General features: G+C 38.7%; 2 protein-coding genes, 1 long non-coding RNA gene and 2 pseudogenes across 5 annotated transcripts in view; 2 read left to right on the top strand and 3 right to left on the bottom strand.

The window, feature by feature from the left end:
* C8A (complement C8 alpha chain) overlaps positions 1-4,757 on the bottom strand; it is a 52,293-nt gene extending 47,536 nt beyond the window's left edge. Inside the window, exon 1 of the mRNA XM_039887384.1 lies at positions 4,573-4,757. Coding sequence (XP_039743318.1) covers positions 4,573-4,649 — 77 coding nt within the window. The 5' untranslated portion in view covers positions 4,650-4,757. The remainder of the gene's footprint in view (positions 1-4,572) is intronic.
* A 16,127-nt stretch (positions 4,758-20,884) lies between these two features.
* LOC120581494 (uncharacterized) lies at positions 20,885-21,003 on the bottom strand (annotated as a pseudogene).
* Positions 21,004-35,966: 14,963 nt separating this feature from the next.
* Positions 35,967-140,608, top strand: FYB2 (FYN binding protein 2). Of its 3 annotated transcripts, none has more exons than XM_039887354.1 (21): positions 35,967-36,461; positions 69,974-70,712; positions 72,646-72,804; positions 74,567-74,597; positions 90,180-90,212; positions 93,566-93,666; positions 101,874-101,908; positions 104,173-104,204; positions 107,385-107,487; positions 109,114-109,270; positions 117,896-118,010; positions 118,119-118,159; positions 119,691-119,754; positions 120,816-120,914; positions 123,149-123,177; positions 124,581-124,641; positions 131,851-131,934; positions 134,264-134,354; positions 137,403-137,559; positions 137,656-137,689; positions 137,999-140,608. In XM_039887354.1, exons 1-21 carry the CDS (start codon positions 36,225-36,227, stop codon positions 138,009-138,011), a joined length of 2,415 nt encoding a protein of 804 aa, XP_039743288.1. In that variant the 5' UTR covers positions 35,967-36,224; the 3' UTR covers positions 138,012-140,608. The 3 variants fall into 3 exon arrangements, with proteins under 3 accessions (XP_039743288.1, XP_039743277.1, XP_039743295.1); XM_039887343.1 differs by having other exon boundaries at positions 74,564-74,597; XM_039887361.1 differs by lacking the exon at positions 90,180-90,212 and having other exon boundaries at positions 35,969-36,461; positions 74,564-74,597.
* On the top strand, positions 115,931-116,046 carry LOC120623022 (uncharacterized; annotated as a pseudogene).
* Positions 119,684-141,101, bottom strand: LOC120621754 (uncharacterized). Its single transcript, XR_005658289.1, has 6 exons — positions 141,000-141,101; positions 140,599-140,681; positions 134,246-134,302; positions 124,656-124,767; positions 121,064-121,125; positions 119,684-120,550 (listed from the first exon to the last, which is right to left on the bottom strand). It is a non-coding gene; the product is annotated as an uncharacterized LOC120621754 (long non-coding RNA).
* Between the last annotated feature and the right edge of the window lie 3,078 nt (positions 141,102-144,179).

The raw sequence follows: 144,179 nt of genomic DNA, 5'->3' as shown, positions 1-144,179 counted from the left end.
TTTTAATGTAGTGTATTTTTTCCTGATTATAAAAGCAATACATTCTCATTAAAGAGAACATGGAAAAGATTATAAAAGAAAAAAACTGACCCAAGTCCTATCACCATTAATATTTTGTTACATTTCCTGTCACTCTTTATTTTAATAACATAGTTGAAGTCATAATGATGGTTGCATCTTATATCCTAGCACTTGATATTGTAGCAGAATGTAAACTATGATGGCTACACATCATTCCACTCACCTAATGTCAAACGATTAGACTATTGAGCACCCAGTTTTTCTGTATTCTAGTTGCTTAATGAAAATATATCCTATAGAATGGGATGGCTGAGTTGAAGCATATGAGTGATTTAAAGTTTATGACACATATAGCCAAATGGCTTTCCCAAAGCATCATATCATTTTTTTTTCAATTACTTAAGGAGACATTAATAAATCTGTGGGCTAGTAAATCTTAGCAAATAGTTTTAAAGTATCTCCCAGCTACCGAAAATCTACTCAAGCAATGAGACATTTTAGTATTGAGCACTGGGATTCGAGAGTCTTTGATTCTAGTTTTTAGTTTACATGTACCTTGCTGTGCTACTATATTCATGTTTATTTAACTATCTGGCTTTTAGTTTTTTCCTCTGTGGAATTATACAAGTCAACATAGTGCTATTGCAGGATTTCTCAAAGTTTGTTCTGTGGAGTACTAATTCCTGAGATGTGCACCTGAGATGGAAGGGAAAAGAAGAAAAATTTCATAGATAAATACTTTTGGATAAACTACATACAGCACATTACTTTTGGATATTTAAAATGCCCAATAACATATAAGGGCTCTGAGAAGTTCTGCATTTTACTTAACCCAGTATCAACCCAATTTTTGGAACACAGTTCATTTCTTTTTTCATCTAACATGTGTAAGACTATGTAACATAGTTAAGAAACACTGTTGTAATTTTAAAAAAGATTTAGAGTCCCCTGAACATGCATTTAAATCCTGTTTCTGACTAAACTTCAATTTTCTTACAGCTAAAAAGCAGGGATTATATCTTGTGAAACTCTTTTATAGATAGAGTGAGATAATATATGTAAAGCCTTGAGCACAAGCCTAACATACATGTTAGTTTCTTATCTCTAACTTTCTCAACCCTATACATGCTCATCAAACCTCTCCATATTTGTCAAAAATATATTGAATACCTGCCCTTTATAGATCTGTGGACTAGTGTGATGCTTCCCATCCGCCTTTTTAAACAAGGTGGCTTTTTGGACAAAGGGCATAAAACCTGGAGTCGAACATACAACTTGCGAGTCAAATGCTTGACCCAGTATGAGGCCACCTCAGCAACTTAGAACACAAAATAATTAATTGACTACCAGTCCTAAACTAGAAGGTCAGAGGTCTTAACACCGATTATTGCCAGGAGGCCACCTAATAAGTTGGTTCAGCTTATATTCGAAGCTGATTGTCACTAATTATATCATCTTGAGTCAGTTCTATTCTGTTACATGGAAACGATGTCGTGAAACTGAAGTATTTTAAATTGGACTTTGAAAGCACTGAGTCTCCAGTGACTTCCATGTTGCTGAACCCAGTGGAGAGTTGTCTGGCTTGGTCTCATGTGCCCTCTGTTAACCACTGTTTCCTTCTTGAAGTCTTTCTCTCTTGGGTCTCAACACCACACTTCCTTGCTCCCTTCCTACCTCGGTTACCAGTTCTCCTGACTTCTCTAAAAACTGGAATTCTTCGAGGTGCAGTCTTGCTTTTCTTTTTGCTTTCTGCTTTTCTTACTCCTTAGAAAGTAAGATGCATGTCCTGGCCTTCGCATACCATCTATATTAACGCCTCCTAAATTTAGATCTTCAACCTAAACCACTCCTCTGAAATCCTGCTTTGTTTATCCAACTGCCTAATTTATATCTCCATTAGGTACTTCTCAGGCATGGCAAATTTAATGGCTCCAAATATAAACTCTTAATTTTCTTCTTTTCACCAGCTCCTCTCTCGTTTTTACCCACCTCAGTAAGTGGAACTGCCATAACACATAGTTGCTCAAGGCAGATAGATACCTAGCAGTGGTCTTTAGTTTCTTTCTTCCCCTCACCCTCCACACCCAGTCCTTGGGAAATTTCTTTCAATTTTACCTTCGAAATGTATCTCAAATATCTTCCCTTCTGCCTATCTCTACCGCCTTTGTCCTAATTTAAGGCACCATTAGCTCTCACCCAGATAATTGCTGTGGCCTCCAGCGGGCTAAGACCTTCCACTTCCCCTTTCTCCACTTCCTTCTCCGCATCAGCATAATATTTTTAAAATTAGAAATCGGATACTATCCCTCTTTCACAAGACCCTCCGGTGTTTTCTTTTTGTTTGTTTCTTTGTTTTCTATGACATATAGACTAAAATCCAACTTCCCCATCGTTGTACCCTGGGCTCTCTGCTATCTGGCCTCCACTTACCTCTTTGACATCCTCTCATGGCACAATCCCCTGCTCCCATGCTCCTCCCATCCTTCAGGTCCACAAACATGACAAGCCATTTCCCAAGATAGGGTGTAGCACATGCTGATCTCTCCATTCTCCTCTGCTCATCACGTGGTTTCTCCTTACTCTCCTTCATATCTCAGTGTAAATGCCATCCCCGCAGAGAGCCCCCTAACCAACCTATCTTCAGATTGCTCCGATGTCTTCTATCAAAAGGCCCTATTTGTTTCTTTCATAATATTTATCACAAATTTTATTAAAATGTTTTGTTTGCATGTTTATTGACTGACTCGATCACTACAATTAAATTTCATGAGGGTAGGGTCATTATCTGTCTAGATTACCACCTAGCACACCTAGAACATTTAATAAATCTTACATGAACCCTAACATTGAAAACGTATGATCTACTTCTTCATTTCTAAGATACGCTTTTAGTTTTATAAGCTCATGTTTACCGTTTTCTTTTTATAAAGTCATAATAGGAAAAAAATGGGGTTGTTTGAGAAAAACATTTTAAAACAATGATGATGATGTAAGATTTTACTTGGGAAAAAGGGGCGCCATCGTTGTTTTTTTGTGTTTGAAATCACCGACTAGTCTAGAGGATCCATGACAACTGGCACATTATAAATTTGTTCTAATTTTCGTCAACCATCAGAGAAAATGGAAACACCCCAAATGACAATAGCAATCATACAAGACCACTGGCAACAGCTTTCACTGAATGCTTGCTAAGAACCAGGCATTGTTCTAAATGCTTTCCATGCATTTAATTCTCCCTCTTGCTTTCCTCCCATTTTATAGCTCAGAAAACTTAAATAACTAGCCTGAGAGCACGTAAATAAGAAATGCCAGTGCCAGAATTTGAACCCAGTAAGGTTATTTCACCATGTAGTTTTCTGTTTTCAAAGCCAGGCATTAAACAGAAAGACCTTGTGATTTCCTACTTTAGCACTTTGTAAAGTATTTAATTGGTTCTCTTTTGCCTTGGTTTCAAATTTGCCTCTTCACTGGTCTGTCTTATTTGATAAGTTCATCAAACATCAGGACTCTTTGTTCATTTTCAAAAAGGATTACAATGATAAGCTTTTATAATTAAGAGTATCTCAACAGAGATTTCCTTAACCACAATTTTCTTGCTTTTATCTTCTAATTATTAGAGATGAATTTTCTGATTTTTTTTCAAAATTGTGTTTGCTTTAAATACAAGTTGCAAATTAACTGCTTATAAAAATGCTTTCTCCCCTTCTGAACTGTTAAAGAAAATCTCTCTAGCTCTACCATTTAAAAGCAATAATGATTCAAAATTGAATTATCCAACAAGAATTTGAATAACATAACTCTAATTACAATCTTCAATGTTTGAGAGTATGGACTGTTTAAAAACTGTCTCAAAGGTGAAATTAAGGAGCAGTTTAAGCACCACAAAATACTTACTGTTGAGATATAAAAAACATAAGGCCAGGTTAGAAAATCAAGGAAATGGAATGGGCAAAATGCAATGTACATATGAAAATATCACTTCCATTACCTCACTGCAAAAGAGGATCTCGTTTCTATGAAATTACATAGACTCTCTATAGTTTCCTATCTTTCCCAGGATGATTTTCCATACATTATCTAATTTTATCCTCCCTCGAACGCTATGAGTCAGATATTCTTATGATTCACAAACAGATAAGAAGTTAATGTTCAACATTAATGTCCAACAATAATGTCCAACATTATTCAAGGGAACTATTATTTATTAAACTTAGTATATTTCATATCCAGAATCTTATTTCATCTTTGTTAACTCTTATGGAAGAAACATTATTAGTCTTATTTTACAGATAGGGAAACTAAAGCTCAAAGAAATTGATTTCCTCCAGATTACCCAACTCCTGAGTATTAGAGCTATGATTTGCATACAGGCCCCTGTGACTCCAAGTGCACACTTTTTTTCACTGCTCACTAGTCTTCCACTGAATTAGTAATAGCGTAAAAAAAAGGTCACATTCCAACCTACAACAGCCTGTTGCAAACATGAAAGTATCTTAGTTCCCCACCGGGTGATTTTCATGTACAAATTTTGCAGAGGCATGGCTGACTTACCAGTTCACCTTCTCCTGGATGGTTACCCCAGGGTGACAAGTCATCAAAGACAAGATGAAGAAAGCAACAGCAAACATCTCATCCAAAAGCTACACCTTGTATTACCTAGAATGAATAAACAATCTATTCAGGGAGTTGGGGTATAAGATGTCTACAAGCTGGGACCCATAAGATCTAATGTTTGAAACTAATGGAACTCACTCAATTCTCATCCAGATGCGGTTAATTAGTTACTAGGATTATTGATTAGCCAAACACCCTAAAATCCCAGACACCAAAGGCCACTGTCCTTCAGACCTTTTGAAAAACAATATCCATATGATTGAAGAAAGGATGATATTTATTTAACCAATACCAGCTAGCAAAGGGAGCTTATTTTCAAAACGAGGCATAAGCCAAACCAAGATACAATTCCAGAATTCATGGTCTTTTTTGAGTGACTCTTAAAACTTCTGAAGTCAGATCAATTTGTTTTACAAGATTGAAACAAGGCTAATACTGGTATATCAGCTCGGCCATAAATAGCCAGCAAAACGTAGGAAATACTGTTACATGGAAGTTTTACAATGTACTGCCAAACATCTGGAGCCTGAGAAATATGGGTAGTTGAATGGGCTTTTCACTTTTCATCCAGACATTAAACATTATCAGGATACAGGCTTTTCGCATGGGGAACAGACCTCTCCCTACAACAATGTCTTAACTAGGGGTGATTCTGGCCCTTAGGGGACATTTGGCAATGACCAGAGACATTTGTGCCTGCCACAGCTTTGGAGGTTGTGCTACTGGCATCTAGTGGGTAGAGGACAGGGATGCTGCTAAACATCCTGTGATGCACAGGACAGCCCCACAGCAAAGAATTATCTAACTCAAAATGTCAATAGTACCAAGGTTGGGAAACACTGCCCCACAAAAAGTCTTGTCTTCCTTCTCTTGAACTTTGTAATTCTGGTGAATTTTCTTCTTTTTGCACGTAAACAATATTGTCTTCCTTCTTAGACCATCTCCTTCTTGAGATTTCTCCAATGCCTTTCTTCTTACCCAAGACCTCAGTAGTGTTCAGGACTCTTCCTTAACCTCTGCTCACCTGTGTCATCCTCCATCACTCAACATGGTCACTTAAATTCTGTTAGATTTCCTCTGTAATATTTTCCATCCAAGCTTTTCTTCTTCATTCTCCCTTCCTTTGATCCATTTCAGAGCCTCGGCTCTCTCTGACATTATCATAACAGACTCCTAGTGGGCCTCTGATTCCTCCTCACTCCAAACCTCCCTGTATGTCGTTGCTGAATTTGTCTTCAAGAAAACTGGCTTCAACAACATTGTTCTCCTGCACAGAAACCTTCAATGGCTCCCGCATTGTCCATAAAATGAGAAGTTCAAATTCCTCCATACATGGGTCCAACCCACCTGTGCAATCTTATCAACCACAACCCTCTAATTACTCTCCACATTGTAGTCTGGGCTCCCCTTACCTCCCTCACTTGCTCAGGGCCATGACTTAGATCTTGCTGGACCCTCCGCCTGAACTTCCTTTACTCGTTGTCTCCTACCCTTCTGCCAAGTGTCTTCTCAAATAGCAGGCCCATCACTGATCCTTGGTTAATGGCCTTATCTGGAAGGTATCTCCTGGTGATCTTTGAACCTTATAAAGACGTTACCAGCACTTTTCATTTTTGCCTCATATTATGTTTTTCTAAGGAAGTAGGATATTTCTTGAAAATGAAAATTTCTTTAGGATAAATTGTGTCATTATTCTTTAGAAACACGTATCACTTAATACTGAATCTTTAATAAGTGTTGATTGGGTGAATTAGCAAATGAATTACTTAAAATCATTTACTATTTTATAACACTTTTAGGTGTATTTTCTCATACGATCTTCAAAATAATCTTGTAAGATAAATATTATTATGAAAAGCAGCAGTCCCCAATCTTTTTGGCACCAGGGAGCGGTGCTCCTATGAGAAGCTAGTGCCTGATGATCTGAGGTGGAGCTGAGGTGGTGATGTTAGCACTGGGGAGCAGCTGCAAATACAGATGAAACTTCACTTGTTCGCCTGCCATTCACCTCCTGCTGTGCAGCCCAGTTCCTAACAGGCCACAGACTGGTACTGGCCTGTGGCCTGGGGATTGGGGACCCTTGATGAAGAGAATCCTGGGAGTCAGAGAGATGGCGACTAAGGTGGAAAATAGAAGCAAGATATATAGAGTACCAGGCCGTATGTCTTTCACATCACATGATGTAAAAAAAAATTTTTTTAATCTAATCTTCACAGTGACCTCGAAAGGCTAATAATAAGATTGCTGTTTTGAAGATGAGGTATTGAATTTCAGAGTGGTTAAGTAATTTGCCAGCAATTGCACAGCTGGTGATTCTCAGAGTCATGGATCTATAACCTGTTCAACTTTAAAATCTGAAATCTCTTTTGGTCTGGTCACACAACTACTGAGCGGTATATCCGGACTAAGACCAGGGTCTTCTATCTCCAAGTCCAGTTCTCTGCTGATTATGCCTTAGCTCAGAGAACGAATATCATTTCCAGAGGACAAAGAAAGCTAAATAAAGTGAATGGAGAGAGAATCACAGGCAGGATCAAAAGAGAAAAAGCTAAGTCAAATGGGATCATTTCACACCCTGTGACTAAGTGTGGTTTGTGTGTGTGTGTGTGTGTCTGTTGGAATGGGGGTGGGACACTCATTTGCCTTGAGCCAGGATGCTCTAAGATGAATGAGAAATGCCAAAACATTTTTAGGTTTGCATATGTGGATTTCACCTTAATTGTAGTATTCTGTGATCAAAGATAGATAGTTATAAAACACTATGCAGAGTAGACAGTGAGATGGCAATTCATTTCGAAGACACATTGCTTGTCTTAGGGAAACACTTTCCACTATCTAAGTCAGCTCGTGAGTTATGGCCTCGGAGCGGAACATGTCCCGTGTTATCCCAGACTGCCACTGCAGGGTGGCATCCAGGTCTGTGCTCTCTGAAAAGCTTTAGAAAGTCTATGCTACATTCCTTCTGTGCTGGGCCTGCAGCTCGCCCAATGCAGATAGGAGATCAAAATTCTGCACATCTAATGCAAATAGAGGCAATTTGCTAGAATGGAAAGAACACAGCTGTAGGTCAGAAAGCACCAGTAACCAGTTATTGTCTCCTAGCCTAGTTTCTTTATCTGTAAAATGGATAAAATAATACCTATCAGGATAGGATTGAAGAGCTGAAGAATAAACGAGGAAATTTATCCTCAAAGGGGATTTTGAACAGTTGTTGCTTGTTTATTTCAACAGCGCTTGTCCTCTCTCTGCTCCTCCTTCCCAGTATCTCTTCGCCTCCTTTCATAAGAGAGCTTTCATTTAGTACAATGCAGAAGAAAGTGGAAGAAAGGAGGGGCCTGGTAGAGAGAACAATGGCAGAGGATGGAGTGTTGGAGGTCCTCGTTCAAGTGCCCTCCTGAGCTGATTTCGAGGCCTTCTGGAGGGAGGATGCTACCGCAGAAGCTGAGAGAATGATTTCCGCAACAAGGCCCAGGTAACAAATGAGTAGAGGTTCTAGTACCATTCCAGCACCTCAAGTGCTGAAAAGTTTGGGACCAACTCAATGCAGCAACTTCAGCTTGAACATGGGCAGTCTCACGATGGCCGGAAGCAAACGAAGCTTCTTCAAGCAGCTTACCGGTTGGCAGACACCCATGACAGAGCAGACAGTTTTGTGAGTTTCTTTGAGGTATCCCCCCAGGAGCAAGAGGTGTGTGTGTGTGTGGGGGGTATGTGTGGTGTATGGTATGTGTGTGTGGTTGTGTATGTGTGTGTGTGTGGTGTGTGTGGTATATGATATGTGTGTGTGGTTGTGTGTGTATGCGTGGTAAATGTGTGTGTGTGTGTTAGGTATCGGCACTGAGTCCACAGATAGTATGTGAGAGTCCCCAGTCCTCTGCCTTGACTTCCCCACCCTCCTTTCTCATCCCTTTGTAAGACTGCATGTCTATGGTGTCTGCTTCTCCTCTTGATTGCTTTCATCAGTCCTGGGCTGTGGCCAACAGACATTAGTGGTGGGTTTTCGTCTGGGAGTGAAGTGGGGCTAGTTTAAGTAACTGATCTCAAAGGGTGGGCTAATGCATGCCCGACACTCCCACTTCATGCGGAAGCTCTGCATTCGCATTGAAGGAGTGGCATGAGAGGGGGTCAGTGTTTGGCTCATTAGTGTAGAAATTAAAGACCTTTCCTCAAAAAAAGGCTTTGAGCATTGTAAGCAACTCTGACCCAGCCTGGGTGGTCCTCTGGGAAATTCCTCTTGGATTTTAGTGGCAATAATAACCAGAGTCCATTTTACACCTGAGTAAGTTCTCCAGGTTTCATCAATTGATTGTCTTCTGTGATGCCTTCTTTACTCACGGCATGGTGCGGGGTACCCCCTCTTTTCCCACAGCACTCTGCCCATGTCTCCCTCTCTAAAAGACCACTGACTTCGTGGTTTGAGATTTGTCCCACTTGTGATTTCTGCAAACTCTTGGAAGGCAGGGCTGTGCCGGCCCAGAGTCTCTGTGCACCAGATGTGTGAGAGTCAGCCAGTGGAACTAGCTCACAGTCTACCCGACTTCATGTGCCCCACAAGCAGGCAATAAGGGAGACCGCAGCGTGGTAGCGGATACTAAAAACGATGCTAAAACCCTCTAGAAGTCGGTTGGCTTTATATGACCACCACGTGCAGACAATTCTAAACAGTGTCAGTGGGAATCTCCTCCCACAGCATTCTCTCCTGCATTCCCTGCCTGCATCACATGGAGAGCTCTGGCCACTTTCTATTCCTCCACTCCGCTGGGAGCTTCTTGGGGGCAGGGGCCGTATTTTAAATCACCTTTCTGTTCCCAGTGCTGGCGCATAGTAGGTGCTCCATACTTGTGTTTTATGTAGCACAGTAGGAAGATAGTACCTTTTAAGTCTAATATGCCTGGATTGAAATCCCAGCACCAACCTCAATCAATTATACAACTTCGAACAAGTTATTTCATCATCCTTTCTTAATTGCCCCTCCTGTATCATGGGTTTGATGGCAACTATACATATATATACATATATATACATTTTTTACATGTGAAATATAATCTATATTTCACACCCATGTACATATACATACCTAATGACTATTAAGTGTTCGTTGAATTTACTTCAATTAGCCATTTCCAGGTAAAATCATGATGGATGCTGTTTCTCTTTATAATCCTCTCACTTCCTGCTCCCTCTGTCATGGCCTTCTGCTCCAGAAACACGCTTCTGGGACCGTGGAGGTCGGGGCTTATTCTCAGCTGGTGCTACAGTGCTGTCTGAGGAGTCAATAATGGGGTGAGGGTCACTGAGAAACTGATACATGAGACCTTTGTGTGTGCCATTTTCTGTGTGTTTTAGGCATCTCTATGTTATTGGGCCACAGGTATTTACTGCTTAAATGAGGCTTCTGGAAGATATCGTGGCCTTTAAACCTCAAAACAACAGTGACCTAGTAGATCGATCAATCAAAATATAAGCTCTGGGAGGCTGATCAAGCCCATTTTGTTCACTATTGTATTACAAAGTAGCTGTAAATTGTAACCAGTTATTACATTCATCCCAACAAGGCTTAGGGTTAAGTATTTTGGTGGGCACTAAACAGCCCCTGGCATCACAGTGCCATGCCCCAGATGGAGCACCATGGAGATCTGTAGGGGGCCAAGCTAGGAACATTCATGAAAGGCTGCGTTGGGCTTTGAAAAAGGCATGTGGGCAGGTAGAAGTTTCTTTATACAGGGAGAGGAAGATAGAGGAACCGGCATAAATGAAACTTCAAAGATGCAAAGGGATAATGGCTGGTTTGGGGATCAACCAGCTATCTGGTGGGATGAGTAGAGGACAGACAAAGGCCACACCAAAGAGCTTTTGGGGGGCCAAGACTAAGATTTAGATTCCATTCTTAAGGATGTGGTGGGGTTACTGAACATATTGAAACAACGGAGCTCCATGAGCAGACTTGTACTTTGTACTGTGGGGGCACATGGAGGATGGACCAGAGAAGGCTGAGATTGGAAGCAGAGAAACAAGCTTAGAAGCTGACTCCTAGGGACTGGAACTCCATGCACCTGTCACAGCAGGGGAAATGCCTGGGGGCAAGAGGAAATGGTGAGAACTCAGAAGCTCCAGAGTCAGACCTCTGGATTCAATGCCAACTTGTACAGGATTGCATTGCATGACCTTGGGACAGTCACTTGACTTCTCTGGACCTCATTCTCCTCCAGTCTGAAATCATATGCTTCTATAATCCTGATCTAAAGCACCCCCCTTAAATCTACAGAACTAGGAAACAATTATGTATATATATATATGTGTGTGTGTTTGTGTATATATATATATATATTTTACGTGTATTTTATATATTTTACATATATGCGTGTGTGTGTATATATATATATACATATATGTAAAATATATGTAAAATATATAAAATACACGTAAAATATTTTTTCTCCGAAACCACTCAAGTCTCTCTTAATACTTTTATTCAGGACTTGTATTCCCATGAGACACTCCGGGCTGTCAGTCTGTAATTAGACCTTCTCCTCAGTCATAAAGCCAGGCTGTGTGGAGTGAGAGACAGAGCCAGATTAGCCTACAGTAAACAAATTTGGTCAGTCCCCTTCTCTCTGGTCTCAGTTCCAGTTGAGTGGATTTCAGCAGCTCCCGGGTGAATGTTAATGCCTCCTACATACAGTTGCAAGAAAACAATCACATGTGCCTCCCTTTCTTGAGAACGCTGTGGGTTTTACTTCTCTACCATCTCTGTGACAAAGCATGCAGCCTGGGAGGGGAGTGGTGGTGGCATGCAGCAGGGAGGCGGTACAAAGAAAGTAGAAAGAGCCTAAGGCAGGACATAGGGTGTCTGGGTTTCAAAGCAAGCTCAGCCACTAATTTTCTTTGTAACCTTGCAAAAGTCACTTCAGCTTTCTGAGCCTCAGGTATCTCAACTGTAAAATGAGGCTGAGAACACCTGCCTCGCAGGCCTGCTGGTAAGGGTAATTGAGATAGCGTACGTGAGAGCCTGTGGTAAAACTCTGTGGGCGAGGGGCCAGTGTCAAAGATCACAGGCTCGGCTTTCCTGTGCAAGGGGTCAAGGAGTCAGGGCAGGTATAGAGCATGCCGGGGAGCAAAGTTCAAAACTCTCATCATCGTTAGGGTCCTAGAATTCAGAAGAGGGACAGACCTGATGCCCCACGAACTGCCCTCTGGTTGAAATTGGATCCAGGTTTTCCATCTATGGGGTAGAAAGAAGAACACTAACATTTATATGCTTTACTTATAATCTTTGCAAAAGCTTTAGATGAGAATTCTTTTTTATCTTTCTTTTAAAATCTTTTAATTATAGATGAGAAATCTTATACCCAGTCCAGAGGAGAGAAAACCGAGACCAGAAGAAGAAAGAAGGAGGGAAAGAGGATTTTAAGCCAAGTTAGTCTGACTTTAAAAATCTGCCTATGCTCCCTATCTTTGGAATTGCAAGCATACGAAAGTGATATTTAGATGGAAGACAGATATGTAGTAGGTTAGGAAGAAAATAAATGATGTATTTGGAGACCTCCCTTAATCTTTTCATAGGGCATCAAGGAGGATGACTCTATGTCATAAATCATGAAGGAGGGCTGTACTCACTGCAATATCCCTGGTGCCCAGAACACTGCCTGGGACAGAGCAGGTGCTCTGTAAATGAATGAATGCTATGAGGTTCATAGTCATCCCCTTAGCTTTTCTGGCTGATCATAAACAGTAAGAAAGGAAAATGAAATATTTCTGGTAAAGCATCCAAGGCATTAGCACTTAATCATTGTACCAATTGTTTCCATTTCTATTGCTGTGTAACGAACCACCCCAAACTCAGTGGCTGGAAACAACATTGATTAGTTATTTCTCAAGATTCTCTGGAAGGTCTCTCATGGGCTGCATTCAGCTGAGCGCTCAACTGGAGCTGGAGCATGCGTGGTGGCTTCTCATCCTTCAGGGTTTCTCACTACATGTCCTCTCATCATACAGTACTTTCCAGCCTAGCAGTTGACTTCTAAGAGAAAATGCTTCTACTTATATCATGCTTGCTCACATCCCATTGGCAAAACAAATTCCATGGCAAAGCCCAGGATCAGTGTGGGAGGGGACCACACAAGGATTTCAATATGAAGACATCTGGTTCATTGAGGCCAGTTGGCCTCGTCAGTCTTCGTAAGCAGCACGTAATAATGAATCTACATGTGTAAAGCCATTAGAGACGTGCCTGGCACTTAGTTTGTACTACTTAAGTATTAGTAATGCCTAATTATTATTAATAGCTAATTATAGCTTATTACTATAATTATTTTAAGCTCCTCACTGCAATTGCCTTTATTGCATTGACTATGAAGTAAGAATCCCCATGCTAGGAAAGCTCTGGAGTATCCTTCAAACTCTGGGCATGTTAACCCTCTGTGTTGCTGATATCATACGATTGCATTTGAGTAGCTGAGTTGGAAGCAAAATATGAAATCGAATCCTTCTTTCTCCTCTTCCCCTACTCATTTATTTTCTTTTTCTTTCTTTCTTTCTTTCTTTCTTTCTTTCTTTCTTTCTTTCTTTCTTTCTTTCTTTCTCTTTCTCTCTTTTCTTTTTAGTTTCTCTAAATCTATGCTTTTTGCTTATTCCTAAAAGTGATGCTGGAAACTAAAGAAAGATTACTAAATTCTATAAGAATCCATTCACTCGACAAGCATTTTTTCTAAGTCTTTGTTATGACGATTTCTTTCCCTTTACCAGGGATACACTTGGAGATGGACATGGGACCCAGTTCTGGAAAACGAGAAGCAAAGGAGGTCTATTGGATAACTTCTATTAGCTTATCTACCCTGATGAAATTAAAACGATATGCAAGGAGAATCCTTGTTTCTCTTCCTGCTTTCAGATGCAGTTGTCTGAAGACATGATACTTAGAGATGCCTTTCATGCCTCTGTTATTGCCATGAGAAGAATATGCTCTAACTGGCCCTCTAGTTCCTGAGGAAAAGATTCTCATGAAACAGAACAACTCAGCAAACCCACACAACTTCAGGTTGAAACAGAGTTGCTCAGCCAGATCCAGACGCAATCTACCTGCCATAGCCCAAAGCAAAGCTGCTTAGCTGACCACAGATGTGTTAGGGAAAAAAATGTGGTTTAAACTGCTGAGTTTTGAGATAGTTGTTATGCAGCATAATGTAACAACTAAACAATACAGCATTGTATTCCCCAGTCTGCTATTGACTTGCAGAATCTGAAGTCTCAGCCCAGGGCCATCCTGATATAGAAAAGAACATAGTAAGAAAGTTCTTGAGAGAAGTGCCCTTGGTGTTTAGGAATTTAGGAAAACATAGACACTGCTGCCTGCTTCTCTCCTGGTTTCTGAAGACAAGAGACTTGCTGTAGCAGCCTACACAAGCAAGGTTAAGAAAGGACCAAGGAGTCGTAGGATTGGCACAAGGAAATTGAAATACTGGATCGATCTATTCTAATTACTAAAAGCAACCAGAAAGCTATGGATTTGCCAATAGGATGTGAGATAGTGGATTTGACAGAGCTTGGCTGAAGACAGTGACTAGAAAATAAGTAAAACTGTGTATGGTTTATACCCCAGTTCCAAGTTTTCAGTAATTCTGCTCCACTTAGTATTTCTCTCTGCCTAAAAAATTCGGTGTCGTTTTCAAAACGAAAATTTCATTGCGTACTCTTTCACCTGGGCCATTGATAAAGTGTCAGCACCGTTATCAATATGGCTCTTTTTCTCTTTCTTTTTATGTTTTTCTTTCCTTGCTTTGTGCCAATATATTGTTTATATACCTGGCTTTGCAGGAGAAATCTTTCAAATGGTATTTGAATATATTCATAAATTAAACCTTGTTTTCAAGGTTACAGAAATTTTCAAGAAATGTTAACGATTTAGTCGAGTGTGATCAACACTGTTACTGCCAAAATTAAAATCAGTAATGGCAGCAGCAAGAGTGACTCCCATTTCCTGAGCACTTTCTGTGTGTGTTTCATCCAATCCTCATATCAGTTGATTAGGTGGATATTATTATGCCACGTTCTTCCAATAATAATAAAGCAACATCTGTTTGGCACTACCTCGGCATCAGGCATTGAAGTGAACTCTTTACATACATTGCCTCGGTGCCTTCTGTCAGCTGAATGACTGTTTCCCCATTTGTTAGATGAGAAAGCCGAGGATCCAGTAGGTGAAGGAACTTTCCCACATTGCACAGTCAAGAGACAGTGCTAGGATTTGAACCCCGGTCCACCTGATTCTAAACCCGTACTCATTCTGCTTCATCATTGCCTCCCAGAAGCATAAACCATGTTGCCATCCCTGCTACTCTGACCATTTGGCCCAAATTAGTCTGCTCATCTACTCCAGAAATCTTCCTTGGCACCAAAAAGCTGAATTTTCGAGTAGTTGAGATCCGTGACTTTAGGGAAAAAGCAAATGCAAAGGAAAAGTCTAATGACCTTTAGCTAATGTCTAACCAGCAGTTTTCTTTCCTAGCTCTGCCTCAGAGACCAGACTGTCACCAGCCCCAGGGGAGAGGGGACCACACCCTGCTGATGCTGGGGCCTTGACTGGGGAGCAGCCAGCAGGCATTAAGAAAAGAAACAAATATACACATTATTCTTTCATAATAATTCACAGTTTGCAAATCCCTTTAATATATTTTGAGTCTTGCATCCACTCTTTGAAATAAGTATCATTATGCCCAGTTTATTTGCCGATCTCATACTTCAAATTCAACTATCCTTTATTGAAGTCCTAGCATAGGCTAGCTTCTGGTACAGCACCTCATCTAGATCTCACATCATCCCTATGAATTTGAGATTATCATTCCCATTTTGAAGGAAAGGTAATTGAGGTTCTGAGCAATGAAGTGACCTATTCGTTACCACTCATAAAACCAGTGGCAGAGTCTAGACTTGAACCCAGGTTATAAAGCCTCAAACCTGTGCTCCGTCCATGGCACTAGGCTGCTACAATCTGTCTCCAGCCAGACTCTGACACTGTAGGCTGGCCTCTGCTGAACACTACCACTCTGATGGTTTGGGGTGTTCTGGCTCATCAATGCATATGGAAGTAAATGACTTGTCTCTTTAGTTGATAGGACTTCTGATCAAGAAGATGCTATATCTGAAGAATGGTACCCAAGGAGCCCCATGGACACCTGGACCTGATTAAATGACAGGATCCTGAGCCTCGAGCCTAAACCCAAAAACCAGAATGGGATGAGAGTGAGGGCTGGGGGTGGAGGAAGGGGATATTGATTGGGAGGTGCTGAGAATAGTTAGTATGTAAAACACATGTAAATAATTCGTGGCCAGAGGGCAGACTATCTCATGGCCATTTTAAAACATGATCCCAAAACTTGTTGATTTTCTTCCCGTTAACAGAGAAGTCTAGGTCCTCGCCCCTTTAAATCTGAACTCTGGGCCTGCTTGCTCAAGAGAATATGACAGAAATGGTGCTGTGCCTGTTTCAGATTCAGGACTTAATAAATTGACAGCTTTCACTTCCTGTCTCTTGGGACACTTGCTTTCACATCTAGCCGCCATACTGTGAGGAAACCCAGGCCACACCGTGAAGAGGAGCTGACAGCAGCTTTGCTGGCCATGTGAGTGAGCCACCTTGGAAGAGGGTCCCCAGATGAGCCACCAGGCAATGCTGTCTGAAGTAAGGATGAGACGTTCCTGCTGGGCTCTGACCAAATTCCAGATTCCTGAGCAAAATAAATGATAACAGTTGTTGCAGTTTGGCATCACTCATTTGGGGGTGGTTAGTTACACAGCAATAAATGATTAGAAGAGAGGTGAACCTGACATCGGTGGAGCCTCTACTATACGACAAAGCCATCACATTGACAATTGTTTTGAATGCTTACAGCAATCCACTTAAACAGATGAGGAAACTGAGGCTGAGAAAAAATAAATGACTTGCTTGAAATCCTATACCTAGTACGTGGATCAGCATGGATTTGAATTCAATCTGGGTAAAGTCTCCAATTTCTTCCAGCCCACTAAACCACGGAGCAGTGAAAGAGGGACAACTGCTCTCCAGCACCCTGGCCACCCGTTAACCTTTTCCTAGCAAGAGCCTACATAGATTGTAAGGGTAAAACAAATATGCCAAGTAACTCTATTTTCAGGTTGCATGCTGCTTATTTAGAAATAATAAACACATCCAGTTTTGAATTCCAGGCACAGCTTCAAGGACTGGCCCCTAGGGTAGGGGATCAGCTGAGTAACTTTCTGGCTATGTGACCTTGGACTCATCACTTAACTTCCTTGAGCCTCAGTTTCCTCTAAGAGAGTGACAGAAATACCAAACTCACAGCATTTTTGTAAGGATCCAATGAGGACGTATTAAGTAAATGACTTCACATAGTGACTGGCTCAAAATAAATATTTGATACATTGAGTTTCTCTTACATTGAGGGCTCAGAGTTAGAAGAGTTGTCTTCACTCATCCCTGCTGACCCCAAAGGGAGAGTTCCCTAAGGTCACAGTGAAACAGATGCATCCCGCCCCTGCATGTCATTTATTGTAACCTCCTCAAAGATTTAGCCCCTTTTGCCTCCACTCCTACAGCCCCTCTGGACAAGAATGAAACTCGAGCCACAGCTAGTAAGCTTTGCTCACAAATTCCTCCTTCACGACTGACTGAGCCCTGATACTGGAAAGAAACATTTCCTCGAATCATGTAAATCCCCACTCATCTCCAAATTGGGTGCCGGATTGCCTCAGGGAAGTGATTTTACAAGCTCACTGACTTCAGCCAAGGTAGGCCCCCGTTGCTCTAGCGAGATAATCCAGCCGTGCCTGGCAACAAGACTGAGCAGGGGCTCTCTCTCATCTGACTACAGAAATGGTCCCCTGGCCTGAAGGGGAATAGCCTTCTCCCTCCAGAGGCAGAAAGAGAGAGGTCTTAAGCCACCTGCCCCCTGAAGCCCTCTCTAGACAGCATAGGTGGAAGTCAGTAGCTGGTTGCTCACATTCTCACTTAAACAAAGGATCTCAATCTCGTGTCTGGAATATGAAGTCAAGGTTGCCTGCGCTTTCTCTCCCAACCTCCTGGATTTGAGAGGCAGAGTAATGCTATGATGGACCGAGCCATCCTTGCGTCTCCATGCAAGAAAATGCTTTTGAGCCTGCTGTGCCTCTGGGGAGAACTGTTATCTTTTCTTGTACCGCTGCTTTTTTTAAAAAAATTTATTTTCGAATCTAAACCTTGCAATAGATTATTCAGCCCATACCAACTGAGCTGAGTGAAGTACACAGCCAGACCTGCCTATTCTAAGATGCCGTGGCTGCCTCGTCATAGATGGCACAGTCCTCCATGTTGGTTTGAAAGATTACTTTCCTCTCAAGTCACTGGGAGCCCAAAGACCCCTTGCAAATATTAGAAAACAGGTCAGCAACTGCACCAACAATCACCATCATAACAATTGGTATCTGTTTTTGAGAGCTTAGTCTTCAAGGACTTACCAATCACTACGTCATGTATTTTTTACGTCAGCTTCGAAATGTAGATCTTAATGTCTGTATTTCCTAGATACAGAAATAGGTTCAATAATCAAGTAATTTGCCCAAGGTCATGTGGCCAAATTAGAATTTCAGTTTTGCCATCACTGACTATTGCTAAACTCTCTGGGGCAAGTTCTCCTCTGATGGCTGTCCACCTCCACACGAACACAGCTAAGCGACAGCGCTTGCCTTCCCCAGCCATGCTCAGCGGGAGTCCTCCAGGCTCTCTATTCATAGCTCACCTTCTCTACGTCCTGAGTCCATTCAGAGCAGCCCAGAGTCTCGCTCTGGCCCCACCAACAGATGGTGTCCAGCATTTGTCTTGCAGCCTCCAGCTCACTCTCTGCTGTGCTTGGGGACCAATGACCTCACCAAATTCTGACGCCTATTATTTTGGCCCAGGGTAAATTGCCTCTGCTCTCTGAGTCCTGCTCTCAGGGCTGGAATGCGTCAGCACAAGGATTCCTTACAGAGGACAGAGGCATCATAGAGACTCCCAGGGGCCTCAGTGAACCAGAAGCAAGAGGCTCGCAACTTATCCACAATCTCTTATGAAGAACAAATATGATACACAGTGTTTGGCTTGTCCACCATCTTCATCTAAAGGAAACTGCCCTGCCCCCACACACCACAGCCCCTGAGCCACCATGTTCAGCATGTGACTCTCTGATAGCCCCTGATCGCACTAAGAATAGACGCCTAACCAAAGGCCAGCAAAACGTGGCCAAACGTGAAAAGGTCTGCCCAGAGAGAGGCAAGCTGGCCAATCAGATTTTCACTCTGAGGAGCCTGCAATGAGTCTGGTTGGATGCCCAGAGAAAGTCTATGAGGTAGGACAGAGACGCCGAATAAATTGATGTGAGGTACAGACAGAATTATGACAATGTGGAAACCCGAGTGACCAGAAGCTCTGAAAAAGACCAAAGATGTATGAAGAAGCCAACTGCTGGCAGAAAGAGAAGCAGAGAGAAGCCAGTACTTGGATATAGCTCAGCTGTGCTAGTGACAACAGTAGAATAAAGACCCAGAAAGCCCTTCGGCTGAGGTTTCCGGAGATGTCCTGGATCCAGGCGCCTTAACTGGGAGGCCTGGCCACACTCTGGTTCCTGCTCTTAGCTTTCTAGGCCCTCCCCTGCTCCATCATTGCCAAGGGCATCTTTATAGCATTACCCTACCCTCCTCCTTCCTCTTCTCGTGCTGTCATGAAACTCTTTTTTCATTACAACTAAAAGAATGCTGCTAACACTCTCATCTCCACACACCTGTATTTGTGCAGGGTAATTGGCTTATTTGTATTTTATAGACTCTGAACTTAATAGTTGCTATACTTTATCTGTGGACATTTAGTAAACAAGGGCTACATGTATGGCCTGCCAATAACCAAGTGGAGAGGTTATGATGCTATGCAGTTTTCTTAGTCTTATCTTTGGTTCCAGCATATGCCTTTGTTCCCATTTTTTTTTTTCATGTTTGACATTGGCGATTTCACATGTTATATAAGTTTCTTTCTAAAATAATGTATAAATAAATGTTCGCAAAGATTCCTGGTGGAAAACAGAATTCACCTCAGGTAGTTCAAAAGGAGAGATTTTAACAACGGGGCCTCTCACAAAGGTATGGGTAGGGTTGAGGGAACTGACAAGTGGTGGTGAGATGTCCAAGGGATTAACAAGAGTAAGAAGCCATTATCACCCAGACCACTGGGGGAATGAGGGGAGGAAATGTTATGACTAGAGCCCAATGGGTATGGGGCCATGAAGAGGGTCATGGGAGCCATAGTGATGGAAGGACACAGGTAGCGGCAGAGGCACTGCTTCAAAGCGAGGAGAGAGCCTGGGTTGAAATGCCATGACCTCCTTCCCATCTCACCTTGAGACTTCCTGCTGGTGCTTTGCAAGCCAAACCAGGGAACAAGGAAGTCGAGGTGGTGCAGTCTGTGCAGGTCAGCCTCCCAGGGCACAGAGGAAGTGAGGTGGAAGACGGGTGGAGAGAGGAATGGAGAATAAGCAGCAGTGACGAGCACGTGGTCTTAGACTTGAGCCTGGTCACAAACAGGGATCAGACCAGGAGGAATAGGAGTGAATAGAGGTGAGTGTTCAGGATCGATTCTGTAAGTGGAGAGCTGATATTGGGCTCACTATGTGCCTTGAAGGCTGTCCTCGTGGCATACAAGGCTTTCCCTCTGGGATTATCAGTTTTCTTTCAGTTCTGGAGTGCTGACCTGACACCTAGAGTCCTGGCAATCTGCAAGATGCCTGCAATCTGCCCTCTTTCCAAGCCCTACATCTCGCACTTCCAAGTTTCCCAGGTACTCGCTGAGGCTGTCAACCTTATATCAGCTCCTGTAGTTTTGCTTTCCACACAGTCAAGGGAAGGGTTCTAAGTAGTCGTTGCAGCTGATGGGAAGCTTGGGGGTTATGCGTTCTCATTCCCACTCTCCACTGCTTTGTCCCCTGTCCTTGAGAAAGCACTTCTCAGCTTCATTAAGTGCCAGGATCTCTGGAGAACACACTCCCTACACAAATAGCCTGCCTGTTTCAGAGCTAAGAAATTCATGAGAGAAATTCCACACCCAGGTGGGCCCACTGTCATCCACTCCTCATTCCTGCCACGGCTTCAAATTCTCAGGAATCCAAGCCCATAGACTCAGAGTTTGTGAAAATGTAGAACCAGATTCAGTTCAAATGTATTTGTTGCTATCTTTATTTTATTTTATTTTTTGTGCCTGCGGCACCTGGTATTCCTAGGTGGTCTCCCATCCAAGTACTAACCAGGCCCAACCCTGCTTAGCTTCTGAGATGAGACGAGATCAGGCACATTAAGGGTGGCATGGCCATAGACTTATTTTTTGCTATCTTTAGAGAAACAAGAGAACTTACAAAAGAAGAAAGTAAATATTTATTGACTATCCATGATGTACTAGGTACTCATGTATATAATTTCATCTTCATATTCATTCTGAGATGGGTATTTTAGAAACTGAAGATCAGAGAGGTTAAGTAATTTACTCAAAGTCTCACTTTTACTACCTGTCAGAGGCAAGATTCGGGCTGTCTCTCTAGAGCCAGAGATCATGCTGGTCCCAACGCATCATGCTGCTGCTTAGCAAAAGAGTGCTGCTCATTGGACCAGTAGGGAAGGGCAGAAGGCTCTTTGTAACACAACAACCTGGTTATGAAAACCGGAATCTCCTGACCTCCATGGTATTGTATGTCTTTAGAGCTGGAAATTATAAAATAATTCTGTAATCTTTTTCAATTGTTTGCACAAGATTGTTCTGGCTTACTTCCCTTGTGCTTGGTAAGAATAAGGAGTCATATTTATGGCGGTTGTGCACACGTACCTGTGCTCATGCACACACATGCACACACATACACACACACACACAACCCTCTCCAGTCACCTTCCCCAAGCCCATCAAGCTCTCCTGCCTCAGGGAAAATATTTCATGCCCACCAGGGCCAGAATACACATCCTCTGATTTGAGAGAGATTTACACAGGATTACAATCTTTTTCTTTGGTTGTGGTTGCTTCCGATTTCCATTGTCTGAATCACAGCCATGGAATAAATTGAATCTTTTTCTAACATGGAATATATTACTCTTGAAATAGTAGGAAATATTGATGATTGTCTTTTATTGGAATCACAAATAATTTATAAGTTGGTTCGGTTTGAAAAAATATATATATGTATATATCATAGTCTTTTATTTCTTTGGCTTCTTCCTTGAGGCTAGAAGCAGCCTCTAAAAATAGCTGGCTGTGCAGGGATGGGCCTAGCACTCCCCCTGGTGGCTATTGTACAGGATTGCGGGCTCAGTAAACGGACCTGAAGCTGCAGATGCAGCATTTGAATAATTCGTTCCCCCCTAAGTACACAGAGAAATTTGATTTATTCTTCACAGTCATGTCTGCATTGAAGAGCACTTCTCCCTATAAAGTCCATCAGCTTTGAGAACAAGTCAATGATCAATCCCTCACATGCATTATTATGCAGCAAACACTTCTCGGAGGTAGTAACAGCTTCTGTGGTTCTACCAAATGTCGGGGAAGCTGAGAGTTTCTTAAGAAGATACTGAGGAAAAAATACAAATTGACCTTTGCATAAGCAAGGCAACTGCTTACTGAGAAGTTTAACAAAATGTAAATGTGTATAGGGTGGGGGAAGTCAGAGGAGGTGTGAGAAGAGCAAGAGAAATAAATAGAAGGCCATGGAAATGCAATGCTTAGTTTAGAATCCTGGCTCTGCTGACAAGCTGTGGTAAGCAGCATCCTAAGATGGCCCTCTGCAAAGGTGACGGATAGAAACACATAGGAAGACTACATGTCCCAGCTTTCCTTGCAATTGGGAGCCATGTGACTGAGTTCTGGCCAATGAGATGTGGGCAGGAATGATGCACCACTTCCAGGCCTTACCCCTAAAGTGTACCTAGTAATTTTTCACACACTCACTGTCTCTGTATGCACACCAATGGAAACAAAATAATCCAAGATGTCAGAGTCACACACAGGAAGTGAACCAAATCCATGAGTCATTACTTAAAGGACAATCACCTAGGAGAGCCATCTAATTCTCAGCAAACTGTAACGTGAGCAAGAAATAACCATATATACTAAGCCACTGAGATTTGAAGGCTGTTTTAACAGCCAGCATTAATTTCTCTGACTATTAAAGCAAGCCATTTTACCTCTTTGAGCCACAGTTATCTCAACTAAAAATAGGTATGATGTGTAAACATTTAATGAAATAACGTATGTGAAAATATTTCACACAGACTTAGGGCTCGATAATTGCTCGATAAGCAATTGTGTCTCCTATGAAAACCAGTATGGAGATTCCTCCAAAAATTAAAAATAGAACTAACTTATGACCTAGCAATCCCACTTCAGGATGTTTATCTGAAGAAATTCAAAACATTAATTTGAAAAGATATATGCATCCCTATGTTTATTGCAGCATTATTTACAGTAGCCAAGATATGAAAACAATCTAAGTGTCCATCGATAGATGATTGGATAAAGATGTGGTATATGTATATAAAGGAATATTACTCAGCCATAAAAGAAAAAAAAGAATGAAATCTTGCCATTTGTGACAACGTGGGTAGATGTATAGGGTATTATGTTAAGTGAAATAAGTCAGAGAAAGACAAATACCATATTATTTCACTTATATCTGGAATCTAAAAAACAAACAAAACAAAAACAAACTCATAGATACAGAGAAACTGATGGTTGCCAGATGAGAGGGAGGTTTGGAGAGATAGGTAAAAAAGGTGAAGGGATTAAGAAGTATAAATTGGTAGTCACAAAATAGTCACAGGATGTAAAATACAGCATAGAAAATGTAGTCAATAATATTATAATAAATATGTATGGTGGCGGGGGAGTACTAGACTTAAATGGGGGTTACTTCATAAGGTATATAAATATTTAACATTATGCTGTATACCTGAAACTATTATAATATTGAATGTCAACTGTAATCGAAAATGTTTAAAAATGTCTTTTGAAATAATTTTTAAAAATTTAAAAACCAAAAAAAAAAAAATCCCAGTTGTGTCTCATATAAGCCATATTTTCATTTTGAAAGAGTATTTTTGTTGTTATCACACAGGTTTCTACTGCAAGACAAAGAAGACCCAACTCCAACTGGCAAGCCAAATGGGAATTTTATGGGCCCCCAAGTTAGAAATTTCAAGTGTAGATTAAGCTTTAGGGCTGGTTTAATTCATCCAGAAGCTCAAACACCCAGGTTCTTTCTATATCTGTACTGTTCTTCTGCCTGGTAAACTTCGTTCTAAACCTGACGCCCCTAATAGGCAAAGATGGCTAACAGCTCCTACTATTACATGTTTCTAGTCTGCTTTGAGAGCAAGAAGAAATCTCCTGCCAACATTCTAAGGGAAAAAACCTCTGCTGCTTCTGATTGGACTGGCTTAGATCACATGCTCACCCCTAAACCAATCATTTTGTTGAGGTGGAGAGCATGTGCTGATGACCTGGCAATCAGTACACATACCTGAAGCTATGGGTGGGCTCAGCTTTCCTTAAATCACATAGTGGGGAAAGAATGAGATCACACATTTTTTTTAAAGAATGTTTTTAAGCAGTAGAAAGAGGAAGCAAGAGAAAATGAATGCTAGGTAGGCTACTACAATTGGTATGTTTATTTTATTTTATTTTTTTTTTTGAGCAAAAAACAAGTTGTAGGGATAAAAGGTAAATGTTATTTTGTGATCAAAGTGATCACCCAACCTTTCAGAAATCTGTGAGTTAACTGGACATTTATGGTTTCAACTTCCTAACCTCTGACAATGAGTTCCCTAAAATATCCTCAGATATTGACTTCTTGAAACATACTCAGATATTGACTTCCTGTCTCTCTTGACAGTGCAACGTTAAAAAAAAGTCTCTTAAGAATAATTTAATTTCTTGCTCTTCTACTTTCTTTTTCTCTCTTTATTTCTTTGTACTTTCTTTTGATTTTGTACAAGTGTTTTAGAAAGCATAAGATGCTATACAAATGGAAGGGATTATTCTTTTCATCTGTTCTTCGTGCCTAAAGTAAGTCAGATGATGTTTAATCATAAAATAATAAGAGTGATTTTAAACGGACCACTAGATATCTGAATGAGCAGTCACCTGGAGAGGTGCTCTTCATATTCCAATGATGTAGTCACAGCTCAAATTGTATTAATTTTTAATGAAAAGAGTTTTAACCAAAATAGCACGGTGGCTTGACTGACCACATTATGCATCTGATTTGATTTCCAATCCCCTGTAAGAATTTTTTAAAAAATGAATCTATCCTCAAAAGCAAAGCTTTGTTTTTTCGTATCTTGGGATCTGAAGACAATTGTCAATAGAGAATTCCAAAAATATTTTGAATGAATGTTAAAGAGCGAACACTCAGGAGGGCACTCTAATTTTATGTTTGTGTAGTAGAAGAAAGGGTCCCAAGGTATTATACTCTTCCTCTACAATTAAGATGATCTGATTACCACTCTCCTTCAATTACCCTACAGCTAAATTCCCCTGCTGACAAGCTAGATGTAAACTCCTCTGTACGCCCTGCACCTCTGCTAGGGTAAAGCTCTCTCTGCTCCCAGGGCGTGCCATGCACCACTCCAGAAGCTGTGGTTCTGTTCATGCCATTGCCTCTCCTGAAATGCCCTTCTCCCTGCTTTCATTTCATGCTCTCATACCTCACTCAAGACCCAGCTCACCTGCCAGCTCCTCCAAGTTTTGCTATCTCTTCTTCTCCACAAGAAAAAGGACTTTGTTGCTCTTTATTTTTTTTTTTATCTTTTAGCTTAAAAAAAAAAAGTCTATAATAGCACTTACCTTTCCTCTTGTAATATTTTTATTTATCACTTGTCCTTAGCCTAGGATTGATGGCCCACAGATCCATTCCTCAATCTGGGCCTACTCTCTTCCCTGTGGCAGGGCCTGTGACCCATACAGGCCGCATGCATGGCTCAGGCTCCTGTGTCAGCTGGCACTGCCTGGGTTTGGCCAATGGGAGGCACTAACAGGAGACTAAAGAATAGGAGGAAGAGAGAAGCCATGATTTTTTGTCCCATCGCTAGAAGCCTCAGGAGGTATATGTGTCAGTAGCCATATCTCCCTCTCAGTGATTCTAGTTTCCTCTGAGTGATTCAGCAGCTGGGCTCTTAAAACATTGCCTGCTCTTTATACCTCCAGCCTACTGGCTTCCAGCTATCACCAGTCTCTGGGTTTCCTCACAGTCCCCTTAGTTCTTCCATCCCAGGTATAACCAATTCTCTGTATTAAATCCACACTGTTTCAAACATTCAGGGTGATATCTGCTTTCCTGATTGGACTCTTATAGCACTCCCTATAAATTTTTTTTTTTCCTTATATGGCCCAAAATATCTTTCTGTGAGCTCTATTCACTTTTTTTTCTTAGCTAGATTTCCCAACCACGAAACCTTTGTTCAAATTTACCCACATTCGGGTCCGATATGGCATCTGTGTCACTAACAGATGCTGAAGACATTGGATATAGAGTGAGATCATCAAGATTAGAACAGTTGCAGAATGCAAAAAAAAAAAAAAAAAACCACGAGGCTGTTGGCCAGGACTCATAGGACAGTGGTGAAGAAGTTACTACTTTCCACTCTTCAGGTCTAATATGTGACTTAAGCAAGGGCCAGGCCAATTTACAGTTATTCCCAGTGCCCACTGCAATTTTCAGATAAAAGAAAGATGCACATTTGTGGCCGAAGTGGAAGATTTAACTATTAACCTGGCTGCTAAAATGCACCTCTGTACGTGAGGTCAGCACACAGCCAGTTGATCTCCTCAATGCTGCCATAGCATTATTTTATTTCCATAGTCTGGAGGCCAAACGAATACAAACCAGGCATTTGGAAGGAATCTGGGAACGGCCAGAGGTTAAAGCTTCTGCTACAGTCAAGAGAATGGTGCAGCCCACCTTTCTGCCCCTTTCTGCCCCTCACATCTCTCAAATCACCTTGACCCCTCATGGGCTTGGCTGTAAATGAGGCTGACTGGCTACTGAGAGGAAGCTCAGCACTAAAGTAAGCAAAGGAAAATAGTACGGCTTAATAAAATCTTACCTGACAGGTAGCACATTTATCAAGGAAACATTTATTTCAGGCCTACCACTGAGTTAAATATGGAGGATAAGGGTGAGTAAGAACAAATTTCTGCCCTCGAAGACCCCTCTGTCTACTTGTGAGGGACAGACACAGAGACAAAGGGACAAATGCAAGTTGCTGGGCTAAACCAGAGCTCAGAGCTCTATGTGTGGCCCATGCACAGCACTTGAGAAAATGCGCTCTGAGTGTGGCAGACCAGGGACTAATCCCAGCTCACACATTTCCTGGCCTTGATCCATGTGACTCCTCCAAGTCTCAGCTTTCTCATCTGTAGAAGGGGATTCAATGCCCACTTCATAGGTGTTGTGAGTATAAAATGAGTCTATGCACAGAAAGTTCTTCACACCTTGTTTGATGTAAGGTAAATCCAAGGACACCAGCGTTGTCATGATGGGCACCCTGGATGGTGGCAGTAGTGAGGTTTCTTCAATACTTTGCTGGCCCTAAACATTGCAAGGAGGAACGAGAGCTGGCAAGGAAGACCATGGTGAATGCCACGTGGTGACTCCAGCTGACAGCCCGCTCGGGTAGGCACTTGGGAAGCCCTTTATGAAGATCCTCAGATATCCCAGGAAGGGTAAGCAGTTTTTTGAGGACTCAGATATTATCACATGGATATGAACGGGATCAGCTGTGTGCTCACAGTTGGATTATGAGATAAATGATGAAGGAACTGTGGGAACAGAGGATTGAGTAAATCACATCACCTGTGGTCATCAGGAAAGACTTGATGCTGGCATGACCTATACTAGCTCTGGAAGGTTAAGGGGAGATGCGGGGGTAGATGGCAGGCATGCCAGGGACAGCATTTCAGGTAGAGGAAACTGCATAGGCAAATATTCAGAGGAAAGAAACAGCACTGTGAGCCCAGGAGCGAGGAAACTCAGTACGGCTGCTGTGTAGGGGGCCAGCTGGCAGGACTTGAGGCTGCAGAAGCTCTGCGGGCCAAGTCAGAATATCTTCGTGTGTCCTGGGAAATGCTCTGGACCTTTCCTGTGGCGTTAGAGTCAGAGGAGGTTTTTAACGATGGAGCACACGATCAGATTGATCTTGGAGTAAATCATCTAAGTAAGAAGCCTCTTTTAGGTGTGAGGTGGGAGATTGGAGGCAGGGACACCACAAGCCTAAATCTATACCCTTCCCCCTTCCCCTTAGAGGGAATAGAGAAAAACACATTGATTGAAGAGCTGTCCCTGAGTCATCTAGGCATTTCCTGCAGTGAAATTAGATTTATGTGCTTCGTGATGGCAAAGACTGTACCTATTTTGTGCCAGAGAATATCAAGTATCTACCAGAGGAATGGGAACAAAGTAAATATTCGCTGAATATTATTGAATAAGATACAATCAACTGCATTTGACACGTGAAGGATGGCCGTGAGTCAGGAATGTCCAATGTTTCTGCTTAGGAAAGTGGATGAGCTTAACACCACTTCAGCAGGTTTAGGGGATCAGGTCATTGGTTAAGTTATGGCCTTACTGAGTGTAAGGGGTCTATAGAGCACCCAGTGAGCGATACAGCAGTTTGTTGGACATATGAATCAACAAAGAGAATAGTGGCTAGGTCAACACATGGCATAAGTGCTCAATAAATATTTGCTGGGTGAAAAAAATGAGTGCATGGGTCTAGAATTCAGGGATGCCCCAGACTCCTTGACTACCTTCTACAAAGCAGGGCCCCTTGTTATTTTATTCCCTGTTATTTTCCTTCATAGCACTTACAGGTATGAGTAATAACGTAGTGATTCATCTGTTTAATGCTTGACTTCCTAACTAGACCTAAGGTTCCATGGTGGTGAGGACAGTGTGCGTTTTGTTCTTCATTGTATATCTTGGCCTAACCTAACCCCTAGTAGAGATTAGGTAAATATTTGTTGAATGAATAAAGAGTTGGGGATACGGAAGTGGGCATGGACAGGATGTAGATGGAAGCCAAGTGAAAGTATGGGTTTTGGTGAGCTAGGTCACTAGATCAAGCACGAAGCTTCCAGATTCAAAGATCCTTTTTTGTAACACTCTTCTTCAAACTGCCCTATTCCCTCCTCCACTGCATGCCACACCCCCAAAACCTAGTTCCGATCAAATCCTTTCAAGTCCCTCTCTGAACTGCAGTTCACTCATCTGTAAAATGGGGATTTATTAAGTGCCCTGCCTCCTTCACTAGGTGACTATGAGCATCAAATTAGGTAACTCGATTCAACAAATGTTTACACAGGTGATTAAATGCCACAGCGACAGATGCCTTTGAATAAATACACTGACCTCCACACACAGTTCCACCTGGTTTGAAGCAGCATCCTCTGGGAAGACAGGAGACATCCTCCCATCTGCTTTGGGAGACAGTAGGAAACAGATCTCTTTGACGCATGCCACCTCCCTTCACAGGAAGCCCTTCATTTCAATGACATCTTGCAACCTAAACAAGGGCCTAACGGCTTGTCACATCCAACACCCTCATTCAGAGTTGACTGAGATCTGTCACATGAGGGCCATTGTGGTGGGGCCTGGCCACATCCCATCTCCCTGCAAGCTGTTGCACCAGCTCTTGGCAGCATGGAGCCTGAGCTGCTGGCCTCTCTGAAAACATAGCTAGTGAGCAGGGAAAAGAGACATGAAAGCACAGTAAGATGTACAATCTATAGGGCTGCTTTCAGGATGACAAAAGGTCAGAAACAAAAACTCCTGAAAGTAGAGACCAAGCTTTAAAAAACTTTTATCTCCCTAAAGGGCCCACTTGGGGGACTTAGTTGTTGAAGGCAGGTCCTTGCACAGCTGTTCTCCCCTTTCCCCCAACTGCCCCATCCTTAATGACTTTAGGGCTAAGATCAAGCCTTATTCCCATTGTGAAGCCTCTGGGCAGAGATAGATACCTCCTCCCCTATGGAGAGGAAAAAGGGAGAGAGTTCTGGCCTTTACTGAGTCCCGCGTAGGCGTCAATTACTAGGCATGAGTCTTTATATACTTTCCAACATTTCATGTGTAGAATCGTCTGTGGGGTTGAGTTTGTTAGCCCCATTTTACAGATCAGAAAGCTGAGAGTCAAAGAAATAAGTCATTTGGACAATAAAAGAGCCAGTAAATGGTTGAAATGGGATGGGTCAAAAATCAAATACACAGTGTTTCCATAGCACCCTCTCAATATTTCTCATGTGGTTCTATTGTATGGTTTTAGATTTATCTGTCCACAGGTGAGTGCCTCCAGGGCAAGGATCCCCTCTAATCCAGCTCCCTGCCTGTCCTAGCTGTCTAGGGAGCAGGTCTGGAGGCCTTTCGCCATAAGGCCTAGGTCTGCTCAGACCCTGAGTGCCTCCTAACTGAGAAGGATGGTCAAGAGCATCCGTCTCTGGGATAAATTTTCTGTCAGCAGTGTGCCATTGTGCCTCACCTGCCCCCCAGGCCTTGCTTTCCTGACTAATCATCTGCCTCTATTCTTGATTTTCACTCTTTTTTCTCTGTGGGGTCCTACATCCTAGTCTGTTTGCTGGATGCCCTGATACCTTTTCTAGGCACTGCCTATTCTGTCTCTAGGTGTTGAAATCCATCTGCCAGAGGCTGCCAATATCTTTCTCTAGCTAGCTAACACCATCCTCTCCTAAAATCACAATGATGCCACTTCCGTGAGCTTCAGCTTGGCTGCCACCTGCAGCATTGCGGTTAACAGCACTTGACTTTACCCCAATCAAACAGATGTGAGTTTGAACCCAGTTCTGTTTCTTATGGGCTGTGTGGCCTAGGGAAAAAACTCTTACTCTTTTTGCACCTTATTTTCTTCACCTATAAAATGGGGGTAAATGACATCTTCCTCACAAGATTATTGAGAAGATTGAATGGTATACATATTTTTGACGCATAATATCAATGACTATTATGCTTGATATGAAATAAGCACTCAATAAATAAAGGATGCCTGTTGTCATTCCCAGCAGCTCAGAACATGTCACTTAGGCATAGCAATCTGGTCTTCAATTGAATCCTCAAGAAGTGGGTTAAATCCATGTAAGGATTGTTTTCCTTAACTCCTGACTCAATCCTTTCTATTTCTTCTGTTTTTTTTTTTCTACCAGTCCACTGCCTAAGTTTTACTGTAGCTCACTAATGCTTTATAAGAAAGCTGTATCAGTCAGAATAAGATTGGCTATGCTGCAGTAATAAATAACCCCTAGGTTTTAATAGCTCAATACAACAAAGATTCATTTATATTATAATCTGATGAGTATTGGACAGATCTCTCTACTAGCTCTCTTAGAAGTAGGGACTCAGGGATCCAGGCTCCTTCCATTTCGTAATTCTGCTATCTTAAACACATGGTTCCCAAAATTGCTGCAAAAGGAGATGAGAAAAAGTGGACAATGGAGCAGGACTAGAAGTAACATTCGTTACCTCTTCTCACACCCCAGTGGCCCCAAATCTAATTGCAAGGGAGGTTGGGAAATAAAGTCTTCTCATATACCTAAGAAAAGGAAAAGGAACTGGGATTTGGTGAATACAAGCATTTTCGCTGCCATCATCTTACCTCCTTTAGTAAAATAACCTCCATAGTCCTTAGTGTGTGAGGAGTGGTGGCTCTATCTCAGAAGGCAGAGTCTTTTATCCCCTTTCCTTCAGGCTTATCGGCCCTGTGGAGTCATTAATCAATACTGAAGCCATGTTGACCTCATAGGACACTGCTCTCCCTCTCCCTTTATGTAACATTCCATCCCGAATGTAGACAAAGGTGCTTTCTTTTTCACTATGCCAGAGCTGAGGTTAAATATCTAACTTCACTAGATTTTACCAAAGACTGGGGGATGACATATGAGGAATAAACAGAATGAGCGACAGTTGCTAATTTGCTTTTTTTCAAAATGGAGTTTATGTATCTTTAGCATGAGTCTTTCATAAGACCACTTGCCTGTCACGCTCCTGTCCTATAATCATAAGTCAGAAGTCATCTGACTCCTAGTACCCAGGAACGTCCACTCACGGGTCTTAAGTCCACAAAACAAAATCATGGCATTTCAGGGGAGCAGTTAGAGAGAGAAGGGGATGTATACGTGTGTAGAGGAGAAAAGTTTATACCTCCCTAACTCCTCTCAAGGAGAGCAGTCCTAACTGTTATACTTTATAGAGCTTTCAAATATATATGAAATCAGCTACCCAAATTATGATTCATAATCACATGCCAGCTGACCTGTAGATTTTGTGAACAGTCATACCACTTCTATATCCTAGTTCTCTGAGCTTCCAAGCTTTGCAGTCATGTGGCATTACTATGCCTTGCTGTCCAGACCCAAGAAAACAATACCCAAAGAGAGAAAGGTTTCCCTGCTCGAATTTCCCATCTGAGGACCCTCTTTTCTGGATGATGGGACATGGGCGTGGCTGATATTGGGAACGATTCCCTACTTCCAAGTAAACCCACCGCCTTCCCACAGGGTGTGGTCTTCCTTCAATCTCAACAATATAGCAAATCTGAAAATACCATAGTAGTCTCTGAATGATAGGCATAATGTAACTGGTGAAGATAGTTTCCTGTAAGAATCTAAGGAGTTGTTACATCCCCAGCTCCAAGCACAGCACCTGGAACAAATTAGGTCCTCAGACTTTTTTCCTTTTCTAGGTAACAGGTTGTTAAAAGCAAAACAGCTTGCCTCGGTCATGTTTGCTTAGCATCCTGCAAGAAATCTATTACTAAATTATGATATACCATTAAGATGATTACTTAGGTAAACACACAATTGAGATGCGAGCTTCCTTCTAGGCAAAAGAGAAATCAGCTGAATTATAGTTTTCACAAACTGGTAAAAAGGAAGGAGACCCTTTCTTGAACCCACAGACCTGCTAAGATAATTTTATTCTTAAATAATTTATCTTTAAATAATTGTATACCTTGTAGTAATCATTCTATATTTCTGCACTGTTTATCTATTCCTTCCTGCCTTCCCATCACCCTGTCCTGTACGTGGCTATTATTTTCACTTTTAACCATCCTATTTTACTTGGCTTTGTATTGACCACTCTCTCAAGTCCTTCTGGGGGCAGCATGGAATGGAGAAAAGAACAACAGATTGGGGTGGGGGAAGAGTCCAAATGGAGAATCAGACCTGTCCTCTGCATGGCCAGTGTATTTGCCTGGAACTTCCTGAGCCTCATTGTCTTCACTTGTCAACATGTCATTTCTCACCATATTGTCATGAAGAATAGAAGAAAATATATGCAAACTATGTAGCTCGTTACACAGTAGGTTCTCAATCCATTTAAGTTCCTTTCCTCTTTCCTCTCTCCTTTTTGAAAGTAGTCAAGATATAAATTATACATAAATAAATTACATGTTATGCTGAAACTATTCAGAAATGATTAATGTAACCAATAATAATTTTAATATTAATAATAGGTTACTCTAGCAGCACCCTCCTAATTCTGACAATCAATCTACCTGCTCCGGCTCTGTCATCATATAACATACAGTGCTTAAAGTTTATCCTAGAAAGAAGTGAATACATATGATTTTCCACTTTCAGATACTTTTAAACCCTTTTTTACATCAGAGTGTTCTGCTACAAACCATTACTTATAGTGCAAAGTGTAAGCGATATGTTTGCCAAGAAATGAAAGACTGGGACATAAATGGAAACGCTGAAAAGCTGCGTGCAGTATCTGAGACTGAAGGTAATGTTTGGAAGCATCAGGAATATGCTGGAAATACTGATTGCTACTGCTCGATATGCCAAAGAGCCGATGGGATGATACTGGTGAGTATGTCATATCATCTTCATTATCAGGAGAAGAAAACTGAAGCTAGGGGCGGGAAGATTTTGAGCCTAATGTCAGCCCAGGTATCTGCTAAGCTTTCTCAATGACTTCTTTCAATTTGAGTTTGGAAAAAAATGCTTCAAAGAATCCTTCAAGCTCTCAGATTCTGTGAGTTTATTCTGTGTTTCTCCAAGATTTAAATGGAAGCAACCAGAGTGGTTGTGAGTGTGGGCTCTGTAGCCAGACTGCTTGTATTGGAATGTCTTCTCTTCTAACCAAACACATTACCCTGAACTGGTGACTTAACTTGCATGTACCTCAGTTTCCTCAACTGGAAAATGAGGATCAAAATAAAGACTAACTAAGGTGACGTTTGCAAGGTCTGGGGCCTGGTCCCAACAGGCAATCAGGCACTTCCATGTCCATGATTAAGTGGAGATCACAGGGAGAGTCATCCTAGCCTGAAGCCACCAGCAGGCCACCAAAGAGTTGTGTAGATGTATAGGATCTCACTGTTCTTTATCCGATTGAATTATTTATTCCTAAGGTTTAACAAGATCTGACTAAATGTAGGTCAGACTCCATATTTCACATCCCAAACCTTCCCATGATGTCTGCACTTTGTACCTGCCTCTTCTTCTCTACCCTCCCATGGAAGCGATAAAAGTTCTCCTCACATCGAGCTGGATTCAGGGAGCTGTTACTCATGGAATGGGGGCTTACAAACATGACACGAAAAGAAAACGCTGCTACTTCATTTGCACATCCAAGTGCAGTATGTGCATTTTGACAATGACACAGCCACCATTAATCAAGCAGGAGAGGGAAAAGGAAGAGAGGAACTGACTTTTCGGTGCCTATTGAGTGTTAAACACTGTAGAGGTTTTCACATGGCATATTAATCCCTAAGCCAACACTGCCAGCCCTCCAACCTAGTGTTACAGATGAGAAACATATATCTTAGAGGGGTTTGTTGACATTCCGAAGGACAACACTGAGTGGGGAAACTGAGTTTAGCACCTACAGGATCACGAGGTAATAACAGGAGACTCTATGGGGTTCCAAGAGTCATACTTCTTAAGTCTACTTACAAGATGCCCCTAACGGCTGCCAGTAATTAGTGCCCACTGTATCTCTTGACCTATCCTTGTGATTTGTCTCTAGCCAAACCAAAAAGCACAGACCGCCCAGCCCAGTTCTGCCAGGTCCAGGGAGATAGATGAGAGCCCTTCTGACCTACTCCATCCTCTCCCCCTGAAGCCACCAGGGGGAGCCCTTGCAACAAGAGCAAAGGGAATTGGACAGCGCAATTATCAGCGGGGGCTGCGAGGAGGGCTCCATTTTCTACTGAGAGCTTCTGCAGAGGATTCTTCGTCATTTTATTTACAAAAGTATACAAGGGCACCCTTGCCTTTGACCAGAGTCAGGACCAGGGTACGAGGAGAAGTTATAGAGAAACTTTGTCCTGTCTCCTGTTTAGCTTCGAGGGGTGGGCCCTCAGAGCCCACAGGGCAGCGGGGTTCAAACTAAGTGATGAAATCAATGCAGTGGGTGTGCTGGCCACTGATTTTTTATTACATGACACGTCATGTCTCAGAATAGAATAGGAAATATCAGCGTGATCACACACACTAAGAGTGATTACTGTTTTGAGAAAGTTTTATTTTCATATATGTGTATATGTGTGTCTGTGTGCTGAGGTTTAATGTAAAAGCTGTTCTATTGTGAGTCATTAACTATTAAAACCCACTTACCTAAAAAGCTTTAAAATCCAGATTCCCAGACTCTAGACCAGAAGAACTGATGCATGTTGAAGTCTGTATTTTTATTTAATAGATTCCCTGATAGCTGTGACGATGAGCCAGGTATGGGGACCACCTATTAGAGAAAGGAGGCACATTGAAAATACCCTCCTCCTCTTTCCTGCATGAGGCAGGGTAGGTTTTTCACTTCATGAGCTTGGCCCTGACAAAGCAAGAAAAGTCACACAGACTGCATTTGATTCAGCACGGGCTATGTGCTATGCCAGCCACCAAACCCCCAGGACAGATGTGAGCTCTTAGGGAACTGGAAACCGAGCTTCGGATTTCTAGCACCAGCTTTGTTAGAAAACAAAAGCAAAAACAAAACAAAACAAAAATCCCATAAAAATAAAATCACTTTTGAGTCAGACAGATCTGGGTTCAAATCTCAGTGTTTCTACTTCCTATGTGACCATGGGCAGGTTATAGGATCTCTCTGGGCTTCAGTTTCCTCCCCAGGGCTATAGTAGGATTTAAGTATAATAACATATCCTAATGCTTAGATAGTGCCTGGCCAAAAACAAATGTTCCATTATAGCAGCTCCCTTCCTGCTCCACAAAATCACCCTGCAAGTTTAAGCACTTGCTCTGTCTCCTTTGTAGCCAACCTTATGGGTGGGGATGGGCCTGAGGCCGTTGCTGATGGAGATTACATTGTCCAGCTGAGTGTTATGTACTAACAAGAGCCCTGCCGCCCCCATTCCTCATTAACTCCTGAGCCTGGGGCACAAAGTGAACTCCCCCGGAGAGTGACTGTTGGATCAGTCTGCTGGAAAAGACAGGAAAGCAGCTTGCTGAGAGGGGCGGAGGTCAGCGGGACTTTGGACGGAAGGGTTCCCTTTTACCCCAGGAAGGTGCCAGGTCCTGCAAAGCTTGGCACATGAAGGCGGCTGTGCGCCCCGCAGGTGGTGAGAATGCTCCAGCCCCAGGAGAGGGAGGAGCCGCCGCCCAGGTGGGGCAGGTGCTGAGCCTCGGCTCAGGTGTGCCCCGGGTCGCGGGAAGTGATTGCTCTTTGGCCGGCGCAGGCACAACAAAGCGGAGACTTGACCACAAGATCCAGCTCTGGGAAGCTGGTTTTGTCTCCCAGACTCTGCCTCGGAGGAAAGCCATGGACGGGGTAAGGAATGTTGGTTTGGTTGTCGCTTTCTGTGTCCTGTCTTGCTGGGTTTAGTTTTCCCAATAAAGAGCTGTGGAGAAAGGCTGCCTGTGCACCCCTCTTCCTGAAGAGGATTAAATATGTCCCGTGTTAGTGCAGCGCAGCTCACACTGGCCTTGCTCCTGAGGAAGGTGGGACTGGAGCAGGGTTGTACTGTGTCCTGTGCCACCTCGGAAGGTGAGGGTGCAAGAAGCCCTCAGAAACGGTGGCATCAGGAACCCTAGTTCTCATCCCGCCTGCTGGATTTCTAACCTAGTCCCCCAATCTGGTCTAAGTGCCCGTTGACTTCATTCAGTTTGCCCTTCTCCTTGTGGTTAGTGGGTGTCCTGGGCAGAGGGCAGAGCGCAGGGCTGTGTGGTGATGCTTGTGGCTTTTCTGTGGGCTCTACTCCTTATTAGCTGTGTGGCCTGAGGCAAGTGAGTTTATCCTCCTGAGCCCTAGAATTTCTAGCTCCTAAAAGAGGACTGCCAGTAGGTTTAGTTAAAGGTCTTTTCATTGTAGCATTGTTGAGTTGCCACAGGAACTTAATTCTTGTTTATATCAATCAAGTACCCTATGGTAAACTGGTCTTGTTATATACTACGTTGTTATTTTGCAAAGTGGCAGAATGTATCAATGACATAAAGCGAGGGCTTGGTATACTACTAGAATAACTAGTTTGAGATTATCGGAGGTGGTTACAAAAGTAGAGATGATCTATGAGGAAGTGCTCAGCACAAAGCCAGATGAATTCCCTTCTTGGATGGCAGTATGCTGTTTGCATAGTTGGAGAATTCCTTCACCTCACTGACCGCATCTTGCTTTTTCCTTCTTCGATTCTCCACCTCCTCTATTCCCCTTTTCAATATATCGGTTTCTTTCCAAGGGGGCAGTATGTTTTGTTTCCATATCCACTTTATTATACATTTGGAATTAAGCCATTTCCTAATGTGAACCATGCATCTTCTTTCCCGGAGGCCAGGCTTTAAATTGAGACAGGACCCATTTTAGTGTTGCCCCTCAGGCAGAGGTCCCCTTTGTCCCAGGTTACGGGACATCTGTCTCTCTGGCAGCTGAGTTTTGGGGAAAGTGTGACCAAAGGCACGCTCATATCGCTTCCATTTCCCCTCTTCTGAATCCTCTTTCCTCTACTTTATGGTTTAGCAGCTTTAGAGAAGCTGCTGCTCAATGGAAAATTTTGAGGCTGAATAGCTTTAGTGTGGTTGTAGAAGGGGGAAAAAAAGGACTTATATTCTGCCCTCTCTTATGTTCCAGGGTGTGTTCTGGAATCCGCTATTTTAGTTTATCTACATTGCAACACAGCAAGGTCAATGCCATTTGCCCCGTTTTTATAGGGGAGAAAACTGACAGAATGTTATCACTTGCTCCATATCACATAGCTGGTCAGTAACAGGGCTGCAGCATAAGCTTCGATTTGACAATAACAAACACTGAGTGCCAACTATAAGCCAGGCATCACTAGCAAGGATTACAACAGGTAGACTGTTAGGCAATTTAGAGAAAAATGTACAAAAGACCATGTTAGCTAATAACATTTTTATGAGATAAGCTCATGTGGCTATGCAACTTTTTCTGCTTAGGGAAAGGGGAAAATCAAAAGAAATATGAGTTTATCATTTTAAAAGGAGGATTTTGTTTACTTTTTTGAAATCAAAATATCCTTTCTTTCTATCATCATCTGTCTGTACACTGAGCACCTGCACTATATTATCAGGTCCTATTTCAGGTGCTACAGATGCAGCAGTGAACCAGTCAAAAATGCCTGCCTTTATAAAATTTACATTCCAGTGGAGAAGGCAATGTAAAAGTGCAATGTAAAAGCACAAAGCAGGTATGGGTTTAAGGATGGTAAGGCAGCAGGAGAGGCTGCTATTTTAAATGGGATCGTTTCAGGAAAGGCATCAATGTAAGGCGACATTAGAACAGAAACTCGAAGGAGGTGAGGGAGTTGGTCACATGGATATCTTAGGGAAGAATATTGTACAGAGAGATTACCAAAGATGAAAAGGCCCAGAGGCAAAAGGTTGTCTGGTGTGTCCAAGGAAGGATGAAGTGGCCAGAATGGCTTGTGCAGAGGAAGCAATGGAAAGCGTGGTCAGAGGTAGTGGTCATGTCATGTAGGACCTTAGAGACCATTGTAGGAACTTCAGATTCTCCCGAGTGGCATGGAGAGAACTTGAGTCTGGTGATAGCACAATGAAATGATCCAACTTACATTTTAAAAGGATCACCTAGCTATTGTTTTGAAACATGATAGGGAGAGTAAGATTAGAAGTTGGCTGACCAGTTAGGAGGCTGTTTTCATAATCCAAGCCAGAGGGTATGGTGGCTCAGATCAGAGTGTTGGCAGTCAAGGTGGCTAGAAATGATCAGATTCTGAATATGTATTAAAGGTAGAATCAACAGGATTTACTGCTGGATTGGACAAAAAAATGTGAAAGAAAATGAATCTCAGGTGTAAAGCCTGGGAACCTGAAGAACAGAGTTGACTTTTAATGAGATGACGTAAGGTGGAACAGGTTTGCAAGATCAGGAGTCAGTTTAGACACAGTAAGTTGTAAGGTTCTGAGAGGTCAAGTAGGCAGTCGAATATTTAGATTTAGAGTTCTAGGTAGAGGCCCAGGCAGGAGGTATGATTAAGATAATATAGCTTCATTACCTAGCATAATGTTGGGTGTATCATAGTGGTGGTTTTGAAACTTAGCTACACATTCTCTGACATTTCTTCCATCAAGAGGTGAAGTCTGCATTTTCTTCTTTTGAATCTGGGAATCACAACTGCTTTGGACAATAGAGTATGACACATGTGACAATATGCAACTTCAGAGTCTGTGTCATGAAAGGCTATGCAGCTTCCACCTCATTCATGAGCACACTCACACTTGCAGCCCTCAGCCCCAACATAAAGGATCTATACCCTAAGGCTCTCATGCTAAAGACACCTCATGTAGATTCTCTGGTTGACATTTTCAGCTAAGCCTAGCCTTCTAGCATTCCTACAAAGCTAGAAGCAGTACCCTCCAGACAGCCTACCCACCAATGAAATACCACTAAATGAATTTCATCAATGCTCTGTGGGACAGAAGAATCAGCCAACTGAGCCTTGCCCAAATTCTTGTCCTACAAAATCATGTGATATGAAAATTGTCATTGTTTTGGGCCACTCAGTTTTGGAGTAGTTTGTTTTACATCAATAGATATCTGAATAACTAGATAGCCTTCATTCTTTTTAGTTATAATAAATGTATCATTCCCCCCATAAACAGAAGGCTCAAGGGAATTCTATAAAAATATTTTTATTGCATAGTTTAGACAACCAAGCAGAGAGAGGTTGATGAGAGTTTTTCTTTTTCTAAATCCGAGAGTGAAGTCCTACCCTAGAGCATTCCCCTTAGCCAAGTAAGATTTTGTTTAGTCACATGGTCTTGGCAAGAGAAAAATCTATAGCTCTTTTGAGCTGGGAATGTTTTTCAGTTGGGATGCTGACAAAAACGGCACTTGAATTTTGATTAATTAAAATTGGAGTTGTTGTCAAAAGACTTATATTTATGTTTACTTCTGCCTCTTAATAGTGATTTGAGCAAGTCCCTGCATAATAAAATATAGGAGTTGGAAAATTTCTGAAAAACCAACTAGTCTGATAAGTCCCATTTTAGAGATGGGGGAACTTGAGGTCCATAGGGGGAATGTGAAAACACACCTTGTAAATACTTATCCACTGTGCCTCACATATGGTGGATGTTCCATAAATGTGCTCATTAATTTTGAGAGAAAACACTGATGCAGCAGATCACTAGGCCTCACTTTTTCATTATTTGATGGATAGTCACCAAACATCTTCTATGAGTCAGGCCATATCTTTGAATTTCTGAGAAGGGCCATATCGTAGATGCCATCTAGTTACTTAGTTTTGCAAGGGAATGTCAAGAACACAAGGCAATTGTAGAATTAAATGAAAAAGTAGAATGAGAGCCCTGAGAATGGGTGCCGAGTCCAGGGCGGGGTTCGTCCTGGGAGCATCAGAGAAATTAGCATCTGAGCTGAATATCAGAGGAAGAATAATATCTGGGTATATCTTATTGAAATGATTCAAAATTTTACATGAATTCTTGTTCTCTGGTTCCGTTATCCCATCCACAAAGGTAAGAAAAGTGTTGTTTTGAGAACCGTCTTGGCCCTGGCAGTAAGTATTTGTGACTTTGGGCAAGTCTTCAGAATCTTCATCTGTAAAACGATAGGTCGAATCAGAGTCTTCAATTACTGACTTCTGACATTCAAAGATTCTGTACCTGACATTAAAGGAGAATTTCTGGTTCATGAGAGGGTTCAGATTAGTGATGGTTATTTTATTTATTGGTAAACCCACTGTTTTACTCTAAGTAGCATTTGAAATGAAAACTCACAGCTCAATTGCCTCCATGTTTTTTTATACTTCTCTGGCTCATGAACTCAGAATGTGGTATGATAGTACATTACTGTAGTATGATAGTACAATACTGAGCTGCTAATATCTTCAAGTCAAAAATTTACTTCAAATTCTGGTCCCATGACTTTCAGGCCATGTGTTGGGATAGTGAGTCCCTGACTGAGTATGAGAAGTAGAACCCCCTCCAACTCATTTCAGACGCATAACATGCATGAGAGAGAGAAAGAGAGATTGAGAGATTAAGCCACTGAGATATAGGAGTTTCTTGGTTACAACAAAACCTATACTGTCCTGACCACTAAATACTTAAAAGTTTTCTTTTCAGAGCATGTATATTAGTTTCCTATCGCTGCCGTAACAAATTATCACAAACTTGATGGCTCAATGCAATACAAAGTCATTCTCTAGCAGTTCTGGAGGTCAGATGTCTAAAAGGGGTCTGCAGAGCTGCATTCCTTCTGGAGGATCTAGGAGAGGAGTCGGTTTTCTTATCCTTTTCAGCTTAGAAGCCTCCCACATTCATTGGCTCATGGCCCCTTCCTTAAGATTCAAAGTGAACAGCATAGCGTCTTCTTTCTGGCCTCTGCTTCCATCTTTACATCTTCAGAGACTCTGACTTTCCTCCCATCCTCTTAAAAGGACCCTAATAATTACTTTGTACCCACCTGAACAATCCAGGATAATCTCCCACCCATCTCAAGATCTTTAACTCAGTGACATTTGAAAACCCCTTTTACGATGTAAGGTAGCACATTCACAGGCTCTGAGGATTAGAGTACAGATATCTTTGAAAGTGATTATTACTCAGCATATCAGAGTCGTAGCCAATCTTGACTCTTACTCACTTTGAAGTATTTTTTTTTTCAGAGCATGTGTCACAGTTATGAAAAGAAAACCTGTATAAATGTCTATTTAGTTTCTCACACTCCAGATTATATATTCTATTAGGAAAGAGATGTGCCTATTTCTTATTCACTGCTCTCTCTCCTGATGGCTTAAATGGTTAAATAACAGTGACAACCACACACACACACACACACACACACACACACACACACAAATAATAATAATATTTTGGGGGCTAGGCACTGTGCTTAGCCCTTCCTGTGAATAATATGATTCGATCTGCACAGCAGCCTGGCAAAAATAAATAACATTACCATTCCTGTTGTCCAGTAGAGAAACTGAACCTCAATGGATTTAAGTAACTAGCTCCAATGGCCACTCAGCTACTAAGTGATGGATCCAAGAGTTGAACCCAAACCTGTCTGACCCCAGATATTTTTTCATTTAATAGACAAGGTGCCAAGGGCTGATGAAATGAAAGACAATTTAGACCTTCCTTAAGTTACTCAGAATTCAATAAGAAAGATTTACAAAAATAATACAATTATAATACAATGTGGCAACTATAACTTGATGTGAACAATGACATTATGTTCAAGTAACAGCAGAGAAGAAGAATGTTTTAACTTGACCTTGGTAAGTCAGACTTTCTGAAAGGAGGTAGTTTCTGATTACAGTTTTAAAGGATGAAAAATGTTCACCAGGCAATGGGGGATGGGAGAGGGAAAGACATCCCAGGAATAGAGAACAGCGTATATGAAGGAACTGAGGCAGGAAATAGCATGGTGTATTTGGAGACAGTGGCAGAAGAGAAATGTGGGGACTTGTTTGTCTCTGTTAAAGACTCCATCCTCCACACAGCACTAGACAAGTACTGGGGTGAAGAGCTTGTAGGCGCTGACAGGAAAGATATAGTGGACACTGAATTAACTAAACTAAATCTTCCTTCCCCTCAAATTGCTTATGAGTCAGTAAGTATGAGGTTAGAGAATTGCTCAGTTTTAAAGTTAGAGCTAGAGCTTCATAGAACCATTGTAATTAATGAGTCCTACTTTAAAACATCCCCCCTTTTTTATCTCCATCTCCATGAGGTGTCTTCATCCATTCATTAATTTACTGTGTATTTTTTGAGTACCTACTATGTGGGTGGTGGGTGCTGTGTTAAACACTGAAAAATCAAACTAACTGTTCTTTCTCGTTGGTAAGCCAATTCTAACAGTTAACTGTTCTTTCTAACTGGAAAATCCTTTTGTGTCAGATCTACATCACTGATATATATTTTTAAAAAATGTCTTGAATCTGTGTTGCATTATGGTTATTTAAAATATTTCATTGAAATTGTCTTCATCTTTTATTTTATTTGATAGTCATAAGAACTTAGTAAGGTAGACAATTCAAATATAATAATTTGCATTTGAGGTATTAACAAAAAAAAGACTGGATTTTATATTTTCAATTTGTCAGCAAATGTTTTAGCTAACTTTCTCAGGCCATGATAAATTCTTTAAGAAATAAATTCTATATTGTTGTTTAAGATTGTGGTTAACAAATTTCATATCTGCATGTTTATTTGGTCAACATGTATTTATTAACTGTTTGTTCTGTGACCAGTATCAAGTAAGACTCAGGGACTTCTACTTACCACAATTTTCAAAAACAGAAGATATCCCATTCTACAGATGAACAAATCGAGGCTCTGAGAAATTTCTCAAAGACCTCAGTGACATACCAGATATTCAAAGTCTGGTTTGATTCCGATATTGATATTTTTGCCTCAATGAGCCAAAAGCATACTCATTCTTCTTGAAGACTCAAGGATATTCACCTTATAAATCAGAAAATTAGATCACTTCACTTCTAGTTTTTAATCTTCTCTTAAAGCTAAGCCATTGCATATGGTTGTTTTACTTTTCGTCAGCATCATCTGAAATTAAAGACTTATTATTTCCTCTTGTCAGTTATACAGAGAATCTCAGTTAATGTTCTGTGAAGCCATGCATTTTAGTTAGCAGAGCCTGTTTCATTCTGCCCTTTAATTATTTTGGCTGTTTACCTTAAGCTGGTGTCTCTGAGTTTATCAATTCAAAGCCATCTCCATCTAGTTGCCTTTGTCATTTTTTTTCCTTGCTAGGATCCCCTTTAATTTTTCAGATTAAAATGGCAGTAAACTAAGAGATATTTCTGGGACGAAGTGCAAAATGGCTGTGTGGATTGAATCTAAGTAAAGCAGAACTAAATGTTTGAGGAGCGGGTCCTGTGCTGCTGTCCATTGTTCTGAACTCGCATTGTTGGCTAGACTGAGTACAAGGTGGGAAATGGAGAGAGGAGTGGGAGAAATAGGGCAATTTTACGTGAGGATTTCACAACATAAGTAGAACCAATGGGGTGGACTGGAGTGAAAGCTCCAACGAAACCCATGGATACTTCATGTCAGTGAATGCGGAAGGAAAGGGAGGCCAAAATGGAAATATTTTGATTATTGGAAACTAAATACCCTATCAGAACAGATATGATTTTCCCATCTAAAACTATCAGCCAATTAATTCTATAATTCTGAATATGTACTCTTTGCCACAGATAATCATTTCATATTTGTCAAAATCATGATCATCATGAACATCACTCCCTGTCTCTCTTCTTACCATCATCAGTCACTTTATGTCACAGCTGTCCTCATCACAATATTATCATGGGCCTCCTTTGTACCAGGCACCTAGCCAGTGTTGATGTCCATGGCATTCCTGTGATGTGAAGGTCGTATCCTCATTTCACTCATCAGGAAATAGGGAACAGAGAACTGAAATACTAGCTTTATCGGAGTGACAGAGCCAGAATTCATAGCGATGGGATTCCAACCTAAGACTTTTTAGTCCCGAGGCCCTATTCAACCCTACTGCTGCTCTTAAAGTAATTCTCAGTCTAGGGAGGAAGGGAAGAATGTTAAAGACAGTAACAGTGTAATAAACACTGCAGCCGAGAGAAGTACAGGGTTCCTGGGAGTACACAGGAATCATCACCTCTCGCTGCATACCTGCCTGACGGAAGGCTACCTCAGGGAGTTATAGCTGAGCTGAGTCAAGCAAGACAAATGTTTTTCAGACAATAAGAAGAGAGATGAGCATTCCAGGCAGAGGATAAAATGTGTGCACGAGCTTGGAGATGCTCATTCGTTCGACAAATATTTACTGTCTTCTCTGTTCCAGGTGCTAGGTTAGGAAACCCAAGGGTGAATCAAAAAAAAAAATAAAATAAAGAGGAATGCACTCAGTGCAGTGAATGAACTGGAGGAGATAAAACTGAAAGCTTCAAGAACAATAAATATTTAGAGGGGAAATATCAGAAGAAAACAAGCTGAGAATATAATACCTGTATTGTGTTTTACAATGCATTTTCACAAACCTAGTACATAGCAGCCAATCAACTAGTTATTGAATGATTGAATAAATGAATGATCTCTGTTGTCCTTTAAAACAACCTATTTACTTTTAGGTTCCATAAGGACAAAATATTTGTTTACCACTATCACCACTGATAGCTGCAGTGGGGCCTCTGAGTTGCAAAATCCAGGAGACACTGTTTACTTTGTAGTCTATGTGAATGGTCTATGTGATCACGATGTGACTAGTGCCTCTGGAGTTGTGCAGCTTGGTGGCTGGGGTTCCTGTCTGATATAGAGGATTAACGTTTGTTGACTGAATAAGCTAATATGAACAAAGAAGGCAGAAGGAAGACTAGACAGTAATTACTATTATTCAACCTCTTACTCATGTAAGCAGCATTAGTTAACTCTGCTGTAAATCAGCACATCTATTTCACAGGTGGGGAGTAGATATAAAGTGACCCTCTCAGCATATACATTTATTGAGCAGAAGAGCCGAAAGTAGAACCCAGGCCTCTCTCAGTCCATAATTTTCTACTACAGCACACAGTGTCTCTAAATCCATTAGTTTGTGATTTCCTCTTAGAGGCCAAGGATGAGCCTTTCCCAGGAAGCAACTGGGCTGAAGAATGTGTCACTGGCCTTGCAGGGCTGGCACCCTTTCAAGGTGAAAGGAACTGGGAGCTGATGCTGGCAGCCCTTGTCAGGGATTGGTGTATCACTAAACCTCTTCCTCAAAAGGGTCTGGTTTTACTAATTCTTTGGGTAAAGACGATCCCGAGATTTAGTGAGTGGAGTAGCAGAATACATATTCAGAAAGCACAAAGACTATCGAGCATCACTTTTGGCTGAAGACGTTTTGTCCCAGATAAATTTAGGGCCTTGCAAGCACTCTCTTTGACTGTTTGAAGGCGAAAGTTGAGGCTGTGGTAGTGTGTTAGACAGAGCTATGAGATGGAGGCCAGAGATCTAGGTTGGCCCTTTATTAGCTTTTCAGTCTTAAGCAAGTAACATGGCCCCTCCAGCTTCAGTTTCTTCATCTGTAAAATGGAGTAATCACTCCCTCACTGCAGCATTGCAGAAGAGGAAACAAAATCATGTGTGAAGGAGTCCAACTCAACGTGGTAGAGTGGAAAGAGCTTGAGTTTTAGAATCAGACTTGCTTTTTAATTCAAATTTACCTCTGAATAATGATGCAAACTTTGACCACACTAATAATAGTAACAATAATCATACTAGCATTCATAGAAAATAGTACGAGCCACTGTGCTGATAAGCAGCATGGATCGTCTAATGAATAGGCAACAATGGAGTAAAGACTATCATTGTTGCTATTTCATTGATGAGAACTGAGGCGATGAAGGTAAAGTTCAAAGTCTAGCTGAAGGTGAAAGGGCCAAGATTCAAACACAGGTTCTCTGACTCCAAAGTCTACAAGTTTTTAATCTCTAAGCTAAACTGCTCTTTCTCCAAGCCTCAGTTTTCTTATCTATAAATGGAGTTAATACCTGCCCTGCCAGGTTGTTAGAAGAATCTTGTACCACTGCAGTGGTACAAGCTCAGCAAACACATGGCGTAGAGGTGGGGCCGTGGTGGTAATGGTGGTGGAAATGATAATAACGAAGGTGATGATCGGCACTCCAGATCTTAAAGATGACTTCCATGGCTGTTATTGAAGGAAGAAGGTACTGACTGATGGAAAACCAGAAAGGAGCTGCTTTCTCTTTTTTAAAAAAAAAAAAACAAATTCATCTAACACCTGTAAAATCTGTCTCACTTGCATTTAGAATGGTGTCTTTGATTTCTCTTACTGTTTCTACACACAGCTGGGACTCTAATATAAAAAAACAAATTTAAGAAATTAAAATGGCCACATTGGCTAAAGAGTTTACATCATATGGTGTAGGGCGAAAGCAATAAAATGGCTCAAAGAAGTTATTCAACCCTTCTATTTTTGGTGCTCGGTAAATTGCACTTTAAATAAAACTGTCATAAACTCAAAGGACACTGAGTGACTTGTTCTGTCTGGGGTGCGAGAGGGCAGCATGGAGATCAGGAGGCCCTTTTAAATAAGGATGCTCTGTGGTTGAATTTTCCAACTTGTTGGCAGCCAGTTTCTCGTGAACTTTCTCTGTTCTTGCCCTAAGTTTCAGTGCCAAATGAGCACAGGAAATAAAGTTGGTGAGGCCAGTAATGGGGTAGTTTGAGGACTGGCCTGTGTGCAGAAATCATAATTTCTGGCTTCAGGCTCTTATCCCCAGACTGTTAACTAAGTCAAACTGGAGCCCCTTTGCTGGGAGCTGCATTTTGAACTTGGCGTCTGAGAAAGTATGGCCCAATTTCTCCTCCGAGACCTTCACCCCCACCACAATATACAGTTAACCAGCAACATTTTAGTATCTGAAGCAATCTTGAACTCATTGTGGATTTTTGGTTTTCTGATTCCCTAAAGACATCATAAACTTTGTTCGTTTCAAATGAATAGCTGTCCACCTTTGTTTTTCACTGTGCTTGAGGGGTTCTGCACAGTCCCATGCCTTGAGTGAGGGGTTCTGAAGCTGGTAAAATATTGATTTCTAATTCACCATCTCCTTTTATAGTCTGTGAAGATAATTTGAATCATAAATGCAAACATGTTAAGTTTGTTTTCAATGCCTTGCAAGGCATTTCAGGTTATAGCCTCAGCTCTGTTTTTCACCCTTCTCCATCTCACCTCTCAGCCATAATTCCCACTTGGAAACCCACACTCGCCGGGCTCTCTCAGGCCTCAGGTCTTAGAATGTGTGTACATATAGAGCTCCCCACTCTTTTGACAGTCCAGCTCCTATTTGTTCTTCATGGCTGGCTTTCTCCAGGGAGGTCTTTGCACTGCCCAAACCCAGGTAGTCTTTCTCTCTGCCTGCCCTGGTGCTGTCCCATCACAGCAGCGACCATGGGGTGCTGTCATTGTTTACTTGTCCATGTTATCCATAAGACTGGGCCCCATGAGGGGAAGGCCTGCGTCTTCTTATTCATTCATGTTACCCATAGCAGGCATGCAGCAAATAATTTGGGGTGAATTTGGGAAAAGATAAACAAAAATCTGTCATTAGAGGAAAGGCATGCTATAGCATAGAGTTCGTTTGAAAATATCTCACTTTGGTGTCAGAGCTGGGTTCCAACCTCGGATCAAATGCTTATTAGCTATGTGACCTGAGCAAGCTGCAGAAAACTTCGATCCTTGGTTTTGTCCTCATCTTCAGAGGCGCAGCTCAGAAGCCCATTGTAAGGATTGCAGTAATTGAAACAAAGTATACTTTTTGCTGTGCACAGTGTCTGGAAATGTAGTAACATAATAAGATATAAGAATTCAATGCACCTTCATATTTTTTTATGTGAAATTACTCCTAATTTTTTCTCAGTTCCGTCCATCCATAAATACATCTAAATGCTTTCTAATCAGCTCATTTTAATTCCAAAGAACACATATCGTCCATTTGTGCTTTGTGTGCCTAGGCATAGTGACAGAAGCATGAGTAAAAAAGAATACAGTCTGGTCCATGCTCCTGAGGACCTCACACTGTGAATGAGGTGCAGGTAAAGCAGGCACATTGGTAAATGATTTCAACAAAATTAAGTCAATGGAGAGGTAGAGGTAAACAAAGGGTGTTATAAAGTATGGAACAGGTAGGCACTCTTAGCCCAACCTAAGCACTAGAAGAGCCTTCTGAGAAGGATTGATAATACAGCTAAATCTCAAAAGATTGAATAAGTTTAGCCAGGTGAGTAAGTATGGGAAAGACATTCCAGGCTAAGGGAACAGCATGAACAAATGCACAGAGGCGAGTTCAGTTTCAATGGAGGGGTGAGTTAGAGGCAGGAAATGGTGGGAAATGAAGCTGGAGACAAAGGCAGGAAAGTCAGAAGGACTTACATGTATGGCTAAGGAAAGTATAATTATCAGAGTAATGGGGAACCATTGAAGGGTTTAACAGGGAAATGACATGATCAGAACTGCATTTTAGATGTGTCATTGACATGAACTTAATTTGTAAGTCTCTAAGAAAGTCTTTTTAAAGAAGATCCCCCATAGGTCATTACTCAAGAAATCTATTCATTCATTTCATTCAATATTAGTTTGGCAAATATTTATTGAGTACTTACTAGGACTAAAGCATCATGCTTGAGACTGTGGGCTCTCCAAAGGTAAGTATATTTTTCTACCTGCTGTCAAGAGGTTCACAGACTCTTAGGGAAGACGAGTCATCTACTTGAGTAATTGTAATAGGACATAGTAGGTAGTAAGAGAAATAAGACCAAAAGAAATTTGCAGATGAAATGCTATAAGACATGTTTCCCAATGTAGTCCTTGGACCAGGTGCTGAATATAAATCACTTTATAAATCACTCAAGGTGATTTATAAAATGTAGACGTCCCAGAGATTCTGTCTCAGTGGGGCTGGTACAGGAGTCTATAGGATATTTCCAATATCCAGCCAGATTTAAGCACCATTGCCAGAAGAGGAATGAGGAAGGAGAGGTTAATTTGGAGGCCAATGATGAAAGGCCTTCATGGCATAGGAAGCCTGTGAGCTGAGCCTAGAATGATAAGTAGAATTTGGACAGTAAATGCCTGGCAAGGACTTAGCAGGTGGCGTATAGCCTAGGCTGTGGTCAGATGCAGGAAATGAAGATAGCTGTTGGGGGAACCCTAGGAGATATGCACAAATGCAACATAAAGAGGTGTAATGGTGGTTTGAGACCAGATCGGGGAGGCAAAGGAGATGATACTGTATTGTATTGATAGATAGTTGTGAAACATTGCTAATTTTTCAAAACTGAAAAGATAGACTATATTTTAAAGCCATCTAGATCCTGGAAGAAATTTTTGAGTGAGGCCAAGTCACCAGTATAAAATGATTGCAAAAATCTAAATAGAAGATTATCAGCTGGACAAAGAATAACTATAGTCATGGCTACCATTTATTATGCTTAGAGTTAGAATAAGCATTTTTGATTTTTTTTTCTGTAAGCCTTGAAAGAACTCCAGGAAATGGATAGGAACAAGACCTTGATCCCTTAGCCATAATTCCAAAATCTAGTAAGCTCTGAAAATCATCATTTTTCATAACTATTTTGGTATTGAAACCGTTTCATAACTGTTTTGGTACCCTACCTGGACTGGCATGAGATATTTTATGGTATTTCTTTATCCTACGTTAGACTAACATTAATATGTTTTACTCCAGAAATAGCACCACACTCGGTCCCAGCATGCTGCCACAGACCACATATGTGGAATTTGTAATATGTTATCTTCCTAAAATTGAAAAATTTCTGAATTCCAAAGTACACCCAGCCCAAGGGTTTTGTACAGTTGGTATAGACCTAATTAATATTTTGTAAATGCTAAAACTAACCTGAGCAATTTTCCAAAGAAAGAGGAAGAAATGGAGCCCGAGTGTCTGAAGGAGAGGTATAGATGGACAGGATTCTGTAGCAAGATGGCTAACCCATATGTTTTCACTTTGGATGCTGGGAAGAGGACTCTCTGTGTTGGTGCCCAAGTACTTTGGGGTTCTTGGATGAAAGTTCTGATGGATGGGCAGAAAGGCCCTCACAAAGAGAAGGGTTATAGGCAAATGTGGACAGGAAAGAGGCAGAGCGATAGCATATTAAATCACTAAAATGCTTTCTGCACCAACATGTCTTCTCTTTCTTATTGCCCTTCAAAGGCAACTGAAATTCCTGACTTCTTCTGTGAGTGGTAGTTTTGAAGACCCTAAATAAGAATGGCTTCAGGGAAGAAGAATGGCTTTCTTCCTCCCACCTCATTTGCTCTATGCTCCGATCTATTCACCTGAAAAATATGATAGACTCAAATGCCTCTATGCCTTTGCCTATGTTGTTCCTTTAACCTAAAATGACTTTCTAGCCCCTGCTTCTCTCCAATAAAAACCAACTTATTCTTCAATCATATCTTTGGGAAGGACTGCCCGACTGGGCCAAACCAAACCAATTTTTCACTCTATTTTTATTGATCCCATACGTAGACTTTGGTTAGGTGATTGTTGATATGTGTCTTTACTAAACAGGGATCAAATATTTTGAATTGTTATGTTTAACTGGCCCAGTTATCAGCCAAAAATACAGTGATAGAAAGACAATCTTTGCTCTGGGAAAAGATAGAGTTTAGTGGGAGGACAAACCAGTAAACAGAGCGCAATAAGCATGGAGAAAAGTAAGCAGAGAGAGGCACTTTATCCAGAACTGGGAGAAGCCGGGAGGTTTGGAAATACAGTGCCTTGAATGAGTAGGGGTTACCCAGTGTGTCACTCTCCTGCTCACAACCTTTCCAGGCTTCTCGGTGCCTACCGAGTGAAATCCTGATTCCTTAATTCGAACTCTGAGTTTCTGCGTGCTCCTGCTCTAATAGATAATTCCAGCTCTTACACACTGCAAAGTAGGAGCTACCGTGAGTGCATTCTAGGTCAAGATAAAAAATGGGAAGAGAGTTTCACCAAGGTTAGAATTCTAGGCACATGCTATGCTTTTCTCTAGGCACAAGTACAGATGAAGTGGGAGGGAGGCAAGAGAGTTGATGTATTCCAGAGAGCAGCGATAGTGATTGTCCACGGGATCGAATCTGGGTGTATGGGGAAATGAAGGCAGCAAAAGACAGAAGACAGGGAAGAAGAATTGAGGCCTAGGGATTAATTCGATGGGGCAAAAAAATTTCCCTGAGTTGGGGTACCAGAAATGGCTAGTGGGTGAGATAGGAGGTGGTGACCCAGGAGTAAGATACTTGAAATTAATATGCTGGAGATGAGATGGTCTAAGATATATATTCATGGAAATTCGTGGCTGGGATAGTGCAGAAGACAAGACCAACAGAATGAAACAGGGGTGTTGGAAGGATAGTCTATATGGATTCTAAATTTGCTTATTGTCATGGGAGTTGTCGTGGAAGGAGAGGAGCGAGGCAGGTGCCAAAGTCCTCAATAAGTAAACAGCAGTGACCAGGCATGTTGTAGATGACTTCAGTAGGAAGAAGTCGGCTTACTGTGGTATACCATTAGTAGGAGTCAGTGTTTCTGAGGAAGAAGAAATGATGTGGAAGCGGCAATGAGGAGCTCAGAGAACATGTACCCACCTCCTAGACAGGAGTGAGGAATGTGGAAGAAAAAAGCAACACTTGGGAAACCATCAGGGGAAGCCGTGTCTTCTGGGGAGTCATCAGTTTGCCTTAGAGCAAAGAGGTGGAGGATATGTTCACAGAAGAGATTAAGGACATGAGGAATTTTGCTAACCACTGTGAGTTCCAGAGAGCTCAGTGGAAGGTTTGGGATGCTGAGGAAAGGGAGAGAAATGGGGTTCGATTTGGGATGTTAGAGAGATCTGTGGGAGATAAGGCCCCGTGTTAGTGGGCTAGCTTGGCTTTCTTCTGATGGCCACAGTAAACAGGAATATAGGCACGATGGCCTGTCGTTTTAGGGGAAAATGAGTCATTGACTGACGGTCGTCTCCTCTTAAGGATTGGGGACTTAGGCAGCTTTAATGGTGATGCAGGGGGGATTGTGGCGAGGAAGGCATAGTGATCTTATTATGACCATGAAGGACTCTGTGGGCTGCCTTTAAAGTCAGCAGTGGGCTGACTTTAATGTCTGTGGGGGTTGGATTTTATTGGTAGCATGATGCAGCCTATGGGGTTGCAACTGGAGGAGGGGCCATCTTACCAAGAGTACTGATCAGAGGCCAGACCCTTACCAGGCTTTCTACACACTTAACTGAAACCTTATGATAGACCCACGTGGCGGGCATTCTTAGCTCCATTCTTGGGTGCAGAGAGACTTTAGTAGCTTGTTCAAGGCCACAGATTAAGCAGAGCTGGGGTTCTTACCCATACCCCACCTGAAGGGTAAAAAAAGTACTGGTTTGACCTGATAGATAATGGGGTGTGCAGTTACTGATTCTCACATCTTGATGATGTAAGCTTTTAACCTTTCTGTCCTGTCTGTTCAGAAGGCATATGGGAGGATTTCAAATGGTGCTTCTATGCTCTATTGTTTCTACCCCTTCCTGGAGGCTTCAGAATTAATAGCTGGTACTAGGAACATGACTGTTTTGCCATTACTATAGCTCTTGGAGTAGTGAAGGTTGGATCGAAGCCCTTTTATTTATGAAGGATGACTCAGGCTCTATTTTTAATTGCCTTTTATTTCTTTCCATCTTAGGTAGAACTTGGCAGCTGTTACTGCTGCTCTTCTTGGACTCGTAATTTCATGGCTTCTGCTGCCTTCTCTGTACTTCGGATTTTGAACTTGCATTTTTTCTTAAGCCTCTTGGATTCCCCTACAGGAGGAAAATGTTCAGTGTGTGATAAACTGTTGCCATTTATGTTGCTGTTGTTTCTCCCTCATAGAAGGCAATATTCAGCAATTTTCAGAAAATGAGCTGACTTTTTTAAAGTCAAGAAATATGCATCAAAATAGTGTCTTCTCCTTTAGGAATTTATTTTATGTATATTTTTATGACGACTTTCTTCTCCTGAATTACTACTAATTTATTGAGTACCTGCAATCTTTGCTCACTACAGTTTGCGGTGTGGTGTGATATATGCCATTTGTAGGTGTAAGGCCAGGTTGCTGTGACATGGGAGAGGCTTACTAAGCATCCTGTCACATCGGGGTGAACTCCACAGAGGGTGGAGCAGCTATCTGCACCCTACTTTATAAGCCAGAAATCAGAACATGTGATTTGACACAGAATTTGTTTTCATTTGTAGATCTATTTTGAAAGGATATAACACTAAATTGTATTTTGTTATCTAGTTCTGCATTTTCTTATGTTTTTGAATTACATTAAATCAGAACTACCTTGAAAATCCAAGATACATGGTCATAATAGCAATACAATTTATTAAAAATCTAAAAATACCCCACTCACATTAGATGCAATGTTGTGCTCATCTCAGAATAAATAACCAAAAGCCTGAGAGAGTATTTTAAAAGCAAATGTAAATTGGTTTCCTGGGATTTTTGTTCATTTAAAAGATGTGATTAGAAGTATGTTTTTTATATAATTTCTAAAGGGTGGCATATACAGAATTGATTATGAAATATCTATGAGATAAGGTAACAAAAGAATTGTAGATTAGAGTTAAATTTATAAGTAAGGTATATTAGAATAGTTAAGATCCGTTCTAGAGTCAAACAGCCTTGGATTCAAATTCCTGGCTCACTTTCTTACTATAAACTGGGAAAGTTACCCAACATCTGAGGCAGTAACAATACCTGCTTTGTAGTGTTATTGAAACGACTAAGATACACATAATGGTTTTAATAAGGATGACGAGGATAGAGAAATCAAAGTTATCAACTCTCTGAAATTAGCAAGGAGAAAAATACTTCCCAAGAAGCTAATATTATGATATTTATGCTCATTTGATCAATTATAAGCTTATTTCTAAAAATATTAGCCAAAAAAATTTCTAGACCCACCAATAAATTCTTGGGTTTAAGGAGTTCAGGAAAGAGCATGTGTTCTGGACCCTGATTGTGTGAGTCCCAGGTTTGACTCTTCCTTGCTGTGACCTTGGACAAGTTACTGAGGCTTTAGGTGCCTCAATATATATCCTGGTCTTTATCCTGGAAAAATACTGTGTTAGCCATAACTTTAAATAAGGTAGGTATTTAGAGTAGTACCTGGCACATGGTAATGTCATATAAGAATATATATATCAAACAGGCATTAAAGCCTATTATTATTACTTAGATTCCTATAAAATAGAGGCCTCTTGTTTGATAGCGTCTTTCCCCCCTACTCTGGCTAAATATAGTCATGTAAATATAATAATACTATATTTAAAGAACTGGAATTCAGACGTAACTATTTCACACTGGTCTCCTTATTTTTAGGAAATAGCAATGTCTGTTTCTCTTAGCTGCTTGCTACCTCCTTAGTTAATTTCCATATCAAAGAGATAAATCCCTTCTGTTCAGAGGACCCACTGTCTTTTATCTTAGGTCGTTCCCATAATATCTCTGGAATTGTTTTGGCCTTTGCTTCTCAGATGAGGTGTTTGAAGCTTGCCCAGTCCAGATCAGAAGTGCCAAAACTACCTTCCAGAGCTATTTTGGAGGTTGTCTTCTATCATCATAGCAATTAGATAATTTGTTTCTGTGTGTGCATTCTAAGATGCCCTTAGGAAAAAAATTTTAATTCTGTAGTTACAGTTTATGAGTTATGTGAACCTTCTCATTTTTCTCAATGTTCACTCACCGATTCATTCAGCCACCGTTTTTTTAAGCTCCAGGGACAGTACCGAGAGTACCAAAATAAATAAGATACTGTCCCTGTCTTGAAGGAATGCTAAAAGACTTGTAAATCAAGGATTCGTTCATTCACCAAATTTTTATCTAGCAGCCACTATGGGCCAAATATGCTTCCAGGTGGTGGCACTACAGCAGTGAACAAATATTGATGCAAGTACCTGTCCTCAAGGAGTTTACCTTCTGTTGGAGGGAGATAGTATGGTGGGCACTGATAGGTGCTGTGAGGAAAAGCAAACTGGGATGCATTGTTCAGGGTTTTGTAGTTATAGACAACCAAATAAATCTGTTGCTGCCAGTTTGAGAAAAAGAGATTTATAATAGATTATTTTAGGAACTTTCAGAAGGGCTAGGAATGAGCTTTTACCCGATAGCTAACGGAACAGTCCAACACCCATGTGGGACTGCCCCAGTGAGAACCCACTCATGCTGCTGCCCATTGCACAGCATGGTCTGCCATGGCCATTCCGCAGAGGGTCCGCTCCTCCCCCTGAGTACTACACCCTCGCATGCCCGTTTCCCACACCTCCCACTGCTTGGCAAAATTCTACCTGAAAGAGTGCCTGGGTAATGTAGTTCTGAGCATTCCAGGCTCGGTGGGAAGGTTCCCTAGAAAGTGTGAAGGGAGCCAGTCTGCTTCCAGGATAGGGTAAGTGAGGGGAAGGGAAGGTGCTGTTTTACATAGAGTGGTCATGAAAGATGTATCCTTAGAATTGCACATAGCTGCTAGAAATAGATAGCACCACCCCTCTTCAAAATAATAGCTTAAGTAAAAGAGATCTATTGTTTTCCCACATGAGAACCCTGAGTATGTCAGCTCCACTATTTCATCAGGAACCTAGGTTTTTCCACTTACCTGTCTACTATCTCCAGTATGTGTCTTTATTTGTGTGCTTCCTAAATAGCTGTCGGACTTTTTGGTAAGCAGAATAATGGCTCTCAAAGGAGTCCAGGTCCTACTTCCTGGAGGAAGTGGATATGTTACCTTGCATGGCAAAAAAAAAAAAAAAGACTTTGCAGGTGGGATTAAGTCAAGGATCTTGAGATGGGGAGATTAGCCCCGATTATCTGGGGGGGCCCAATATGATCACAGGGGTTCTTATACAGGAAAGAGGGAAGTGCGGATAGAGGAAGATCAAAGAAGATGTGATTGGGGGAGCAGAGGCTGAAATAATGTGAGACTACAGGCCAAAGAATGAAAGTAGCTTCTAGAAGCTGGAAAAGGGAAGGGAAAAAAAGAAAGCTGGATTCTCCTCTATAAGGTCCAGAAGGACCGCAGCCCTACTGTCACCTTGATTTTAGCACAGTGAAAGCTATTTTGGACTTCTGACCACCAAATATATAAGATAATAAATTTGTGTTATTTTAGCTTTTAAGTTTTTTTGAAATGTAACTTATTACAGAAGCAATAGGAAACACATATAGACCTCCGGCTAGTTCATCTATATTCAGAAGTTTATTCAGCTTAACTTTTATAGAAAACGGCCTCAGTGACTTCTGGTTACATATTAATGGTTGCAGCTATCTGGAAGTGATGCTAGGAAATTCAGTTTTTATCTAGGCACATTGCTGCCCTAAAGATTTTAAGAGTTTGTTACTAAAGAAGAGAAGAAAATGGAATTTGATAGGCAACTAGAATCTCTGATAAGGAGACCCGAACATAAACCTGAAGTAGGTAAGAAAATAGCCTTGTCAAGGCTGTGGAAACCTGTCCAAGATAGAACAGACATTGTCACAAAATAAACCAATAGATGGTGATGAAAGGGATTAGAGAAATAAGCACGATGTACTATGGGAGGAAACAGGGCCTTGGGCTCTGTCTTGGTGGGTGGGAGTGGTCATCAAAGTTTCCTGGAAAACATGCCTAACCCCTTGTTCAAGGCCAGTTCCTCTGCTTTTTACTCATTACGCCTCCCTTCCTTATCCCTCATGGGAGTTTGCTCCATTAATCATTTTCTCTCTTTTAGTCTCTATGTTTCTTTCTCATCAAGCTATAAACATGCCCAAATCTCTCTCATGTGAAAAAAAACAAAAACAAAAAACCTTTCAGTTGACCCTGAATTTCCTTCTAATTACTCCTCTCTCCTTCCTTTGTCATGGCAGCCTCCTAAATGAAAACTCGGTCATTTATTTCACTCTCACCTTTCATTCACTCTGGAGCCTACTGCAGTATTCTTCTGCCATGACATTCTTTTGCAGAGTCCATGAAATGGTTTCCATCCTGACAGGCTCCGCCAGATGCTTTTCAATCTGCCCACCCCATCTTCTTCTTTCCAGATTAACCTCATATCTCTTTGTTTCTTAGACTTTTTTCTTGGCTTCTGCTATTGTCCCACAGCCCTGATCTCATCACACTTTCTCCTAAGTATTCCTGACCAGTCCTGTGGCCTCAACAACCACTTATAACAAGAGCCACTTCTTTCTTCTAAGTGCTCTATGTATACTTATTAATTTAATCTTCATTAACAACTTGTCAAATGACGTCAAAGAGTCTGGAAGCTTTGCTGGAAATGATAGATATTTATTCAAGGGTCGTATAGTTTGCAAACTGGAAACACAACTGGGCAAAAACCCAGGGGTGTTCCAAAGAAGAAAGAAAAGTTAAAAAGTTAATTATAGCAAGAAGTACATTCTTGAGAACTATCAATCCTACAGTCTTTGCCGTAGGATTAGTCTAAGATCGTTATCAGTCAGATGTCAGGCAGTCAGGATGAGAGATTCCAGTAGGTCCAGAAGACGGATGCCAGGAGGTCCGGCCATGTTCCAGTGGTCTGGATAATGGATATCAGGTGGTTGTATATGTGAGTCCTTTAGAGGATAATTAGAGGGTTACCTGGAGGTCCAGAGGTATACACAGGCAATGATGCAGGACTGGAACGTTAAAAAAAAAGTTGTTTCCAGGCTAGTTAGAATAAGAACAGTCTTTCTTCATGCCTCAAACTTCATGTTAATAATTTTAGCAGCTTGGTTAAAGTGACTCCATTTTATATATTCCCTATCTTTACTCTTTCCTCGTTTCACCTGTTGGATCAGAATTTTTCCTTCAGAAAACGTCATAGATCTTTTTTAAAAAATGCCTTAAAGTCCCTTGTTGCCAGAATGGCAATACCTTCCCTGGGTCCATCATGTCCCTCGGAGGGGAGATATGGGTCAGACACATGCTTGCCATCTTATAACCAGCCGATATGCATGCCAATTTTAAATTGAAGCATTAGGAAAAGACTAATTATTTTTGTGTGTTAATCAGAGGACTCTTATGCCTAATAAAGCTAATGCGTCTTGCTATCATATCAGGAGCTGGCACATACTCCAGCTGCATTTCACTCATAAGCATATATGTCTTATAAATGATATAAGAAATATTCCCAGATAGCAATCACACCAATTTGAAAGATATTTTTGATCCAAGAATCAAGAGCTAAATCAACTAGACAATAATTCTTCTAAGTTTAGAGCACGGTCACTGAGGGTTTTTATCTGTTTCTGCATATGTCCTAAAAGAGGTTATATTTCCAGCTTTAACTGGTAATATAAACACAACATTCTGCCTTTATGATCACAGGTGCCACCTTGAGGTGCAGTGATGATATCTAATTCCATCCAATTTTGTAAGACAACTTTTCTCTTTGAAGACTTTTCAGTATTTATTAAAGTTAAGCCCTGTTGACTGTCATTGAGAGCTTATTGAGTAAACTTAGTTAAATTTTCAATATAAGCAATAACATCTTCAATTCCTAAGGAAGGTGCTGTTAAGTGATCATACCAATGCAAAACAAATCTAGTCCATTGTGCTTTTAGAAAAGCAGGGTTAGCAGTGGAAGAGACTGAAGGGTGAATACGTCTTTGAGCCTATGGATATCTGATAGTACATTTCCCTACCCACCCTGGGGGTAGCCAAAGCCAGAGGTTTATACCATAAAGCCAATGCATTCCTTTAGGGGCTACCCAATAAGTTTCACATTTTTTTTTCCCAGTCTGTCTCAAACCTATTAGAACTTTTTAAGGTTATAACAGAATTACATTGATGGTTAGGTATTTCCTCTAACATTCTAATACTGTTAGGAAACTCGTCAAGAGTGGTTTCATTGTTCTCAAAATGAAAAAGCTGAAGAGCTTAAATGCCCGTGTCCAGGAGTTAACCATATGAACCCATCCCAAATTTGTACCAATTGTCCAATCGCTCTTGTGCATTTGTCAGGATTCTCACTATTTATTGTCTTTAAGGCTGCTTGAACAGTAGCATTATAGGAAAAAGAGAAACTCTGATCAGTTATTTCCATGGTATTGTTAATTGGCCATTTGTCAGGTTTCGTAATGTAATATCAGCTGAACTTAAAGTTGAATTTTGTTTTTATTCTATAATCATTTTTTGTAAGGCTTTTCTATTAGTCTAATGGAAGGGAGAAACCCACCAATGTAAACATGAAATACTGGATACAGGTATTTGACCACAAACCCAATAATCACTTTGGTTTTTATGTCGAATAAAAGTAAAAGCCCATTAAATAAAAACATTTCCCTTAAAAGAATAACAGGAAAGAATAAGAGAAAGCATAAACAGTTGTTTAGTTAACAGTCTGATGTTGGTTACTGAATATTGTGGTCTTGAAATCTTTGAGGTGAAAGCTCTTTTTAAATGAGACACATGAATCCATGCGTCAACACCTTTTAAATTAGCAGTACAAGGATTTCTCAAAAAACCCGATATGGTCCTTTCCATCTGGGCTGCAGAGAACCTTTAATTAGTTGTCTTTTCCAGTACACAGTTTCTGGGTTAGAGATCACATTGTTTTTAATTCATCGGTCTGTCTAATTTTATTATTATTGCAGAATTTCTCCACAAGCATAGTGTTATGTTTCAAATCTTTTATAAGGGTTTTACAATATTGTATTATGTCTCCTTTTACTGATATTGAATCCTTCTGACAGGAAATCAATTTCATAGGTCTCCCAGTAATTATCTCAAATAGAGACAAGTTATGTTGTCCAGAAGGAGTAGATCGTAAATTCATTAGTACAATCGGTAGAGCCTTTAGCCAGGATATATTAAGATTCTCAGTAAGTTCTGCCAATTCAGTTTTTATTATTCCATTTGTCCTTTCTACCAGCCCAAAAGACTGAAGGTGGTAGACACAATGAAAATACTGTAATATTGGCCAAATTTCACAAAAGTTTTTAGTATTTGTCCTATAAAATGAGTTACCCTGCCACTATGTAGTCCTAAAGGAAAACCCCAAGTAGGAATTATTTTTTCTAAAAGTATGTTTGCTCTTGCTTGAGCTGTTGCCTTTGTACAGAGGCAAGCTTCAACACAATGAAAAAAAAAACCAAAACATGCGAATTGTTACTAACACATTTCTGTATCCAGAAACGTAAAGTAACTGAATAAAATCAATTTGCCATACTTCAGAGGGCCCGAAAGGTAAGGGAAAATGTCCTATTGAACTATGTAAAGGTTTTCCAGAATTATGTTTGTGACAAACAAGACATTTCTTATATAAGCTTGAGGCAATTTTTGAAGGAGCTTCCAGAAATACTTTGAGTAACTTATCAGTGCCCCAATGTGTTAACTCATGAAGATAAGTCAAAACTGTTTCTTGAATTGCTCCTGGTAAAAGCACTTTCTTATCTAGTCCACACCAGAAATTCAATTCTTTATGGTATTTACAGCCAGCTTCCAGCCATTTTTTTTCTTTTCTTAAGCTAAGAAAGCCCATTGCTGTCTTTTTGTAGTAATTGGTCTAAGTTCAGTTTTGCAGACGTTAAAGCAATTAAGTGTGGCTTTGACATTTGCATAGCAGCAGTTTTGCAGGTCGATCTGTCATCGTATTTCTTTTTGCTAACTTTGAATCATGCATCCAGAAACCTTTATAATAACTAAAGCTTTTGGTACTCAAATAGTATCTAACAGATCTTTTACATAAATGCTATTTTTTATTGGTTTTCCAGATTAGGTTTAAAAACATGTTTCCACAGCATTCCAAATTCATAAGCAACTTCAAAGGCAGATCTGCTGTCAGTATCAACATTGGCTGTTTTGTCCTTTGCTAATATACTCGCTCTGTTAAGAGTGAACAATTCATCCTGTTGAGCAGATTTAGCCTGTGAGAGTGGCTTAGCTTCAGTGACCTCAGCCTCAGGGGTGATTGCATATCCAGCTTGATAATATCCTCCTAAAGATTTAAGATATGAACCATCTGCAAACCAGATGATTTCAGTGTTTTCCAAAAGATTTTCTTTTAAATCAATACTTAGCATTAATAGTTGGTCTGTGAGTAAATACAGTCATGATCAGAATTATTAGCCAGCAAGGGAAGCAAGGGTACCAGATTTGAAATGTTACATTTAGAAATAGTAACGTTAGAGACAATATTAAAATTTCATAAGAGGTTAGTCTAATCACAGACAAATGTTGGGTATGATGTGACCACAACAAAGCCTTTACAGCATGAGGTACAAATATAGTCAAAGAGAAACCTAAAACTTATTCATCAGTATCTGTCATTAGCATATCTGTAGCCACAGTGGCTCTCAGGCAAAGGGGAGTTCCTTTGCCACAGAGTCAAGCTATTGACTATAATAGCCTAAAAGTCCAAATCAATCACCATGTTTTTGAACAAGCATTCCTAAGACCTTTCCTTGTCTTTTATGTACAAAAAGAAAAATACGAAGCATAATTGGGATGTCCCAAGGCAGGAGGAGATGAGACTGTCTTTTAATTCACTAAATACTTTAGTCTCTTTTTCTGTTCAATGTAAAAGTTCCTGACTTGCAGCTTTTAAAAGCTAATGTATAAAGGTTGCACTTGGAATCTAATTACAACACTATCCAGCAATTCCTAAAATGCCTTTAAAAACACTTTTTTCAATTACAGTTGACAAAATATTGTATTAGATTCAGGTGTACGACACAGTGATTAGACATTTATAAAACTTACAAATTAGTACTCATCTGACACTACATACAGTTATTACAATATTATTGACTATATTCCCTCTGCTGTACTTTACATCCCCATACCTATTTCTATAACTACCTATTTGTACTTCTTTCTTAAATTTTTGTTTTATTTTTCAATTACAGTTGACATTCAATATTATTTTATATCAGTTTCAGGTGTACAGTATAGTGGTTAGACATTTATATAATTTATGAAGTGATTGCCTTGATAAGTCTAGTACCCACCTGGCACCATACATAGTTATTACAATTTTATTGACTATATTCCCTATGCTGTACTTTACTTCCCTGTTACTATTTCGTGACTGCCAACTTGTGCTTCTTAGTCCCCATAACCTTTTTCATCCAGCTCCCCAACCCCACTCCCATCTGGCAATCATCAGTTTGTTCTCTGTATTCGAGTCTGTTTCATTTGTTCATTTATTTTGTTCTTTAGATTCCACATGTAAGTGAAATCATATGGTATTTTCTTTGTCTGACTTATTTCACTTATCATAATACTCTCTAGGTCCATCCATGCTGTTGCAAATGGTAAGATATTCTGTTTTATGGCTAGGTAATATTCCATTGTATATATGTACCACCTCTTCTTTTTCCTATCATCTATTAATAGACACTTAGGTTGCTTCCATATCTTGGCTATTGTAAATAATTCTGCAGTAAACATATGGGTGCACATATCTTTTCAAATTACTGTTTTGGATTTCTTCAGATAAATACCCAGAAGTGGGATTGCTGGGTCATATGGTAGTTCTATTTTTAATTTTTTTGAGGAAACCCCATACTGTTTCCCATAGTGGCTATACCAGTTTACAATCCCAAAAACGTGCTCAGGGGTTCCCTTTTCTCCACATCCTTCTCAACACTCGTTTGTTAATTTATTGATGATAGCCATTCTGACAGGTGGGAGGTGATATCTCATTGTGGTTTTAATTTGTATTTCCATGATGATTAGTGATAATGAGCACTTTTTCATTTGTCTATTGGCCATCTGCTCTCTTTGTAGAAATGTCTATTTAGGTCCTCTGCCCACTTTTAATTGGATTGTTTGTCTTGGCGTTAAGTTGTATGAGTTCTTTATGTATTTTGGACATTAACCCCTTATAGAATGTATCACCGGTGAATAACTTCTATTCAGTATGTTGACTTTTTGTTTTGTTGATGGTTTCCTTCACTGTGCAAAAACTCTTTAGTTTGTTGTAGTCCTACTTGTTTGTTTTTTCTTTTGTTTCCCTTGCCCAAGGAGAAATATTCAAAAAAATATTACTAAGAATGATGTTAAAGAGTTTACTATCTACGTTTTCTTCTAGGAGTTTTATGGTATCAGGTCTGGCATATATGTTAATCCAATTTCATTCTTTTGCATGTATCTGTCCAGTTTTTCCAACACTATTTATTGAAGAAACTATCTTTACATCACTGTGTGTATATATGTGTGTGTGTGTGTGTGTGTGTGTGTGTGTGTGTGTGTGTGTGTATTTTACCTCTTTTGTCATAGATTAATTGAACACATAGGCATGGGTTTATTTCTGGAATGTCTAATCTGTTCCAATAATCTGTGTACGTGTGTGTGTGTGTGTGTGTGATTACCATGTTGTTTTGATTGCTACTTTGATTGATATTGGGTAGTATGATACTTCCAACTTTGTTCTTTCTTAAGATTGCTTTGTCTATTTGGGTCTTTTGAGGTTCAATATAAATTTTAGACTTATTTATTCTAGTCCTATGAAAAATGTCCTTGGTACTTTGATAGGGATTGCTGCGAATCTGAAGATTGCTTTGAGTAGTATGACTATTTTAATGAGTAAATTCATTCTACCCATGAGCATGATTTATCTTTTCATTTATGTGTATCTTCTTCAGTTTCTTTCTCCAGTGTCTTAGTTTTGCAAGTACAGAACTTTTACCTCCTTTGTTAAATTTATCCTCAGGTATTTTACTCTCTTTGATTTGATGCAATTGTAAATAGGATTGTTTTCTTAATTTCTCCCTCTCATAGTTCATTATTGGCATATAAAAGTGTAACCAATTTCTGAATATTCATTTTGTTTCTTGCTACTTTACTGGATGCATTTATGAGTTTTAATAGTTTTTTGGTGGATTGTTTAGGGCTCACTATAGAGAGTATCATGGTATCTGCAAATGACAGTTTTACTTTTTTTCCAATTTGGATGCATTTATTTCTTTTTCTTGTCTAATAGCTATGGCTAGGACTTTCAATACTATGTTAAATAAAAGTGGGGCAAGTGGGCATCCTCGTCTTGCTCTTGATCTATGTGAAAAAGCTTTCAGCATTTCACTGTTGACTATAATATTAAGCTGTGGTTTTGTCATACATGGCCTTTATTATGTTAAGATATCTTGCCTCCATCTCCACTTTTCTGAGAGTTTTTTTTTTATCATAAATGGATATTGGATTTTGTCAAACACTTTGCATCTATTGATATGATCATATGATTTTTTTAATCTTCATTTTGTTTATGTGGTGCATCACAATAATTGATTTGCAGATATTGAACCAGCCTTGCCTCCTACTTGATCATGGTGTATGCTTTTTTTAACGTATTGCTAAATTTGGTTTGCTAATATTTTTTGAGGATTTTTGCATCTATGTTCGTCAAAGATATTGCCCTATAATTTTTTTGTAGTGTTTTTGTCTGGTTTGGGTATCAGGGAATACTGAACTTGTAAAATAAGTTTGGGTGCTTTCCTTCTTTTTCAGTTTTTTGGATTTATTTGAGAGAGATAGGTATTAATTCTTTGAATATTTGGTAAAACTCACCTATGAAGCCATCTGGCCCAGAGCTTTTGTTTGTTGAAAATTTTTTGATTACTAATTTAACTTCATTAATAGCTTTTTGTTTGGATTTTCTCTTTCTTCCTGATTCCATCTTGGGAGATTGTATATTTCTAGAAGTTTATTCATTTCTTCCAGGTTGTCCAATTTGTTAGCATATAATTGTTCACAGTATTTCCTGATAATCCTTTGTATTTCTATGGTGTTTGGTTCTTATTTCTCTTAATTTCTGATTTTATTTATTTGAGCCCTCTCTCTTTTTTCTTGATGAGTCTGGTTAAAAGTTTATCAATTTTGTTTATCTTTTTAAAGAACCAGCTCTTTGTTTTATTGACCGACTATTTTTTTTTTTTTTACTCTATTTCATTTATTCCATTCTAATCGTTATTATTTCCTTCCTTCTACTCATTTTGGGATTTGTTTGCTGTTCTTTCTATGGTTCCTTTAAGTATAAGGTTAGATTATTATCTGAGATTTTTGTTTGTTTGTTTCTTGAGGTAAGCTTGTATTGCTATGAATTTTCCTCTTAGGACTGTTTTTACTGTGTCCTATAGATTTTGTGTTCTTATTTTCATTTGTCTCAAGGTATCTTTTGATTTCTTCCTTGATTTCATTGTTGACCCATTCATTATTTAGTAGCATATTATTTAGCCTCTATGTGTTTGTTTTTCAGTTTTTTTCTTGTAATTGATTTCTGGTTTTATACCACTGTGGTTGGTAAAGATACTTGATATGATTCCAGTCTTCTTAAATTTCCTGAGGCATATTTTGTGGCCTAACATGTCATCAATCTCAGAGAATGTTCCATGTGCACTTGAGAAGAATGTATACTCTACTGCTTGAGGTAAAATGCTTTAAAAATACCTGTTAAATCCATCTTGTCTTGTGTGTCATTTAAGGCCACTGTTTCCTTGTTGATTTTCTGTTTGAAAGATTTGTCTAGCGGTGTCAATAGGGTGTTAAAGTCTGTTACTGTGACTATATTACTGTCAATCTCTCCCTTTATGTTGGTCAATATTTGCTTTACATATTTAGGTGCTCCTACGTTGGGTGCATAGATGTTTATGAGAGTTATGTCTTGTTGGATTGATCCCTTTATCATTATAAAATGCCCTTCTTTGTTTCTTGTTACAGCCCTTGTTTTAAAGTCTATGTTGTCTGATGTAAATATTGCTACCCCAGCTTGTTTTGTTTGTTTCCATTTGCATGAAACATCTTTTTTCACCCCTTTACTTTCGGTCTCTGTGTGTGTCTTTTGGTCTGAAATGGGTCTCTTGCAGTCAGTATATGTATAAACCTTGTTTTATTTTGTTTTAAATCTATTCAGCCACCCTATGTCTTTTGACTGGAACATTTAGTACATTTACATTTAAATTAATTATTGATAAGTATGTAATTATTTCTACTTTCAGATTGTTTTGTAGTTCTCTTTTCTTATTCTCTTGCTGCTCTCTCTTGTACGTTTGTGACTTTTGATAGTGTCACATTTGGATTCTTTTCTCTTTATTTCTTGTATATCTCTAATAGATTTTTGATTTGTGGTTACCATATGCTTCATATATACCAAGCTATGTTTAGAGCAGTCTATTTTAAATTGATAGTTGCTTAAGCTCAAACACATTCTAAAATCACAATTTTACTCACCCCTCCACGTTGATGCTTTTGTTGTTATTTTTTACTTCTTTTGCGTTTGCGTGTATGCCTTAATTTATTATTGTAATTACACATCTTCCAACTTTTGCCTTTTGACCTTTGTACCAGCTTTATAGTACATTGATCCACTGCTTTTACTAAGTGTTTGCCTTTATCAGAGAGATTTTTTCTTTTCTGTATTTTCTTATTCATATTTTTGATCTTTTATTTTCTACTTAAAGAAGCCCTTTAATATTTCTTGTAAGATTAGTTTAGTGGTGATAAATGCCTTCAGCTTTTTCTTGTCTAGGAAGCTCTTTATCGCTTCTCAATCCTAAATTATAGTCTCGCTGGGTAGAGTAATCTTGGTTGCAGGTTCTTGCTTTTCATCACTTTGAATATTTTGTGCCTATTTCTTCTGGCCTGCAAATTTTCAGTTGAGAAATCAGCTGACAGTCTTATGAGAGCGCCTTTGTAAGTGATTGCGTTTTTCTTGCTAATTTAAAGTTTCTCTCTTTGTCTTTAACCTTTGGCATTTTAATTACGATGTGTCTTAGTGTGGGCTTTTTTGGATTCCTCCTCTTTGGGACTCTCTGTGCTTCGTAAAGAGCTAAAAATAATTATCATTATATTTTTAAAAAAATATTAACCACTGACCACCTCACACTTATGAGGATGGCTACCATAAAAAAAAAAAAGTGTTGCAAGGATGTAGAAAAATTGGAACCCATGTGACAGTTTAGAATGTAAAATGCTGCAGTAACTGTGGAAAATGTAATGGTGATTTCTCAAAAAAATTAAAAATAGAATTACCGTATATGATCCAGCAATTGCCCGTCTTGGATATAACCAAAAGAATTAAAAGCAGGGTCTTAAAGATATATTTTGTACACCCATATTTTTAGCAATATTATTCACAATAACTAAAAGATGGAAGCAACCCAAGTGTCTATTAGTGGATAAATGGGTAAACTAAATGTGGTATACACATACAGTGAATATTATTCAGCCTTAAAAAGAAAGAAGAGGTTGCAATATGCTATCCCATGGATGAACCTTAAGGACAATATGCTAACTAAAATTAGCTAATCACAAAAGGGACAAATACATATGATTCCACTTTTATGAAGCACCTAGAATAGTCAAGTTTATAGTGACAGAAAATAGAATGGTGGTTGCCAGGGGCTGGAGGGAGGGGGAACAGATAGTTGTTTAGTGAGTATAGAACTCCAGTTTCACAAGATGAAGAGTTCTAGACCTTGTCAACAATGTGGATGCACTTAACACTACTGACTTGTGCACTTAACTGAAAATAGTTAAGGTGGTAAATTTTAAGTTTTGTTTATGTTACCACAATTCAAAAAAAAAATTAACTACTGAGGATGTATTTCTACTATCTCATTTGATCCTTACAATAACCCTTAACTGTTAGTAGAATTATCCCATTTTATAGTGAGGAAAACAAGGCTCAGAGTAGTTAAGTGAGCTATCTAAGACACACAACTAGAAAGTGGCAAAGCTAAACTTCATACTCAGATCTGGTTCTACCTCATCTGGGGAGAGAAAGTATAATGGAATTAATTTGACTGCTGGTTGAAATATAAGAAATCAACCCTTGGTAATTTACAAAGAAAGCTATAAATGTGTACATGGGCTGTGTGTGTGGGTGTCTGTGAAAGAGAGACAGCGTGAAAAAGAGGGAGAGAAGTGGGAGCTAAACATGTAAGCAAGCTCCCAGACATCTGCTTTATGTGTCTTGTTCAAGTTTTCTCCCTTCCTAAATCTTCAGAGAGCAGGCGTGAGTCAACTGTGAACATGGTGAGAAAAGGTCACCCAACATTCCCTCAGCTTGCTAAATCAGAAGTCACTAGCATGGAGATTATCTGTGTACATAAAATTAAGCCCCTCAATGATCAGGAGAAGATAGTGGCTCTTACTTTTTGAAATGGCTCCATTAAACATTCTCGCACACTCTATCTCCATCGCTTTCTTCCTTTTGAAGACAAAGGATAACAAAGTGCACTTGTCAAAAATAAATTAGGTCTAGTGAGAGAATGGGGGGAGCAGTAGGAAGAGCACCAAGCAGGAGTCAAGTCTAATTCTACCTACTTAGACCACCAACTCACTGTACCATCCTGGGCATATCTCTTCCTCCGCCACAAGGGTCGAGCTGCTATTCCTACCATTATTTTCATATAATGAATTTGAGCCAAATTTAGAAGGAAGAACACAATCTCCCAAGGGGAATAAAAAATATAAGAGTATCCTCTAGCCTCTTACAAATAGCTTTCATCTATCATAGGCTTACTACTGTGTGTCAGACACTGTGACGAACACTTTACATGTGGTAGCCCTCATCCTTCTACCACTTGGCAATTTATTTTTATAATGAGACTGCACCAAGTTTCCTAAAATATCTGCCTAGATGATAAAGAGCAGACTCAGAATTTGAACAAAAACTTGTCTAGTACCAAAGTTTTTTCTTTTCTCCACTCAATGGTGTTAAGTTGAACAGCAAATTAAATATAAATTGCTGTGGAAGTACCAAGGAGGCATGGAAGAAGTCAGTGCTGTCATCCCCAGGGGAATTAAGAAGGTGGGCGTTGAAGTTACAAGAAAGCAGTTGATTTGTTTTGTGAAGCAAGAACACACGAATAAAGTCAAGGTGGTAGAGAGTACAAACTTTCTAGGAAAACTGTAAATAATCCTATTTGGTTTAAGGGTAGTTGTTGGGCTGTGGCTGGAGATCATAAGTCTACCACATTGTGAAGAACCTTGAAGGTCAAACTAAGGGGTTTAGAACTTATTTGTATTAGCAGGAGGGAGCTTGCCTATACAAATAAGTTTGTATTGAGGGGTTTATTATCAATAAATACTATCTCTTTTATAAGAGTTCTTTATATGTGCAAAGAAATTAAACATATCTGAAGTGTTTCAAAGAGGAAATAATTGTTTTTATTCCATCTCACATAGACGATGGCATTGCTGGCTGATATAGCTCAATGGGTGAATGATGGCTTTACATCAGCACTTAGGGCCCCTTAGTGTGCACAGTGAAGTCAGCTAATTATGCTGCCTTTTTCCTAAAATAATGAGACATTTCTATTTCTTTTTATGCTTTAGGAAAGATTAAGAAATTTCAAGGAACTCCAAGCTAAATTTCAAAATCTCGATATACCATCTCTTCCAGGACCTATTAAAATCTCAGCAGGTGTTTCTCAAAAGGGTAATGTTAGAAGCACACAGACAACAAGGACTTTGGCCAATGGGAAACCCTTCTCATCTAACTATAGTCAGCTCCCACCATATTGTTCCAGTGGTGAACCCCAGCCTCTTAAACCCCAGAAAATGAAGTTTGCCCAGAAGAGTGAGAATCATAAATGTTCTAATTCTCTAAGACCTCCAGGAAGGTCTGATGGCTCTGCAGTAAATTCACAGACGGCTTCTCAGCTTTTAAACATGGATCAGTTAAATGCTAAGACTACCAGTAAGGAAGAAATTGTGACAAGTAGCTTCAGAGACAAGCTCTGGAACTGGGAGAAGGTTTCGTCTCAGAAAAATGAGATGTCATCAGGCTTTCCCCTTGCCAGTTGTGGCAGTAGCATCTTCCATCTGGAAGAACAGAAAAGCACAGGGCTTTCTCCAGAGGAGCCCAGGAAAAAGCTGGAAATAAAAGGAACCCAGACTCCCTCCAAGAGGCACTTGATGGCCCAAAGAAAATCACGTGCCGCCTCTGAAGTTCCCACTTTTCTACTTGCTCAACATGAAAGGAAGAGCCTAGAGCACCCCAGTCCTGAGAGGACCCCAGCAGCGAATGCCTGCCAGCCTATCTATGAGCAGGAGCTCAGCAGCCAGGCCCCAGGTGAGAAATCTAATCCCCACAGTTCTAGGGGTAGAGTTAATTTTTTTTTTCTGAGTTAAAGTTTGCTGACTTGGGAAGGTCCCATATGTGACCTTGGCAATGTTTGCTCCAAACTCCGACACAGGTTTCTAGGCCCATCTGCTGACTTGTAATTGTAGATTTTGGTAAAGCGATTAATCTCCTGGAATTATATTTTGAGACAGTTTGTGCAAACTTGGATTTGAATCCTAGCTCTACATCTTATAAGATACATGAATTTGGGACATCTAACTTCGTAGAGCCTGGTATGCTCTCCTGTAAATTATATGAAATCTTCCCTGAAATCTTCCCTGTCTTGATAAACAGCACAACCATCCTTCTGGTTGCTCAGGCCAAAACCTAGGAGCCATGCTCTATTCCTCCCCGTTTCATTCTTTGAATCCAATCCATCAGCAAGCTCTTGCTTCTACCGCCAGATTTCATTCTGAATCCCTTCAGTTCTGTCCATTTCTACTCTTTGCCCATGTCCATGCCACCATCTTCTCTCATCTGGACCACAACAAGGACCCGACTGGTCTTCTGGCTTCCATACTCTTGCCCTTTTCTATTCTATTCTCCTCCTAGCAGGTGCAGTGATCCTCTAAAGCATAAGTTATATCACATCAGTCTCCTGCTCAAGTTCAACTCCGGCCATTTTAAAGTACCCATGTGATTTGGTCCTTGCCTACCTTTCTCACACTCTACTCTCTCCTCACATTGGCCTTCTCATCATTGCTGAGATATACCAAGCTGGTTCCACCCCTTTGGGATGGGAGAAGAAGAAGGAAGCCCCCTTCCCTTCTTGCAGAGGTCAGCAGGGCTGTGAGAAAGTCGCACTGGGGTATTTGGGAAACACTAGCCAACTTTAGTTTTATCATGCAGTCAACCACTATATTATGTAAACCGAAAATTCGGGCACTTGGGTAATGTATGGTTTTATGATATTTTCAGTGTAAGAGTCAGATACTATTTTCATATGTAATATTGGAATTTCTGTTGGAGTTTGGCTTATTAGTGCAGAAGGATACAATATATGAAATAGAGACTGTCCTGGAGGGACTCAAAATCCACAGGTTCCCATGTACCGAAGTAAGCCTTGAAGCCCGTCCTAGGCAGAGCCCTGGAAATCAGAGATCAGTTCTTACTCCTCTTTATAGCACCCATGGTATTTGCCCGTCATAAGTGCCTGAAGAACTCTTTCAGGGAATAGTCACTGTCCATTTCCTCTGAAGCAGGCCCTGTGCTTGGTGCTGAGAGATCAGTATGGCCCAGTCTCTGCCCACAAGGAGCCTACATTCAGTGTGAAGATAGACCCACCCTTCTAATATATCTCGCTGGAGAGGTGTTAACAGTGTGTGATGGAGATATAAAACAGAGTGGTTGATTCTGTCCTTGATTTCTGGTAGAAATCAAGAAGAGCTTTCTAGAGGAGGTATCATTGGAGTAGGGCCTTAAAGAGGGAAAGTTGGGCAAGAGAGAAGTGAGGGAACAGCATTCTAGAACCGGGAATGGCATGAACAACATCTTGGATAAATGCCTTTTTAAGGCTTTTAAAATCAAATCTGGGGAACTGAGATGTCAGTAGTGTGAGCAAAAGATGTTTGCGCTTCAAGTCGAGGAAGTAAAATGGTAAAATATTAGAAAAGAATCCAGAAATGTCAATTAAGGCCATATGCCATTTAAATGCCAGAGAAGGGAGTGAACGGATGTCATGCTGAGGAAATTGGGCTTCATTCTTTCTGAGCAGCAGGATGGTGACAAGATCAGGTTTGCCTTCTGATCTGGACACTCTGGCTATGGGGTGGAGGATAGATTGGAAGAGAGTGAGACTAAAGCAAGGAAACTGGTCAGTTTCACCTGCTAAGCCATGAAATGGAAATAATAATAACCTACATTTTAGATTGTTTGTGCTCAGAAAAACAGCCAGATGTCAAGCATCACCAACTTGCCAAAACGAAGCCACTGCCTTCCATGGATTCTCTGGGTCCTCCTCCTGCAAAGCCACCGAAGCCCCCAGCCGTGAACCTCCAGGCCTTCCAGAGGCAGACAGGTGTTCCCAAGACCTACAAGGAAGGTAAAGAAATGCACAGGGCCCCGCACGCAGCCAGCCAACCAGCAGGAGTCACGGCCCCAGCGCCTGTATCCCCCAGTCACCTCCCTCTCTGTTTCAGTTCCCAGGTGACAATACTGAACTGCTTTCACGTGGGGCTGGACATCCATCACTGCTTATTCTCACATAGAGGCCGTAGCAGCTTGCCTGTGAAATGACAAATCTGTGGGACTTCTTGGCCCTTTATCGCTGCTGAGCCAGCCCGCTTCCCCTGAGAGCATTGCATTTGATCACTGGGAATCTGTCCAAGAGGAAGAAAACAGAAAGGAGCAGGGCAGGGAGGCAGAGAGCCTTTGTGTTTCCTATAAAGCCTGTGTTGTCAACAGATCTGGTGCAATAGAAGAGGGGGAGGGAGTGCAAAGGGAGGAAGTCGGTGTGAACTTGACCTGTGATACACGAGGGTCCCTCAGGCCTCTGTGATCTGCCTTCAGTAATTAAATGAAGGACTCCCACCCCTGTCCCCCATGGTTCTTTCCAGGAACGGGAGCTTTCTTGGAAGCCATTTTTCTGTGCTATTGTGTCTTCCTCCGCTAGGTAAAGAAATACCTTCTCATCCCCTTTCTACCCCCACTACATTCTGATCCTGTTGACATTTTAAACACCTTTGCTTCTGTTTGCTTTAATGAAACATGAGGTGAACCCGCACTTTAAAGTGATATACAGTGCTGTGCTAACATTTGTTTTACTGTGGCCATGAGTGCCAGCAGGTGGTATACTAAGAGAGCTCAATCTTAGTTCATTGATTGCTCATTTGACTGCTTTAATTCAGTGGTTCTCAAACTTTAGCATGCATCAAAATCTTGTTAAAACATCCATTACTGGACCCCAATTCCAGAGTTTCTGAATTGGAGGGCTGAGAATTTGCCTTTTTAACAAGTTCCCAGGGGATTCTGCTGGTCCAGGGACCACATTTGGAAAACAATTGCTATAAGTCATCTTAAGTCTTATCTAAAAGAGAATTCTATGTAATGCTTACTTCAGTAGCATATTTACTAAAACTGGAAAATTCTATATAGAGAAATAGAGCTCTTGTAAGTATACTTTAATAACATGGCCACCTTCATATCAGAGAAGACAAAGTATGTTTTTTATAAACATTAAATATTTTAGGCCATCTCTCTGAAAGGGAAGAGGGTTGTCAGAAAACATAGAACAAAGTATTAAATGTTTTGTAATAAAACAGGCTTTGTAAATCCCAGCTTCCCCACTCACTAGTATTTAAATTGGGGCATATTATTCACTGAGCCTCGTTGTCCTTGCCTGTAAATGTGGATGATGATAATAACACTCCACTCATAGGATTATTGTGAGGATAAATGAATGAGATGAGGCATGGAAAGACGAAACTTCCTGACACACCAGTAAATGCTCAATAAATGAATGTTATCATTATTTTAAGCATGTGTCAAGCAGTTACACTCTATTTGCCAGGCCCTGTGATAGACGCAAGAGATTGAGAGAGACCCAACAGAAATGCTGGTGCTCCAGGAGGTCAATATCTAATACAGGAGATTAATACTCATGATTAAGCACCATGAAGTGTGGGCAAGGGTTGTAATACAGGACAGGTTCCTCTGGGTGCCAGGAGAAGGGGAGGCTTGGGGCGCAGGTGAGTTGCCATTCCACATTTTTTCCCCAGGAGTCAGCTCATTGCACAAACATAATTAGCTTTAATCAAGCTGCTGCTAACGGCTCTTTTTCATTCTGCCTTTTACTGTTGCAGCAGCTGTGGAAGAGGGTTACCTGCCTCCAGAGAGGTGAGTACCTATTTTTGCTTTTTAGCTTTTTATTTTATTTTATTATTAGTTTCAAGTATACAGCACATTGGTTAGACATTTATATAGTTTGTGAAACTGTTTCTTAATTGTGCAGGAGTGTAGCCTACTAACGAGGCTGCTGAGCCTGCCCAAGACCAGCGAAAAAGCACAGGCCACATGTCTCAGAAGAGCTGCAGAAAGAGCAGATTTATGTGCCAAACTGTAACTTTTGTTTTAGATAAGAGATTAAATAAACTGCATTTAACAGCCGTGTTGATGTTAAATTGCAAAGATGATCCTCTGAGGTACTTTTATTTATTGTACAATCTAGGTCAGTAAATTGAAACATTAGCTTCCATAGTAATAAATGGAATTAGAGGCTACAGAATGCCCCGGGCAGCTGGTGTGGCGTTAGGAACTGGTAATGAGACAAAGGACCTTCTATTTTTGGTGTGCTCATTTTAAGAATTTTGCCGTGAAAGTATCAACTCATTAATTCCCTCGATCTATTGAGCCCTTTGATGAGTGTCATACATTGAACTGGTTGGCTACTTTATACAGATTTCCTCATTTTATCTTCTCGAGAAGGCTGCAAAGTTGCTGCCACTGTCCTCATTTTACAGCTAAGACACTCAGTCTCAGAAAGTTTGCCACTTGCACAGCTATGATTCTAACTCAGGTATGCACACACTAATTTTTTTTTTAATTGAGAAATAACTGATATATGACATTGTGTAAGTTTGAGGTGCACAACCTGTTGGTTTGATACATTTACATATTGCAATATGATTACTACAGTAGCCTTGGCTAACACCTCTATCACCTCACATAGTTATTATTTTGTGTGTGTGTGTGTGTGTTGAAAATAGTTAAGATCTAGTCTCTTAGCAACTTTTAAGTTTATAATATCTTTTTTACTATAATCCCTGTGTTGTACATTAGAGCTCCAGGACTTATTTATATACTAGTTGCAAGTTCGTGCCCCTCAAAAAACATCTCCAATACCCCCAGCCCCTGGTAATGATCATTCTGTTCTCTGTTTTTACAACTGAGTTTTTTAAAAAAGATTCCACATATAAGTGGTATCATACAGTATTTGTCTTTGTCTGACTTACCTCACTTAGCATAATGCCCTCAAGGTCTACTTATGTTTTTGCAAATGGCAGGATTTCTTTCTTTCTTGTGGCTGAATAATATTCCATGTAAATATATACCACATCTCCTTTATCCATTCATCTATCAGTGGACACTTAAGTTGTTTCCATATCTTGGCTGTTGTAAATAATGCTGCAATTAACATGGGTGTGCAGATATCTCTTTGCAATCCTGATTTAATCTCCTATGGCTATATCCTCGGAAGCAGGATTGTTATATCATATGATAGTTCAATTTTTAAGTTTTTGAGGAACCATCATACTGTTTTCCATAATGATTGTACTAATAGGTATACCCAAACTATTCTGACTATATCACCTCATCTCCCTCACAAAGATGTTGTTCTCAAGAAGGTCAGTCCTAGAAGGACAACTAGACATAAAAACAAGTAATCATATTATTCATTTATAAATATTTATAATAGTAATATGCGTTAAGTTTTGTAACAGAGAAAGGTACAAGATTCAGAGGTTGCAAAAATGCAAGAGTGATCACTTTTCCTTGGAGAGTCAGGGAAATCCATATGAGTTACCTGTTGCTAGAGTTATACACAACAAATAAACAACAAACATAATAATAAACATAATAATAAACAACAAACATCAACAGTATTCAACTTGAGAGTGGGTTCAGCTGATCTGATCTCTGCTGGTGTTACTCACATTAGCGGACTATGCAAGCAGTTCTGCTCATATTGATTGGGGTCGCTTCTGTGTCTAGGGGTCGGATTGCATTTGGCTGACCTAGCATTGCCTTGGCTGGGATGACTGGGGCAACCTGACTTAGCACCATCTGTCTCATCCTGCAGTAGGCTAACTGAGGAATGTTCTCTTAATGGTCAGAGCAGACAGCCCAATTGCACAAACTTTTCAAGCCCTTGCTATATCACATTTGCTAACATCCTGTTGGTCAAAGCAAGACACATGGCCAAGCTGAGTCAGAATGGGGTGGGGGCACTGAAATTTTACATGGCAAAGTGCAGAGTTCCAGGAAGGGGTGAAGAATAGGAATATAATAATAAAATATATTATAATAATAATATAATAAAACTAGCACCGAAGAGGAAACATTTGAAATGAGTTATGAGGGTCCACATTTGCTGGATAACATAGATAACACTATAGGCAAAGGCAGGAAGTGTGAGGTACCACATCTTATTTGCCAAACTAAAAGTGGTTAAGTGGAGTTAGAGTATAGAAAGTATAGTAAGAAATGGAAAGAAATGAGGTTGTTAAGGTAGACAAGAACCCAATCAAGGAGGATCTTGTACATCAAGGAATAGATAAGGCAACTGCGTTCAACAAAGAACTGACCATATGGTTCTAGACACAATTCATGTGCTCCAGGAATGCCTAGTTTAGATGTGTATTTGAAAGAGTTAAACGAGAGCACAAGGTATTTCAGCGGAGGTGCGTTCCACGTGCGTTTACTTGAATGAGAGAAAACAATTTAGACAGCTCAGGCAATGGTTTGCACTATTTTCTCAATGAGCATCGGCCCCAGAGTGACAGTTTGAGGGGACAGTGGCATTCTGGTGTACTCTGTATCAGTCTTCGTTCTCTCGTGCCTTGCATACTGGAAGCATCTCAGTATGATTGAGTGTGCTGTGTTCACAGTGTTTAGCTGAGTGTGCGTTTTTTCTGCAGCTTAGCTCTAAACTAAGCTGACTTCTTCCCTAGCATTTTCATCAGAGAAACAGCATTCCATTTCAACATGGAAATCTTGCTGTAATGAGCAAGTATTGGGAAACAGTAGTCAGTCTCTAACGTGATGCCTTCTTCTGACGGAATTTACAAGAGCAATTTGACTATACTGTTTTTACATACTGACTTTAGAACCTAATCTGAAATGAGGTTCAGTTTACCTCAATTATGATATGAGCCATTGTACTGTAAGAGTGAAAGCCGAAAGACATGAAGAGGGACCAAGATTCTTAGGGTTGGCTTCATGGGAGAATAAAGAGCTTGAGATGTATCCCACAGGAGGGATTAGAATTAGATAGGTTTACTTATTTGTTCTCTTTTGTGAGACCGTAAGGTGGGTGAGGACAGGGTATTGTTCCTGGAAATAACCACATTCCTAACTTGTAGTTTGGTTAGTGGGTGGGACGGACAGACGGACAGACAAATTGATGGACCAATGCACGTTCAGTGTAGAGCTAGAACGTGATTGAAAGCAAGGCGATGGCACTAAAGAGGAGAATATAAATGGATGAAAAGTATCGTGATATGAGAACTTAAGAGATGAGGCCAGATCCTAAAGTGCAGTGAGTGTCGTGTTAAGGAGTCTGGACTTTATCTTGTCAGTGACAAGAAATTAGTTTGAACAGGTAAATGCTGTGATGCTGAGCGGCCTTAGATACAACTTCCATAGAAACTGGTACTCGTTTGTTCATGATATTAATCTTCAATACAGATATTAGCTTAGAAATAAAGTATGTAGGACCTCATCACTGAAGGGGGACCTGGCAATTATCTGATGGAGCCAGGCCATATAGCATAATGTTAACAAAAACCTGGGTTTTTAATCCAAGCCTTACCACTTACACACCTATGTAACCTTGGACAAATGCCTTAACCTCTGCAAACCTCAGTTTCTTCTTATGTAAAATGAGATATTGGTAGTGCCTAACTCATACAATTATGGTGAAGGTTAAATGAAATAAGTGTTTAGTGCAATGCCTCACATCTACAGAATGTTCAATAAAGCTTGCATAGTTATTAAATAACCTCCCACCAGACACAAGAATCCATGCTTAGAATTATAGTCTCCAAAAATCCTTTGATGGGGAGCTCATTACCTAGAGAATCCAGTGTTTTTCTTTGCTGGGGCAGATTTTATTCATTTAACACATTTATTGAGAATCGACTCATATACGTTGAGAATAGAGAAATGTATAAAGTAGACAAAAAATCTTGTATGTATTCACGTGTGTGCATACACATTTGTTTGTTTGTTCAAACATCCTTGAAATTGAGCTAGAAAAAAGATCTTCCTGTCCCAGACTCCCAACCATTTGTCTAGGAACTACTAGGACAAATTGTCTTTACCCTTTTTTTACATGACAGCTTTTAAAATAGCTAAGCCCTACATTCTTTTCTAAACTAAAACTGTTGTTTTTGACTATTATTCACAAAACAGGAGTTCTTGTGTTTTAGCTGTGTTTGTATGGATGCTATATATACTTTAATCACCCTGTTAGGAAACCAGTGCATTTACAATAGCCACTCATTTCTGAGCATCCTCATATTGTATATTAAATACAAGAAGTGGTGTTGTGTAACGGAACAAGTAAAGGTCTGAAATCAGATTAGCATAGGTTCACACCCCTCCTCTGTACCTTAGAGAAGTCTTAACAGATCAGAGCTTTGATAGACACATCTGTAAAATGAACACAATAATATTTACTTCACTGATTACCATGAAGACTAAATGAGAGAAATTGTATAAAGCATGGAGTACTCAGAAGCTGTTCAGTGAGTCTTAGTTGCCTCAACCCTTGGTATTCACATCTCTTATCTCTGGATTATTAATATCTCATTAGTTCCCAACAGTGAAATGACTCTTTGGAGACTATTCTTTGCTATCACACTTTCATGTGAACCCAGCTGGCTGGCATCTCTCTTGAACAGCAATCCTTATTTCTGTGAGCAAAGCAGGTTAGTCCCAGGGCAGCAATCAGTACCTGGTCTCTGTCAGTCCTTAGCAGAGTCGGCTAATATTTTATTCATTAGCTCTAAATATGGCTTTTCTCCCATTAGGAAGTGTCAGAGGGTAGTCCTGACTCTGGGAATCTCAGCAACTAGACACTAAGGAAGGGAGAAGCTCTTTATTTCACTATAGAAAAGATTCAGACAGTACCATGTTTTTCAGATGAAGGGCTGTGAGTAGATCTCAGGAGTGTACCATTTTCTCTCCCAAACTTTTTAATTTTGTGTTTTCATTGATGATAGTCTTTAAAAGATAATATAAGCCTATTTTGAATCTTCTGGATGACCCCTTTCAACCTAATACTTTGGAACATGCTTTTGTATTTGTGTTTTTGATATCTCTACCCCATGCAGACTGGGAAACACAAACGCCTCCTGGAGTTGGGCAGATTACAGGACTGGGTCGAGGGCCCACATTAGACAACTAGGAAGAGCAGATGCTGTGGAAGTGGGGAGTGAATGCCTTATCTAGGGCATTCAAGTAAAACAAAGATGATATCAGAACACTGTGGCCAAACAAAACATATCTTATTTGAATAGCGATAACTGCTATAAAGAAAAAACTGTTGTAAGTATTAGGATTGTAACTGGGGATTTGACAGTAAAAGAAGTATTGGATGTTTAAGAAAGTCCTCTCTGAGGTGGTGACCTTTGGGTCGAGACCTGAATGGTGAGGACCCTGTCATGGAAGGTCTAGGAGAAGAACTTTCCAGGGAGAGGCAACAACTGTGCAGTCTCAAGGGAGAACATCCTCCTCACCTTTAAAGATCCAGAAAGCGGGGAAGAAGCATGGCTACAACTCAGTGTGCTAGGGGAATGCTGGTAGGACTCTTGCGAGCCATGAAATGAATTTGGATTTTGCTCTAAATGCATTGGGAGGTCATAGGAGAATTTTAAGCCAACAGTGACATGAGCTGGCATTTATTTTGTAAAGATCATTCTGGATGCTGTATAAATAATACCTTTCGTGAAGAAACATGGGACAAGAGGAGGACAGCCAAGGAAGCCACTACAACAACATGACAATTATAATAGCATTAAAAATAGCAATCCACACTTAACATATTGTCAGTTCTAAGTACATATATGATTCTATTTATTCTATTAAGTGGATGAAATCATCCCATTTTGTAGATGAGGAAACTGAATCACAGAAGCGAAATAACTTGATGTGCACAAGGTGGTAGAAATGGAGATAAAGAAATTAATGGATTCAAGCTATATTTGGGAGGCAAGCCAGCAATTGCTGGATTAGCTGTGGGGAGTGAGACGTGAGAGGAAGATAGGAATCTAGGACCACTTCCAGGTGATTTGCTTTTTCTATCATTGTTGATATGAACACATGTGGAGCACTTGGCACATCATCAGTGCTCTGTACAAGACTGATTCTTCCTGAAAGCTATTTGTGATTGCTTTCTACTTAACAAAACAAAAGAAGTATGTCATTGTTCCTTTGTGTGCATAATATCAGAATCTCTAAAGACGAGTCTAAATTGTTTGCAACTACAGTGCTCCTTCCGAATGGCCATTTTAGGTAATTAGGACTGATGTAGATCTGCTCTGACCGACCAACAGCAAAGCAGGCTCCTGTATAATATCTGGGAGGTGAAAGTGGGCCCCAATATCTCAGTGTACTAAATTGGATGGCTATGGGGCATGAATGAAGAGCAGGAATTTTAAGCCTATGCGTTATAAAGTTTTAGACCCAGAACATTCAGGTGGCTTCAGCTTAAGCCTCTTTAATAATTTCTTATTATCCCTTTTTAATTGGGCTTCAGGGACACAACAAGGACACTGTTTGGCCTGCCTTTCACAAGGTAGGAGTCATGGATTTTACTTAGGGTTTTTCTTTTCTTTCATATTTTCAAGTATTCCTCCTTTTAAGAAAATCACCTAAAGATTCTATTGATTGAGCACTTTCCAAAGATAACACCTTGCGCTCTATACTTTATCTAGTCTACCCTCTCATTTTAAAACTCCCAATTACAACTATCCCTTGAAGTAAGTGGACTCTCCGACCATAGGGCCAGGTTAAGTCATCCAGGATGGTGCAACTAGATCAGCAGTTCCAGGGTCTGGCCAAGTGAGCCTAGATGCAGAGCACAGCCTCCCAGCCACCACTCAGGCTGCCTTATTGCAGATTCACATGAGATCTTCATTTAAGGCAAAAGAAGGGAAGGTTTAACAGACTCACAGCCTGCTCTACAAACTGAGCCTGGACATTCTCCAGGCCAGTGTTCTTGAACATCTGCCTTAGGATTTTATTTTCTGTCTGCAGAAAGATCTGTGTAAGGAAGGCTGGCCAGGGTAGAGCCAAAGTATGAAAGCATTTGGAGCCAAGCCTTGGCTTCTCTCTTTAGTGGCATTCAAATGATAAGCTGGAAAAAGTCATAATTTATGAAGAAATCAGACAATCACAAGTTGCAGACTTGGAGTCTATTTTTGTACATAGAAAGAAAGGTACAAAGAAAAGTTAATGAAAGCTAATCTTTGAGTATATGGCCATGTGTGGAGAATTGCTCAGCCCTTTACATCTGTCAGACTCATTTTAGCTCCATGAGCATCTTAGAAGGGCAAAATTAATATTTCTAGTTTGTAGATAAGAAACCAAGGGCTCAGTGACATTTCATGACTTCCTCTAAAGTACAAGATAATACAGAGCTTATCCAGGATGTGAACTCAGGACTGTATGTATGTTTATAAAGATTTTCAGCTACACTATTCTGTCTCAGAATTTTTCCAACATGAAGGATCTGGGGAGATATCTGTGAGACTGTAAACTCTATAAGGGGAGGGATTGCCTGTCTTTTTCACCTTTGTTTCCCCAGACATGAAAGTAATAATTCTTTAATGACTAAGTAATTGATAGACTAAGGAAGTAACAGATAAACAGATTGATGGGGATAAGGATGGACAGATAGAATGATATTACCTTCCATGAACTTTTATATAAAGAAAACATTCTAAGAATCTGTTATCTTTATTTCCTATTAATTTGCATATGTAATATAGCCTTCTAATATTAAACAAAGCTAAATAATTAGTATGATCTGAGCTCTTCGTTTGGCCTTGTATATTATGTAAAGACTGCTGCCACGTGAAGATACGAACTCAAATGAAATCCTCTTTCTTCTCTTTTTCAGTCTAGCTTCCAGCAAGTAACACTCTGCCAAGAATCTTGTCATTATTTTAGCCCTCATGAAGGGCACTTTCCTGTCTTCATCCTCTTCTGTGGATTCAATACACTTTGAATTCAATATTTATTTAATCAGACTAATCATTGAGCACTTCACCTCCATTTTATCTTTAGAATAAAATTGAAAAATCACAAACTCTTTACCGGAGCCAAGGTCTTATATGTTCTGGCCCCTCTTTACTCTCCACTCTTTACTCCTCTCCTCACCCCCTCCCTCCCTCGATCGCTGTCTTCAGCCCACTGACTGTCATTTTATCTTCTCCTCAAACACAACAAGCATTTTCTTACCAAGCAGAAATATTTGCTTTTTCCTGTGTATAGGATGGTCTTCTCCCAGATCTTCATCTGATAAGCTCTTTCTCATCATTACCATTCATTCGTTCGTTCATACATACATACAATGAACATTTACTGAGCCCCAAGTATGTGCCAGACATTGTTCTAGGTGCTGGTAATGCAACAGAAAACAAAACAAACCCTCTACCCTCGTGGAATACACACTTTAGTTGGGAAGAAAGGCAAGTTATCAAATAATGATATGATGTAAGGTAATGATAGATGCTTAAATGTCAGTCTCCCTGACTACAGCTCACGTTTCCTCTCCCAAGCTACCATCTATTCCATATTTAAGCATGCTTTATTCTCCCGTTGATATTTATTAATGCTTCAAAGGATAATATTTATTCTAGTTATTCTACTTATTCTTGAGCTCAAGGACCTTGCCTGTTATTTGCTTTTATGTTGTAGAACAGTCCTTGGTGCAGAAGAGAAGCCCAATGAAAAAAAAAATAATGATGTAATATTATCTACCAGTCCATCTAAGAGTTAGTAGCATTTCCGTGAGTATCACAGGAGAATAAAGACAACTAGGAGCCTATAATGTGCCAGGCACTGTGTTAGTCACTGGGACTCAGCAGTGAGTTATATAAAGGATCCCAGATCAAGAGCTACAAAATTAAACTAATTAAAAAAAAGATATAATTTTTAAAAGTACAACAACTATTAAGAGCGGTATAAAGCAGAGGATTGTGGGAAATAGAAATAGCTGAGAGGAAGGTTATTTGGAAAAGGGAGCAGGAGAAGGACTTTCTTGATGGCAACATCTAAGGTAAGACTTGATGGTTGAGAAGGAGCTGGCCATACAGAAAGTATTGCAGACAGCGGGAATGGCATTTGCAAAGTCCTCAAGGTAGGAGAGAGCATGATATCCTTGCAGAACAGAAAAGAGGCCAGTGTGGTTAGACTGTAATAAGGGAGGAAGAGAATGGTAGGAGTATGGAGAGGTTGCTAGGAGTGAGGTCGTAAAGATGAGGTGCTTGATGGTTTTGTTGTCGTCTGTTTTTAATTATAAACCATAGGAAGAGGAAACCTCTAGAGAGTCTTAAGGAGGATTGCGACAAGATCTAAATTATCTTTTAAAAAAAATCTTGGCTGCTATGTGGAGAATGGATTATAGGAAGACCAGAGAGAATGACACTTAATTTGTATTTTAAAGACTAGGTAGTTTTATGAAGAGCACATTGGTAGTAAAGATATTACAGGCAGAGGAGCCACACATACAGAAGCACAGAGGCAGGAAACGTCCATAGGTAGGGTGTGGGTGGGGCGGTGTAACATATAATAACGGTTCACATATGTTGGCGGAGTAATACAATGGACTTTGCTTGAGACTCATATATAGTCTATGTTTATTATTTTCCAGTTTCTTGGGTGTATTTCACCTCCCTGTCTAAATTATAAATGTTTCGAAAGCAGGGAATCTAATACTCCTTTCTTACCAGCTACCGAACTGAAATTTATTTAAATTGAATGACATAGCAATAATTGAAAATTAGAAGATCCAGGGAGTATGTTTTAAAAGGTTAAGAGCATAGAATTATGGATTCATACTTGAAGCTCCACACACTAGCTGTGTAATCTTAGAAAAGTTATGTAATATCTCTGGGCTTCCCATTTTCTTACATGGGAAATGGTGAAATCAATAAATCCTACTTCCTAGGATTGCTATAAGGGTTGAGATGAAGATCTATAATTCCACAAAGTGCCCAGCAATGTCATAAACACTTGATGGATGGCAGCGATTTGTCTATGACAAGGTCTAGTACAGTAGCTGGGAGTCAGGACACAGGACTTCCAGTAAAGCCTGCCACTAGCTCAGAGGGTGACCTTGCCTCCCTCTTCTATAAAGCAAATAAATGGGGTTAGATTTTATGGTACCTCAAAGCAGACACCCTGAAATTTTAAATACAGATATTTTACAAGTTGACCTTAATGATGAAAGTAAGGACTTGGGGTCATTTTGTTTCAAGCTGCAGAAGTTCCACTGGATTATTAGGAATCTGCTTTAGCGGCTGTGTTAAAAGTCAAATGCTTTCAGAGCCATTCCTGAAGTCGTCAATGTCTTCATCGATTTCGCCTTAACCTCAAAATGTAGATTACATAATGCTGTCCTTATCTTATAGGTGATAATGTCAGGCACAGAGAAGGCTAGTGACTTCCCCATCACATTTTTCCTATATAAATGACTGATATATAAAAGAATTGATCTGTGAAACTATAGGATCAGCCTAACAAATTTTTGAAAAATATCACCCAAAACCCACTTGTAAGCTTCTTGACCTTCCCCATCATCCTGTGCTTCATTATTTTCATTTCACAGTTTCCCCTGGGTTCAAGGGTGACCTGTAATTCAGAGGAACACAGCAACCAACTAGGAATCAAAAAGCCTGGTTTCCAGACCCATTCTACTACTTAACAAGAGTGCTGTCTTGGGCAAGTTGCTGAAGCTGTCCACGGCTCAGTTTCCTTGTCTGTGAAATGCCTCAGGGTGCCACTGAGAGAATTAAATGGGATAATGTAGACAGCATTAGCACTAACCTCGTTTGTTCAAAGAGTGAACGAGAGTGTGTGAGTTAATGAGAAATCTCAGAGTGAATGAGAGTGTGTGAGTTAATGAGAAATCTCTTTTTTCATCTTCGGCAGACATTATCTTTCTCATTATGGTTTTGTTTTTCGTTTGTTGAATCCCGTGGAGTCCTCTTTGCTGTATCCTCCTGTGACCCCCTTCTTCGATGACTTCCATTGCAATGGTAGCGGTTCATGCTATGTTAGACTTCAAGGGGTGCCTCCCTTTTGTGAGATGCTATATAGCAGTGTGGTTAAGACTCCAGATTCTGGAGTCAAATAACTGGCTTCTGATCTCTGCTCTGACATTTACTCGGTGACCTTGGATTATGTCTATTTTCTCTTCTGAACATGAAAAGAATTGACAGTACTTCATAGGGTCAAATGAGGATCAAATAAATGGATGCATGTAATGAGAACAGTGTCTGGCACATAGTAAGTGCTCAGTAATTATTAGCTATTGTTATTGTTTACATGCCCTCTTTCTGAATAAGATCAGTGGTTTGGCAACGTAGCTTCAGAGTTAATGATATGACTCCTGAAACTGAGGCCAGGGGAGATGGCACGTTACGTAAGGTTAGGTAGCACTTCGGTAACATTATTTGGTCGTGGTATCAGTCAGGGTTCTTCAGAGAAACAGAGGAGATATATGTACATATTTTATTATATGTAATGCATATTATGTATATAATAATTATTTGTTAGTTATTAATTATGAGGAATTGGCTCACATGATTATGGAGATCAAGTCCCACAATCTGCCATCTGCAAGCTGGAGACCCAGGAAAGTTAGTGGTGGTATTTAGTCTAGGTCCAAAGGCTTGAGAACTAGGGAAGTGATGACATAAATCCCAGTCCAAGGGCCAGAGAAGAAGAGATAGAATGTTTCAGTTGAACAGACAGGAAAAAATCAAATTCCTCCTTCTTCACCTTTTGTTTTATTCAGGCCCTCAACAGCTTGCAGGATGCCCACCCACACTGGAGAGGGCCATGGAAAGTCCTGATTCCACTGATTCAAATACTCATCTCATCCAAGAACACCCTCATAGGCACACCCAGGAATAACGTTTAATCTGGATGCCTCTTGGCCAGTCAAATTGACACATAAAATTAACCTTCACAGTCATCATAGTTTTGCGGCCCTTTATTAAAACAATTGAGTTATAAATTCATGAGTAAAAAAACCCAACCCTAGTGCCCAAGGCAGAGTAACATCGGCGGCATTGTTTCTTTGTTTTTGTTGCTGAAGTAGAAGTAGTAAGGTTATGAAATATGTGGTAGTAGAGTTGGGCTATACACACCTACATGTATGTATACATATCGGTATATATGTGTATGTAAATGCATAAGTATATGATATACATTTATCATATGCATATAATATGTATCATAAATAAATATGTGTATCATATATAAGGATATCTGTGTCCAAACAGAGAGGCGTGTGTCTTGTGTGAAACTGGAGAAAGTAGGAGAACTAGTGGTAGAGGTAGTAGAAGTCGAAATACAAGTGGTTGAACGATGGAATGGTAGAAGTAGAAGTAGAAATAGTTGTAAAAGTAGTAGTGGAAGTAGTGGTAATGGTAGTAGAAAACACTGCCAAGCATGTCACTAAACAGCAATATTTATGGCAAGGAAGAAGAAGTCCAATTACTCATCCAAGGTCACAGCCAGGTAAAGCTGAGGTTCAGTCCCATACCTGTCTTTCCAAAGCTATGCCCCCTTACAACCATTCTGCCTGGCTGCTTCATTTATTCTTCAATTTAACAATCATCTAATATGTAGAAGGTGGAAGTTTTAACAGCTTGTGAGAGAAAAACATCTTTTAATTTTTTTGTGTATTATTTGTGTGTATTATTGTGAACCTGGCACAAATACATTTTGAGATCCATTTTTGATAGCATGGATGTCATTTTTAAAAGTTTAATCATCAATCCTTTAATTCGGGAGAAAGTTTTCTTAGGGCAAAGATCTGTGGGGAGAGTAGTCTTGCAAGAATTATTTATTGGAAATAGGCATTTGCCCAGTTTGGGACTTTGAGTTATTGAAATGTCCGATGGTCTCAGACTCCCCTGTCACCAGGAATTTGTAGAATGTCACATAGATCAACTCTTGGCTAAGCTACTCCTGTTCCTCTTGTCTCCAAAATGTGTTGCCCATTGAAATAAATGGAAGCTAGGTTGTCAACTTAGGTCCACCTCCCTAATAAAACAAATATAAAATTACATCTATAACGTGTTTTGCTGTTCAAGTCTCAATCTTAATGCAAGCCCTTAGATTTTCCGGAACTGTCTTGCAGTGAAAGTTTTGACCCAGCCTCATGTAAAGTGGTGCAGGAGAGGCTGAGAAATGAAACGTACCCATCAAGCATTTCCCACGTATTCACTCAGCTGTTGCCACAGTGACCCTATAAAGAAATAAAGGCTCTGGGACCCTGAATGACTACTTAAGACCACATAGCCAGTGAGAGAGGGATATGATGGATCTAAGTACAGTATCTAATATATGATAAACCCTCAACAAATAGTAGCTAATACTGTGATGGATATTTTCACTGTTTGACCAAGTGAACAGATGTTCGAATTAGCCGGTACCACTTCTCCAGAGTGAATACCCTAAGGCAGAGGTTGACAAATTATTCTCCAGCGGAGGGCTGTAGCCCAAGGTAAATGTGGCAAGTGTAAGCAAGCATGAGAGGAGGTTATGAGTTGACGCTTCAGCCATAGACAGCCCACTTGTTCAAAAATTTATTTTGAAGATAGGTCTCCTAGAGTCCAAACACAAGGAGAAATAGCTGGTTTTGTAAACCATTTTTAACACTCGCATCGCATTTTCAGAGCTGTTGTTTCTTCTTAAACACAGATAACGTTGACAATACCATCAAGAAACATTACTGTGTTATTATGTAATAGTTAAATGACTAGAGGCTTTCTATAAGAAAATCAGAAAAAATAACAACTTGATGCTATGCTAGTAATAAAAAGAACTTTCCAAAATGCAAACCCCAAAATTATTTTTTTAAAAACACTGTAATTTCTGTCCTCCAATATAATATTGCTAGCACAATTTTGTGGAATGTCCATGTGAAGAGTGCAAATATTTCATTCGATATCCACAATATACCTTTAAAGTGGATTTTATTATTACTATTTTGTAGAGTGGGAAACTAAGGATTAAGGAATTTATCCAATACTTTATAATTAGAAAGTAGAAGTGCTAGGATTCAAATTCATATCTGTCTGAGCCCAAGCTCCAAGTTTGCCTGCAATTCTATGCTGCTTCCCAATAATGTCTACAGTCCTGGAGACAGAGTATAGGTAGATATTTTAATAAATGTGGAAACAGAAATTGAAGCATAGAGATATTTAATTCATAGAGTTATTTCTTCCCTGCAATTCAAGTTCTTTATATTGACCCACACTGTATTAAATCCGGGCAGATCTCAGATCTGGTTTCAATGGACCAGAAAAAAGATAAAAGACATTCTCAGGTAGCAAAAATATATTAAGTTTAGATATATCTGCAGTATCGTTTTTCCCTTTCAACAGTAATTCTGAGACTGCCTGTTTGTAATGACAATTGATCTGAAGATGCTTTTTTTTTTTTTTAATTTTACATTTGGTTGAAATTCTGGTCATCTGAAATCAGATATTTATTCATTCCTGGCAAAGGTAGTGCAAGACATTGATTAAATATCTTTTTTCAATTATTTCACAAATTGTTTCTTATTAATAAAGTTAATTTACCATAGACCCGATGAGATTGTTAGGCCACTGGAGCATGAGATACATGGTATAGTCTATAATTTAAGAAAGTTTCTCTTGATTATTTCATGTAGGGGGAAGGGAACAAAACAATGAGGGGAGAAATTACTGATACATTAGAGTTTATAATTTTTTTTCCTTTTCACAAATGAACTACTCATTCATCTTTAAAAATATTACAGAAACTATAAAAAAAAAAACCTACCTGAAAATATCCAAAATAGCCAAACAAAGAAGGGAAAACAATTGGGTGAAATGAGCTTATGATATAATAATAAATGTAGAGAAAAAATGAAAAGAGCACTCCAGTCTTTTCATTGTCTGCAACAACAGTAGCGATATACATATAAATGGAAAAATTCAGGAAGAATACCAAAATACTAAGACTTCACTTGTAGTAAATTAGGAGGGTTATAGGTATTTTTTTTTTCCTCTCTACTACCCACAACCGGTGTGAAGCAGTTAATCTTCATTTGTTATGATATAGTTTAACCCCCTTTCATTTCACTCTCCAGTCCCATTTCCCTTTCCCCCTTCTCAGAGCCAACACCAACTCAGAATGTAGGAGTGTATTCAATTATAGTATTTCTTATACTTTAGCCACACACTCATATATCTGTTAAAGATACAGTATTTGACATTTTTTGTATAAATATAATCTTATTTTATCTTTCCGCAACTTGATTTTTTCCCCCAAAGCTGTATTTTCATATTCTGTGTCGATGCATATAAGTCTAGGTTATTCATTGTAATTGTATATTGTATGTATTTCATCATATAGACATATCACAATTTGTTCTTGTATTCCCTTACTGAAGGACGTTTAGGTTGTTTTAAATTTTCACCCTTTCAGATGCTGCTGCAGTAATCGTCCTCACATTTCCAGGTGAATATAAGCAAGTTTCTCTAGGTTTTTTTACCTAGAGTTATAATTGCTAAACATTAGTAAATAAACAACTTCGGTTTTGGTAGATATTGAAAAATTATCCTTCAAAATAGTTGTGCATTTCATACTCTCAAACCAGTATAAAGAGTTCTGGTTTCTCCATATTCTTGCTAAATGATATATTTTTTCAAACTTTAAGATTAAACTGAAAGGTGTGAACCAAATTCTTATTGTCTTGACTTCCATTTCCCTGGTTACTATGAGGTTGTGAATTTACTTACATAAACTATTCATTTGTTCTCTGCTGTGATGTCTATCATATCCTTTTGTCCAATTCTCTATGAGTTTGTCTTTTCTATTGTGGGTGTTCCCAGTACAGTTTAGATATTAACCCTTGTTCCACTTTGCTATTAAGCGTGATATTTGTTGGAGGTTAAACTACTTAAGAAAGTTTATCTACCTGGAATGCTTTTTTGCATCTATTAAAATAATATATGGTTTTTTTTCCTTTTATTATTTCAATGTGATTAATTACAATGACAGATTTTCTGATGTGAGTCATCTTTGAAGTCCTGGCAAATTTTTAGTTTCTCTTAGGTTAGTTTTATTACTGATTAATTCATTTTCTACTGTTTTATTTACTTGGGCTAAAATGTCTTGAGATTGGCCTATATTTTTATTTTATTATTTGGTCATTCGGTGGTTTTAATATCAAAATTATACTGTTCACTTAATATGAGTAGTGCAGTTTTTCCTCTTTTTCTATTCTCTGAAATTGGTCATAAAACTTGCCTATAAAACTGTTTGGTAGAGGAAAAAGGGACAGGTAGGTTGGGTGTGATGTTGGGGAGGGGGGATTGTGAGGGGTGTGTACTATATTGATTCAAGCCCTTTGGTGGTTTATTGGCCTATCAGTCTATTCTTCAATCACTGTGATAATTTTATATTTCTCTCTATAGTCACTGATTTTCTCTAGACTTTTTAATTGATTGGCAGATAACTGATATTTAACATTTTTATAAATTTACGAAAACTGAAATCTCTCTCTAGTTTTGTCCCCTTTCTTAGCTCTAATTTATGTATGTCTGTGTACCTTTTCTCATTTTCTTGAACAGTCATGTTAAAGTATGATCTAATATTAACATACCTACCTAAGTTTTCTTTTGGTTAGTATTTAGTTTGCCTCTATTTGTTCATTTATGTGAGAGCTTGGTTTCTCTGCCGCTTTTTATCAGCATTAGCCATATTTTTAAAACATCCAATCAGATATTCTCTATTTTATTGGAGTAGGTTAATCTCTGCATTTTCGATTCTTGATCTATTTGGACTTTTTCCATATTTTATGTTTTAAATTTACTATGAAATTGCTTTACTTTTATTTTTTTCTTTTCTGCCTTCTTAAATATTTGAGCTTTCTTGCATATTATCCTTCTACCATTTGAGAAGTTAAATATTCTGTCAACCTTTTAGTGGTTACAGTTAGAGTTTGACATCCACAATTAACTAAATCTAATGTTAATCAAATCTACATCCTCCTAAATAATGCGAAGACCTGAGAATAATTCCTATCGCCCTCTCTCACCATCTTCCATATTATTATTTAACATTTTAATTCCATTTTATTCTTAAACTCCTACAAATTAATAATTTTTTTCAGTCAATATTTATTTAGATTTACCAAAAGCTTTATTAATTTTTTTGATCACCATTGTTTTTTATATCCTACTTCATTACTAGTGCAATTTCAGGGATCTGTGAGCAGTAAATGCATATATAGGTATTTGTGTTCTGACAACACCTTTGTTTCTCCCTTGCCCTTGAATGATAATTTAGCTGGAAGAGAATTTTATATTGGCAGATATCTTTACTCAGTACTTTACAATATTATCCACAATCCCCAGCATCTATTGTTGACGATGAGAAGTGCATTGCCAGTCTGCTGTTCTGTCTTTTCTCTCACATAGCTTTTACATTTTTTTAATTTGTCTTATGCTAATTTATTACAAACTCTGTAAGTGTGGATTTGTCATTATTTCTCACCATTGCTTCAGTAGACAGGTTCATGTCCCTTTTTAATTTTAGAAAACTCTTAGCTATTATCATTTCAATATTGACCTCTTTTCATCTTTCTCTTTTCCTTTTAGAATCCCTAGTATATATGCTGGACCTTCTCATTCTATCCTCCCTACTGTTAAGTTTTCTTTTAATATTTTCCATCTTAATCTCTCTGTGCTATCTTCTGGATGACTTCCCCAGATCTGATTAATTCACCAATTCTCTCTCATGCTACGTCTAGTCTACTATGCAACCCTACATTAAATTTTTTATTCAAGAACTACATTTATGATTTCCATAACTTTCTCCTGTCTCAAATGTACATGTTTTTTCATACTCTCTAATAGCTTTTATTCCTCACTTTATTTCTTTCAATCCTGAAAACATACTTACTTTAAAGTCACTTTCATGTCATTCTATTGTTAATTCTCCCATGAGTTATATCTTCTGACTACCTATGATGACTCATCTCCCTGTGGGGTATGCAGTTTTTGACTATAAGCTTCTTTTGAACAGGAATTGTTTCTTTTAGAAACCATAGGTGCCGTGGGGCATGGAAGCATGTGCACTGGATGGTTTTAGATTGGCTTTACAAGGAAGTGGGGGTGGGGGGATTTCAAGTACCCTGTAGTTTTGTGTCTCTGAAATACACAGATAATATGCATTTAGTACCCTCGCCTAGACTTGATGCTGAATTTTCAAGTTTCTGATTTCTGGCGGGTGCCTCTTTTTAGCTTCAGAGGCCACAGTCAGATAACAGTCTCCCCTGCTCAGTCCCTGGAAGAGTGCACAGATATTTCATTAGAATTTATGTTATGGATGGGATGGCATTTTGTAACTCTGGACTTTATGCTGATAGCTCAGTTCCAGCTTCCCATTCAGATGAAGCCTATGGCTCAGACTTCTGACTCAGACATTAAATTCCTAGCTGCCCAGTCACTAAGATCTTTCTTTATCTGGTTCCAATATCCCTTTGAGTTCTTTGGCTGCAATTTTCATTTACATCTTTAATTGTGAGTTTTCTCTCTATGTCTGGCACCTGGGGATTTTTACCTTATTGATTTCTAGGTGAGTTATGTGTTCTTTGTATTATGCTTTGCATTGTTATATTTCATCCAGAATTCCTATGTATTTAGAGTAGGGGTGATGTGCCTTCCATATCTGCTGAGGTTACCATATTGACCAGACATACTTATATTACCTCTCTAATGAAGGAAAAAAAAAAAACAAAAAGTTTTAAAATATATTTAAAGAAACGGTTTATTTTAAGTAACCATTTTTTCCTCCCTGTTTCTCAGTGCTGAATTTGAAGAGCCACATAATTATGAGGCAACAATTTCATATCTGAGACATCCTGACAACTCCATTAACCTGTGCACTGCAAAAGAAATTGCTGATTGTAAGTCTGCTAAGCCAATTAGTATTGTAACCCTGTGTGGAATGAAAATGTGTCAAAAATGGTATTTTCCCCCAGCTCACTATAAGTTTAAATATTCACAGCCATGCTGCTCTACCATCTTCTTTCTTTCTCCCCCCACCCCCCACCCCTTGTCTAGTCTCTTAAAAATATAAATGAATCCCGTTGGGCATCAATCCTATCTCACGACTCCCAGTGATGCCTTCTCTCTACCCTCTTCTAGTCTCTCCTTCCCCAGTCTACTTAGATGTTTTGCCTTTTTTCAATATGTGGGAGAGAAAAATCAAGATATGGTGGTTCTTTTTATTTTTTATTGTCCACCTATAGAAATGTCATCTCTCTTCTTGTGGTGTCTTTCTTGAAGTCCCCTGGTAACGCTGTGTGTGTGGACAGGGAGATAACAGGCCATGAGAATGAGGCCCCTGTGTTTAGCCTGACCTGGAACACAGGATTCACTTAACGAGTCTGACCACTGGTTCAGGGCTAAGTCTTCCTGTCTCTGTTGTTGCTGAAAAAGCTCAGACCTTTCTGTGAAAGAAGAGATCTAATCAGGAAAGAAGATAAAGAAGCAGGGACTCATAGCATTTCTAAAAGTTTCTATGTCTTTCTTCTGCCTATAGGATCATTCAATTTTTGAGGAAGGGCATAAATATTGGTGTTAGATAAATCACTAGGATTTACTGAGTTTATACTGTGGGCCACAGTTTTGAGAGATCTTCTGTGTACGTCCCTGATGATTTGGTGGTTTTATGAACCTACTTTTAGAGACAGGAAACTCAAGATCAGAGAGGTTGACTTACAAAGAGTCACAAAAGTAATATGTGATAGAGCTACAATGTGAAGGGTTCAGACTGCCTCTAAGATCCAAGCTCACCGCAGCTATATGCTGCTTTTCTTAAGGATAGTTTGCTTCCCTAGAAGGAGGGTTAGAGGAACATTATCTGGTCCAACCTCGTTATTGTTTGGAAAGAAAGTCGTGAATACATACTTAGGGAGTTTGCATAATAAGAGTCAGGACCCATTGAAATTTCCTTCCCTTCCTTCAGGAAATAAGGGGTTGTAGAACTCATGGAAAAACTCACTCTCTCCTAGACAGGTAAAACCTAGATTTTCCCATATGGCTTATAAAATGCTAGCCATAGAAAAGGACAGATCCTGCCCCTAACACCACTAAAATTCAATGCTCCATAGTTGGGGTGTCTGGGCCCCTGAATTAGAGCACAGCTTCTCAAATGTTAACATGCAAATCATTGGAGGATCTTGTTCAAATGTAGATTCTGATTCAGTAGCTCTGGGTTGGGCCTGAGATTCTGCATTTCTAATAAGTTCTCTGGTGATGCCGATGCTGCTGGTCCACAAACCACACTTTGCTAGAAGGGCTGTGGGCCACATGTGGGCTACACCCTAGCCGCATGCCTTTCTGCAAAGCCGAGGACTCGCAGGGCCAAGGAGATGCTATAATCAGAGCCTGGACCTTCTCTCCGGACTACATGAGACCCTGAGAATTCTCTCCCACCAAGTGGCTCCCTAAGATCCTGCTTGGGTCTCTTGCCTAAGTCCTTCTTTTTTAGGACAGACGGGCTACAGGTGAGCTATTGATGGGGGTGGTGTGGATGGGGTTTGGATATACGTGAGGCCCCTCAAGGTGCTGAGTAAGGCTGAGGATTGAAAATCAGAAGCTAGACCAAAGGCCTATGTTTATTCTCTCCAGGCCACCAATGCTCAAGGCGGGACTGCCAGGGGATATCATTTGAGATACCCAAAGAAGGAACCACTAACCCAGGCCTCTCTTCAGTCTTTTACTGAGAGGGTCTTTGTGTACTTCATAGGCAGTGCTGCTGAAGAGGCAAATGTTTATGACTGAAAAGAGGGCACAGAAAATAAGCCACTGACACAACTGAGAGGTAACAGAGCAATAGAAAGGGGAGACGGTGGGAGAATGGCCATAGTGGCGAGGGCTTTCTCCGCCAGAGAGGGCATCTCTGTGAAGGAGAGTTAGTCACAGTCCTGACAGGACTGAAGAAGCTGGGAGGTACAGCCTGGGATCAAAATTATTTTGTCATATGTCCTCACACCTTTTTCCCTGTCCCTTTCTAAAGAGACAAGCTATGGTCACCCTACAGAAAGGAAAGGAAGGAAGTGGGCTATTTTACCCACTTGTATCTGTTTATTTGACTTTTCCCAGTGTTTTTCATCCTCTTTACATGACTTACTGATCGAATGACATCTGAACCTCAGTTTCTTCATCTATAAAATGGGTATAATATCTTCTTAGTGGAGTTATTCTGAGAGTTTGCTAAAATAATACATTTAAAGTCAAGAGGAATTCTGCTTTTGGGAAGATAGAGCAGATATACATTTCTCTAGTCCCGCAGCCTAGTATAACTAAAACCCTAGATGTTATACAGAACAAAAGTAAGAAAACTGGAAGACTCTGAAAAGGTAGAAAGAAGAAGGTAGGACAGTTAGGGACCTTAGGACCCAAAGAAAGATAGGTAGTGAGTTCCCTGGGTTTTTTTCTTCCTCATGTATTCTAGACTTGGAGCTGAAGAAGCAGGCCCCTGGAAATACCAGTGGGCACAGACAAATACATCTGCAACAAAAGCCTGCTCCTTCTAGCCAAAGGACCAAAAAAGGGGAAGCCTAGAAAGACAGAAAGCCTCTAGACAACAGCCACTGTACTCCAGCCAAATCTCTCTCTCTCTCTCCTTCCTTTCACACACACACACACACACACACACCACCACCCCTAGCTTCACAGCAAATGCTAAGTGGGGAGCCTAGCTGACCATCATCATCAGGCAGCAATGGCATACCCCACACCCTCTGCTAAGGTGATTTTAGAGGAGACCAAGTAGGGAGCTTGGACTTTCATCTTTGCTGGGAATAACAAACCCCACTACAGTGAGGACCACGTAGGGAGCTTGAACTCCCCTCTCAGAAGTAACAAGGCACCGCTACCTCTCCCAGCCAGGATATAAACGGCAGAAGCATAATGGGGAGCCAGAGCCTCACTCCTGCCCAGCAGTGATGCAGAGCCCTTTTCTCACCTGGGTACAGGGAGGCCAAGAAGTGGGGAGCTTAGACTTCTGCCCCTACGTGGCAGAAGAAAGGCAGTCTTCCTCAACTTCTGCTGCCAGGAAAAGCGAGCTTAAACAGAAGATTTACATAATATCCAGAGTCTCATAATACTCAGAATGTACAGGTTTCAAAAAAAAAAAAATTCACTCATCATACCAAGAACCAGGAAAGTCTCAACTTGAATGAAAAGAGATGACCAATAGATGCCACCAATAGATTCCAGAGTTAGAATTTTCTAAAAAAGATTTCAAAGCAGCTATTATAAAAATGCTTCAGCAAGGAATTATGAACATAATTGAAACAAATGAAAAACATAGTCTTACTAAAGAAATAGAATATATATGAAAAGAAACTGAAGAAAAAACAAATGGAAATTTTAGAACTGAAAAGCGTAACAATAAAAATGAAGAAGCCCAATGGATGGGCTCAACAGTAGAAAGGAAGAGAAGATTCAGTGAACTTGGAAGAATCAACAGAAATTACCCAATCTGAACAATGAAGAGAAAACACACTGAAGGAAAAAGAAAAAAAGCAGAGCTTCAGGCTATTTGTGGGACTATGACAAAAGTCTTAAATGGTATTCTGGAAAGAAAGGAGAAAGATGATACTACTGCAAAAGTACTTGAAGAAATGGTTACTGAAAACTTCCTAAATCTGGCAACTAGAATTCAATAACCAAGAGATAATGGGAAACTCTCGAAATATTTAGAAACAAAACAATACATTTCTAAATATTATGGGTCAAAAACTAAGTCTAAGGGGAAACACAAATTTGAACTGAATGAAAATATAACAACAAAATTTGTGGGACACAGCTCATGCAATGCTGAGAGGAAAATTTGTAGCACTAAGTGCGTCTTACAGTAGAAAAAAAGTAAAGCCTCAAATCCAAGATTCTACATCAAGAACATAGAAAAAGAAAAGTAAAATTAAAGTAAGTAGAGTGAAAGAAATAATAACAAATAAATGAAATTGAAAAAATAAAAACAATAAAGAAAAATCAATGAAATAAAAAGCTTGTTCTTTGAAAAGATCAACAAAATTAACAAACCTCTAGCAAGACTGATCAAGAAACAGAAGGCACAAATTAACAATATCAAGGTTAAAACATCATTACAAACCCTGCAGATATCAAAAAGATAATAAGGAAATACTATGATCAACTTGACACATGTAAATCTGAAAATTTAGATAATTCCTCAGAAAGTACAAACTACCACAACTTGTCCAACATAAATTATTTGAATAGCTTTGTAACTATTAAGTTGAACTAACTTTAAAACTCACAAAAAATGATCTCTATCAGATGATTTCATTGGAGAATTCTAAAAAATGTTTAAAGAAGAAATAATGCCAATTCTGTACAATTTCTTCCAGAAAAGAGGATACTTCCTCATTCATTTTATGAAGCTAGTATTACCCTGATACCAAACCCAAAGACAATAAAAAAGAATACTGAAGATCAATATCCTTCATAAATATAGTCATAAAAACCTTTAACAAAAATAGCAAAAGGAATTCAGCAAACTATAAAAAGAATTTTATACCATGACCAAGTGTGATTTATTCCAGGGATGCAAAGTTAGTTCCGTATTCAAAATCAATCAGTTTAATCCACCATACTGACAGCCTAAAGAAAAAAGAAAAACACAATCACATTAATCAATGCAGAAAAAACATCTGACAAATTCACCACCCATTTGTGATAAAAACTCTCAGAAAGACAAATAGCAGGGAACTTTCTAATCTTGATAACGAGCATTTACAAAAAGTCAACATGATACTTAGTGGTGAAGCACTCTGTTCTTTCCCCCTAAGACTGGGAACGAGGCAAAGATGTTCACTCTTTCCACTTCTGCTCACCATAGTGCTGGAAGTTCTAGCCAGTACAATAAAGCAAGAGGTATACAAATAAAGAAATTAATTGTTCTTATTTGTAGATGGCATAATTATCTAAGGAATTTTTGGGGGGAAAAAATCTGCATGAGTTCAGCAAGGTCACAGGGTATAAAAATAAAAGATCAAAATTGTTTCTGTATATTACCATTGAATACACAGACACTAAAATGAAAGAATACAATACCATTTACATTACTCAGAGAAAAGAAAGACTAAAATCTAATAAAACATTTATAAGACTTAAGTGCTGAAAATTATTAAATGCTGACGAAATGAATTTTTAAAATCTCAATAAATGGAGAGGCATACCATGTTTATGGATTGGCAGACTTGATATAGTAAAACTGTTCATTCTCCCTAAGTTGGTATACAGGTTTAATGTAATTTCCATTAAAAATCTTAGCTAGATCTCTTATAGATAAGATTATTCTAAAATGCATATGGAAAGGCAAAGGAACTAGAATAGCTAAAAACAATTTGGAAGAAGAAAAAGGAGGTTTCAGATCACCTAATTTTGAGAATTATAACTACAGTAATAATAATAATAGTAAAAAGGTATTGGCAAAGAGATACACACAGAGTGATGGAACAGATTGAGAATCCAGAATTCAGACCTACACAAATATGCCCACTGATTTGAATTTTTTTTTACAAAATTCTACAAGAATTCAGTTGAGGAAAGACAGCCTTTTAACAAATGGTGTTGGAACAACTGGATATCCACAGACAAAAAAATAAAACCTCAGCCCAAATCTTACATCTTATAAAAAGTTAAATTATTTTTTTCTTCCTTCCTCTGCCCATCAGAGGAATCTAAATGATACCTTTCTGGGAAGGAGAGAAGGAGGAAGGAAGGGAAGGAGAAAGAGGATGACGTGGTTGGCTTTTTGCTGTTGGGTGAGTCTGTCACTTGACCAATGCCAAGAAAACAGAGAAGACTGTCCCCTCAGGGTGTGTAGTGCAGCACAGGTAACTTTCTAAATCTACGCCCTTTTACACAGAAGTTGGTGGTTGGTCAGCAGGATTTAGGCTGTTCTAGAAGCCCTGCAGAATTGTCCTCATAGCCAATCTAGACCAGTACCATTCAGACTGTGTTTTCCAGGGCCCAGGGCTGTTCTGAGGGATCTTGGAGTCCCTCAGGGAGATCTTCAACCAGAGAAGTCCTGTTCATGCTCCTGGCTAACATTCCATTTAAATGAAGGATTCCATGGCTGGAGTAAGTTTGAAAGCCATATCCTAACTGAGTAACCTTGGGCAAGTTACTTCTCTAGGTGTCTGTTTCCTCCTCAGTAAAACTGGAATACTAGTAGTGATCATCATGAAAAAAAAAAAAATGTTAGCTACTATTTATTGTTTTTATAATAGTAGTAATAACTGTCTCACCTCCTGGTGTTAAAGAGGTGAAGAAATGTTTCCAAGGTCACACGGTGGGGTTAGTATATGGAGAAGAGCTGAGGGCTCGCAGGACATGACCATGCTATTATGTTAGTAGTTGGAGAGGTACTGAGAACCATCTTCTGATATTTGACCTTTTCTCCCAAGTTGGATAAAGCTATTCAGTGGAGAGAGTTACCTAATTCTGGGGGGAAAGTGAGCGAGGACTCTAATGCTGTGGGATTGCGTCCTCTTACTATAATTCCTAGTCCTTTCCTGATAGCCTTAGGGCATACAGCCCTTTGTACTTTATAGTCCTACCTTGGGAGCAAGTTCAGATGGCAAAACTTACCATTTGAGAACCTCCACTTTGTTAGAAAGCAGTATCAAAGTATGAATGTATTATTAATTATTGGTGTATTATCTTTGTTTACTAACTTTGGCAAGTAAGATTTCTCTGAGCCTTGGTTTTCCTATTTCTGAGACAATATAATTATCCCCCATTCCAGGTAGCAAGAAGCAAAGAGATCGTGATTTGTTAATTCTTTAAATATATATATATGGTAGAAGGGAGATAGGAGTAGATTGTCATTTTTTAAACTGAAAAAGAAATCCATACTTGGAATGGATGAGGCAGCCTGCCATCATAAGCAGTATTTTTACATATATTAATAGCTAAACAAAGTTTTTAAAGCAAATAATAGAATAAAATAAGAATAAAATGTTTTGATTAGAAAAACAGTAAAAATAAAAGTGTGCAATTACCCAAGTTGAAGTACATATTATTAACCATCCACACAGAATTTCAGGTCTGAGTGTCGACAATCACATTTTCTTTGTCCCTCAAGAAAATCTAGGATTTAATTTACTTCATTGATGGACTGTATGTTTAGAATAATAATGGCTTAGAAATGTAACATGTTTGGTCAGTTTTCTAAAGTAAAGCTTCAGGACCCTAGCTGCAAAAAAGAGAAAAGGAACAGAGGAGAGTCCTACTTATGCATACATATTCATTAATAGCAGGGAGAAAACTTTTAAGCAAAGAAAAATCAAATTAGCAATTTTACCAAAAACCACATTACTTTCTATACAATGGTGATCTGCTAGAAAAGTTTTATTTCTTACATCATCTCATTAATCTCATTAATGCCATAAGGCAGGTACCAACTGACCCCATTTCACAGATGGACAGGCTGAGGTTCAAACAGATGAAGTGTCTGCAATCCCACAGGTAGGAAATGGCAGAATTGGGCTTCGAACCCAAATTCTTGCCGCTACTCATGTTTTAATCATTAAGGTTGGCATCATGTCATTAAATAACATCCACAGAACTACTGGAAAAATGAAAAAGTATTCAAGCCTTATTTGGTGGTCAGTCTTCTCATTTCAAGCTGTACTTAAGAAACCAAACACTCATGGAACAAAACACTATTAGGCATACTATGGAGTTCATTTCGCGAAGTGGGATTTAGACCTTTTTTGGCCTTTTTTCCTATCCCTTTCCTTTCAAGTCTGCCTTCTGATTGCTACCACTAAACTTCGGTGCTTTCTCTTAATCATGGAATATGAATGTATTTACCAAAACAGGAAACTGAAGATTGTTTCAAATGTTTTTATTGACTATATATTCCTGGAAATCTCCACAGAAATTAAAACCGTGATCATTGACCCAAGAATTTCCCAAACCATCTAGACAAAGCCTCACATAGATCAGTGTGATGAAGTTTGAGAAAACTGAACTCTGTAATCTTTCGTAATTGCTTTAATCTTGGGTACTGTAAGAAATGGATCCTATAAGAAACCACCTTGAAATAATTTTTTTCATGTTTTTCTAGCAACTTATGAAGTTGAAATTGAAGAACTCCAAAAGGTATTGTTTCCTCTCTTCTTAACAACTTTATAACAAAAACAAGTATACAGAGTTGATTCTAAAGTAGTTTCTTTTATGAAGGAGGAAAGGTCTTCGTTTTTGGTTTTCCCCTGATTTCTGAGGCTTTGCCAGACTCCAGCTGCTAAGATTTTGAGGTCTGAGCCCTGTGATGTTAGAGACAGAAAATGTGTGACAGGACGGGAGAAGATAGTCCTAATCCCTTCCCAGCCCCTTATCTAATGCTGCCAGCACCAACTGGCCTTTAATAACAGTCCCCTTAGAGAAAAGAGTTCTTTGGCACAAGCCAAATTTGTATATCCCATGCTTTCATGAGAGTGACTGGACCCTTGAAGGCATATTTTCTAGGCTCCTGGTGGGCTCAGTGCTAGGTGCTACCTTGGAGGTCAAAGTTGCAACTTGATTAGGGCCCAAGTAGAATCACTGGCCTCAATTCCAGCTCCTGGCTGTATGATCTGGAACCTCCATTTTCTCATTTGCAATATAGCAATAAGAAGTACTCACATCTGGAGTCATTGTGAGAATGAATACAAGGTAAATCCAGGTAAACAGTTTAATAGTAAGTGCTCGGCATCTGTTCCATACATTTTACCTCTCTGAGCTTCAGTTGTCTTCTGTAAAATGGTGTTTTCCATGAGGGCAGGAAGCATATGCACATGCTATATCTGTAGTAGTAGATGCTCAGTACAAAAGGGGACCAATACTTGTTTCACTGTATTGCCAAGAGATCTGAGAGAGAGGAGGTAAGCACCTACTGTGCTTGACACACAGTAGGCGCTTACCTAACATAACTGGGTCAGTTAAGGTTCTATGCTTTTCTCAATGGGTACATTTAGTCTAGATCCTTCATCTTTCTGCTTTAGTTTTCTAATGCTTACTGGAAAAAATTGTTCATTCATGGATACATTTTATAGCTAGAAAACTATAAATGGCTGTTATGCCTATTAACAAGAATAGGATGTTTTATCAAAATGCCTCACTTACCTGGCAACATCAGCAAATAAACTTTTCTGCACAAGTGAACTTTCCAAATGATCAAGTTTTATCCCATTCAAAATAAAAATCATGAAAGTATTTTTAATTTTTAAATCCTTTAACCTTCAGACATATATTATGTTCAGCTCAGTATTTGATGAGTAGAATCTGGCATCACCCTTTCTTGAAGACTTGGAGTACCTTGAACGTAAATTGAGTGTGCACAGTCCATGTTCTTCTTTATGACATGCTCTTGGTCCCTTGAAGGTACTCAGAACTAGTTGTCTTTATACCAAATCACCACAAGTCTGTCTGCGGTAATTGTTTTCTGTTTCCTTACAGTTATCATTTCTTTCTTCTATCAATACCTTTGTGTCTAGCTGTGAATCTCTCATGTGGTCAAGCATGTATGTACCAAGTCCCTGTTGTGTGCCAGGCTCCTGTGCGTATATGGTGGCACTTAATCCTCAGTGTTACCCAGTGAGCTGGTACCACCACTTCCATTTTACAGGGACAAGTCGAGGCTCAGAGGTTAAATAATCTGTAAGTTAACAGATATAAAACAAGGTCCCTCTGACTTGTCGTTCTACCAGTGCTGCCATCCAGTCTGCTAGAATTATATAGAAAAGAAAAACTTGTAGTTTCTGAATGAAGGCCTACAAGGCTCTCCTCGAAGGAAAGTATACTTGCTCTTAGGCCTGGATTCTGTGACAGCATTTTGGATGCTAAGACATTCTATATCCTTCAGGGCTAGATTCCAAATAATGGCATCAAATATGTGACAACTAAATGAGGGGCTACATTGTTGTCATTGAGACATAATTTTAACGGAGTCAAATCTAGATTATGTGAGAGCTGATTTTCGATCAGAGGGTACATGATCAGTAAAATAATTCCCAGCATGAGTTGCACACTTGTGTATACTAATTTGCCCACTGAAACATTGCTCAAATATTACAAATTCATATTTCCTCATATGATTTAAAAGTCCTTTGTTCTGCAGATGCATTCCCAGAAAATAATTGATTTTTCTAAGTTATACATTACCTCTAGCATACACTGTAATTTCAAAAATGCTTTAGTTTTCAGATTGACCGAAAACAAGCTCTACTGGCGACAGTTCATGGAACTTTCTGTTGTCGGTCTCTACCTTTGCTCTGTACTGAGACCACCCATCTCACCTTCTGCTCTAGTTTCTAATGATTTGTGACCAGAGACCTAGTTGATAAGGGTAGATTTATGAAACTGACCATTTTCATCTTTACTTTCAGCCTTGGAAGAATTTTCTCCATCAAGAACTTAGGTGAGTTTTATCTTGCAAAAGAAAAGCATTAATCCAGCCACTGCCCCTTTGACAACTGAGCTACTTTTCCTGGATGGGCCACCTATGATTCCAGTGCCTGACCTGGTTTGGCTGCACCCCACTCCCCACCAACCCAGGGCCTTGCAAGGTGCCTAGTGCAGAGAAGGTGCTCAGGGATCCTGACCCTTTCACCATGTTCCAGCCCACACTGCTCTCACTCAGCAAACACTGAATCCCTAGCATGTGCAAGTCATTTGCTAGCTACTGCATCTGTTGTAGTGATAGTGGTCTAAGCACTACCCCAGGGGCTCCCCTGGATTAGATGGAGAGTCACACAATCCAACAAGCATATAACAATTACATGAATCCCCAAGAACTTACAATTTCCCTAACACACTATGCTGTTTCAAATCTCTTTGTCTTCGCCAATTTAATTCATTAACTCACCCCAACTTACTGATCTGGTAAACTCCTACTGACCATCAAACATCCCCTCTTATAAGAAGCCTTCCTTGACTCCCCTCCTTCAGTGAGAAGTAACCAACAAGTCTTTCCCTGTGGTACCACTGTAAGGTACACGTTTGTACTAATGTGACTCACTGTATGTCATGTTTGCTAATGAGTTCATCTTACTCTCTTCCCCACCCTCTTGTTCGTGAGCAGGGCCCATGTTTTCCTGATACCTCTCATACTTCCTGATACAGAGCAGGGCCTCCTTAGAGTTGGCATCTATTACCCTCCAACTGGAGTTATTTTTAATGTATTAAAATAAACATGGTTGTTAAACTCTGAGAAGCAAATATTAAAATTTTCTGGCTGATGCCAAAAACAGAGGTGCTGGGTCATGGAGAGAATCCTGCTTCAGCTTTGTCTCTCTCCTTGAGTTCTTGCCTGACTCAGTTCATGAGCCCCATAATTATCCTTTAGCATCTATCACAGTGCTGGGCACATGGTAGGCACATGTCAAATGGTTAATTGGTTCAACATTTATTGAGCTTTTACTCTGTTCAGACACTACTAGATTCTGAGATACAAAAAATGAATAGAATATATTTCCTAACTTTGGTTCAAGATGGGAGTGAAGTCTGGTTGGGGGAAATTACAATATAATGTAATCACTGATATGGAAATCATAAAAACACAGAGATGAGGCTCCAGGCATGCTTCCTTGAAGAGTGACAACTGAGGTGAATCTTAAAAGACATGTAGGAATTGGCCAGGTGAAGATGGCAGAATGTAGGTCCCAGGCTTAAGGAAAAGCCTAAGAAAAGACATAGAATATTAAAAAGTGAGGCCATTAGAGGAATCCACAGTCTGATACTGCTTGAGCATAAAGTATAGCAGGAATAAAGCTGGAGAAGTACGCAGACATGGTTCCAGGGGAGCCTAGCTCCCTAATTCATCATTTAGATAGCCCTGTCCAATAGAAATATGTGAAAACCACATCATTTAATTTTTCTCCTAGCCATATTTTAAAAGGTAAAAAGAAACAGCCTGAAATTAATTTTAATAATGTATTTATCCAATTTATCCAAAATGTTATATTTCAATGTGTAATCATTATAAAAACTATTACTGAGGTGTTTATATTCTTTTTTCATACCAAGTCTTCAAAATCCAAATGCATTTTACACTTACGGGTCAATCAAGACTAGACACATTTCAAGTGTTTAATAGCCACTTGTGGACAGTGGCCACTGTACTGGATGACACAAATTTAGACTTTATCTTTTAGGTCAGGGGAAACCACAAAATAGTTTCAAAGCAGAGATATTATACCTCTCTCCTCTACAGTAGTATTCCTACAATTCATAATATTAAATTTGAGAGTTATTTATGAAGATTCAACTATGTAGAAACTACTGGACAAGGCCTGCAGGATGGGAAGATGGATTACAGGGGACATGTATACGAGCAAGGCAGGTAAAAGCTTTAGGAGAAATACCAGAAATGTGCAATGGAACAAAAATTATCGAGCAATTCTAACTCAGCAAATGTGTTGATGAGGAAAGGGACACCAGCAATTATTAAGGGTCCATTACATGCTGTAAACGATGCTAGGCTTTCAACATTTTTATCACATTTCATTCTCATGGCAACCATGGAGTCTGGCATGGTGACCTTTCATTTATAGATGAGGAAATGTGATTTTTCAGAAAGGTTAATCTTAAACGTTTAGGAAGAGGTATAGTGGGGATTAGAACCCAGCTCTCATTTTACAGCCCCTGTTCATCACAAAAAAACTAATAAATGGCCTTAATGGCGAACAAGAGTGCCCGGTAATTAGATGAATGAATGAAAATCCTCAAGACTCTTTCCGTTGTCTTTCAGAACAGCACTCTCCTGGTGTTTCTCCTTCCTTCATGACCACAGCTTATTCTCTTTGAGGGCTCTTCTTTCTCTGCCTCCCATAGAAGCATGGTTATAGAACTATCTAGTTCGCTATAACGCCAGAAGCAGAAGTTCTTACGTGGTTATTGATGTTCCCCAGAATTCTGTCCTTGGTCCTCAGTCTTTTCATCAGACCCTCCACCTTGACTCTCTTATACGTCTCCACTGCAGCTGTGGTCTACATACTGGTGCATGGCAGTCATTTATTTCATTAGGGAACACTCTGCGCCAGGTGCAACGCTACGCTACCATGAATTACACAGCATAGTGCTGGGGATATGTGTGTGAATAAGAGTTCTGCCTCTTTATAACTTGATTTTTAGTTAGTCGACAAGGCAAAGTAGAAGTACTGGAGACAGATCCATACATAGTACATTATAATACAAGATAAAGGGACAAAGTGTTGGGGGAGGAGATAAGAAGGTATGACTGCTTGAGAGACTTATGGCAAGATTCTCAGAGGGAAGACATTTAGACAAATTGATAAGGGTGTCGTGTTTTCCAGCAATGTAAGATGTGAAGGCATGTCTGACAAAGGAAACAAAGGGGCAAGTTGTGTCAAGTAGCATGGTAGCTTTGGGGAATTATGAGTCTCGAGTAGAGCAAAAGTACAGGGATGGAGCAGAGGGATGTGGCTGGCCCGATCCTGGTTCCCTGTATCTTAAAAACGACAAAAACGAAGGACGTCTGTTTAAAGCAATTTTCTGATTTATCTCATTTAGAATCAAGTGGTGCATTATCATATACTCTAAACTTTACTTTTTTTCTTGGTATTTCTTCACATTTAAGCCCTAAACATGAAGATGAAGATAAAACAATGAAGGAAAAAGAGCCATCTGGATTAGAACCTCAAAAAACAGCAAAGGATCCACACTCGAACCATCTTTTCAAGGTATCTGTGTTCTTGGGTTCCAGACCAAACGGTACAGTTCAGCCATGTGTAGGATCATCCTAATGGGATGACTTTTTAGAGGCTGAGATGTGCAGCTCCCCAAAGAAACAGAGTCAAGAAGATGCAGTGGGTTTTCGAGGGCATTTTATCAAAGACATGAACGTGACAGTAACTCCGAGCTCTGGCCTTAGCTGTGAAGCAGATCTTAGAAGCAGAGCTGGGACTAGTGTGAGTTCAGCAAGGCACCCAGAGGGCAAAATATTAAGACACTCAGGTACCTCCCCTGGATCTGCACAATGCTGGAGCGAGGGCCTCCTTAGGTTTTGTACTCTAAGGCCCTGTTTAGAAGAGTGACTTAGTCTCTGCACTAGGTCATCTTATCTATAAAATGAGAATAAATAATCCCCACCCAATTACCATCCCCATTCCTATCCTCAATCATGATGATAAAATGAAATAATGTATATTATAGTGCTTTGTAAGCCACAAACTACCATAAAAATAAAATGTATTATTGTCTATTAAGTAATTGATTAATATTATTTATTAATAGTAAATACTTATATATATATCTATATCTAGTTGACACTATCCCCTATAAAACAGTTAGTGTGGTCAGAGGCTTAAAAAGTAGTTTCCGCCAGGGCTACTACCATGCTGAAAACATTCTAGATACCTGTACAATCTACCTGTTTAGATACCTTATGATAGCAAATTGTTCCAGTTCCATCTGCAGGGCTTGGGTAAATCAAATGCCTTGGTGGTGGTGTGGTTCTGAACTGGTTTGTAGGCCCAGAGGCCAGGCTGGACCAGGATGGATATTTACAGAGTATCACAAAGCAGCATAATTCACTAATCATGAAAGACAGGGACCAGAGCCAGGTAAGCAGCACTGCGTGTCAAGGCCAGAGGGCAGGGGCAAAGCCATAAATGGGTGATGAGCCCAGAGATCAGAAAGGGTTAATCAGGAATGTACGAGGAAGGCAGTGGAGGAGCACGATTAAGGATACTGACCATAAAGGGAAAACGCAGGATATGCCCTTTTTCAGTGTTGGCCACATGACAAGGGCAAGGTATGGGGTCCAGCTACCGCCAGAATGACATATTCCCACTTTCATGGAGTGGATTTGAGCTTTGAATATTGTTAGAAGTTACTCGAAATGTATTATGTAAATGTGGTAAGTCATCTAGCTGGGTAGTGCTCTTTGGGTTCAAATATAAACTGTTAGTAGATACCTAATCCAGTGTTTTTCTAGCTGTGAGATCAGAGACTAGTTATTTAACTTGATAAAACTTTTTATCAAGAGGACTAATATTTTCCTAATGAAATGTCATGAAAATTAAGAGAGAGAATATATAAAGAGCCTACCCTATAGTCAGTGCTCCATTGTATCCTGTTTCCTGTGGGTCTGCCTCTGTGCCAGGCATTCATTGGCCGTTCAGAGGTAAACGAAGGATGGTGGTATGCATCCTCATGAAACTTAGGGTCTAGTGACACAGTGTTAAATAAAACAATAAATAATTGTTATCTGTGAGGGATGAATAAATAAAGAATGGCATAAGTAAGCAAAGAACTAAACGGATACATCACAGCCCTGAAGTATTCTCCCTGTTGCATGTGTTTAGGTAGGTGCCTACAAAGGGACACCTGGAAAAATCCAGATGACGAAAGGCCATGGAAGTAGGGATAGCACACTGGCCAGGAAGCAGGACACTGTGATTGACATCCAGACAAAGGCCTGCCCTGAAGACCCAAAGCTGGCCAGGCATTTCCAAGGAAAATGTAAGTCACATTTCTTCCCGGTTCTCTTCACCACTACCAAGTTATTTTAAAGCTGCGCATGACCAAGATTTTAATTTATTTTATAAATATTTATTGAACGTTTGTTATGAACCAAGTAACTTGCCCTAATGAGGCACCTCTGCAGTAGTGGAAAGAGGGCTGGATTTAGAAGCGAAAGACCTGAGTTCAATCTGGATTCTAATACTTACTAGCTATGTGGTAAGTAAGTTCATATTCCTGTAGCTCAATTTCTTCATTTATAAAAAGGGATCGTAATATGGACCTCACGGGGGTTCTATGAACACAAAATCTGACAGTATGTCACAATTAATTGGTATTCGGCAAATGTTTGTTCCTTTCTTTTTATATCTACTAGCTCCTGTTGTTTTTTTGTAGGCCCAAGTAACTGACACACTGATGATATAGTGCCATAACATTAGTTAACTTTATTCAGGTCGCATTTTACGCTCATGTTAGTCAAGATTCTTGATTGCAAGTAACAGTAATCAAATCATATTGTCTTAAGCAAAAAAAGAAAAGGTGGCTCATCTAGCAGAAAGTATGGGCATGGCTGGATCCGGGGACAAAACCACATCACAAGGACTCAGTATTACTTTTTCTACTCTTGGCTTTGCTCAGCCTCTGGCTTATCTCCATTTTCAGACAGCATCTAGCAGTGACAGGCTTAGACCCTGTCTTCTTAGAAACCTGAGAGGAAAACTAGAAATCACTCTCTTCTCAACAGTTATAAGGCACAGATCTGAGTCTTTGGCTCTGATCGGGTCACATGCCATCCCTGAAACAGCCATTATGAATGCAGGCTATGATGCTATGATTGACCTAGCCTGGGTCATTAACTCACCTATAGAGCTGAAGGTAGAGTCAGTTCTGCCGAAACTATACAACATCAGATTGAAAGATTTCCCAAGGAAAATAAGACCTGTTTTTAGGAGGGGGGAAAAGAAGTAGACACTGGGTAGACAAAGAAAACAGATGTCCACTCCAGCCCAATAGCCACAGCAAACCACTGCCATTTCCTAAAGGGTTATAATCAGAGTTATAGGAAGAGTAAATTTGTAATGATCACAAGATGGACTCAAGACCCCTTAAAATCTGCCTCCAGACTAGTTGGCCTCATCCCTGCCACACAACTCCTTCCTTGCACACTCTCTGCTCTATTTTCAGTTACTGGCATATTTAGATGTTCCTGTAATTCTCCTGATGTCTTTCCTCTGTCTGAAATGCCTTTATGCTCATTCTCTACCTACTGACGTCCTATTAATCCTTTAAGATCCATCTTAAAAGTTACTTCTTTTGAGGCTTCCCTGACCTCAATCCATCCTCCTCTTTCCCACTCTTCAGGGATCCCAGTTCCTTACACCTCTCTATTTTCATGTAAGCAGCAACTGAATGATCATGTTTCCATTTTAGGCCTTAGAGTTGAGCTTTTCTGGGACCCAGGACCACTATAACTAATCCTGTAACCTTGGAAAATTTATTTACTTTCACATGCAAATGAAGATACTATACTTATTCCCCAATGCTGTTTATCGCTGCATATAAAGTGTATGGTTCGTGTGCTAAATAACTGTTAGTTCTCTTCATCTATTTTCATTTCTGAAAACTTACAGCATGCCTGACATTATAATTCTTTGTGTACATATTTGTCTCTCATGGTATATATACTGTGAGCACCTTGAGATTAGTGACCATTTGGTACAATGCTTTGTATTTCTGTTACCTGGCACAGTGTCTGGCACACTTCCTCTACCAAGAAAACTTTGGTGAGTAAAAGAATGAAAGAATAAATCAAACTTCAGCTTCTGAGAGTAAAGTGGATTAGAAAATCCGAATGCTTCTTCCAACAGAAACAAAGTGAAGAATAATTATTTTTTAATTTATAGAAGTATCAGAACCGGTACAAATAGAAAGCGTCTGTATACCTGCAGTAAACAAGAGTCCTGGGAAGTGAGTGAGTGCCAATGCCACTTTTGCCCTGAGGGTTTTTACTGAGCTCTGACTCCCTTGAGTTCCTATTTTGACTGCATGCAGAGTACAGGGGCTCTATCCCAGGGCCTGCCCAAAGGGAGTTTATAATAGGAGACTCCTGTATAAAGTTGGGACCCCAAAGGGTTACATTCACACTTTCAGAATAAACAAGACCGTGCCTATAGTTTACAACACTGTATTGCATATTTATAAATTAGTGAAGATTTATAAATAAAAAATAATAATGCTCTCATGCATTATTGCCACAATAAAAAATTTTTAATTTAAAAAGACACAGAGGAAAAAAGACATTTCTGATGAGGTAAATAAGAAAGCACAGAGGTAGCATTAATTTAAAAACCATGCCTTAAGAGGAGAAGTAGACAGAATTATTTAGTGTAGGAAAAAAAAGGGCGGGGGGTGGAAAAATTGAAGTGAATAGAAGAGTTACAGGAAAGCCCTGAATATGGGGCTGAAAGCCATTTCCATGCAATTATGTAATGTCCATGAAGAGTCACTATAGATTTGGGGATTATACCATGATAAAAACAGCCTGAAGAAGATTATTCTGAGTAATCCGTACATACCGCTAAAGCACAAAGGGAGTTGCTGAATCCATTAATAAGTCTTTGTAATACTTATGATGAGTAGCATAAAATGCTTAGTTGAGAGTGTGTATGAAAATAGGAAAGTTTTGAGAAAAAAATACAAGTGAGTGTTTTTCTATTCTCCTATTCAAGTAGGCCTCTTTTGAAAAAATAAAAGGATTGCTTCTTTGAAAAGAAATTCTAAAAAACTGCTTCTAAAAAAATTAGCAATATATAAAACTCACTGAGCAGAAGGAAATTGGCCCACTTTGACCCAGGTGCTACATGAAGGAAAAAAAAAAACCTGTTATTATAAGCTGATCGTCATGTGCACCTGCAGTTCAAATTCACACTGTGTGGTCCAAAAGAAACTCGGTTGAATCTAAAGTTGTATTAGCTTGGTAGCCCTGCCAGACAACCAGTAGAAGCAAACATAAATCCTCTTTGATGGAACCTCCTTTGTCCCAGGTTTCAAATAATTCCCACAAAATGATTTTTAAAAACAACAGTTCGTAGACAAAATATAATGAAACACACAAGTAAACAAGTCACATTGAGTGAAAACCAGCAGAATGACAGACAACAGAAACCAGCCTGCAAGATACTACAGATATTAGCATTATAAGACACAAAGCATAACTATATTTAATATTTTAAAAATAAAACAGATTTTAAAGAGAAAATAATCAATAAATTGATATAGAAATGCAATAGGTGAATTATACATCAGATTCTGAGGAAGCAATGTACTAGAAGATAAATCTAAAGAGATTATCCAAAATTTATACCACAGAGGAAAGGACTGAAAAGAACAAAAAGGTAAGTTTCATGCAGGATAGAATGAGAAGTCTTAAAATCATCAAGTCAGAGTTTCACAAAAGGACACTAGGAAGAGTGGAGAAGAGGAAATAATAGGTAAAAGAGATAGTATTAGATAATTTTCCAGAATTGTAGAAAGATATCAATTCGCAGATTCATGAGCACTAATAATCTCAAGCAGGAAAAGTAAAAAAGCCATACCTAGTCATATCGTAGAGAAACTGAAGAACATTGAAAAATAAGAGACTATCTTAAAATATCATAAAAGCAGAAAAAGGAAAAGACCAATTACCTACAAAGAATTAAGTAGGCTGACTGCTGAGTTCTCAAAAACAAGAATGTATGTTTAGAATACAATGCTGCTGAAAATATATTAAATATCTACCTAGAATTTTATAACTAGTAAAAATGTCCATCAAGAATGAAGGAAAAAAAATACAATATTTCCAGAACAATAGTAACAGATATTTTAATGACCAAATAAAACTTTCTAAAGGAAATTCTGAAGTGTGTACTTCAGGCAGAAGAAAAATAATCCCACACAGAGAATTCTAGATGCAAGAAAGAAAACTGAACTAAAATATTAACTAAATAAAATAATAATAGTGTCAAATTAGGGCAAAGAGAACTAAAATATTGAATATTAATGGCATATGCATTGGGAAGATGATCAAAGTTAAAGCATTCTAAGGTTTTTAATTGACAATAGCTATATTAATTCAATATTAATTAAAAGAATAGCTAGAATATACTCCTTAAAAGATACCAAAGTGTGAAAAAGCAAGTCACAGAGTGGGAGAAGATATTTGAGATATATTTATATATTTGACAAAGGACTCATATATGAAATACGTGAGTTCTATAAACATCCTTGTATCTAGAAAATATGAAACAGAAATATTTTATATTTCTATAAACATCCTTCTATCCAGAATATATAAAATAGAAATCAATCAGGAAAAAAAAAAACATTTAGAGAAAGTGGGAAAATTTTTAAACAGACATTTCACCAAAGAGGAAATCCAAAAGGGAAATACACTGACCAACTTCATTAAGTCTCAGGGAAATGCAAATGAACCTAAAATGCAGTAACACTATATGACCAACAAAATGGCTAAAATTTAAAAAGACTAAATATATCAAGTGTTAGTGAAGTTATGGAACAACTCTTCTACACTGCTAGGATTGCAAATTGGGATAATCGCTTTGAAAAATGTTTAGCTGTATCAATTAAATCCCAACACATATATATCCTGTGTCCAAGCAATTCCATGCCTATTCTTATACCCAGTAGAAATGTGTACTTCAATTTACCAAGACACATGCAATATGTTCATAACAGAACTTTTCTTTATAATAGCCTCAAACTAGAAACTGTCCAAATGTCCATCAAAAGTAGAATAAATTGCAATATATTCACACAATGGCATAGTTATGGGAATGAACAAATTACAACTATATACAGCAATATGAATGTATAGCACAAACATAAAAAGTAAGCGGCACTAAAGAGCACATTCTAAATGATTTAGTTCACATAAAGTTCAAAAATATGCAGGATTTACCTCTGGTATTAGAAGGTAAGGGAGTTGTTATCCTTAGGTGAAGGAACAGTGACCAGAAGAGAGCATGAGAGGGGCAGTCTAAGACACAGGCAAGATTATATTTTTCAATCTATGTGCTGTGTACATGATTATGTTTGATTTGGGAAAATTCATTAATCTGTACTCTTACGATTTTAAAACATAGTAGGGTAACTGTAAAAAAAGATAGACATTGCATACATACCTTGCAAATAAAAAAGAATGAAGAAATCTCAATCAAGAAAGAGGAAGACGAGGGGAAGAAAATGGAATAAATAATAAAAGTATGTAATAAGAGAGTAGATATAAATTTTAAAATACTGATAAACTATAAGTGTAATACATGAGATTCTCGTTAGAAGATATATGCATTCAAATTATTCAATATTTAAAAATATCCCAGACAAGAAAAAGCTGAAAAAGTTCACCACCAAACTAGTATTACAAGAAATGTTAAAAAGACTTCTTTAAGACTAAGGAAAAAAAAAGATAAAAAACATGAATAATAAAATGTCAATAACTACATATCGATAATTATTTTAAATGTAAATGGATTAAATGCTCAAATAAAAAGACATAGTATGGTTGAATGGATAAGAAAATAAGACCCTTACATATGCTACCTACAAGAGATTCATTTCAGATGGAAAAACACACAGACTGAAATTAAAGAGATGAAAAAAGAAGCTGGGGTAGCAATACTTATCTCGGACAAAACAGACTTTAAAACAAAGGCTATAATGAGACAAAAAAGGACCCAGTAATTCCATTTCTGAGTGTTTATCCAAGAAACCCAAAACACTAATTCAAAAAGACGTATGCGCTCAAATTCAAATGTTCATTGCAGCATTATTTTCAATAGCCAAGATATGGAAGCAACCTAAGTGTTTATCAATAGATGAATGGATAAAAAAGTTGTACATATATACAATGGACTATTACTCAGCCATAAAAAAGAATAAAATCTTGCCATCTGCACCAACATGAATGGACCTAGATGGTATTATGCTGAATGAAATAAATCAGAAAAAAACAAATACCATATGATTTCACTTATATGTGGAATCTAAAAAACAAAATGAACAAACAAAACAGAAACAAACGCATAGATACAGACAACATTTTTATGGTTGCCAGATGGGAAGGGAGGTCAGGAGGAGAAGTAAAAAGGGGAAAGTGATTAAGAAATACAAATTGATAGTTACAAAATAGTCATAGAGATATAAAGATAGCATAAGAAATATAGTCAATAATATTGTAATAACTAGGGTGTCAAAGAGTACTAGATTTATCAAGGTGATAACTTTGTGAGTTATATAAATGTCTAATTACTATGTTGCACACCTGAAATTGATATAATATTGTATGTCAACTGTAATTGAAAAATAAAAAATTGTTTTAAAAATTTGAAGAAAATTAGGGAAAAAAATATTTGAGTGCCTTTTATGTGCCCAGCATTGTTCTTGGTGCTAAGGGTATAGCAGTACACAAAAGAGACAAAACCTCCTGTCTTCAGGAAGGTTGCATTCTGATCAGAAGAGACAGATAATAAATATATCAATAGTAAAATATCTGTGTGGAGTGGTAGTAAATGTTATGGGAAAAAATAATAAAGCAAGGAAAGAGAATTAGGGAAGCAGGTGGAAGTAGTGGAAGTTGTAATTTTAAAGTGCTCATAGATGATCTACAGCCATGCCATCCTGAACAAACCTGATCTCGTCTGATCTCAGAAGCTAAGCAGGGTTAGGCCTGGTTAGTACGTGGATGGGAGACCTAGGAAAACCAGGTGCTGTAGATAAAAAAAAAAAAAAAAAATGAAAAATAAGGGATTGTAAGCTGACAAGTTCTTTGCAATCTGTAAGGTCAACCAAGGGTTGCCTCACCAAATAAATAAATAATAAATAATAATAAATAAATAAATAGCTCATGGATGTCCTCAAAGACCTCAAGTGGATGAGGAAGCGAGTCATATGGATCTAGGGTAAGAATGTCCTGGTGAGAAGGGGAAAGAAGTACAAATATCCTGAGGCAGGCACCTACTGGCTGTATTGGTGTTAATAGCAGGGAGTCCAGAGTGACTGGAGCAGTGTGTCTGTCTGACAGAGTATAGTAGGAAATGAGGGCAGAGATATTAAAGAGCCAGAGAGTGTAGGGGCTTTTTCAGACCATCTCAAGAACTTTGGCATTTACACAAAATGAGATTTTAAAAGCCAATGTAAGGTTTTAAGTAAAGAACAGAATGATTCTACTTGTATTTTACAGAATTATTCTGGCTGCTGTCTTGAAAACAGAATACAGAAAGGTAAATTAGGAGGCCTGGTAAGTTTGTCGCAGGAATTTAGGTGAGAGATCGTGATAGCTTAGAGGAGGGTATTGTACTAGAGTTGCTGAGATGTCTTTGGATTCAAGATGTGACATGAAAGACTGGAGGTGGGAAATGAGAAAGGAGGCAAGGTTGTCTTCAAGGTTTTGTACGAATCAACTGAAAGGGTGGAGTTGCAACTTTTTATTGAATTGGGTCAGACTTCAGGAAGAGCAAATTCACGGAGAAACTGAGAGTTTGGTTTGGAATGTAATATATTTAGACAACCAATGGAAATGGTATGAAGCCGATGGAGTGTCTAGAATTCACCAGAGATGTCCAAGAGCTGTAAATGTGGGCATTGTCTATGCGTTTTTAAAATGAAGTTACGAATTTTTACATTTGCCTCAGCCAAAAAGAGTAAGTAAAAAAATTGTCCTAAACTAAGAATTAAGCACCTGTGTGTTTAGCATCTTTGTTTTGTTTTGAAGAAATTTACTGATAACTCCTTAAGAAAAAGCAGAACCCTATGCCTCTGGGAGCTGACATCCATTGAGACAGTCTGGAGCCTATATGCTAACTGACTTCTTGTCAGAGGATGAAATCTTGTTGGTCGGTTCCTAGTTAATAGGCACAACTCAATTTGCTTATTGTTTATTTCACAGATGTATTACTACTTATTTCTGATTAACAGTTCATGTTTGAAAATGGATCTGAATCACCCATATTCTAAATATTAATCTATGCCAACTGATAAAAAGCTGGCAGTTTTATGGTAATGACAAAATTATCAGCTCTGTGAAATAATCCAGCACCTGCATTTAACTAGCTACTTGTGCAAACAATCCCAATACATTTTACAACCTGGCAAACCGTCTTCTGGCTTATTCCAACATCAATGAATATTGAATGTTGACATGTGTTCGATCAATTTTTCTAAGAAATTGTACTTTAAGGAAAGAAATGCACAAAACTAGGCCATCTAGGCGTAGATAGAGAAGTCCCTGAAGGACTTCACCATTTGAGGGCTGGGGTTAGAGGAAGAACCGTCAAAGCAGAGGAGTTACTGGTTTACTAGGTAACTAGCACCCTTTATAAAAATGCATTAAGTCCTTGACACAGTCACCTAAAGAGCAGTTGTTATTAATCATTATCCCAACATCAGAGAATCATAACAGGGTCTCTGCAAGGGGAAACGGTTTGCCAAAGGATCATACATACTAAGATTCTAATCCAGTTTTGGCACATGTAACCTGCTGTTTCCTATTTTTGCCTCCATTGCTGGGGTGTAAATGCACTTATGATAGCAGTTGTTCTTCAAGGGGTTTCTCTGTTTTCCTTACAGCTGGGTATGCAGAGGCCTTGGAGGTGACTAAAGAAACACCAAGCCAAGGGGCCTTTAAGCCAAATTCCATCTCAGAGGAGACGTACGATGACGTCGAGTACTCTAGGAGACAGGGGTAAGTACATTCCAGACCTTCAGCAGTGCGGTGAGACTTTAAATAAATGTGGTGAGACTTTAAAGGTGCAATACAAGTTAATGGTGTTTGTTTCTTTTCTCCCCACAGATCAAAGTCAGACTTCTCTAACTCATTTGCCTCAGATAATGGTAAGTATAAGAAGACATTTCTGAAACTGCCAATAGTAATTGCTGAGTGCTCTGTGGCTGATTTATGATAAACTGTCTTTTATTTTTTTATTTTTTTAAATTAAGTTTATTGGGGTAACATTGGTTAATACAATCATAATTTTCAAATGAAAACTGTCTTTTATTTATATATATTTTTAATAATACCAATTGGGCAGGGTGGTAATAAGCTACGGGAAGTAAGTGGTTTGAGATATGTGCTGATAAATGCATTTAGAATTGTGAAGGTAAAGATGCTGGTAATGGTGCTCATGTGGGGGAAAAAGAAAAAGTCAACATCACTGTGAAATTGCTTCCTTCCTGATCTCTTCACAACGCAGAACTGATTATAGGAATGTTTTTACTTAAAACACTTTCATGGCTTCCCAATATTTTTACAATCTACCTTAATATGGTCTAATGGTCTTGAGTGGTTTGCCCCTACCTGCCTCTGAGGCCTGTTCTCTCACTCTCTATACTCTATGTTTGAGATCCAGTCATGCTGAACTTTTAGCTCCCTTTCCAAGCTCCCACTGCAGGATGTTTGTATATACTACTCCCTCTTGCTAGAATTTTCTTTCCTCCCCTGGATCCCTTTGCCTAAGTTACTCCTAACCTTTCTTATATCAGATCGATCATTATCCTCCCAGCGCATCCGATCTTTGGTATACAGTCTCAGAGTATCATGGCCCTCCTTTTCATAGCACTTGTCAGAGCTGTAATATATTTATGTGATTTTTTGATTAATGACTATCTTCCCTCCTAGATGGTTTTCTTCTTTATGCTTACCGTTTTCCCTAGCCCCTACTATAATGCCTGGCACATGTTATATATTGTTTTAAATATTTGTCAAATGAATGAATGAAAAAAATAATGGAAGAATAATCAAATCCTACTCTGATTGTTTCTGTTCTTCTTAGAATGTCAGAATTTTAGATGGAGAAACTATCCTTGAGATCATTAAACACAGTATCCTCATTTTAAAATGGAAACTGAGGCACAGAGAAGTTAAATGACTCTCCCATACACCTTGTGCGTGAGTCAGGTTCTGAACTTGAAAATACTGTCGTCAGGGTAGACTCAAAGTGTATCTGTGACTACTAAAGCATATGTGCTGGGCTAAGCTAAAGCCATGCCATTAAGGGAAAGATTATTCAAGATGTATTAGTTCTCCATTATTTCCCCAGAATTCAACAGTGTCTGATGTTTAGTAGATTCTGATTATTATATACTAAATATACAAGGGAGGGGGGCAGTAGAAGGAAAGAATCTGTTGATAAACCAACTTTCATTGACCAAATCAGATCAGACTTGGAATCAAGTTTTACATAGGTTTAATTATTTTTACCATATGCTTATAAAAATATGTGCATGTTTCAATAAAAAATGCTTAATAACAAAGATCAAACTATCCTAGCACCTGGTAGGTATCCAATAAATATTTATTAAATATGAATCTGAACTGTTTTTATAATGAATGAAAAGGTTTTGTTGGCTTTTTTTTTAATTTCAGATGAAAATAGTGAAAAAACGTATGACGATGTCTACAAAACAAAGAGCAACTACTCAAAGATGGAGTGAGTTTCTCTTTCTTGGCTTCCTAGCTAATGGTATTTCCTGTTAGTCTAAGAAAACCAGTTTAAGAAGTGGCTCCTTTGCCTGCCCTCACCATCTTAGGGAGGATTTGCAAAGAGAACAGAGATAAGCTATTTTAATACCTCATGATGATCAACAGAATACTTGTAATTGCATGTTATAAATTTCAAATCACATTGCTTTCTCTTTTGAGAAAATGTCCATCTTCCAGAGTAGATGACTTTGATATCGTGTTAGAAAATAAGTGAGAAAGAAGTAAATGTCAATAAAACTTGCTTCAATTCTATAGTATTTTTCTAGGAAGACGTCAACGGTTATGATTTATCTGTGTTTTTGCAAGTTACTAAGACTCATTGAGATTTGGGCTTAATTTAGTATCTAAAAATTCAGTGTTATCAAGAATAATATTTGTTCGAGTGGGCATTATTTGTTAAGTTTAATTATTAGAGGCACAGTGTAGAAAGGAAAACAGCAATGGTAACAAACAAAAAGTTTGGGGTGAAGGGAAAAGATGGTATCCATGGTGAGCAGGACAATGCGGATACATTACTCCCTCTCCCTACTCCCCAAAAAAACCAAGAACGTATTTGGAAAAATTTTATTCATCACCCGAGCAGTCAGTGTATCACCATTGTTGTATTACATCGTTCTGTAAATTAAAAATCAGTGACGTGAATTTCAGGAGCCAGATATTCTTATAACGTATTTCTAGTATAGTTTGTAAAATATGCTTCCCCGGATCATCTCTTCTAAAAGGAAGACTTTGCTCTGTGAACTCTGCAAAATAGAGACCATTTGCAGTAGGTGAAAATTTATATTAAAATATAATAATTCCCTTCATGGCTGACTGGTGTGTGCTATTTCATACAGACATCAAAACAAAGAAGAAGAGCACAGAAGTTGACAAGGCATTTCCCTGCTCTTCCTTGACTGGGATGTATTTTAGAAATGAGACAAAAGCCTCTGATCCTTTTTACTCCAACAGCCTTCCATCTCTGTTACTCTCTCAAATGCCGTGTTTATATTCTCTGATTCCTCTTAGTTCAGATGGAAAAGAAACACTTAAAAGACTGCAGAGGTTCTTCAAGAAAGAAAAGAATAGATTTAAGATGAAGAAAACCAAGTCAAAAGAAAACATAAGGTAAAAAATAAAAAAGTTTTTATTTCTTTGTGTGAGAGGATTAGTGATGTTGGCCTGGTAGTTACACAGCTTGATGTTCTCCATCCTATTCTCAAAAACAGTGGAGGGGATATCAGAAACTAAAACCAAAAGCTCTGGTTATTACCTACCTCTTTCTTGCCAAGTTTCGAGTGAACTATCCCCACAGATATTAATGAAAAAGTGACAGCCCCTGTTGAAAAAAATGTTGAGAAAAGGTTGTAGACAAGGATACAGAGAAAGTCTTAATCTTACCACTAAGCATTATGTTATTAATTATGTCCTTTTTGGCTTTCTCATCCCTACAAGTTCCAGTGGTTTTGTCTACACTTCCTATTCTAATTTGTCTCTCTTGAGAAAGGCAACATGTGTAGAGGGGAGACGAACTTTTCAGCTGAAGTCCATGTATCTCAGTATTAGACCTGGAAAGACCCTCCAAGGTCACACTGGCCAATTGCCAATGTTTGGGAAATTAATACTTTCAGTGGTAGTAGAAAGAGACAGGAGGTCTAGATTTTGGATTCTAGTTTCAGCTCTTCCATTTATTGAGTCTGTAACCATAGGCAAATCATTTCCTTTGTGCACCCATACAGCCCAAGTGTCCTCTTGTCTACAATGAAAGGGAGACTGGGTAGTCTCTGGAGGTACTTCTCTCCCTAATCTATAGATATAAGTATATAGGTAAACATATAAATCTGCATTTTATGAGGGCAGGAATGGTATAATAATTTGCCCAAGGTCATTACATATATTGACATGGAATTGTGTTATTCTACTTTGAAGTTCTTTCAATTACAAAGCCTCAAAGTTATGTGATTTTAAGTCTAACTGTCTGTTGGATGTAGATCTACCAAGAGAGCCAGCAGAGTACGGGGTTTATAAATTGTAGTCTTGACCATCGAAGATAAGGGAGTTTGGCTCCAGTGGTCAATGAGACCTAAAATCAGACCCTGGCCTGAGCAGGTTAGATGCTTCTGACAAAAATTATTAGCATGATACCAACAGTCCCTTAAAAATTGGATCCAGGTGAGAATGCTCTGACTCCAATGACCATGTATTTCTTCTGCTCCATCCTGCATATCACAGTCCTGACAGCATCCAGTCTGGTCTCATGGACCAGCGGTCCCTAACCTCTTTGGCATCAGGAACCGGTGCTCCTGTGAGAATCAAATGCATAATGATCTGAGGTGGAGCTGAGGCAGTGATGCTAGTGCTGGGGAGTGGCTGCAAATACAGATGAAGTTTCACTAACTCACCTGCCACTTATCTCCTGCTGTGTGGCCCGATTAGTAACAGGCCCAGGGATTGGGGACTTCTGTTATAGAAACTAACAGCAGGGATCACTGAGCATCTATCTGCTCTGTCCCAGGGACATTCACCTAGGTATGCTCATCCAGTATAAAAGTAACTGTAAGATAGGTGCTGAGATTTTAGAAATGAAGAAACTGAGGCTTACATAAAGGATAGCTGATCTTCTCGAAAGTATTCTTCCTTTGGACATTCCTTGATTATGTTTGTCCGAGTGCTGTATTAATTTACTTTAGTCTCCTTCACTAAATCCCAAGCTACTTCAGTACAGAAACTCTGTCTGATCGTTTTGTACATGGAACACATGGGCCTGGCAAGTGTCCCCAAAATACCTGTAGGACTGAACTTATATTATTGTTTAAAATGCATGGATTTTTTTTTTTTCTACATCATACTTCTTTCCACGTGATCTCCTTAACCATGAGATTTGAGGAGAACCAAACAATCTACCTGGGCCTAATGTCCTTTCACATTTAGCAATTTACCATCTTCCATTTCCACCTAGCCTAGAATTCTCCCCTCAAGTCATCCCTTTGGCCTACATATATTCATAGGCAGGGTTCAGTGTCACCAGAAGGTTGTTCTCTCTCACCATATTTATCCCACATTGTATGTATCTGAATGACATGTGGAATGTTAGAAGGCTGAAACAGAATCCTGTGGATGGAGAAGGGCAGGGCTGTGGAATAGCCTGAGGATGTCTGCTTAGAAAAGGGAGTATAGCTGGTCACAAGCCCTAAATAAGCTCATTTAGAAAGGGGGTGGTAAGTGATCAGAACAAAGCTGAAGGAAACGTTTGCTTCACATCTTTGCCTAGAAGCCTCTGTATTAAGAAACCTAGTCATCAATCTGCTATTCTGAATATGTTTTTTTTCCTTAAACCTTATGTGTCTTTTGTCAATCAACAGTGCATTTTCCATTTCACTGCCTGATTTAGGTAAGTGATATCCACTTTCTGCTGGCACGAAACTACTCAGTATTGGCATATGCTGGGGCAGGTAAAGAGAAGTAGTAATCCCTCCTGCATTCTGTATTTGATGAAAAACTGATACATTGAAATCAAGGATGAAATTTTACACAATAATATTATTGACTTTGGGGAAAATGAGAAATTTTCTCAAGTGCCTACTATATACCAGGCCTCTTAAATCCCAGTGAAATAGGTGTTATCCCATTTTAGGGAGGCTCCCATACCCACATCTCTACTTTAGTGATCTGGGATTTGAATTCAAGTCGCTCTGATTTTGAAGCTCATGTATTTGACATTATGCCGCACAGCCTCTTGAAGGATTTGACACCCAGATCACCTTAATTAAGACATAATTTGAACATGATCACATTGCAGCACACATACTAACTGAATCAAAGATGGGTCAAATGATATATTGTTTGCTTTGCTATGAAAACAAATGTACATGTTAGCACAGTGCCTGACATATAGTATGTTCAGTAAGTTGACTGTCAATTAAAGAGGTCTCTGTATTGTTGTTTGTTGGCTTTTGTTTATGGGCTCTAGCCACAGTGGCTACTTTGCTTTTATTCTGACTTGTCAATTCAAATGTATATTATATTCCACAAATATGAGTTTGCCAAACTAAATAACAAATGAAGATTATATAAACCCAGTAAAACTATAGGTCTCCCAAAATATCCTTGGTCCTTCGTTTAAAAGAAAAAAAAAAAAAGCCTACTTACAATAGGTAAGCATTGTGCCCCCCATCCAAACTTATGAATAACTGAATATGAATTATGAATAATTATGCCAGAAGGTCTCAAACTCATTCAGGTGGTGAATCACTTAAATATTCTAGAATTCTGTGAAGAGCATCAAGGAATGTGACTATCCTAAACTGAACATGTCTAATTATGTACAATATATACTAAGTCAGATTCCATTTTATGCAAGATTATTATAAAGGAGCAGTTGCCAATGGTTTGAAATAAAAATCATGGAAAAAGTCAACTATTAATCTGTTTTCTCCCCTAGGAATTAAGAAACACCCTCTATTTAGCAATATAACATCTTTGTCCAGTTCTAGATGATAGAAACCTAGTCTAAAAATGATCCTTTCAGCAACTCATATTTCTGGAAATCTGTATAAAATCAAATTGTGTGTCTGAGATATTAGGACATCTATTTTTTTAAACCCTCAGTTGAATTTCTTCCCAAATGGAGAACCTTTTCTTTCTTTGATCTTTTTAGTCCGTCTGCATTCTGTAATCAGATTTTGATAAAACCGGCTTGGGGATGCACCTGAATAATTGTGTGCAATCTGAGAAGCCAGGGACTGTGTAAACCATACCTAATTATGGACTATTTTGATCCTATCTTGATCCTAGAATTTAGGTCTCAAGAAGTTATTATCCATGATGACGTGAACATAAATGAAAAAGAGTCAAAGTAAGTCAATTTACCTTATTGGCCATCCCTGCTTTTTAACCCATTTCCTGGTGTTTTGTTAAATATGGTCAGAGTACCATCTTCAGATCCTTGGATACTTGATGAGAAGTCAACTTATGGTACTCCCTTAAGAAGGAAAAAAAAATAACAGGTGATCTAACAGTGGTAAGTGATTAAAAATTCACTGGAGCTTTAGAATCTGTTTCTTATATTTGAATCTAGAATTGAAACTGATTTCAACACAATTACTTATTTAGTCATGTGTTATGTACAAGGCAATGTGGAAGATAGTGAGCACTATCTGACAGAACCTCTGTTCTCAAAGACTAAATAACTATAATCTATCAAAAAAAGAAAGTATCCCAAAACTTGATTCTTCCACTCTAGCTACTTATCTGTCCTTTCCCTCTCAACTAAATGGCTGAAAATACAGGTCTCCTCCTTTTACTCCAAGATCACTGCAATTGGGCTTCTGTTCCTATCACACTCGAGAACTTATTTTTGATAAGGTCACTATTAACTTCTTTGTTAAATCTCGTGGATACCTTTAAGTCTTTATTTTACTTGGCTTCTCTATAATATCTTAAATTGTTGATTATGCCATCCTTCGAAGGAAAAAATATTAACTTTTCCCCAGGTTTTCATGTTATTTTTTATTCATCTTTAGCTGTTGTTCCTCCTGTTTGGTTGTAAGATTTCCTATGTCAGTTCTAGTCTATCTTCATATGTTCTTGAATGATCTCATCCACATCTAAGGCTTTAATTATAACCATTAAAGTAATGATATTGAAATTTATATTGGGGTCAGATTTCCTTCCTCCACCCTGCTGAATAACTCTATTTGAAACTCAGAATTCCATAACTAATACTCTCAACTCTCCCCATCCAAATATGGTCCCGTTTCTTCTGATCTCTGTGTTGGTAATTGTTTCAACACAGTTACCCAAACCAAAACCCTGGGCATTGTCCTCAACAATTCCTTTCCTGCCTTGCATCCTCTTCTGTCCCAGTAACTCTCAAAACACTCCCACTTTCCATCCCTACTGCACAGCCACAGTGCAAGCCCTCGTCGTTTCTTAGCTAGACTGTTGCAGCAACTTCCAAAATGGCCTTCTCATGTCCACTTCAGTTTATTCTCCAAACTTTCAGAAGTGCAGATGTGGTCATGTCATAAAACCAACCATCCACCAGCTTAAAAATATTTAGTGGTTTTCCCTTGCTCTCAGAATGAAATACAAACTGCTTAGGAAGACATAAAATTCATTAATTTCACATTGGAATTTGGTTGTTTGGATATTTTTAAAGAAAATATAGAATGTATACGTTGGGAAGAGTACATAGTTGGGGAATGCCTCTATACAGGGGTGAGAATTTAAGAAAAAAAGCGAATGGTTCTACCTATAACACTTTGCTATGCTTTTTGCCTGGTAATCTATTTTATTTCTCATTATTGAAAGGTGAATTCAGATTTTACTTTCCCCAGGAAGCCCTCTTTGACCTCATCTATTTATGTTAGGTACCCCTTTTTTATCAGAAGATTTTTCTCATAGTTGTAGTGGTCTTGTTTCTTGCCTATCTCCTTGTCTAGGTAGAAACTCCCTGAGCTTTGGACTGTGGCTTTCAAATTTGTATTATGTGGCTTCATACCAAAACGTAGTTTGTTAAATCAGTTAACAAAGGGCCTACTAAAAAGAAAAAGTGCAAAATAATCTGGAAGCTCAGAATAGGCAGCCATTTCCATAATTTAGGGTTTCAGAAAAGTACGTGCCCAGTTGAAGCAGGAAGGATAGGTAACATTTTGACAGGTGGAGACTGGGGATCAAGAAGAGAGAAAAGGAGGGTATGGGGAGGGGAACAACTATGTAAATAGAAATGATCACATAAGAGAGTGTTATAAGCAGGAAATGCAATTTGGCATGAAATGGAGAGGAGCCCTGGAATATCAAATTAGAGTAAGAATGAATTCTTTTTCTTAAAAATAAATTATAAAAATCAAAAGAAAATCAGAAACATATGTAAATTGTAAAGCATGACAAAAGAAATCCCTCTGAATCCATCACTCAACTTCAGAACTAGAATATGCCTTGGCTTCTCTACCTTGTGCACATCCCCCAGCCTATCTCATTGCCATTCCCCTAAGGTAACCGTTCTCCTAAATTGTGTGTTTTATTTTCTGTTCAAAAGAAAAACAGTATTATCAAGCACATGATTAAATATAGTTTCATTTGGGTTTTGAACACTATATAAAAATGGTATCATGCTGAATACAGAATTCTGCAACTTTTTTTAACTCAAAATCCATCCTTTTTTTCTTTTACCACTGTAATTCAGTCATTTTTATTATTCTATAATATTCCATGATATGTATATACCACAATTTAGCCATTCTCTTGGTTGGTAGGTATTGGGGTAATTTCAAATTTTTTGCATTTATGAATAATGCTGCTACAAATATTCATGTCTCCTGTGAATATGTGCAAGAATTTTTTGAAATATATATCTTTTATACACACACACAGGAGAAAAAATGAAAATTATATAAGGGATACAAATTTGTAAGAAAATGCCAACTTGTTTTCCAAAGTGGTTGTACCAATTTACACTCTCCCTAGTGGTATATAAGGATAATACTGATCCACATTCTCATCAACACTGAGAATAGGAAGAATTCTTAATTTTGCCAGTTTAGTGGGTAGAAAATACTATCTCATTGTGGTATTAATTTGTATTACCTTCATTACTAACAATGATAAATCTCTTTTAATATGTTTATTCACCATTCATGTCTGCTTTCTATAGAAGACCTGCTCATACCTTTTGCTTGTTTTTCTATTGGATTACTAGTCTTTTCCTTATTTAGAGCTAGGAGCATTTTTATGCCATTCTAGATACAACTCCCTTGTCAGTTATATGTACTGCAAGTATCTTCTTCCACTTTGTAGCTTGCCTTTTCAACTTCCTTTCTAGTCTTCAGGTGAATAGAAATTCTTAATTTTAATGTATTTGAATTAATTTACCCTTTATAATTGTTGCTTTTAAAGAGATCTTTTTCTCAAAGTCATATATTCTCCTACATTTTCTTCTAAAACTGTTAGTTTTGCCTTTTATACTTAAACTTTAGATCTGGAACTGGTTTTTTGTGTGTGTGTGTGTGTGTGTTTTTTTTTTTTGTAGTTATAGTGTAGTAGAGATCTAATTAAATTTTCTTCCATAGAAATAAATGGGCTAGCATAATTAACTAAATAGTCCCTATTTTTTCCATTGATCTACAATACCATCTTTGTCACACGAGGTTTCCATATATCTGAAGATCTGTTTTCATGCTCTCTATTCGATACCAGTGTTGTTTCTATCCTTATTGCATTGTGGTCTGAAAAAGTAGTTGATATCAGTGTCTTCACATGTTTTAAGACATGATTTATGCCTGGAATATGGTCAATTTTTGTAAATGTTCCATGTGTACTTTAGAAATATATTAATTCTCTAACTTTTTGATATAAGGATCAATTTATGTCCTTTAAATCAAGTATGTGTTAGCTCTATTAAAATCTATAGATTTATGAATTTTTAAATGCTTGATCTATCAACATTTGAAAGAAATGGGCTGAAATCTCAAGCAAATATGGTATATTGGTCATGTTCTGCCAAAAGTTCTATCAGTTTTTGCTTTACATATTCTGAGGCTCTTCTATTAGTTACAAACAAAATTTAAAATATCTTCTAGTGAATTGAATGTTTATGTTGTAGCCATCTCTATTCCTAATACTATTACCAACAAAATACTTATATAGCTCTTAATGTAGGTCAGTCACTGTTTTGTATATTTAATATGTATTAACGCATTCAGTCTACACAACAATCCTGTGAGGTAGATATGTTTTAATACAACAGTCTACACAACAATCCTGTGAGGTAGATATGTTTTAATACAACTGCAGAGGTGCAGTTGTTCAAGCTCACGCAGGTAAGTGTTAGAACCAGAATTCACACCCAAGTAATTGGATGACTAATCCGTTCTTTACTATTTACACTATGCTCTCTCTCCTAGTGATTCTTTTTTGTTTAGAGTCTAATTTCCCAGAAATTATATGACTACTGATCTTTCTTTTAGTTAGTATTTCCCTATTATACATTTCTGATCCTTTAAGTTTCTGTTGTCCGTATTCTCATTCACTGTGTCTCATATAAATAGCATAGAACTGAATCTTCCTTTAAAAAAAATTCAGTATGACAATCTGTCTTATCTTCTACCTTGTCCTTGACCTAACATTCAACTTTCTGAAATACTGTGGTGCTGATAACTAGCATTTTCCTCAGGACAAACTTGCCTTTTGTGCTTACATATTGCTAACCGGCTTTCTGTCCGGTTTCAGCTGGATTAGTGGAGGCTAATAGGACACTATATGTAGTGCTCACTCAAACATAAAGTATAACAATTTGTTAAGACAAATGAAAACAAAAAATTTTATCCAGGATATGGTGGTTTGGTAATGGGAAGGCCCTTTCAGAATATGCTGCCCTATGAGGAAGTCCAGAACTCTGCGCAAGAGGACACTATAATCATAGCTACACTTCAGGAAAGAAATCCAACCCTCCCATAGAATGCCTTGAAGAGAAGGTCATAAGTAGATATGTTAGAATATTATTACAATTGCTCAGGTGAAAGATGATCAAAATGTGTTCTACAGTAGTACAAGTGGAGTACAAATGGAGAAGATATTTCAGGAGAACTTAAGTGGATTTTATTAAATTGTGAATTCCTCTGGTAGAAACCGTATCTTCTTTATCTCTATTATCCAGTTCCTAATATAGCACTTAAAACGTGGTCGGTACACAAGGAAAATTTTATGAATAAATGATATTTATCAAGTAACTTAGCTCTTTTTTTTTTTTTTTATGTGATAGAGTAAATCTTCCATACTTTGGTCTCAGAGAAACCAATTATTAAAGGCACTTGTAGCAGATAGAACATTGATGGAAAGTGCAGATTTGGAATTAGAAATGTTTTTCTTGTAAGTTTGGCTAGTTTGAATGTCATGTCTTGGTAGGTGTTAGATTGAGGAGTAGCCTATAAACCGCAAAGGATTAAATTGTTGACAGATAATCCAGACCTCTGCTTTATGTTTCATTTCCTTTTGTTCATTAGAATATCTCCTAGTCACTCAGCAAGAGAAGGAAGAAAAGAGGGGAATCTTGAAAAGGACACTGAATGGTTTCTATAACTTGGCACCTGTGGGACCTGGGCATGTTGTCTTACTTCTCTGAACCTTAGTTTCTTAACCTGTGATATGGCAATAACAATCCTCATCTTGCCAAATTCATTAAGCTCTCTAACTAGATCACTAGAAAAACTAAAATAAGTTAACAGAGACACAATGAGTTGACATTAATGCTCACATGGTTAGCATGGGTATACACTGGTATGATCTTTCTGAAAGAATAATTTGGCAATATGTATCTAAAATGCCCAGACCCTTTACTTAACACAGTAATTTCACTTCAAGCAACTAGCTCTAGTGAAAAATAAAGGACCCATAAAAAAATATGCACAGAAATGTCTATTTCAGGGCTATTTACAAAAATAAAATGTTTAAAGCTGCCCAAATATCCAATAATTTGCTTATTATAGTACTCATCATAAATATTTAAATATATGCTAAATATATACTAGTTTCCAGTCACAGGGAGAAGTGCTTGTACCATGACAAGTGAAAAATAGCAGAATGCAAAATCATGTATATAGTATACTCTCAATTCAGTTTTTAAAAGGGCTTAGAAAATGTTTAGAAGTAAACACAGATGTCTTTGAGAGGTCAGATTATGCTTATTTTGTCTCTTTTCTACTGCTTTCAAATTTTTAAATACTCAAAATATGTAGCTTTATCTGTAAAGAAAATAAACTTTCAAATAGGCATTTGCCTTGCCCATTCCCTGTCCTCACAGTTCTAGCTCTTTCCAAATACGTCCATGCACAAGTTCTCTTTGAAGGCTTGCTGTATGCCTAGCGTCGTGCTGAGCTCACCGGACACATTGGATTATATGTTTGGATCCCATCTTCTGGGAACCTAAAGTGAGGAGAGAAAACAAGTGACCACTGGACAATTAGAAAAGCAACTGCTGAGCTCCATGTTCTAAACTCCACAGTCAGTAGACAGTAAAAGAAGACAGGGATGGAAGGAGATCCCTCGACAAGCTCTGGAGGGCTTCTTAAAAGCCTTCCCTAAGCTGCATCTTCAATGCTGGTCAAATGTTGAGTCCTTGATATTCTGTTGGATACTTGTGATCACAGTGTGAAAGGGAATGGTGACACAATGTCCCTGAAAATCTCAAATTCCTGAGACATATATCCTTGTGGCCATAATTTACCCTATAAAGTTTTTGAAGTGTTCAAATGTGCAAGCACCAGAGATATACAAATGGTTGGTAAAGTCCTGTCTTGCTCATGTTAATGATGGACATGTTGGTAATTTTGTCATATCTGGGAAAAAAACGTTTTGAAGTGGCACATATGGTAAAAGACCATTAACTTAAGAGTCAAATGCACCTGGGTTTAAAGCCTCTATTTCTGTGACCATGATAGTTCTCTGATCATTTATTTCCTCCTTTGTAAAACTTTATGAATGACTACCTTAAAAGACAGTTGCAATGCTTACTGTGAAAAACAAATTAGTTAATATATGTAAAATGCCCAAAGTAAGACTCAACACATAGGTGCTCAAAAAGTGTTAGCTCTTTCTATAATACCCTCTTCCCTCCCTGAATCCTTTTCTACTAATGTTAAACAGTAGTTGGAGTAGTTTTCTCTCATGGTAAAGGTTAATATTATTTTTCACTATTAGAAGCAAAGAAAGTGAAGCTTAGAAAGGAGAGGAAGTATGATTATAAGCAGGTTGATCTCTTGCTTCTGGTTTCAAATTTGAATCACTGAAGATCAAAGGTCAGCAAACTACAGCCTGTGGGCCAAATACAGCTGCCACTTTTTTTTATAAATACAGTCTCAACAGCAGAGTTGAGTGTTACCATAGAGATGGTAAGGCTTGCAAAGCCTAACATATTTACTATCTGACCTTGCCATAGGTTATCAAAATATACTTCTAGATGACTTTAAAATTTTTTTGTAAAACATAATTGCCCAGAAAGTGCTGATGGTTCCATAAATGTTTTTAGCTCAATCTTAATTTACTTGCTGAAAAATACTGTCCTCCACAGAGATGAAGATAAAGTAAAAGCTTGGAAGCCCAAGTTTTTAGTACCAAAGGAAAAACAAGAAAAAACTGCTGAAGAATCAGAAAGGTAAGTACACAGGTGTGCTTACATTACAGCTCACCTACTGCAATGTATACCTTACTAGATGTGTAACCTTAGGCATGTCAGTAAATTTGATTTTCAGGTTCCTCATCTACAAAATGAGAATTATAACACCCAAATCATAGTACAGTTGAAAGGATTACAAGAGACAAAGAATAAGAAAATATAAAGAGTCACACACCTTATTTTCATCATCATTATCCCTACTTTTGGTGGATAGGGAGTGAGGAAAGATTTCAAGCTAGCCCTTATTAAACGATGAAAAACTTCCAGTCTTCTCTTAACTGTACGGGCTTTTCCCTGTAAGACAGACCTTAAATAACATAACAATTTGAACTTGAATGAAACTTTGAGAAGAGAAACTAGATATCATATAGTAAGACCAATTACCCTAAAATATAATTCTAGTTATGACTACGTTAATGTTAAATTACAAAAAAAAATGTTTTATCAACTCAAAATCTAACTTTCACTCATGTGATTCAAGTTCCCATTAGTTGTTGAGAGGTGATTTTTTTACTGTCTCAAGATAGTTACTTGGTGCTGTGTGCTTCAGTCTTCACCTCAATTACTAGGAGATGGAGCTGTATCTGAGAGAAACTGTTTAACCAAAGTCTTTGGGAAATCCTTGTCTAAATCTGGGAACACTGTGTGGTCTGTCTTCTCTAGGGAACTTGTCTAGAAATGTCCTAAAGGGGCACCCCAAACAAAATAAGACATCGGTCTATACCAAATTTAAACTCAGGTTGGAACAGGATAATCCTTCCCCTAAGTTTACTTTTTTTGAGTTTAGACTTGATGTAATTTATTTTTCCCAAGTTAGAAAGATGTATTCACAGACTAGAAAAGCACTTCCCACCTTAAACTTCATTCTTTTGTGTAGCATAGCAAAACAAAATCCAAAAGAGGAAACAGTTAAACTTTTTACCTCCCACCCACCCAAAGAATAACTTCTTAGTAATTTTACTGACTATACATGTCTTTTTAGGAAACAGTTTGCTGGTGTTGTTTTTTTATTTCTTATAACAAAATGACATAGTTTACTTTTATTCTCAATTGAGTAAATTTTTGAAAACGTATGTTGAGGCTCTCACTACTCCTGTAGATTGATGTATCGATTTCAACGTACTCTTAGCTTCATTTTAAACGGTTTCTACCGTAATATATTCTATCATAAGTGATGTTTTCTATATTAGTTTGATACTTTTATTATCCCTTTATTAATCAAGATGATAAATTTTCAGAGACATTAGGAAAGGGTATGACACATAAAAAGGCATGGATATGACAGCCTACCTTGTCAGATGTTCCATGTAGACTTTGTATGTAGATGGGAAAGGGCGGCTGGAAAGGCAGATTGTGGCCAGAATATAAAATGTACTATGTACCATGCTAAGAAATATGACTTAATCTTATAGGCAGTAGAGAGAGAGTAGAAAGTTTTAAAGCAAGAGAGTGACATGATCGATTAAATTTTACAAAGATGACTGGAGGTAGGTATGCAAGTGGATTCGCAAAAGGAAAAGCAAGAGGAAAATGGTATTTCAAGCAAGAAGTAGTCATAGCCTGGTAGTGGCTGTAATCTTTCTTAGATGGAATGAAACAGATATGTGACACTTCTGAATAAAACTGACAGGACTTGCTTGACCTTTTTCCTTTTGTTAATTCATAAAACTAATAAAATGTAGTGCCAACACCCACAAAAGACCAGGAGGGAGGAAAAGGGAGAATAAAAGCATAATCAGCCTCTGCTGCAGGGTTATCCACTTTTATGTCCTGAAACTTTTGCATTTATTTTGTGGCAACTTGCTTCATTTCATAATTCTGTCCTCCATAATCATTCAGCAAACCAGGCAGCTCTTTAATCGATGCACAGGGATTTTTGATTCCTCAATTAAGTTGAAAACTTAGAACAACAAAAAATATAAGCCATTTACTCACTCTTATTGGTTTCCATTAAATAATCTGAAAGGAATAGGACAATTTATAAATTTCTTTAAGTTTCATCTTTCTTAATTATACTTCTAAATCTGAAGTTTGTTGTTTAACTTAAATTGTTCAACCAATTAGATGTTATTTCAAGTTATCTTACTGTCAAAAAATTTTTTAATTGTAAGAGAAAACAACTGGTTTTACTTTGTTCAGTAGTTATGACAATCTGCTCTAATGGGAATGTATGTGTAATAAAATTTACATAAAATTATACATACAAAAAAATTATACCTGAATTTATCCTGAAATAGATTGACTTCATAGATTTAGAAACTTAGTTTTATTATTGTACATTTAACCCTACCTGTATTCTTCTTGCCAGTTTATCACCGAGAAATTTCTTCAGAACCAAGAAGCAAAACTTAGGAAAAAAAAGAATGGAAAGAGAAAAACGTTTTAGAGAAAGATTTGAGGTATGTTCTCCTCTGAAGGTAAAAATCAACAATATTAAAGGCTAGAAACTTGTTTTCAAAGATTCTGTGAGTGTGTTGCACCTCTGCCTCTCTGGGATTAAGACACGATCTTTGACTAAAAAGCTGGTATTTTTATTTTTTCCAGGTGCATTTCTGTATTATCATGCCTTTGTAAATGCTATTTCCTCTGCCTGGAAAAAATCCTAAATTGCTCCATTCAAATGTCACCCACTATTTCTAACTTTTCTCCAGGCAAAGTTACTCCCTCAGGACACTTTAAAAATTCTAGTATACACATATCCATTACAACAACAGTGATCAGCTATATTAAAACGTGTGTGCCCACAGCACATTTGGAACTAAACTCTTGAGTTCCTTTTGAAGGAGAGACTTTGTCTCACTCAAGTTTGCTCCTTAGCTCCCAACATAAAACTGGTCACACAATATTCAGTGAATGAATGAATCACTAAACAAATAAATGAACAATAACTGAATGAATGAAGCAGCATCTGAAGCTCCTTGACTTCTTATCTTGTCATGGAGAGTCCATGGACACTTTTCCCATAATTCCAACTAAACCAAAAAATTTAGTTGGAATAAAACAATCCTCCCTTGATTTCATATGCTGTCAAAATAAGAATTTATTTTTTAAAAAACTGAATACCTCCCATGTGCTAGGCAATGGATTGTGACAGAGTGCATACTGCTCATAAAATTTGTCCAAGTCACTACTCTGCCTAAAATCTTTCAGAAGTTTCCCAATGCCAAATGAGTAAAGTTTGGGCTTCTTAACATGTCATACAAAGCTCTTCATGTCTTGACTTTTGCTTGTCTTTCAGATTTTATTTCCTGCCATTCTTCACCTTGCACTTTGTGCTTTGGCCACAAACTACTCATAGTTCTGTCCCTTGAATGAACCTGCACCTCCATCCTTATCCTGTTTCCCTTCTCTAGGCATTTACTTTGTCTGTTCCAGCTGTCTGGTATACCTTGCTATTGTTCTCCATCTTACTAGCTCTTGATTACTTACCCAGACCCAGCTGATGAATTTCCTCTACTCCAATATTAACTCAAACTAGCCAATTAAATAAATTCCTCTTCCTCTATATATCTATATACCTGAGCAAAACTCTACCTTACCACCAAATAATAACATTATTGTAATTATGCTTTTATCAATTAAACTGAGCTTCTGGAGGACGAGTTATATTCATATTCATGTGCAGAGCAGAACAGGACTACCTAATACTTTGCAAACATCCAAAAATGTTTTTTAGGCTAAACTAAAATAGAAATATATACAAATTCTTCATAATCACTTAAAACTCCTGCTTGAACCAATGTCAATTAGGGTTACTATTAAATTGTGGTATGAATTTATCAGCTGCCAACTGTGACCTTACATGACTAGTTGAAAAACAAGTAACAACCATTATTTGTTGAAAAGACCCCTACGTTCCATCTAGTGTTTTTCTCTCCCACTGCATCTGGCCTGTCTTGTATGGGACAGAAATTCTATTCCTCATATGTACATGATTCCATTCTTCCTTATTACTTGTGGTGGGTTTCCTTGATATACCATTAGAAAAAGTATGCCGTTTTATTCAGTTCAAATCACAAAATATCAGGTACATTTGTGCCAGGCACTGGAAGTACAAAGATGAATAGAAATGTCTTTCATTTTCATTTTATAAGACAAAATGTTTATTAAATGCTACAATGGGACTATATACAAAGTACAATTAAAACAATAAATTATACATGGCAGTTGTGAAAGTCTTGATGCAAGGTGGTTAAGAGAAAAAAATGGTATTTCAGACAGAATAGCATGAGCGTTGGCATGGAAATATGAAAGGTAAGTGCTATATTCAAGATTATTATATAGCTTAATGTGGATTCAATAACAGACAGAAATGGGGGCATGAGGAATGATAGTATGCAAAGGAGCTTGAATGTCAAGCTAAGAAATGTGGATCTTATACTGAAAGCAATGAAAAGTTTTTAGAACTTTTGCATTCTAAGAAGTCATTGTGTATTCACAGTGAACAATGGCCTGGAAAAGGTAAGAAATCAGTTAGTAAGCTATTACTTTGTTAGGCAAAAGCAAAACTATTGTGTAGATCAGATCCCACTTGGAATAGGGTGATCTTATAATTTATCATCCAAATTCAGGACACTTCTGAGAATGGAAAGAGGCATACCTAATTATAATAATAATTGTAAATAGAGACATTAGGCATAAATATAAGATTGTCCTGAGCAAAGGGAGATGTCTGGTCATCCTAATTTGGTGAAGTATACATCTGTAATTATGAGCAATATATTTGGAACTATTTTCAATCAACAGATTTCAATACATTGGAAGGTGATGTACCTGTAGATGTACAGGCCAGCTAGTTTATCACGCAGAAAAAAAATGCCCCCGGGATCAGAAACTGAATTTCTCATTAGTTTTTTTCACAAATACCTGTCTTGGACCACAAAAGGAGAGTAGGAACTGCCTCTAAGCCCTACTTTAAAGTATGTGTTCTACAGCTATGTATGAGAATATATAAGCCCACCCAGAGAGGAAGGGTGGGAGAGTCATATCTAGAAATGCTAGGTATGTAAGAAAGTTATAAACTAAACCACTTCACAAAGAGGTTTTTCTCTTTCCCTCTTTTTTTTTTTTTTTTTAACTTCTCCTTTCCTGGGTTTGGTAGTAACCTTATTACTGGAACAGTTAACGTATTATCCACAGTACTCAATTTATACCCAGGCTTTTCATTTCGTTTCATTTCATTCCCAAGAATTCATTCTAGTACAATTAGATATTGCATGTGAAAAACACTTTGAAAATATGATCATACCAAACAAATATAAGATTGTGGCATTTTAGTATTTCCTTAAGTAACTTTCCTTTCACTGAATATCTTGCTATTCCTGTTCCTTTAGATATTACTTAATATCTAGCATCCTGAGTTTATTTTGAGGTCCTCCATTAATTTTATTATAATAAAAAGATAAAATTGATGCAAGCATAGTCTAATTAGTAACCTCTCATTTCAGTATGACAAGGAGATTACTGTCATCAACACAGCAGTGGCATGTTCCAAAAATTCAAGAAATGGAATATATGATTTGCCAATAACCCCTGGAGAAGAACTGGAAGTCATTGATGTCACTGAAGAAAACCTAGTAATATGTCGTAATTCTAAAGGCAAATGTAAGTTACTGGCTTAGTGACCATAAAATTTCTCTGTTTTAAAAAAACTCAGGGCATTAACTTTCAGATTAGTAATAGTGATTTTTGTTTCTATAGATGGATATGTACTAATTGAACATCTAAATTTCAAGTAAGTGGTTTGATTTTGTACTTCATTTCATGAATTCTAAATACTTAACATGTTGTGTACATTAAAGACTACTGAATTTATTTAAATTCAGGAAAAATTCTGAAAATTAGGTATGTACTACCCTATTCTATAAGGATTACTCTGGAAGAGACTTTATTATTCTGTCTCCTGAGTATGTTATCAAACTTCTCTACAAAGCATACTTATAAACACTTAAAGTAACAAAAAAATATTAAACTGGACAGGAAATTCCCCAGAAATCTCCTACTCACTACTCTACTGGCCTATATATTTTCTTTTTTTCCTCAGGCATCAAGGTTGATCGCCTTAGGAAGAGCAACATCAAATGTATGGATGCACAACTGAGAACTACTAAGATCTTAGTCCTGCCTCATATGGGTTTCAGTTTACATGTCAAAATGAGATAATGGGTCTGTGGAAACTTTTGTTAGAAACTTAGAAAACAAAATAAATCCTCTATATTGAGATGGTTTTACTTCTGAACGGTTATTTTTCAAAGTCACTTCAGTATCTATTTCACTGATGGCTCAAGAGAATGTGAAACCGTGTTAGCATTTGAGTACTTGTTTAATGAGCCATGTCCAAAGTTAGAAATCATGCCATATGGCACCCAGTCAGTTGTACAGATGGTTAGTTTGCTTCTAATATTAGCGCACGAGTGTTTATAATTTCTAAAAGATGCTGTACATTTAAATTGAATGTAATCTAATTCTGAAAAGTAAATGGTGTAACCAAGGTCTTTTAAATGCTCAAAGTATAATCTTAAAATAATTATGAAATGATTATGACTCAGTCTTTAAAAAAAGATCAAGGTATAAGTGTTCTGCATTATCACAAAACCAAAATCAGATTCGAAATGCTGCTCAAAATTGGTTTTTTGGGGGGGAATAGTATGCTGAATGTAATTTATTCCTAAATTCATCCAACATCATTTTAAGAAGTGCCTAAGTATATTGAACAAAATTTAAATAATATATATGCTGTATCAGTTTAAAATACCCTGTTGTACAAAATAGTCATTACTTTGTCTGTGCCTGAACACCTATTCGAATAATAGAATTCATCTGTATTTTTACTTATATGAAAGTAAAGAAAAATTTAAAGACCGAACTGTTAACATTCTATTTTTTAAATGATGTACACTGTTTATTAAGCAGGGTGATTCTGGCCTTCAAGGCTATGATGGAATTTATTCTATGGCCTCATCCTTTATACTGTGAGATTATTTCAAGTTTCTAGGTTCTTTTATCCTCTTTTTCATGTTCCAAATTGCACTTGCCAATGAGGGGAAATAGATATGAATGAAATGCCCAGAAGATTAAGAAAGGTTTTACAGATACGGTGACACTGAAGCTTGGTCTTTAGTCACAAGTATATTTTCTAGACAAGGCACAGAGATGGAAAATCCATGTTTTGTCTGATGACTAGGAAGAACTTCAAAGAAAACAGAGTGCACTGTGTCTGGTGAGAAATGGCAAGAGCTGGAATGGAGTAAGTTGGGGCTAGAATGTGACAGAGTTCACTTGGCCTTTTTCCTCTAGAGAATGGGGAACCATTCAAAGGTCTTCAGGAAGGCAACGCCATATGTTTACAGAGAAAAGAATCATAACAATATGGGTGCTAGACTAGTTATTTTTGAAGTACTAAAGGCAAAAGAGCATTAGACTTTAAAACAGCAGCAATTAAAGTTCCGTTAGATTACAAAGGTAGAGAAACAGAATTAGGGAATGACTCTTTGCTTTTTTGGGAGATGAGATTAAGGATGGTACCAAAATTTGGGAATATATTTCTGCTTGTATCCCCTTGAATTAAATTTACCTACTCAGTGAGAAGCAGGGCAATGAGGCAACCAGAGCCCTCTCCCATACTCTATGGCCCGACCTGTTACAGTGGGCATTATAGACGAGGAGGATAAGTAAGACATGCGGGCAAGAAGGTGAGAGTGTTTAGGGATTTGTTGAGTAGAGACCTTTCATGCAATAATCCTGTACAAAAGAGAATCGTAAACCATATATTACTCTTGCCACCTCACCAAAACATGACGTATTTTAAATCTTATAGTGGCAGTGGAGCTAAATCTGAACTAAGATTTGTCCCATATACTTTCCATCTCATCACAGGGCCTCTTGTTCTAATTCCATGACTCAGCTCTGAGTCTCAATTTCCTCGTCATATAATATTCACCTTGCCTACTTCACAGGGTTGGTTTCGACCTGCAATATAATAAGTAAAAGTGCCCTAAAAATTTTAATATACAATACTGTCTAAGTGATGTTATTTTAGTACCTGACCTTTTCTGAAATTGGAAGAAGTTGAAAACAAAACTATGTTTTGAAATTCAAATCTTAAGACTTGAAAAAATGGCCAGGATGTAATAATTAACTTTATATAGATACATTTAATAGAATTTTAAAACTGAATATTTTTCTCTTTTTAAAGTATAAACCATTTGATTTAAATAAACTAGTACCTAATTACTATTGATATGGAATGTATTTCTAGGAAAAATAATTGCTTCTATCAATTCGGTCCATACTCGATATGATTTTTTCTATTTCACTGTCAGCCACATTTCTTCCATTCTTTAAATAGCACTGAAACTAAATTTCTCACACTATGGATTTCAAGATTCTTTAATGTAAACATTACAACTAAGACTTCGGTGATGTCATCTGTCTCCTAGAAACTCTAATCTAGCATATAAAGTTTCAATGGAAAGACTGAGACTCTATTGTACTTTTAATTTTCCATGAAAAGATATCTTTTCCATGAAAGGATACTTGACCCTAAAGGAGACTAACACTAGCCATGCAAATTCATTTACAGGCCAAGTCACCAGCAACCTGTTAACATACACCAACAAAACTTTCCCTTCCTCCTTTAAGTACCTCTTGAAACACTTGGTCTTCCAAGATGACATAGTATTCTCTTGACCCTCTCCTGCACATCTTCGGAACTTTTAAAACAGATTCTAGGTGGAAGAACAGGAAGAAGAAAAAAATGAATATAAAATGACAAATTCTTAAGACATGGTTGTTTCTGGGCAACAGGGTCAGGATGATCTTTTTTTTCAGCTTCTTCAAACTTCTTACAATAACCATTATCCACACAATTTAGGAAATAAAGGAAAAACATTTTCACTAATAAAAACAAATTCATTCTTTTTAAAGTTTAGATGAAGCAAATTAATGACTAGAGCACAATGTTTTTCAAAAAGTTGCTTTTAAGTATATAAATATGAAAGGTTACCATTATCAGTAGGACATAGGATCACATCTGTGTTGCTTACTCTGTTCTCAGTAGCTATTGTTAGCGTGAGGTCTTCGAGGTCTTTCCCTTTGTATTCTATGGCTGTGGTACACAGAATTTTGGCCTCAGTGATCTTCATGCGTTGGTATACCTGTAAATGTTATATGGCTTTGTAGATAAAGTTAGTTTTGCTAACCAGTTGACTTTAAAATAGGGAGCCTATCCATGTGAGCCTTACAGCATAGTACCTTAAAATCAGAAGAGGAGGGCAGAAGAGTCAGTCAGCTAGTCAGATGCAGTAGAAGAGGCAGGAAACATTTGAAGCATGAGCTTTGAAGGCTTTGAAGATGAAGAGAGCCATGGGCCAGGGAATGGTGATGCTCTCTAGAAGCTGCAAATGACCCGTAGACAAGAGCCAGAAAGGAAACAGGACCTCAGTCCCACAGCAGCATGGAACTAAATTCTGCTAACAACTTGAAAGAGCCTTGAAACATATTCTGCAGAGCCCAGCCCTACCAACACTTTTGTTTTTGGCTTTGTGTGATTTGAAGCAGAAACGCCAGCTAAGCCTACAGAAATTCTGAGTTACAGAACTGTAAGCTAATCAGTTTGTGTTCTTGGAGTGAAGTCAGCATCATGGCAGAGTGAGACAACTCCATTGTATATTGCCTTCAATCTACAACTTGCAGGACATTTATGACCCAACACAGAGGGTGCTCTGCTCAGTACATTGGGACACTTGAAAGAGCTACACATTGACATCTGAAAGTGGGTATACCAGCATGTATAATGGAGGCAGAATAAGTGGGGGAGGAAGGACAGGAATAGAGCCCCAGCCCTGGCTCTCTGGCTCTTGTTCCTGAGCCCATATTCCCAGCAAAGGTGGTAGTGGCAGAAGAGTTGAAGGGTGACCCCCATACCACACAGCCTGGCAGATGGTATGTGGGGCAGTAGCAGCATCAACACGTAAGAATCTAGCTCCCTCCCATGGATTGTGGTAGTGACTGTACCATGGAAAAGGCTGGTAGCAGCACTGGAGACATGTCTCCAGGGTCCCAGCCATGGCACAACAGCACCAGCAGCCACAGGGAACCAAGTAGCAGTATGGTAGGCTCACAAACCTGGCCACCCCCATACCTGCCACCTCTCCTTGATATCATGGTGGTGGCGTAAGACCTAGACATCCCAGACACAGTAGGGGCACCCACCAGCCTGGTCATCCAAATGGCAGATCCACCAATCAGGGCAACACCCCCCTCCAACTGCAAAGATACCAACAGTAGTGGGCACCAGAGGTCAGGAAGGCACAAGTAATATGCAAGTTAAGAGAAAACCAAAACGCACTACAGCACCGTCTACTGGAAAACAGGACCTCTATCAACCTGGTGAATTGTTAAAATTGAAATGGTACCTAAACACAAAAAGTGTTCACTACTTTAAATGTGCCAGAAGAAGAAAAACACCAAACACTGTGAACAACCACGGTAACATATCATGAAAAGAAAATGACAATTCTCCAGAAACAAAATTAAAAATCATGGAAAACTGTGATCTAAATGAAAGTGAATTTAAAATATCAGTCATGAACTCAACAAAATACAAGAAAACTCAGAAAGGCAATTCAACAAGCTCAAAAATAAAATTAACAGAAGAAGTATTTTATCAAAGAGACTGAAACTCAAAGAACCAAGCAGAAATTCTGGAGCTGAAGAATTCAATAAATGAGATGAAGAATGTATTAGAAAGCAATGAAAATAGAGCCGACAGATCATAATGAAGAGAGAATTAGCAACAACAAAGGTAGAAATCTAGAAATTATTCAGATGGAAGAGGAAAGAGGACTAAATTTTTTTTTTTTTTAATGAAAGAACTCTAAAATCAATCTATTAGAAAGGGCAATATAAGGATAATGGATATCCCAGAAGAAGAAGAAAGGAAGAGAGACTATTCAAAGAAAAAATATATGAGAACTTCACCAGGGAAGGAATTGGATATACAACTTCAAGAAGCTAAGAGAACAACTAACTACACCTCAAGTCAAAAAGACCTTCCCTAATACACATTATATGAAAACTCAGAAGTTAATGATATTTCTCAAGGCATCCAGGGAAAACATAGTAACCTACAACAACAAAAACAGATTATTATATTTCTCAGCAGAAACCCTACATTCCAGGAGAGAGAGGAATAATACATTCAAAGTATTGAGAGAGAAAATCACCAGCCAAGAATACTCTAATAAAGCTATCCTTTAGATGTGAAGAGGAAATAAAGGCTTTCCCAGACAAAGCTGAGGGAATTTACCACCACAAGACCTGCATTACGGCAAACATTGAAAGAAGCTCTTCAACCTGAAACAAAACGAAGTGCACAAAACTTTGAGTTAGGCATCAGACAGAAGCAAAAAATCATAACTATCAGAATAGCGTGTTAAACAATTATAACACAAAGGTTAAAAAGTAAAAAACATTAAAAATATCTATAGCTAATTCAACTTGGTAATGAACACAAAATATGAAAAGGATAATTTGTGAAAACGAAAAGTGGAGGAGGAAAAGGATGAACTATTATAGGCAACTGAAGATGCTATCAGAAGAAAAAGGATTATTTTATCTATGAATATTTTATATAAACCTCATGGAAACCATAAAACAAATCCAGAGCTCAGACACAAAACATTACCAGAGAGGAAAGAAAAACAGAAAACCACCAAACTAAAATAGCAGAAAGAAACATGAGGGAAAAGCAATAATGGAGATATAAAACAATCAAAAATCAAAAGATAAAATGGCAATAGTAAATCCACATATATCAATAATGTCCCTGGTGACTTCCCAATCAAAAGGCACAGATTAGTTGGATGAATTAAAAAACAAGACCCAGCTATATGCTGCCTTCTCATAGGCTCAAAGTGAAAGGGTGGAAGATGATACCTCAAGCAAATGGTATCCAGAATAAAGTGAGTTTAGCCATACTTTTATCAGACAAAATAAACTTCAAGACAAAAAAGGTAATGAGATGAAGATGGATATTTTATAATGAAAAAGAGGACAATCCCTTAAGACATAACATTTGTTGATATATATATGCACTCAACCTAGGAGCAGCAAAATATATAAAACAATTATTACTAGACCAAGAGGGAGAAATAGAGAACAACAGAATAAGAGTAGGAGACTTGAACACCCCATCTACACCAATAGATAGATCATCCAGACAG

This window comes from Pteropus medius, unplaced genomic scaffold (genome assembly GCF_902729225.1).
Source record: "Pteropus medius unplaced genomic scaffold, Ma_sr-lr_union100, whole genome shotgun sequence".
Taxonomy (NCBI): Eukaryota; Metazoa; Chordata; class Mammalia; order Chiroptera; family Pteropodidae; genus Pteropus; species Pteropus medius.
Note: the sequence above shows the minus strand (reverse complement) of the source record. Positions and strands in the feature narration are given on the sequence as shown.

What these genes read in the sequence shown, in the direction of transcription:
- FYB2 (XM_039887343.1), top strand. Translation starts at nt 36,225, where the DNA reads ATGAAGGCGGCTGTGCGCCCCGCAGGTGGTGAGAATGCTCCAGCCCCA. An exon ending in TCCCAAGACCTACAAGGAAG is followed by an intron (nt 72,805 to 74,563) that starts GTAAAGAAATGC and finishes TTACTGTTGCAG; the next exon opens with CAGCTGTGGAAGAGGGTTAC. An exon ending in ACTGCTGAAGAATCAGAAAG is followed by an intron (nt 131,935 to 134,263) that starts GTAAGTACACAG and finishes TCTTCTTGCCAG; the next exon opens with TTTATCACCGAGAAATTTCT.